Source organism: Hippocampus bargibanti, linkage group LG01 (genome assembly GCF_051943395.1).
Source record: "Hippocampus bargibanti isolate YZ-2025 linkage group LG01, ASM5194339v1, whole genome shotgun sequence".
In the NCBI taxonomy this organism is placed as follows: Eukaryota; Metazoa; Chordata; class Actinopteri; order Syngnathiformes; family Syngnathidae; genus Hippocampus; species Hippocampus bargibanti.
In genome coordinates, this window is record NC_142734.1 from 835,224 (window position 1) to 952,284 (window position 117,061).

Below are 117,061 nucleotides of genomic sequence, written 5' to 3' on the forward strand. Positions count from 1 at the left end.
TTCCCAGACAGTGTGTAAGGTGAAAAATGTGTATCCCAAAAATTAATTTCCCATAGGAAATCATTAAAATGAGAATAATCCGTTCCCAGGTCCCCATAAAACATCATTTTCTACTTTCTAATTTTCTAAGCTTTAAAACTACAGAACTATCCCTCATTTTAAGTAAAATAAATGTGCTATTGTATTATAATTAAAGAAACAAACTCTACTATACAACAAAAGACTCCGTCAGTGTATGTTAATAGAGCATGGTGCGTTCAAGGACATGCAGCCCGTGCAACGTGTCAACTGCAGCCTGCTCAACTTGAGCCCCCACCAAGTGACCTCCGACCGATGCAAGTCGCCCGTGATTGAACGTGAGCCGACAACCAATGACTAAGCACCGGATATGAGACATCCGCTGGAACAACAGACGCTCTGTCCTTGTCCTGTCCCCACCACCCCCACCATATTGACGACATTTCCAGCCCCGATCCAAAACCTCATCCCCGGACACCGCGATCGGGGGGGGGGGCGGCTCACGGAGGAGGACAAAACACTTCTTAAAACTTGTTGGATTTACCAAATGAAACTTTTCGGGGCAACTTACGCAAAGCGGAGTAAACTGTCTTTTTTTTGTCTCATTCGACGTCTTCCCGGTTGCTGCCGAGTGCGCATGCGCAAATCATGGGGGTAAACAGCGCTTTTGTGGTTGCTTTTATGGACAAACTTTCTTGAAAGCCCAAACGGATATTAAAGTGTTGAAATCCCGGTAAGTCAACTTCTTCACAATGGCTTTTAGTAACAACTTATCATATTGAATGACTCTTATCTGAGCGTGAGATAAAGACGTCTTGATAAACATTCATACTCAGCCATTGACATCGGCCGCTTTCAGACGCGTACTAAGCTTCACATGCATTGTTTTTGCAACTGTTTAACTTGCTATGGAATAACCGTGTCAACATTTTTAAGAGACACATTGCGTTTTTTAACCCCCTTCGCCGGAAAAACAAACAAAAAAGCTTTTTGCATCAGCACATGCTCGGCGGTTGTATCTGTCCACATTGTAAATGAAACGTGTGCCATCTGTTAGTTTGCAAAGTCACGTCAGTTGCCAGCGTTGAGAATAGCGAAAGTCTGCACCCCCCCCCATTCTGATCCCTCATCAGTAAACTCGTGGGCCTGCTTCGCAACTGTGCAAATTTGTTAATCTCTATTCCCAACAAAGTCACAGTTAAATGGAGTTTTGTGTAAAGGACATGACTATTTTCAACACTCCGATTTACGTTTGACTATTCAGATACGATTTGTGTGCCACGTTTTAACGTTTTTAGCCCCCTCGTCCCCTCCACTCAATCTTTAGGTGCACCAACCCCTGTCAACAAAAGCTTGCCTTGTGTCAAACAAAGCTGTCTTTCTTTTAACAGCCATAAATCCAGTGCAACATCGAATTCCGGATGCCCTTCCTGTTTTTAAACATTGTATTCTGTCACTTACGACGACTAGGAACACAAACACCACCACAATAATAATCGAAATAATGTTGAAAATAATAATAATAATAATAATAATAATGATACATTTCTTTTTTTTTTCTGTGGGTGAGCAGCGGCAGTCACGTGCACCCGCGTTCACTTTACCTGAACTCAAATAGATAGCAAGCTCGCTAGCTAATAGCTAGCGAATAAATAAATAGCTAGCGAATAGATAGCTAATATGTAGCAAATAGATAGCTAACGGCTAGCGAGTAGATAGCTATTATTTAGCGAATCCCTCTGTTGAAACTGAAAATTAGCTAGCTAGGTAATAGATGGCTAATGGCTAGCGAATAGATAGCTAATTGCTATAGATAGCTAACGGCTAGCGAATAGATAGCTAATAGCTCGCGAATAGATAGCTAATATCTAGCAAATAGATATTATTAGCTAGCGAATCCCTCTATTGAAACTGAAAATTAGCTAGCTAGGTAATAGATAACTAATAGCTAGCTAGCTAGTTAGGGGAAAAAAAGCCGGCTACCATTTCAGGAGCTCCAAAACCAGCTCATTTGCGAACGACACATCACTCGTTGTGGCAGCTAAGTGTGTATCTCAAAAACTAGTTTGTATGCCAAGATTATATTCTCGCAAATGTAATGTTCGTAAGGCAAAAAGTTCATAAGCTAAAGCGTCCGTAAGCCAAGCTATCACTGTATAAGCAACGGTATGTATCTTTCCCGCAGGATTTCCGATGCGTCCCATGCTAGCCCGAGTCGCTCTTCAGTCGCACGATGGATCCCAGCATTCCGATCTCAAGCGACGGCGGAGGAGGAGGACACGGCAGGCGGTCATCGCAGGACGACGGGAGGTTAGATGAAATGCGGAGAACCACAGGGAAGCGTAACGAGTACACAGAAGGTCCCGCGAGGACGCCGCTTTCGCAGAAGACCGACCCGGTTCCGTGGCAAATTTCTAGCGTCCCTCGAGAGGAAAGTCAGCCTAGCGATGTTCCCACGGGAAACGCTGACCAGATCATTAGCGCCCAACCACAAACGCTCATTTCCAATGACAAAATAGCAAGTGACGAACCAAAGTCGTTAGCCCACGTCAAGTGCGAGCGCTGCGCCGGCTGCCGCTGCCCCCCGTGCGGCCGTCCTCGAACGCTGCCTTCCTGCTGGCTGTGCGGTAGGCGTTGCGTATGTTCCGTACGAGACGCGGCCGAGTATTGCGCGTGCGCGTGTTGCGTCAAAGGGCTTTTCTACCACTGCGCCGACGCCGACGACGAAGACACGTGCGCGGACAAGCCCTTTTCGTGCACGCAGGAACGTTGCTGCATACGATGGAGCCTTATTTCCATCATGGCGGTGATTTGTCCGTGTCTTCTTTGCTACCTTCCGGCGAGAGGATGCGTGGCGGCGTGCGAAAGTTGCTATGACCGAGCGACGCGGCAAGGTTGTCGGTGCAAGAACGTGATTCACTTACAGGGTGTTAGCAAGCTAACGTAGAATATGGGTGTGTGTTTGTTCTCTGTGTGTGTATGAGAGAGTGATGTTGTTTACATGCAAAGATCAGTCGGGTTACTTTAAAGGACAACCGAGACCTCCGGACAAAGTGCGTCCATAATTTCCAAAATCACTTCAAATGACTTCCACAGAGCGTATTTGACAAAGATTCCACCGCATATAGCTGCAGCTTACCTTTTAAGACTGGCGCTGAATATTCAGGAAGTCTTGTTTTCCAGTTGATGACGATGCCTGACGTGACGTCACTGAAGGAACGCCCCTGACCGAGAAAGCGACCCACAATGCATTTTGGGTACTTTGTTTGGTCGGAAAACTTTGTGTTGATGGCGAAATTAGAAGGAAAACACATCAATAATGCGATGGTGAATCGTTGTGTGTTGCACCAAGACGACTATTTGATACTAGTTGACACAAATTCCCAGCAGACAAATCAGCCCATTTCCAAGCTCCGTTGGAAATGGGCTGATTACTTAAACTTTCTTTATGCGTGTTACCGCAAAGTTTACATTTTACGAATTATGGACGCAACTTGTGCAGAGGTGTCGGTTGTCCTTTAAATGACTATTGATGTGCCTGTGTGTTTTCGTGAACGTTTTTAGTGCTGACTCAGTGGTACTTGACTCCCAACCAGAAAATGATTAACAACTCCAGTAACTATTGCGTACATTAGCGAGATGTTTTATTGTTGTACATAGATAGAACACTCGACAACTGTGACAACTGCTTTTTTGGCCTTCACTGGAATGTTCCATTTCATCAACTTCTCATTACAGGTCATTTGCTCGAAGAGCAATTCAGTTTGTATAAATGGACCTATTGAAAAAAAAATACATATTTTTCAACATTTCTTAGTGTGAATTGAAACAAAAAAAGTATATACAGTATTTATTAGAAGGTTCTTATTATTTTTGTCATGCAAAGTATTTATTTGTGTCCGTGCAAAGGCAAGTATATTAACATTGGAAATAAAATAACCTTCATGTGTGACGTAGTCTCATTTTTTAATTGATTGAAATATCAATCGATGTTTTATTACTGCTTTCAACTTGCACTGAACAAGTTGTTGTTGTCTCCCCTCACCATGACGCAATTTCTACTGAGCACTCCTGTTTCATTGCTTAAAGTCGCATCATAAACACACACAAAGCAGCCATGAATAAAAGCTTTGCTTCCTTCCTGTCTTCTTTTGCCGTATTCAGTTGCGCCCTGGCGAGCAGCCTCAATAAGCTGCTACACATCCAACAGCTGCCGTAGACAGCGGGAGCTGTTGCATTTAAAAGCAACTAAGTGTGCCGACACGGCGGTGGTGGTGGTGTTTAAAAATAATAATAAATAAATAACTAATGAGGAGAAAAAAAACCTCGCCCCACCATGGCCATTTAGTGAAGGGCTTTGCTGTTTGATGAAAATAGCTTCTTTTACTCCCTTTCAAACCATCTCTTTTCTTTCGCTAAGATTTTAACTTCATTGTCGTAAAATCTTAGAAAATAGATGGTTTGAAAGATTTTACGACAAAATCTACGGCGAAATCTAATTTTGCCATCAACACTGTGTTTTCAGATGAAAAAAAGTACCCAAAATGCATTGTGTGTCGCTTTGTCGGTCAGGGGCGTTCCCTCCGTGACGTCACGTCAGGCATCGTCGTCAACTCGAAAACAAGACTTCAGTCTTACAAGATAAAATATAGCGAATTGCAGTGGAATCTTTGTAAAATACGCTCAGTCGAAGTCATTTCAAGTGATTTTACCAATTATCGACGCAATTTATGTTATTCCAGTGTCTGCGTGGGTTTTCTCCGGGTACTCCTGCATTCCAAAAACATGCATGGTGGGTTGATTGAAGGCTTTATATTGTCCTTCGGTGTACTCGTGAGCGTGAATGTCTGTTTTGGAGGTTGAATTGGATGGTTTTCTACGTCTCACTTGATGGCGCAGTCAAGTCTTCGGGAAAAAAGGCTTCAGAAGGATGAAAAAAGAAACATGTCAGGTATTTGAACACCTACAATACACTGTCTGTAAGTAAGGAATCTGCTTAACATTAGGATGAAAAAAGATTACGGCGTGACGATAGTGCCTCCTTGTGGTTGCAAGAAATTACTACAAGGGTTCATGCAAGCATTGCATTAAAACGTAAAATGATATCATAATAGTAATAATAATAATTATGATAATAATATAAATGTTAATAATAATAATTGATATACTGTAGTGAAGTTCAAACTACTACAGGGAAATGATATAATAATAATAATAATAATAATAAATGTTAATAATAATATTAATAGTAATTTACATACTGTAGTCAAGTTCAAACTACTATCAGGAAATGATATAATAATAATAACTATAATAATAATAACTATAATAATGATAATAAATGAGTAACAAGACAGCATCTTCTCCGAATCTGAACTCTCTGAAGCCATTGTTTTGATTCTGGAGCAAGGCAGTTTGTGAAGGAGGATCCTGGCGTGACGTCAGAACAAAGGGGCGGGACCTTCTGAAACTCGCAATTTTCAAAGTCATTTTCAAGTAGTTTTGGGAGACTTTTATTGGTGTTTTGCATTTGACTAAAAATTATCTATTTTTGTGTATTTTAGAGTCTATAAAACGTTTTTCTGATGTCAATTAGGAAACAAAAAAAATGCTGTCGGTTGTCCTTTTAATTTTTAATTACAAATTTGTCAGTGATATCTTTGTGTGTGTTTTTGTGGGAGAGAAATCAATATTCGCTCTTTGTTTTCAAACTTTATTGGCATTTTCCAAGACATCAATTAATTCCAGTTACAATAAATGACAAGTTACAACAAAATGAGTGCCATTTTTTTTGTTTTTTTTCATTTGTTCTTTGTACTGGTTCATGGCTTTGTAACTAAACGGTGAAGTCCCGATATCCCTGCTAATCATTCAAGTACATAAATCATGCGGCAAATTTGGATATCGCTGAAAACAAGGATGAGGGACGGACGGGAAAGAAAAGGCGATTTTAAGTTTGGCAATACTGAGAGTTCCATTTCCAGATGGAAAAAAAGAAATAAAATGAGAGTGAAAACTAAAAAGTGCAACATAAAATGGAAAAAGAAAAACAGCATTATTTCACATCATTAAGAATTCAAAACAGGCAAAGCAGTTAGTTGTTAGTTTTCAACTGCTCCACCACCGAGTCGATTGAAGCAAACTTAATTTGTACTGTACAGAAATTCAAAGTGCAAATATGAATTGGTATGAAGCTGCTATTTACATTTCATTTTTACGATGATCTTTCTTGACTTGATCCAGATATCACTTCACTTTCAAGTCAGGATTCTGATTTTAAAGTGAGAATTCGGAGAAATTTAAAGTCAGAATTCTGAGAATAAAGTCAGAATTCTGACTTTAATAAAGTGAGAATCTTGCAAACCTTTTTTTTTCCTTCGGTGGCCCTAATCCCCTTCCATACTGACTCATACTCCTGAAGCACAATATTGCTCATCGAAGCTTTTTTTTTATTTTTCTCCCTCCATTGCTCTGATTACCCACAACGACACCAACAACCAAAGCAGATGACGGTCAGATCTTTTGTTTTTGTTTGTTCATAGCAGAAACAAAATCATTGATAGTAGCCTTCCTCTAGTTTCATTGCCTGGCCGGTGCTGCATAGGGCAGGAATCAAATCCTGAAATTCATCCCGTTTGCCGTTTGGCTCAGACATGCTAAAAAAAATGCTATTTTGCTCACCTCAGATCAAAAGGCTCAAATTGAAGTTTCTGATGCCCCAAAAAACGGATTCATTTTCAGATTGCATGCTGGGATATGTAACCTACTCCTACATGATGAATAGCCCAAAACTGGCAGACGTGTTTGACATGAAAGTGTTAATATAAGGATGCAGCGAGTGCAACTGCAACATCCTGGATCGAGAGTTAAGACTTGATGGGAAGAGTTCATTGGCTGGCCAGCACAACTATAATCTACATCTATTTGCTCTGCGTTTCAAGTATATTGACTTTGTCTGCCCTCTTCTTCCTCTACACTGCAACAATGGCCTCCTGGCGGGGCATTCGGGGGTGGGGGTGGGGGGTTGGTGGGTGTCGGACTTTTCTCCATGGAAGGGAATGGCAAAAGGGGGCGGAACCCTGCAGGGAATTGCCCAAAAAGAATCCCGGCAGCCCAGATATCGGCAACTGGCAGGCTGTAGGGTAGGGGGTGGGAATTAGCATACAGTGATACCCCACTTTACAAAGCCCTTGGCTTACGAACTTTTCAGTTCACGAACCTTTCATTTCTGAACTTTTAACCTTGGTATACGAAGTGTTTTTCGGGATACACACGGAGCTGCCACAATGAGTGATGTCATTGGCGAACGAGCTGTTCTCTTAACAAGAAAATGGCAGCCGACTTGTTTTTATCCTCTATTCCCCGGCCCCAGTCTTCGGTTAAAGCCACGTGATTGGTCAAGAACGCAGCAGTGAGGGGAGGTGGTTTAAACATAAAAAACAGGCAGACGACAGTGAGAGTGTGAGAAAATGGATAGAAAACTGAAATTTGGACTCGTTTCAACTTTGACAGTTCAAAGACAGAGTGCAGACTGCAAGGTTAAACTATCCCATCAATCATGCTCCACAAATAACCCGCAAAAGCCATCTGTACGCTTGATGCAAAAAGCTATCCACCCAGCTAAGCAGAACACATTTGATGAGGAACTAGGTAAAATGATGGCGGAGAAAGCACCAACAAGGGATCATTCCTCAAGATGGTGAAAGAAGAAGGCTACGTTCCTCATCAAGTGTTTAATGCTGATGAAGCCGGCCAATCCATTCCATCAAGCCATCAACGACCATCACAAAGGTCAATAAAACGACTATTATACAGTACAGTTAATTTCTTTAATCATAATACCATAGCACATTGATTATACATAAAATAAGGTATATTTTGTGTAGTTTTAAAAATTAGAAAGTAGAAAATTATGTTTTATGGGGACCTGGGAGCGGATTCTTCTCATTTTAATGATTTCCTATGGGAAATTATTATTTGGGATACACACTTTTCGCCTTACACACTCTGTTTGGGAAGCAATGAAGTTCGTAAGCCAAGGTATCAGTGTATTATAAAGCTCTACTCCAGTGGTCCTGCGTACGACAACGATGGATTCAGCAGTTTTTTGTTTTAGGGGACAACAACACCCCCCGTCTTTTCATGGACAATGCATGTTGAAGATTAACTCCTTCACCGCCGGATGATTTGTCATTTTCACTGAAATTCCAGGACCCACAGAACATTGAGTTTTTGTCCATATTCAACTTTTTTGCTGTGTTTATATCGCCACCTAAAAAGTGTGCGTCCAATGCACAATGCCACCCCCCTCTCGTAATTATGACCCCATAACTCCAGACTCATCAGATTTTGGGTTACCTTGTTAATACAGGAAGAAGAGGCGTGTTCTGTGTGCGGAGGCCATGTTCTCGGTCATGTTGCGAACCTTTAGATAGTTGACAAAACCCCTGAAGAACAGCAAAAGTCCTGAAAAGGAGAAAAGAGTTAGGATGCTAGCAGAAGGTTTGCTTTTAATAATAATCGCCAATCGTTAGCCAATAAATACCTAGCGAGATAGCCAGCCAGCTAGCTAATACATAGCTACGTAAATAGCTAGCTAGCCAGCCATATAGCTAATAGATAGCAAATAGCTAGCAAATGATAATAATAATGACAATAATATAAAATCAAATCATAATAATAAATTATTATTAATAATAATAATAATCCATTTCATTTCCAAGTGCCTTCCAAAACTTGAAGTCAAGAAAATATTGGTACTAAGCATTCAAAATGAATTTACCAAGCAGCAGGAAGATCCACCAGAGCCAGTACTGCCCATTGAAGTATCCAGTGAAGTAGTCCGAGAACTGCAAAAGAACATTGATGGAATATTTGTGTAGAGCACGAGTAGGTTTTTGAGGTGACATCATGGCCTACCCTGACGATGAGAATCCACTTGATGAGGGAGAGGCCAAAGCCGCAGATGGCGCCGTAGCGCCCCGCGATGGTGTTGGTCAAACAGAAAGACAAACAGAAGCCAATCCAGTTAAAGAGAAAGGCCACTAGAGGGAGACAAAAACAAAAAGGGTGAACATCTTGAAAAAACTGGAACCGAAAACTTGTGGACTTGTGATTTGACATGTCAAACTTTTGTCTTCACCAATCTAAAACTGGCGAAAGTGATCTTGTGTCTTCACAAAGAAGGAATGGAGGAGAGAAGCTCATGAGAAGCTTTAAAAGGCGCTTAGAAATAACATTTATTACCTGTACAGTGATACCTTGGCTTACAAACTTAATTGGTTCCCAGACGAAGTGTGTAAGGTGAAGTGTGTATCCCAAAAAATAATTTACCATAGGAAACCATTAAAATGAGAATAATCCGTTCCTAGGTCCCCATAAAACATCATATTCTTCTTTGTAATCCTTAAAACTACACAAAATATACCTTATTTTATGTATAATAAATGTGCTATGGTGTTATAATGAAAGAAATAAACTGTACTGTATAATAAAGTGGTTTTATTGACCTTTGTGATGGTCGTTGATGGTTTGATGGGATGGAGTCGCCGCTTTCATCAGCATTAAACATTTGATGAAGAACGTAGCCTTTTTCTTTCACCATCTTGAGGAATGATCCCTTGTAGGTGCTTTCTCTGCCATAATTTTACTTAGTTCCTCATCAATTGTGTTCTGTTTAGCGGGGTTGATAGCTTTTTGCATCAAGTCTACAGGTTGCTTGTGCAGGTTATTTGTGGAGCCTGATTGATGGCATATTTTAACCATGCAGTCTACACTCTGCCTTTGAACGATCAAAGTTGAAACCAAATGTAACTGTTTTCTATCCATTTTCACGACATCTCTCTGTCGTTTGCCTGTCTCTTTAATGTTTAACCCCCCCCCCTGCTGCGTTCTTGACCAATCACGTGGCTTTGACCGGAGACTGGGGGCAGGGAAAAGAGGGCAAAAAAAGTCGGCAGCCATTTCCTTGTTAGAACGGGCTCGATCGCGAACGACACATCACTCATTGTGGCGCTCAGTTTGTATGCCAAGGTAAAATGTTCATAAATTAAACGTTCATAAACCGAAAAGTTCGAAATCCAAGGGGTTCGTAAACCGAGGTATCACTGTACTTTAAAAATAAATTTTCTCCAAACATTGAAGATTTTTTACCCCCCCGTCTTACTTACTAAAAAAGGCTAGCATGAAGATTCCATCATTCCCAACTCGCAGCTGGTCAGCATCGCTGAAATCATCTCTGGGAAGAAATTCATCCTCCTGTTGGAGATTCATGCACAGATGAGAAAGATGTAAAAAAAACACACACAGTAACAAATATAAGCCAAACTTTGCGGAAAGAAAAACAAGCAGTAAAATGGATTCGCACCCGTGAAATCACCTCGACAGTAGAAGCAGCCAAGGCGGCGGCTTTGGCTTTTTCCGCCTCGTCGTAAGTGGGCAACGAAGTGGCCACACTATAAGGTGGTGGCACTGGGAAGTCACTTTGGAAACTTGTCTCTGTTGTCAAATAAATTCAAGAAGAGAGATTAAAGCACACGGGCTATATATGGCTAACGCGATAACGGAACCCAGCAACCCGTTTAGGAGATTTCAATATTATACAACAACAATAATAATAATAATAATAATAATAATAACAAATTACAAATAATATTTGTAATATTATTACAAACTTAATTGGTTCTCAAAAAGTGTGTGTAAGGTGAAACGTTTGTCTCGCAAACATTTATTTCCCATAAGAAACCATTAAAAATGAGAATAATCCGTTCCCGGTTCCCATAAAACATACATTTCTGCTAAATAAGCATTAAAACTCCACAAAATATACCTTATTTTATGTGTAATAAATGTGCTATTGTATTGTAATTAAAGAACTAAACTGTACTATATAATAAAGTTATTTTATTTACCTTTGTGATGGTCCTTGATGGAATGGAGTTTCATCAGCATTAAACACTTGATAAGGAACGTATTATTATTATTATAAATAAATAAATATACAATAGCAATAACATACATGACTGTATGCAGGTTTAAAATGAAATGTGAAATTCTGAGTTTTTTTTCTCTTCAAGTGCTCCCTCGAAATACTGATAATACTGATAAAATAAATGAAAAAAAAAAATACAATTTAGAACAAACCTTTTTAGAACTGCCTGTCTTTTGTACAACCAAGATTGTCAAACAAAATTTTTGGGGCTACATTCTAGTTGCCAGAAGCAGGCCATGGATTTCATCGCTAGGCCTTCTGTAGTACTATGTCTGAATCAATCCACACTGATGAAAAGGGTAGTGCGATTTACTACAAGTCCAGTAAAGGGTACCATTAGCCAGGAAATAACTGAGCGACCTTTCTTAATGATGTCCGTGTTTGTTCTTGAAAAGACCGTCTTGAAAATGGCTTGAACATTAAATCTCCAACCAAATCAATTTCTTATCCTTCAGCAATTGCGGCTTGACAAAATTGACATTAAATCAACACAATAAATTTGCTTATGCAGTAGAAATGTTTGTTTTATGGGGACCCGGGAACGGATTATTCTCATTTCTAATGGTTTCTGATTGGACATACATGTTTGGGAGACAAACTTTTCGCCTTACACACACTTTTTGGGAAGCAATTAAGTTTGTAAGCTGAGGTAACACTGTACATCGGCATTGAATACTACTGATCTTGTTGGAAAAGGGTCAATACAGTACTGGACAAACCTTGCACCGCAGCAGTTGCTCCCAGGTCGATATGGGCGTAAGGGGGCGGAGGTGCATCCGCCCCTTCAACTTCTGATGGTGGACGGGCAGAGTCTACAGTGCTCTGCGTCTGACTGTGGTCCTGTGACGGGCCTGCACAGGCCTGCTGCTCACCGCAGCAGGCCTCGGTGGAGTCATCCTCATTGTGCAGCTAAAACATCAGGTACGATACGATACACACTGAGAAAGCCATACAACTCTTTCATCTGGAACTGCTTCGTGTCACAAAGACGGTACAGAAAGTGCTTAAAGGACAACCGACGTATAGTATAACTGTCTACTGGAAGGAACCAAAGGAAGAAGCCATTACATTTTTGTTGATAATAACAGTGTCTGAAACTTATGACAAAAAGTTAGCGGACACCAGGGCAGACAACTCTGAAAAGTTGCCTGCACGGCCATAAAGTTGCCTGCCCCATTTTTCACAACTGGGAACACAATAAGACGACTAATTGTATATCATTGCATTTTTGTAATGTACATAATCGTTTTTCGTGGAGATTTTCCAAGCTATGCAGTTTATGATGACGTATTACAGACGTTTCCCTCCATGCTGGTTCTTGAAATTTCTGAAGACGACAACGAGAAACTCTCTTTTTGCTAACACTACAGTTCATAAAGATGATTAAATTGTGTTATAATTACTCATAGAAGTGGTAGAATATATATTTTTCTCCATGATTGCCAAGTTTCACGCAATAAGAAGCATTAGCATATATATATATCTAGAGCTCGCAATTTTCTTTCATAGTATTCAGTGACAGCCATTTCTGATTTCGGACGAAAATCTGCCTGCATTCCGTCGTTGATATTTGCTATTTTATATTTTGAAACTTTTTGTGTGTTCACTGTTCTTGTTTAGAATTTTAAAAGCTTTCCAATGGTACCTCACTTGTTAAGATCTGCCAAAAATTAAGAAAGTTATGATAGTTTAAACTGTAGTAAATAACTCGGTCACAGATTTTCATTGCTTTAACTGTGTAATTACAGGCAGAAAAGCCCCTCATATTTCGATAATTAAAAATGCCATTATTTGCTTATTATTTGTCATAGAACAATAATCTATACATCATTTGAAAGCTACTTAAATGCACTTTAATATGGTATTAGAAAATGTGTGATGATTGAAACATTTTGTCACAACCCTAAAACAAACTCAAAGTAGACGCGTATTGTATTGTTGGCAGAACCAGTTTGCTAATGTTAGCTTAGCATACGCGGAAGTGTTCACCACATTACTAATTGTCATAAACGCAGAAGGGATTTTAATAGAGATTTCTTTCTAACGACGTCAAACCAGAATGGACAACGTAAAGAATAAAGTATGAGGCTTCCTAATTCAATGATAAAACACGATGGGATGTGGCCCATTGGTCTGCTGTGGTTGGTCATGTAGGCCAAATATCACAACATTAAACACTCAGTACTTACCACTTGGTAACGACTTGTCGGGTCCATCCTGAAAATAAACAACGGCCGAGCAAGCCAATCAAGTGAATTTGCCCAATTATGAAACAGAAAATGCTTTCTCTAACACACAACAAAACCTAAACTAATATCGTCAGCATAAGAAATGGCCGCAGTTTATAGAACAGTGGCTTCGTTGTTGCTTAAAAATGTCACTTCCTGTCAAGTTGAAATTTTGTCTGACATTTCCGCTCAAATATTTAAACATTGATTTCACGAGCAGTTATAAACACTTCGATTGAAACGATTAGATATAGACAGAAACGTGGATGAATATATGTTTCACGTTACTCGTGTGTATAAAGTATTTTGAATCAAATCGAGTTCAGTTTGACACTTATCTTGATTTTATTTTGCGATCTGCAAAACGTATTTCCGATATTATCTTGTTTTTCCCATTTCCGGCAATCCGAGTGATTGGATAATCCAGATGACGCACGTACAAATCGATATGATGAATGTTGAACCACATTGTTTTTTCAAAGTAGAATATTGAAAGCTTTGTTGGTTCAGTATGTGAGAAATTACTCCTCAATATAAAATTAACGAGCAAAAAAAATATTCGTATATTTGGCAATTTAAAAAAAGCAAATTTTCTCCGTTTAGTTATCACAGCATATTAACCCTGAACTGTTTCCCTGTTCACCAAGCACGAAATACAGTATATGAGTTTATTTTTCCGTTTATTTTTTATGTACAACACGCAGGAAGACATTGCTAAAAGTTTAATTCACCAAAATTGGCAGTTTGTTGTTGGTTAGTATTTCTTCCACTGTGTCCTTAACTCAAAAACATGAAATATGATTTTGTAACATGGATTCTCTTCCCACCTTCAACCTTCAAACCCCACCTATTTAAAATGGCATTTTCTGTGTATCTCTCTCTCTTGTTCCTATTTATAATTGTATTTTATTTATTGTATTCTATTTGTGATTGTATTTTATTTTTTATAGTACCTATTATTGTCTGTGACTGTAAAGTGTCCTTGAGAGCTTTGAAAGGCGCTTATTAATGAAATGTATTATTATTATTATTATTATTATTATTATTATTATTATTATTATTATTATTATTATTATTTCTGTACTGTATGTAACGATACTGTCCAGCAGAGGGCAGGCACGACTAGATTATGCTGAAGAAGGTCATTACGTCACCATTACTGTAAGTACTTCGAAGTTGATATAAGGTACGTATTTATAAATGATTGTGGTGGTCACAACATCATATTGTACACCTACACCATATAAATATTTTCTTTTAAATGTTGCTGACATGAATCTGAATCTCCCCATGATGTTAAAAACACATTATTGTATCGAAGCTTATTGTTTTATTACATTTCTTGCATGGAGTAAAAAATAATCATAATTATACCGCAACAAAGTGGACAAGTTCGGACAAAAACACATTTTCTCCACTTCAGTCATGGTTTAGTCAGTGTTCTCTCGATGGACGAAAGCAGCTGGGCGACCTTGAATGCTGAAAGATGCTGTCATGTTAATTTAAACATAACCTTAATAATGATTGTGTGTGGTTGCTGATTTGACTATATGCAAGATTATCCTTTTTTTATTTATTCATTTATTTATTACAGTTGCAAGGAGCAAACAAGCATCTGTTTCCAAATCCCACAATTATTATTTCTGCATGAAATGGTGATTGTGGCAGAAAAAATACATTTAATTTACAAGCGCCTTTCTGAACACTCAAGGACACTTTAGAATTAAAGGAACAATACAAAGAACAATAAAATCACGAATAAAAAGATAAATAATAAAATTGCTGATTAAACTAGACCATGAATGCAATTTTAAACAGATGGGGAACCACATATCACAAAATGAAGTTACGAACATTAAAGTGACGAACAACGGTACATACGAACATTTTTGCGAATATGTCGAAAAATGTTCGGACAGAAATGCTGTGAATTCGATTTTATTTTGCGCGCCTTCTTCCGGTCGAGCTTGCTTGCCATTGGCTGCGTGCATGTCACATGTGCGCACAGACACGTTGAAGGCTTTAAGGGCGGGATCTTTACGCGACGGACACCAAAGCTAACCAATCAGCGCTCGGATTTGCTGAAGTGTTGCCTTCAATTTCAGGCCCCGATCAACTGAGCTCGTTTACGATTGGCTGTTTCGAATTAGTAGGCGGGGAGGAAATCCCTCTACCCAATGGACGCTCCAGGAGGACGACATGAAAATAATGGCGACTGGCACGTATTTCACTAATGACAGCGGCTTCAGTAATTGTGTACTGAAGACCAAAGGATATATGCCGTCGTACTACAGTAAGTGCGAATTTATCATACTGTTACACTGTGTTTTATACTTCCCTTTTCAGTGTTTGACTTAAACATACACTCCATACCAAATACAGTGATACCTCAGTTTACGAGCTTAATTAAAACCACGTCTGCACTGACTGCACTGATAGAAAGCGGGTGCGGAAAACTAGTCCGTCAGACACCGGACGGTGGCGCTGTTCGACCGTGTGGTTTGGTGTTCTTCCGCCGAAAACTAGTCCGTCGGCCATTGTGGCGCTCCGTGTGTTTCCCGAAAACTACTTTGTATGCCAAGATTATATTGTCGCGAGTTTAATGTTCGTAAGGCGAAAAGTTTGTTAGCTAAACTGAGGTATCACTGTATATTATAGCACTGAAGCAACTTCCGATCAAATTCACATTATGAACGACCGCTCGGAACATCATGGTGAGCGTCTGTAATCTGTTAGGCATCAAAACAAAAGTCAATCATGTAAAAGTGTGCAGAAAAGTCCCCATTTTTCCCCCATGGTACCCAAAACCGGGTGTTTGATGCTGAAACACTTTCTTTCTCTGTGCATCCATCCTGCCTCACTCTCTTTCTCCCACGTTCCCGCCATCATTTTCCTGCTGCCGATGAATTAAAAAGAAACTATGTCATTTGGCAGCCATGCAGGGAGAAAAGGAGGAAGACATCAGAAAGAATTCATTCCGTGAGTTGGGCACAGCCTCGGCTGCTTTGTTGCTTTTCGTGGTTTGCATGCGGGTATTTGGGTCAGTTATCGGGGACAGGTCTGTTCGCCAAGCAGTTTTAACCCAATTGACAAAAACAGGAGAAGTACAATGGCGATGTTTCATGTTTCATATGCTTGTACAGTGAGACCTTGGCTTACAAACTTAATTGGTTCCCAGACAGAGTGTGTAAGGCGAAAAGTGTGTATCCCAAAAAATAATTTCCCATAGGAAACCATTAAAATGAGAATAATACATTCCCAGGACCCCATAAAACATATTTTTTTTTTACTTTCTTATTTTCTAAGCCTTAAAACTACACAAAATATTTCTTATTTTACGTATAATAAATGTGATATGGTATTATAATTAAAGAAATAAACTGTTCTGTATAATAAAGTCATTTTATTTACCTTTGTGATGGTCTTTGATGGCTTGATGGAATAGAGTGGCCGCTTTCATCAGCATGAAACACTTGATGAGGAACGTAGCCTTCTTCTTTCACCATTTTGATGAATGATCCCTTGTAGGTGCTTTCTCTGCGATAATTGTATCTAGTTCTTCATCAATTGTGATCTGTTTAGCTGGGTTGATAGCTTTTTGCATCAGGTGTACTCAGGCTTGTGCTGGTTGTTTGTGGAGCCTGGTTGATGGGATATTTTAACCTTGCAGTCTACACTCTGCCTTTGAACTATCAAAGTTGAGACAAGTCCAAATTTCACCGTTTTCTATCCATTTCATCACTTTCTCTCTGTCGTCTGCCTGTCTCTTTAATGTTTAACCCGCCCCCCAATCACGTGGCTTTAACCGAAGACTGGGGGCGGGGAATAGAGGACCAAAACGAGCCGGCTACCATTTTCTTTGAGGCGAACAGGCTCGTTCGCAGCTCCGTGCGTATCCTGTAAAATAGTTTGTATGCGAAGGTAAAATGTTCATAAGTTTAACGTTCGTAAACTGAAAAGTTCGTAAGCCAAGGGGTCCGTAAACCGAGGCATCACTGTATTAATATTCGTGAAAAGTGTTAGGTGCTTTGTTTTTAACGAGAGACATTCAACACTTCTGCTGCGAGCAGCTGCTGTTGCTATGCGACTCCACTCTGAGTGAAGCATCACGAAAGCTTAATGGCAGCGCAGGTCTTTCTGCTGGCACCTGAGAGTTTTTACATGTGAATCTGGGCCATAATGTCTTTGCACACTGGGCTGCACCTCATTATCTTCTTTGCCATTCTCAGGCTAATAAGTCGGACTGTGCACAAATTGATGGTGACTTCAATAGAGACGCAAATAGACCATTAAAATTAAAGCAAATGCCAAATCTGATTTTTTTTTTGTGCAATTGATCATAACATGTTGTATTTTTCGGTCTTTTTCGGTCCCATAATAGCAAAAGTTCTCCACTCGATAATGAACCACATCTGCACTCAAAAGGGGTGTGGAAAACTAGTCCGCCAACCACCGTGGCTGCCATTTTCTTTTTTGGGGAATGGCTTCACTCTCTGTCTGTAAACCCCCTCCCTCACTGCTGCGTTCTTGACCAATCACGTGGCTTTCAGGAACGACTAGAGGCGGGGGATAGAAGATCAAAACAAGTCGGCTGCCATTTCCTTGTTAGGAGAACGGGCTCGTTCGCGAACGACACACCACTCATTGTGGCGCTCCGTGTGTATCCCGAAAAATAGTTTGTATGCCAAGGTAAAATGTTCATGAATTTAACGTTCGTAAACCGAAAGGTGTTTGTAAACCGAGGTATCACTGCACTTTCTGTGAGTGTCAAGCACGCTCACAAACACTTCATTTACAATGTATATCATTTATTTGATGATTTCACATCATCATCCTTTGAAAAAAAGGGAGAGAAACATACAGAGATATACAATAGAAAGCTAAGCCTAAATACATTTTGTGGCAGCACAGAACATTTCACAGTCCATTATGGGACAAAGGCCATTCAACACCTGACTTATTTTTTAACCTTTGTTAGATCTCATGAGGCTAAACCGCAACAGCCCATTTTTTTTTAACTCTGTTTCTAAAAGTTTCTCCAAATGTGATGTTGCATGCAGAATACACAATCAATTAGACAGCAGTTTGTTTGCTTCGTTTTTTGTTCCATCCTTTTTTTTTTACTTAAAAAAATGGCCCTGGAGAAGGAGCCTTCATTCGCTTGTTTTATACGATAGACATACAAATATTACTACTTTTTTTTTCCATCTGGAAGATTCCTTAAAGGACAACCGACACCTCCGGATAAGTTGTGTCCATAATTTGTAAAATCACTTAAAATGACTTCTACTGAGCGCATTTTATAAATATTACACAGCATATAGCGATATTTTACGGTTTAAGACTCTCGCTGAATATTCCGGAAGTCTTGTTTTTCGAGTTGGTGACGATTCCTGACGTGACGTCACGTCAGGAACGCCCCTGACCGAGAAAGTGACACACAATGCATTTTGGGTACTTTGTTTGGTCTGAAAACTTTGTGTTGATCCGTGTTGATGGCGAAATTAGAAGGAAAAAACGTAAATAATGCGATGGTGAATCGTGTGTTGCACCAAGACTACTATTTGTTACTAGTTGACACAAATTCCCAGCAGACAGCCCATTTCCAACAGAGCTTGAGCGCCATCTTTGGGTGCGCTAAATTGGAGTCCAGACGGCTGGAATTGACACGGAAGGACTTCTTGAATCGATTGCAAACAGTTATGCTTTCCTCTTCAGAACTATTCAATCATATTCATAACTGGATGAGTAACAGGAAAGCCTCTTCTCCCAATCTGAAGCCATTGTTTTGATTCTAGAGCAAGGCAGTGTGTGAAGAAGTATCCTGGCGTGACGTCACCAACAAGGGGGCGGGACTTTCTGAATCTACCCAGTTCCAACCTCATTTTGTGGCCGTTTTGGGACACTTTAAGTCATTTTTTATTGGTGTTTTGCATTTGACTAAAAATATCAGCCTGCATGTTTTGGGCATTTTAGATGCTATAAAACGTGTTTCTGATGTCAGTTAGGAAACAAAAAAAAATGGTGTCGGTTGTCCTTTAAAACCACCTTTACATTGACGCGAAGTCTCATCTACATAGTAGAAAACAGGATCGGCTGCGAGACTGCATCCTCCGCCGCCAGAAATATTTAATCTGAAAATAATTGCAGGCAGACAGCAACAATCCAAGTATGTTACATTCAGTTATTTGAAGACTGTCACAAGTTGATAGTTGTACTCTTAGTAATCCTATTTCATACATGTTCATGCACAAAGCTATGCGAGTGTTTCTTCGGGAAGGGCGGGGATATTCATGGTCAGTGGTGGACCGTCAAGGCCTGCAAAGCCTTCTTTGCTGAATCACGGTCTAATGTTCATTATATTTTGTCCGTGAATTCTTATCACGTCATTCCAAATTGTCTTTCAGCTTCCTTTCATTGCTTTTCTCTTGTTGTGCCGCTTCCAGATGTGTGTTTTCGTATTTACGCATTTAACCAATCATATTTCAGCCATCATTTGTTACCAAGGTGAAAAATCTAACTGGACGCCTTCACAATCAGTTCTGAAGGCCCTGGGGCATTAAATAATTGTTGTTTTAACCAACCATTTTGAGTTCGCAAATTGGCTGTCTATTAGCTAGCTAGCTTTCTACCTGAGTTACTTCCGGGTTGAGCGAAGGCCTAGCTAGCTATCTGTTAGCTATCTATTAGCTAGCTTCTATCCGAGTTACTTAGTCATTGAATTAGCTGTTTATTAGCTAGCTAGCTAGCTTTCTATCTGAGTTACTTCCGGGTTGAGTGAAGGTTTAGCTAGCTATCTGTTAGCGATCTATTATCTAGCTAGCTTTCTAGCCGAGTTACTTCCTGGTTGGGTGACCGCTGGCTCGTGTGGCTGCCGCTGCTCACCCACAGAAAAACATATCCTGTGACTGTAAAGTGACCTTGAGAGTTTTGAAAGGCGTTGATAAATGAAATGGATGATTATTATTATTATTAGTGTATTATTGCTATTTCCTGGCTAATGGTACCCTCTAGTGGATTTGTAGTAAATCACACCCTACTTTTTTCAGTCTGGATTGATTCAGACTAGCACTACTGAAGGCCTAGCGATGAAATCCACGGACCACCACTGCCAATGTTGCCGAAAATGTTTCAGATTCATGAATTTGAAGTAAAATGATGATTTCAAGCCACAATCCGCTTCGACATGCAGCAATTGAGTCATTTTTCAAGAGGCGTTCGCTAGCTTTCCGTCCTTCATGGATGTGTGTGTACATGCTCTGTCATACTCTGCTCATGTGCAATATAGGGCTTACATTCAGATGGAAAGAAACTATGACCATGGCTCATTCTCCTCTACCTGAAGAACAATGGATCGGATACATTCAACGTTAGCATATGCTCATCAGACGGCTTACGTGGTCCGACTTTGGAGTCCATTAAAATCCATTTGCTTCATCTAGAACTTCGGCATGGTCACATTTTGGAGAAGAAAATAGATGGATGCTTTTTTTCCCTTTCATTTTGGGCAGTTAAATAGGCTGACAAATCGCCAGCATAACAATCACAAACTCAATGCTTATTTGACCCCCCCCCCCCCCCTATTTAAAGGACAACCGACACCTCCGGACAAGTTGTGTCCATAATTTGTAAAATGACTTCTATTGAGCGTATTTTACAAAGATTCCACCGCATATAGCTATATTTTACGTTTTAAGACTCGCGCTGAATATTCCGGAAGTCTTGTTTTTGAGTTGTTGACCAGTCCGTACGTGACATCACTGAAGGAACGCCCCTGACCGAGAAAGCGACACACAATGCATTTGGGCTACTTTGGTCTGAAAACATCGTGTTGATGGCGAAATTAGAAGGAAAACACATAAATAACGCAATGGTGAATCGTTATATGTTGCACCAAGACTACTATTTGATACTAGTTGACACAAATTCCCAGCAGAAAAATCAGCCCATTTCCAACGGAGCTTGGGCGCCATCTTCTGCATTTTCTGGGCGCTACATCGGAGTCCAGATGGCTCGAATTGATATGGAAGGACTTCTTTCATCAATGGCAAACATTTATGCTTTCCTCTTCAGAGCTATTTGAATCATATTCATAAATGGATGAGTCACAAGAAAGCATCTTCTCCGAATCTGAAGCCACTGTTTTGATTCTGGAGCGAGGTAAGACGTATTGGCGTGACGTCACGAACAAGGTGGCGGGACTTTCTGAAACTCAGCATTTCCAGGGTCATTTTGAAGTCGTTTTGAAAACTACTTTAAAAACTAAAAATATTAGCCTGCATGTTTTGGGGTATTTTAGATGCGATAAAACGTTTTTCTGATGTCAGTTAGGAAACCAAAAAACAAAATGGTGTCGGTTGTCCTTTAAGTTTGTGCACATATTTTATATTTATATAGATATATATGATATATACATTTTTAAATATACACAGAATTTCTCCGGTGTTTCATTTTGCAACATGAAGGTGGGAAATTCAATGAACACTTCCGAAGACAAAGAGTACAATCGTAAACCTATGATCTGACGGGGGAGCAATTTTTTGGATACAGAGCAAAAATAAATAAATAAAATTCATACTGGAACATGTAAACAACACAAACATTCCTGATGGATACTTGTAAACCTTCTGAATGAGAAAAATCACTGTGTTTAAAAATTTTCTTGGATATTTTAACTGTTTTGATGTAAAGGTTTCTTCAGCCGTCCGTCATCTGTACTGTCGGACGTTTTGCTCCTCATCCGAGAAGCTTCGTCAGCGAACTAAAGCCCTATATATATATATATATATATATATATATGTATATATATATATATATATATATATATATATATATATATATATATATATATAGGGCCAGAGCTACCAGCACAGCTTCAGTTCGCTGACGAAGCTTTTGGGATGAGGAATGAAACGTCCGACACCTTGAAAGAAGTACATATGACAGCCAAAGAAACCTTTTCATCGATGGACCACTCCCGTACGACTGAGAGCTTGCACAGACGTATTCTAACTGTTTGTAAAACCAAAACTATGTTGGTATGAATGCCTCCCGATAGATATCCCTTTGGCAGTTTGATCAATTGGAATAAAAATGGGCTTTCACTTTTGCTGCCACTAAAAAAAGTGATATTAAAATGGCAGTGTTGTTCATTCTTGTGCTGTTGGGTCATTCCTCTCCTAGGCTAAAAAAAAAGATGACAAGAACAGTTTTAAAAACCTGGAAGCCTGAGAGTCATGAAAATCCCAAAGTCGAAATTCTCGGGAAAAGTCGACCATATTGGAAGAGCTTTTACAGTGCATAGCATTTCAATCAAACAATAGCGTTTAATGCAATTTGGGGGCAATTTCCTGCATTTCTCTGATCACCTATGTGGTATAAAGATCTCTTTTTTTGGGGGGGATTATAATACCAGCGTCTGAAACTCATGACAAAAAAATTAGCGGACACCAGGGCAGACAACTCTGAAAAGTTGCCTGCCCGGCCATAAAGTTGCCTGCCCCATTTTCACAACTTGAAACACGATAAGATGACTAATCGCAGTGTTTGAAATAACGTCTGCCCGGAGGCCCGGGGCGTAAAACTTTTACGTCGGGCGTACAATTTTCAAAACGTCTCGGCCTGTGTGGCCGACAACTTCTTCAAGAAAAAAAAAATGTTTTTAAATCAAACGTTTGTTTTATTCAATAAAGCAAAAGCTTCAAGCAATCCTCTACAAGCCACGTGAACTCCTCTTTCTAAGCACCTTTCAAAAAAAAAGCGCGAAACACTTCTGATTGGCTGCCGTGCCGAGTATGCAAATTGCTAAATTTCTGACGCGACAAAACGTAAACTTACATTATCCCGTGACTGTCAAGTTTACTTGACAAAAGGACGTTTTGTAAGTTGTACGCCCGACGTAAAAGTTACACGCCCCGGGCGTCCTGGCAGACGTTATTTCAGACACTGATAACACTGCTTTTGTCATTTATTTTACTCGTATTTTTTTTTTGCAAAACCTGCTTGTTATCAACTGCTGGCATTTTGTTTCCTTGTTTATGGGAAATGACTAGCACAAGTCCCAGTTACAGTACATCCTACAGAAAAGAAAAAAAAAACAGATTCAAAGACATCGATGAAAAGGTTTCTTCATGTGTACTTCTTTGAAGGTGTCGGATGTTTCGCGAAACGTCCGAAACCTTGAAATTTGTACAGATGACGGCTGAAGAAAGCTTTTCATCGATGGACAACTCCTGTACGACTGAGAGCTTACACAGACAGATTCAAAGACAGCAAATAGAAAAAGGATATTTGACAAGAACTTGGTCCAGAACCTTCTCAGTCTTTCAGTCTTCAGTCTGATGTCTGGAGAGGAAATGCATGTATAAAAACGCAGACATAAAGGAAGTCAAAAACCAAATGGGAGGGACATAAAGAAAATGACAAATACCGTACCAAAAAAAGTGTCCAATCAGACATAGTAGAGCCAGTAGATAAGATTAAAAAAGGAGAAAACCGATGGAAAGATGATCCGAGACCAACGATCGATGGCGTTGACGTCGGTCAGATCGGGGATTTTGATTTTGAGCTGCGACGAGCGCCTTCTCAGCCGACTGCGTTTCATCTGAGCCGAGCGATCCAACGAATGCCGACTGGCGATTCCGCCGCTCTGCTTGCGATATTGGATGTGCGACGAAGCCGTGCTGTCCAGCTGCACCATGGACTGAGAGTTCCTGATGTCTGCCACGCTGGTGGTGATCTCTCCTCCTGCTACTTCGTTATGGATTTCCAAGGTGGTCAGCAGAATGTTGCCATGTCCTGGATCCGCCTGAGCGAGTGGTGAAAAAATGAACATTAGATGGAACTCTCAACTTGGTCGGTGAAAACGATGCCATGAAATGCGTGGTATGTTGTGAGCGCAATCCACTGGTGACTCATCAGCATCATCTCAGAGTCTGAAGACTCTCATCGAAAGTCGATGAAGGAGCAGATCCAAGCAGGCGTGGACAACAATGACGGACGGACATCACTGGCTGATTGTTCTACTAACACACCATCACTTAAAAGGACAACCGACACCTGTGGACGAGTTGCGTCCTTCATTTGTAAAATCGCTTCAAATGACTTCTACTGAGCGTATTTGACCAAGATTCCACCGCATATTAAAGCTATAGTTTACCTTTTAAGACTCGCGCTGAATATTCAGCGCGAGTCTTGTTTTTGAGTTGATGACGTTTCCTGACGTGACATCACGTTTGGAACGCCCCTGACCGAGAAAGTGAGACACAATGCATTTTGGGTACTTTGGTCTGAAGACTTTGTGTTGATGGCGAAATTAGAAGAAAAACACGTAAATAACGCGAATGGTGAATCGTTGTGTGTTGCACCAAGACTACTATTTGATACTAGTTGACACAAATTCCCAGCGGACAAATCAGCCCATTTCCAACGGAGCTTGGGCGCCATCTTGTGCATTTTCTGGGCGCTACATCGGAGTCCAGACGGCTCGAATTGATACGGAAGGACTTCTTGAATCGATTGCAAACATTTATGCTTTCCTCTTCAGAACTATTTCAATCATATTTATAACTGGATGAGTAACAAGAAAGCATCTTCTCCCAATCTGAACTCTCTGAAGCCATTGTTTTGATTCTGGAGCAAGGCAGTTTGTGAAGGAGTATCCTGGTGTGACGTCACGAACAAGAGGGTGGGACTTTCTAAATCTGCCCAGTTCCGAGTTCATTTTGTGGCAGTTTTGGGACACATTTTTCTTGGTGTTTTTCATTTGACTAAAAATATCAGCCTGCGTGTTTTGGGTATTTTAGATGCTATGAAACGTTTTTCTGATTTCAGTTAGGAAACAAAAAAGTGGTGTCGGTTGTCCTTTAACAATTTCAATGACGGCACAGGCACACACAACACACCGCACCGCATGCCTATGATGTGTGCTGGTGACGGGGCGCTAAATTGGTAGCGATGCACGATGGTGTTCATGCACATGTAATGGCTGAGTAAGTCCAACCGTTATCACCTTTCTTCCGTTTTTATTTTAGTTTTTTGACCTCAGCTAAACTGGTTATGAATCCAGTACAGGTAACATCCGATTTACGACCAGCTCGACTTACAACCACCCGTACTTACGACCACGACCTCCAGACCAGAAACAAGAGAAAGAGCTACACAGAAAACAGAATGCGATATCATGCCAGAAAGTCCGAGAAAATAAAACAATATCGAAAAGATGTTTAAAATGTCAAAGTAAAAATACACGTGTAAAATGCAAAAAATATTTATTATTTTTACAGTATTTTTTTCACATGCCAGTTTTGATTCCTGCTTCATTAACAATGACCCTAACATTGACAATGGAACATTTGATGGAAAGGAAAAAATGCAAGGCAAAAGGCTACATGAAGGACATCGTCATGCTGACCAGCATTGAATCTATGAATGAGGGTGGGATGTATTTTGTTTTTTTTTTTGGGGGAGAAATAACAAAACACGAAAGATCCATGTTGGCAACGGAGCCGATCTTGATTGAAACAACTCACCGAGCGTGAGTGGCGAAGGCCTCTAATCTGATTGGACCGTTTTAGCGATGCAGCCCTACTACCTGCCTCCTGAGAAGACGACAAAGTTCAATACTGCTTCTGCCATTATACTCAAATCTCAGCCACACGTATTTTATATCGAGAAGTCTGTCATAAACGTAAATATCATTCAGTTCAGTCATGCAAGACGGGTTTTCTTTCTTTCACAGCTTCTGTCAACAGTGAATTAGTTTATATACACATCCTAAAAACGTCCAATGTTATTTCATTTCTAGTTACTCAATTTTTACCTGTTAGTTAGTCTATATACGTATGTAGTTTAGTTATTTGTATATGTTAGTTCAGTATACAGGTAACATCCGAGTTACGGCCGGGTTCCGTAACGACAAAACGGTCGTAAGTCAAACGGTCGTAAACCGAAAAGCATTGAAAATGGCTGACGCGTGGATCACGTGATCATAAGAAATGACGGCAGGCTGGCATCTCCTATACGACAGGATAGTATACGATGTCAATCTGTTGTTTTTAAGCAGGGGGCGAGGTTGTGTGTCGTTTAGCTTACATGAGCAACATTTTGAATTGATTTCGACTTACGACCATTTTGACTTACGACCGTTTGTCAGATGTTATCTGTATAGACTGACTAACAGGTTAGAATACAGTAACTTGAAATGAAATAACATTGGATGTTTTTTAGGATGTGTATATAAACTATTTCCAGCATTGAACAAAAGTTCATTTTAAGCACGTTGGAATAGCACAGTTGATTGAATGTGTCCTGGAAGGGAAAACAAATGCTCAAACTTACCCTTGCAGCGTCATACTTGGCGGCCCTTTCGTTGTTAGCTTTCTCAGCCTTCTCGGCGAGCTTTTTTTGCATCTGAGGACCCCTTCCGAAGAAGATGTAATTGACAAAGGCATACTCCAGAAGGGCAAGGAAGACCATGACGAAGCAGCCCATCAGGTACATGTCAATGGCCTTCACGTAGGGAATCTTGGGCAGCGTCTCTCTCAAGTGGGTGTTGATGGTGGTCATGGTCAGCACCGTGGTGATTCCTGGACAGGATCCATTGTGAATTCAATTGCAAATGCGCACTGAGGCTACGGAAACAGGCGGGCGCTCACAAGACTATTTTCAGTACGCATGCACATTCCAGCACCTCTCGTGTGCACGCCTGCACGTTACACTTTACTTTGTCTCCTACAAATGTCTTCTAGGTTACCATAGAAACAAGAACAGCTTCGTTGGAGAAAAAAAAAAACAGGTCTATCCAGGCGCTGCTTCCCCTGCTAGTTTTGTGGACGATCCGCACCGTTTCTCAGTCAATGGAGGGCATCGAAAATCACCCCGTGCATTTTTGCACCTTTTCCCCGATGGCTTTTTCATCAACAAGGTCATTTTACAGGCAATGAACGCTCGTGTAGCATTTAGCTTAGCTTCATTCAAATTCAAAAGGTCTGCCCTTTGGTCATCATGTAGAAATTACTCATTCGAATAATCTCATGCCTCAAGCGCTAATCAATGACAGCGTGGCGAAATATCACAAATACACTCGCTCACACGACCTTGAACTGAATTGGCAAACGTGTCGAGTGATTCATAAAAGCACCCAATTAATTGTTGACCTCTTGAACCCAATTTGCACTCATTTTATTATCGCTAAACATTGACGCTGAATGTGTAGCATTTGTCATGGACAAATAGAGCCGGTTAGCGGTTAGCAATCGGGGGTGCGATGCTTCGGAAAGGGTGTTGTAAAAATTGAGTGAAGAGACAGTCAGTAGGTCGGGACGAGGGACATGTAAGGTCGAGCTAACCCTTTGCTTGATTTAGCGACGCACTTAAAGGACAACCGACACCATTTTTTTTTGTTTCCTAACTGACGTCAGAAAAACGTGATATTTTTAGTCAAATGCAAAACACCAATAAAAATGTCTGTGGAAGCTCTCAGTCGTACAGGAGTGGTCCATCGATGAAAAGGTTTCTTCAGCCGTCATCTGTATTTCTTGTAAGGTGTCGGATATTTCGCTTCTTATCTAAGAAGCTTCGACAGCAAACTGAAGTCTTACTGATAGTTTCGGCCTTATAGGGAGGGATGTATAAAGGGCTGAAACTACCAGTACGACTTTAGTTTGCGGACGAAGCTTCTTGGCAGCGCCACGTCTGGACAGTAGGGACATATATGTAGGGCCAAAAACTACCAGCAAAAAAAAAACCTCATCGATGCACCACTCCTGTATGACTGAGCTTACACAGACCTACTCACAGTGTGCTTCTGTTTCTCTAACCCCGCCCCTTCTCCTCACAGCTGGGCGTATCTGTAATTCTCCCTTCCCTCCTCTACCACGGATCTTGACCAATCACATGCGGCTTCAACCGAAGACTGAGGGCGGGGAATAGATGAAAAGAAAGCGGCTCCCATTTCCGGCTTCTTGTTAGCAGCCGACTCTCTTCGTTCACTTCAGAGATCCGGCTGTAAGAATCGGTTCGTTCGCGAACGACACATTACCAGTGCCTAACATTACACTAAAAGCAGTCCTAATACCAACTGTAGCTAATTCCCCATAATTTAACATGATATTTAAATGAAGGGACTGACTGAGGGAAATGGATTTTAAAAAGATTACAGCACCGAGTGATTCAAACTGCAGATTTGCAATCCTCACGGTAGCTCCTCATCCGAAAAGCTTTGTCAGCGAATAAAAATTATGCTGGTAGCTAGCTTTGGCCCTATATATATCTCTAATGTACGGGGCTGGCGGTACCAGACCTCGGTTTTGATAGGTCCTTGCTTTAAGGTTGAGGGGGAGCAATGGACTACTCCCTGAAGCTAATCTGATTGCTAGCTTTCTAGCTAGCTATTGCCTATCTATTAGCTAGCTAGCTTTCAAATTTCCCCATTGTGGGACGAATAAAGGTTTTCTGATTCTGATATCTATTTCAGTAACGTCCAGGGTGAGTGATCGCTGGCGCGTGTGGCTGCCGCTGCTCACCCACAGAAAAACTGATCATGTGACTGTAAAGTGACCTTGAGAGTTTTGAAAGGCGCTTAGAAATTAAATGGATTATTATTATTACTTCTTTTGTCTTGTCTGATCATGTTGTATGATTGGCCCTGATTGCCACATTCGCCCTGGTTTCACCTCATCAGCATGACTAAACCAATGTGGTAACGATCTAAGAAGTCTGTTGTAAGCACGATCCAAATCAAACCTCAAACCACCATGGCGATTTAGTGAAGGGTTTTACTGTTTTACAAAAATGTCTTTTTCTACTCCCCTTTTAAACCATCTCTTTTCTTATGCAGTAGTTGCGAGACCCCTTGTGGAAGGGAAAAAAAAACATTGCCAGAGGCCATGGCCATCGCTTTATCCGCACCCAAGTAATGCTTCCTTACCTCATCTGAGTGAGCCAAACAACCTCACAACAAACTAGCCGCTAGCGCTTCTCACCTAGGGCCACCCTGGCCGCCGAGGCGTCGTAGTTTATCCAGAAGGATACCCAGGAGAGGATGGTAATCAGGATGGATGGCATGTACGTCTGCAGAATGAAATAGCCGATGTTTCTCTTCAGTTTAAAGCTCAGAGAAAGCCGAGGGTAGGCACCTGCGAGGAATGAAAAAGAAAAATTACACTTTGATGTTCATTTTGACTTTAAACCCATGTACTACCACATATACCATATTTTCCAGAGTATAAGGTGCACCCACAATGAATGGTGTATTTTCAAACTTTTTCCATATATAAGGCGCACTTCAATGAATGACGTTTTATACAGGCGCAGCTTCGGTTATATCGATATGGACTCCCTTGAAACGATATTTTCTGTATATATATATATATATATATATATATATATATATATAAATCGACAAATGTTATCCTATTATAAGCCACATCACCGAAAACATGACATTTGGACTCGTTTCAACTTTGATAGTTCAAAGTCAGAGTGTAGACTGCAAGGTTAAAATATCCCATCAATCGCGCTCCACAAATAACCCGCACAAGCCATCTGTACACTTGATGCTATCAAGCCAGCTAAAAAGAAGACAATTGATGAGGAACTAGGTAAAATGATGGCAGAGAAAGCACCTCCAAGGGATCATTCCTCAAGATGGTTAAAGAAGAAGGCTACATTCCGGTAAATAAAACGACTTTATTATACTGTACTGTTTATTTCTTTAATTATAATACCATACCATATTTATCATACATGAAATAAGGTCTATTTTTTCTGTAGTTTTAAGGCTCATTTAGTAGAAAATTATGTTTTATGGGGACCTGGGAACGGATCATTCTCATTTTTAATGGTTTCTTCTGGGAAATTAACATTTGGGATACACACTTTTGGCCCTACACACTCTGTCTGGGAACTAATTAAGTTTGTAAGCCGAGGTATCACTGTACATGGAAAATACATGTACATTCGTTGGGGGTGTGCCTTATACATGTCGGAAAATACGGTATTTTACCTCATTAGATTGGCCATTTGTATGCTTTGATATAGTGGTGACAGGAAGCAAAAAAGTTCCTAGCATCTTTGGCGACCATCACAAAGGTCAATAAAACTACTTTATTATACTGAACAGATGATTTCTTCAATTATAATACCATAGAACATTTATTATACATAAAATAAGGTATATTTTGTGTAGTTTTGAGGCTTATTTAGTAGAAAATTACGTTTTTACTGGGACATGGGAACGGATTATTCTCATTTTAATGGTTTCCTATGGGAAATTAATATTTGGGATACACACTTTTGGCCTTACACACTCTGTCTGGGAACCAATTAAGTTCGTAAGCCAAGGTATCACTGTATTAGCGATGAAAACTTATGAGATGAATACGAACGGGACACCTATGTTGCGGCCGTATTCGTTTTTGCGTGCTGGCTCTGCACAGATGCTTATTCCTCCCACTCACAGACACTGTTTGGTGTCGCAGTTACGGTCAGTACCGCTCTCGCCCACCCGCACACGCACACGCACACACACACACACACACACACACACACACACACACACACACACACACACACACACACACACACACACACACACACACACAAAGACCCTTTATCTGCGGAGATGAACATTTTATAGGCAGCCATCAAAGGTGCCCTCGCAGGAGTCAATGAGATATTTTATAGTCTTTGGATGCGCCAAAGATGCTAGGAACTTTTTAGCTTCCCGTCACTACTATATCAAAGCATACAGAAGGCTAATCCAATGAAGTAACATACCGTATTTACCGACATGTATAAGGCGCACCCCCAACGAATTGTGTATTTTCCATGTACAGCGATACCCCAGCTTACAAATGTAATTAGTTCCCAGAAAGTGTGTGTAAGGCAAAAAGTTCATCTGCCAAACATTTATTTCCCAAAGGAAACCATTAAAAATTAGAATAATCCATTCCCAGGTCCTCATAAAACATAATTATCTACTAAATAAGCCTTAAAACTACACAAAATATACCTTATTTTATGTATAATACATGTGCTATTGTATTGCAATTGCCAAGGTAACATTTTCATAAATTTAACGTTCGTAAACCGAAAAGTTCATAAGCCTAAGGGTTCGTAAACCGAGGTATCGCTGTATAGGACTGAAGCAACTTGTGAACAAATTCACCTTACGAACGTATCTTGCTTGTAAATTGGGGAGCGTCTGTATCTCACAGTGGCCATGAGCGACTCTAAGTGGTTTGTGGCAGTACTAAGTCGAGGCACAGTGATACCTTGGCTTACGAACTTAATTGGTTCCCAGAGTGTATAAGGTGAAAAATGCGTATCCCAAAAAATAATTTCCCATAGGAAACCATTAAAATGAGAATAATCCGTTCCCAGGGCCTCATAAAACATCATTTTCTAATTTTCTAAGCCCTAAAATTACACACAATATACCTTCTTTCGTGTATAATAAATGTGCTAAGGTACTATAATTAAAGAAATAAACTGTACTGCGTAATAAAGTGGTTTTATTGACCTTTGTGATGGTCGTTGATGGCTTGATGGAATGGAGTGGCGGGTTTCCTCAGCATTAAACACTTGATGAGGAACGTAGCCTTCTTCCGTCACCATCTTGAGGAATGATCCCTTGGAGGTGCTTTCTCTGCGATAATTTTACCTAGTTCCTCATCAATTCTGTTCTGTTTAGCTGGGTTGATCGCTTTTTGCATCAAGTGTACAGGTGGCTTGTGCGGGTTATTTGTGGAACCTGATTGATGGGAATTTTAACCTTGCAGTCTACACTCTGCCTTTGAACTATCAAAGTTGAAACGAGTCCATGTTTTTTTTTTTTTTTTGTGAATGACCCATTTGGGCGCTTTCAAATATTTACCTGTGGAAAACACGACATTTCTGGAAACCAACTTGTAATCAACAATGGAAAACTGCGGCAGCTCGATGCGCGTCACGCCCGTGACGGCTGCCTCGCCCCCTTTCCAGTAGAACTCGATGTCGTCTGTGGTGTAGCCATCTGCACAAAACGAGACACACACACACACACACTAAGGTGTAACCATCTGCTAGGGAGCAAAATGCACCTTTGCTTACCGTCCACCAAGGCGGGCACTTGGAAAATACAACAAAAACATGTTTGAAGTTGACTCCAAGAACCAGATGTTTCTTGACAAGTCACTCAAGTTCATTCCAGGACCCACAGAATATCGAGTTTTAAAGGACAACCGGCGCCTCCGGACAAGTTGTGTCCATAATTTGTAAAATCACTTCAAATGACGTCTACTGAGCGTATTTTACAAAGATTCCAGCGCATATAGCGATATTTTACATTTTAAGACTCGCGCTGAATATTCAGGAAGTCTTGTTTTCCAGTTGGTGACGATGCCTGACGTGACGTCACGTCAGGAACGCCCCCTGACCGAGAAAGCAACACACAATGCATTTTGGGTACTTTGTTTGGTCTGAAAACTTCGTGTTGATCCGTGTTGATGGTGAAATTAGAAGGTAAATTCATAAATAACGCGATGGTGAATCGTTGTGTGTTGCACCAAGACTACTATTTGATACTAGTTGACCAAAATTCCCAGCGGACAAATCAGCCCATTTCCAACGGAGCTTGGGCGCCATCTTGTGCATTTTCTGGGCGCTACATTGAAGTCCAGATGGCTTCAATTGATACGGAAGGACTTCTTTAATCGATTGCAAACATTTATGCTTTCCTCTTCAGAACTATTTGACTCGTGTGTGTGTGTGTGTGTGTGTGTTTATTCGTGAAAGATGAGCTTTTGTGTCCCAGTTACAAGTGCAGTACTTCCCAATGCATTGAAGTACTCAGCCTGTGCAGCAAAAACGACAGCTTGGCCAACATTAGGTCTCTTGACTCACAGCTCTCGATCTCCAGAGTGCAGTTCTGCTCATCCAGGGGATACCTCCTGAGATCCATCATGCATGCCGCTGTCGTGGTTATCCTGACAAAAACAAGAGACGCATTGGCGGAAGAGAGGACAGACGAGTTCATTTTGGATATTGGACTGGATGTGATTTGCAAAAGGGGGAAAGAGAAGAAGAAGCACTGGGGATGTGAAGAGAAAAAAAGATGTTGCGACGTTTCACTGGACAAAAATCATGCTAAGAGACCATAAATTTCAACATGGTAAAATGATATTGATGAAAAGGTTTCTTCAGCCATAATCTGTACTTCTTCGAATGTGTCTGACGTTCCGTTCCTCATCCGAGAAGCTTCGTCAGCGAACTAAAATTTGCTGGTAATCACTACTAGCTGTAGCTAGCTAGCTATTAGCTATATCTCGAGCTAGCTATCTATTAGTTGTCTCACTAGCTAACTAGCTCACCAACTTCCTGGTTGCTAATAGCAACAAGGAATGGTGAAGTTGGCATGTTCTGAAATCTAGCATCTAATCATTGAATTCTGTTCGATTAGATTAGTTTCTTTGCCATGCATCGTCATAATATTTTTTACTTTGGAATCATGTCACAAACTTCACAATGACGCAGTACAAAACTTCAATCGGATATTCGACTGATTGATAATCCGTCAATTGACCACAGTGGCTTTGAAAAGTATTACAAATTCTGCCCAGCGCTATTAAAATGGTCAATGCAGTTAATATCTGTTTACTTTCATACAAATAAATAATACCCAGTGGATAAATGTCAATATAGCATAATCACTTCTAGCTGTAGCTAGCTAGCTATTAGCTATCTACTAGATCTGGCCCCAGCTAGCTATCTATTAGCTCGACCTGTAGCTAGCTAGCTATTTCCTGTCTATTAGCTCTAACTAGCTATTTATTAGCTATCTAGCTATCTTTCTGTCTATTTGAGTTACTTCCAGGTTGAATTGAACACTGGCGCGTGTGGCTGCCATTGCTCACCCACAGAAAAACTGATTGTAAAGTGACCTTGAGAGTTTTGAAAGGTGCTTATAAATGAAATGTATTATTATTTTTTTATTTTTCTACAAAGAGACTCGTCTGTGTCGTCATACAGGAGTGGTCCGTTTCTTCTTCTGTTTCTTCTGTACTTCTTTGAAGGTGTTGTTCTCATCCAAGAAGTTTCGTCAGCAACTGATTGCTGACGAAGCTTCTTGGATAAGAAGCGAAACGTCCGACGCCTTCAACGATGCACAGAAACTCATTTTGAAACCATTGGAGTCGATGTAGATGAGGATTAGTCATTCGGTATGACCCAGTTTCATTTAAAAGGCGCTGGTACCATTCAAGCAGACAGAACTTCCCAAAACCTGTGAAAAGTGACTTTATGGACCTTACCTGAGACCATAAAGAACGGTTCCATCTGGATGAAGACGGATCATTCGGTTTTTGACGGTGACGCCGTGAACAAATGACTTTTTGTCATTGAGGAAATAAGTGTCCGGTACCCAGAGCTGGTCTGCTACTCGATTATCCAAGGTCAGGTTGAGCGGTATTCCGACATACGCAAGTCGTTTGTCTCTCCAGTACTGTTGGAAATACATAGTTAGCGTGTAGTCCTGTGAAAGAAAGCACACAAAAGAAGGAACGTGGCGTTAGTTCAAACGTTGCAAAGTACTGTTTGGGGCAACGAGGGGGCGAGACCTTCTCAAAACTGGCCATTTCCGGGCTCATTTTGAAGTAGTTTTGGCACACTTGACGTCATTTTGCATTTGACGAAAAATATCAGCCTGCGTCTTTTGGCTATTTTAGATGCTATCAAACGGTTTTCTGATGTCAGAAACCAAAAAAATGGTGTCGGTTGTCCTTTAAGTGACTAAATGCAATCAAATTGCCCCTTTCCAATATGCACCATTGGACCTCTTTTCCACTGCATTAGCCAAAAACTGTATTGGCCACATCCCCCACTGCTCTTTTTCTTTTTTTTTTGTTGCTTTTCTGCACCCCGCAATTCCCTTCTGTACTTCTCCTCCCTCCGTCTTGAGCCAACGCCATGTTTTCCCCTCTGCCCGCTGTGGCTCTGAAATGAAAGCGGGCCGAACCAACCTGACGCTGGCAATGTACCCGCACCTGCTGTTGCCGAAATACTCGAGATGACACATCATAACAAATGTTCTAGTGCTCTACACTCATTATATAACTGTCGGTATTTTATTTTGGCGGGGGGCACATCCCAAGATCTGGAAGACCCACACACGGACAAAACACGCCATAAAACACTATTAAACGTATGCAGTTTGCAGAAAGCCTGCAGAAATCCAACAAAAGATTCCAAAGCTGATGCTTCGTCATTAGAATTTGATTCTAGATCTTTCTGAATGTTATTTCTTTCTTTCTTTCATTCTTTCTATCTTTCTTTCTTTCTTGATTTCTTTCTTTTTTTCGTTTGTTCGTTCATTTACGCTTATTAACGCTTATAAATGAAATGTATTATTATGATCTATTAGGTAGCTAGCTTTCTATCTATTTGAGTTGCTTCTGGATTGAGTGAAAGCTGGCACATGTGGCTGCCGCTGCTCACCCACACAAAAAAACTGCTCCGGTGACTGTAAAATGACCTTGAGAGTTTTGAAAGGTGCTTATAAATGAAATGTATTATTATTATTAATGGTACCGTCTAGTGGACTTGTAGTAAATCACACCGCGCTTTTTTTTCAGTCTGGATAGATGTCGACATAGCACCACTGAAGGCCTGCCAGAGTGACCGCGTACCAACGGAAACCTGGACTATTTGGCAGGCAATCCGCCACGTTAGGTAACTTGAGTGGGCGCACCCACGCATCTCGCTCTGTTATGATTACTCACAGTCAACAAAGAACAAATCTTGTCAATGTTGAGCTTGAGATCAAAGCTGAGGTGTCACCTACGCACGGGACGTACAGGTAGGTGCTTATCTACTTTCCAGTTAATGAAGCCCTTCGCTACCACCTGTGGTTTCATAACTCAAAAAGCCAGGGAGTGGGATTCATTCACCCTGTCATCTGATTTGCATCTGCTGCTTAATGCCATCAGATCAAAATACACATTCGAAGTTACAATGTCGCTAATTTTACGTTAAATTTATGAACATTTGACCTTGGCATATAAACTATTTTTCGGGATACACACGGAGCTGCCACGAGTGATGTGTCGTTCGCGAACGAGCTCGTTCTCCTAACAAGAAAGTGGCAGCCGGCTTGTTTTTGTCCTCTATTCCCCGCCCCCAGTCTTCGGTTAAAGCCATGTGATTGGTCTCGAACGCAGCAGTGGGGAGGGAGGGTCGGGTAAACATTAAAGAGACAGGCAGAGAGAGAGTGAGAAAATCGATAGAAAACAGTGACATTTGGACTGGTTTCAAATTTGATAGGTGATAGGCAGTGTGTAGACTGCAAGGTTAAAATATCTCATCAATCAGGCTCCACAAATAACCCGCACAAGCCATCTGTACACTTGATGCAAAAAGCTATCAACCCAGCTAAACAGAACACAATTGATGAGGAACTCGGTACAATTATGGCAGTACCTACGTACCTCATCAAGTGCGTGACCAATAGTGACGTCACGAACAAGGGGGCGGGACCTTCTGAAACTGAAACTTTCTGAGGTTATTTTGAAGTAGTTTTGGGACACTTTACGTCATTTTTATTGGTGTTTTACATTTGACTAAAAATATCAGCCTGCGTGTTTTTGATGCTATAAAACGTTTTGCTGATGTCAGTTAGGAAATGGTGTCAGTTGTCCTTTAACCTCTCATTTCCTATCCAGGAAAGAAAAATGCTGATTTAATATGAGATCAGCATGTACTCTATATGAACCCATGTTCACAAAAAAACAATTTCCGACACATTAATGTCATTTCCGCCAATTCGCTCGGGATGTCCCTGAGGTGACAATCGCGACCACAGTGCGAGGGAAATCCCTCAATGCTTTTCTATCATTTTTCACGTTCGCTATAGAAGTGTAAAAATAGCCCTGGCTCGGGAATGAAAAAAAAGGCTGGTTTTGGTCGTTTCCCTTTGATATCAAGGATAATTTATTCATAGTTCGATTGGATTGGATTGGATTGGATTTATCATTGTTAGTTTTGCAGTGGAGAAATGTACATTTCACAGCAGCAAAGTTATGAAAGGAAAGAAAGAAGTCAAAAACAAAATACAGGTTATCTATCTATCTATCTATCTATCTATCTATCTATCTATCTATCTATCTATCTATCTATCTATCTATCTATCTATCTATCTATCTATCTATCTATCTATCTATCTATCTATCTATCTATCTATCTATCTATCTATCTATCTATCCATCACCTACCTATCTATCTAGCTAGCTAGCAACCTAGCTGGCTAGCGATCTAGCTATTTATTTGTGTCATTCAGCATCCATTGTTGGTGAAAATTTTTCAGGAATGTCGCTCCATGTCATATTTTGAATTTCCGAATACATTTGGGAAAGTGTGTGAATGAGTTAAAACAGAACATTGGGATGGTGTTATGATACATTCTTCACTTCTTCATCCCTATATATAAAACAAAACACCGCTGGAACTTCTTTCTTCAGTACCGCACGTCACCTTCGGCCATTCTAAAATGGCATCCAACGGCATGCACTTTCTCCAACGGCGCTTGGCCTCTCGAGGCCAATTACTTCCTATCAGTCTGGAAATAGGATGCTGGATAAAAGACATGCGGGGTATCTTAAGCCACGCTGTCGAGAAAAAAGATCTGTGAGACCTACATACGTACCGGAAGATAATGATGGTGACACACTTAGGACCAACACTGGTAGGCATACATTAGTTAACTTGCTAACCATGTGAGCTCATATGTTTTTTTTTTTCCCCATTGCCCCTTTAAAGGGGGGGGGGGCACGAGCTCTTCATCCAGCAGATGTGAAAAGGGATCACTAATTACCCTGGAAATGTGTTCAGGGTGCCCCTGGGGGTCATGTGGGGACATGATCAGAGTCAGGCGACATAGATTACAGGAACCTGATGAGCTTAGCACTGATCACAGGAAGCAAATGAAAATGTGCTCCAAATGACTAGCGTTAGCCTACGCCGAGCCAGTGACATGGCGAGCCTTCTAACGTACCATAAAGTGTCATTAGCGGCTTGAGCGCTAGTGAAGTGAAGACAGCAGCCGCAGTCGCTGCCAGAACTCATTTGAATAGTGTCACATATCATCCGCACGTCGCAGTAAAACGTATCCTTTTCGTTCATCTCGGAGAGGCTCACACGCTTAGCGACGCGCTTTCCGCCATCGGTGAGCGAGGAACTGAAGGCCCTGCACGCGTGGAGCCGGCCGGGTTAACTACAGCCGTTTAGGCTTTAAAAAAGATCATTTTCAATGACGGAGCTTTGATACACGCGTTTCTCAATAATCAGCCAAAACATGAAAAGTGGTCATTAACAGGGTGGAGTGTCATAGCACAAACATCAAACTACTTTTCTTCTCATGCTAATCAATAAGTTCCTTTTGAGAAGTAACTTTCTAATTTTAACTCATTCACTGCCATTCGCGACGTGGGGCGGCATTCTTGAATTTGTTCAGGTTTTGGTTTTTCTTGTGCGGGTGCCGATAAAGTGCCGGTCAGACCTCTGGCAATGTTTTTTTTTTTTCACCCTTACATTAGCATTTCCCTTTTTTCCATGTTAGCGCTTTGTTCCAGCTTCAGCTGTTGTTTAAGCGCTATAAACGTAATATGTATTGCATTGTTTTGCACAGCCGCCCTCATTTGAAGCTCAGATAACTCCAGACCCATATCATTTAGGAATTAACACTTTTTTTTCTGATGAAAGAAGAAAGTCTAGGGTTTCTGATGCTGCATTGAATGTTGATGGAGTCCTAAAACTCAATATTCTGTGGGTCCTGCAATTTTAGTGAAAATGACAAATGGCACTGGAGTGAACATGTTTTTTTGCACATGGTCTGGCAGTGAATGAGTTAATTGTTAATAAAGCCAAATGGTGTTATTATACTCCTAAAGCAAGCAAAAACATTCACGTGTCTTGTTTGCTCGATCGGTAGCTCAATAGATTCTCATCCATCAGAAGTGATAACTCTGTAATCTTGTTTTTGGATCCCAGCGAGGCATAATGAGGATACTGACTGACTGAATCTAATCCGTTCATGCGTTATGGAAAAACTATCTATCACAAGTAATTAGTGGCCCATAAATGTAATCTCACTGGATGGAGGAATTGCCGTTGGTTGAAAAGTCGAAGCCGGTAAACACCTCGTGAAGTAATCATCGAGTATTTAGTATTGATCAGACCTCCCTCACGCAAACATCCCTTTGCAGTCCAGCACGTAACCAAGATGCAATGGTGATGTGATGTGATGTGTTTGGACCTTATATTTTTCAATGCTGCTCTTATTTTTTAAAGCTGGACCTGAAGCAGATCAACCTGCTTACAGGACAAGCGACACCATTTTTTTGTGTCCTAACTGACATCAGAAAAACGTTTGACAGCATCTAAAATAGCCAAAACACGCAGGCTGATATTTTTAGTCAAGTGCAAAACATCAATCAAAATGACTTCAAGTGTCCCAAAATTGCCACAAAATGAGCTCGGGGCGTATTCAGAAAGTCCCGCCCCCTTGTTCGTGACGTCACGCCAGGATACGCCTTCACAAAGTGCCTTGCTCCAGAATCAAAACAATGGCTTCAGATTCAGAGAAGATGCTTTCTTGTTACTCATCCACTTATGAATGTGATTCAAATAGTTCTGAAGAGGAAAGCATGAATGTTTGCAATGGATGAAAGAAGTCCTTCCGTATCAATTCGAGCCGTCTGGACTCCGACGTAGCGCCCAGAAAATGATGGCGCCCAAGTTCCGTTGGAAATGGGCTGATTTGTCCACTGGGAATTTGTGTCAACTTACACCTTGTTTATGCGTGTTAGCGCAACACCACGATTCACCATCACGTTATTGATGTCGTTTTCCTTCTAATTTTGCCATCAACACGATGTTTTCAGACCAAAAAAAGGTACCCAAAATGGATTGTGTGTGGCTTTCTCGGTCAAGGGTGTTCCCTCCGTGACGTCACTTAGGGCATCGTCATCAACTCGAAAACACGACATCATGAATATTACGTAAACTAGCTATATGCGGTGAAATCTTTGTAAAATGCGCTCAGTCGAAGTCATTTGAAGTCTTCTTCTTTTCCTTTGGGCTTTTCCCTTGAAGGGGTCGTCGCCGCAGCGAATCAGTAACCTCCATCTTCAGAGGTATGATACGCATATTTGTTTTGGCCCAGCTTTTACGTCGGATGCCCTTCCTGACACAACCCTCTGTATTTATCCGGGCTTGGGACCGGCACAAGAAGACTTATGTGCCTCTGTGGCTACAGAACAAGCAACTCGCTCAGTAAAAGGCTCCCAAACACAAAATGGTCATCAGCACAGTCATTGGAAGTGATTTTACTGTGATTCTGAACGCAACTTGTCGGCAGGTGTCGCTTGTCCTTTAAGTCTTTCAATTCACGCAATGACTCTGTCAAAGGGGTCAAAGGGGAGAGACGGTTTTCCAGACCATGCGAGATGGACCAATCGTATTCCTGATGCAAAGCAGCCACAAATGTTCAGGAAGAAACGTCGGTACAATAAACGTCTCGACAGACCAGCAGCACCTCATTAGCGCAGTCAGTTGGAATTGTCAGCTGAGCAGGAGAATGCTCCTGTTACATTGTTAACTCTCGCTCCTGAGGTTAACGAGCAGACCCTAGCGTGAGCTATAGGCTTCCGCTGGCAACCCAACCGGTAATTGGCAACCCAGAAAAGGGGTACCAACGCCTTCTTGAAGGTGCTGATCAACGTCAGTTTTCGCAAACTATGATTGGCTAGTCACGAGCCAATCGTAGTTTGCGAAAACTGCTCGGATCACAAGTTGCTAGAGACAAGAGCATACTGGCCACAGGTAGCACACGATCGGTAGCGAGCTGCATAAGCAAATATACAGGTAGCATCCGACTTACGACCAGCTCGACTTACGACCAGCTGTACTTACGACCATGAGTTCCATTTTTAAAATTGTAATTCTACGCTGGGCACCGCGACGCGCTAGCAGGACGGCAATTTGTACGACAATTTTGGGCAGCCGGCCAGCCAGCATCTCACTCTCGCACAGTGTGTGATGGGGGGGGAGTTTGTGAATCGTTTACTGCGAGACGAATAAAGGTACATCCAATCCAATTTAACCTCCGAGTCTCTATTCAACATTTTGAAAGGATTTGGACTTACGACCATTTTGACTTACGACTGTTTGGTCGGAACGGAACTCGGTCGTAAGTCGGACGTCACTTGTCTTGTATTTATTTAATAGCAGTTTCGTCAACGAACAAAGGCTGAAGGAGGAGAAGAAATGGTTTTGGTTGGAGATTTGCCGTTAAAGCCATTTTCCAGACAGATTTTTCAAGAATAGACGGACATCATTAGAGAAAGAAAGGTCGGTCAGTTATTTCCTGGCTAATGGTACCCTCTAGTGCAGTGGTCCCCAACCTTTTTTTATTCAATGTTTGTAATGTTTGTTTAATGGTTTAATGTTAGACAACATTTTCACGGACCGGCGGATTGTTTTTTTTACTCATTTTGCTAGCTTACGGTTATATCACGTGACCTAGAGAACCCTTTTGACATGCGTCAAGAGTAAGTCATAGACGGATGTAATCTGGTAATTTTTCATTTTTCAAAATAAAACATAGTTCGGACTCGGATAATAAATAAAACGGAAATGATGTAAATTATTTATTCTTTCTGTGCGGCCCGGTACCAAATGACCCACGGACCGGTACCGGTCCGCGGCCCGGGGGTTGGGGACCTCTGCTCTAGTGGACATGTCGTAAAAACAAGTCTATATTGATTCGGACATAGCACGACTGAAGGCCTAGCAATGAAATCCAGGGCCCGCCACTGGTTTCAACCCTCCAACCTCCAATAAAACGCATGAGGTTTGGAAATCTCCACACCCAGCAATTGCATTTGCGCCTGAATTGGCTCACAGATCTCAAGTTTGAACCATTTTGTTTCCTGCTAGCCTCTACTGAACGGGAGAATGATGGATTGCGAGCGTTCAAACATTGAATGCCAAGAAAACCATCCAATCTGCTACGAGTCGCACACTATAATAGGCTAAAAGGCAATCCTTGATTTACACCGGCAGCCCCCGTCACCACTACATTTGCACCGATGCATTTGTGTTTCAGAGCAGCATTTTGTTTCACGTCAACGCTAGCGAGCAGCATTTAGGATATTCCTCCACTCACCATGTTGACTTCAGACACCATATCTATGCTGGCTACGTCTATGCTCATCCCGACTGCTACTGGGGCTCCTGGAAGAGGTTAAATAGCCTGTTATTAGTCATTTATTCACCTGAGCGTAACAGGCTCAATTAATGGTAAGCTTACCTCCAAAGTCTGGCCTCAGTCGAATGTCGTAGCCTTGGAGGAGTTTATCCACCGTCTCCTTGACGAATGACATGTTACCAGGCTCGTTGACACTGAAACGACAAAAAAAGACCATCACCGTGACTCGTGCGTGACGCAAATCTGGACCAGTCACCTTGATTTCGCCTTAAAATGTTAACAAAGCTCACCTTTTGGCGCAACACACTATGGAGCCGACAACCAGGACGGACAAGAGGCGTAATTTGCGAGCTTTGCGCAAAGTCAACATGTTTGCAAGCGCACACGATAGCAAACGTCGGTGGTGGTGGCGAAATGCAAGAATCTCCTCGATCAAGATTCTTTCAAATCACAGTTAAATCCATTGATGAGAAGAAGGAGAGAAAAAAAAGTCGACTGGAGGAAAAAAGGGCGCGCGTTTGGAGTCAATAGCTCGATTCGGAAATGGGGGTCGTCATGGTTTCCCCGTCCAAGACCGGTTCTCTGCTGGTTTGACGGTGGAGCAGCATGGAGCGTTCAGCTTGAGCGCATATTGATGAGGAAGGTGGACGAGAAAGCTGATGCCGCCGCTTTCTGCTGAAGATGCTGGCGGCGGCGAAGGCAGTCGACGCACGAGCGATGTGTCGTTCGCGAACGAGCCGGAGATCTGAAGTGAACGAAGAGAGCCGGCTCTCGACAAGGAGCCGGAAATGCGAGCCAAATATGTTTGGTTTCTATTCCCCGGCCCCAGTCTTCGGTTAAAGCCGCAATCAGTATATAATTTTTACTAGTTGTTATGATAGCATTATTAATATGAAAAGCAAATTAGTGATAGCTGATCATCACATGGAAAATGAAAGTTTGTGGATGCTCTCTGTGCACATATAAATCAAGCCATAGAAATAAACATATTTGATATTGTGTATTTTTTTTACAAGAGAAATTCGTTTTTCACATAATTTTACATGTTTTTTGGTAGTTAATTAATTTAAGCAACAAAAAAAAAACTGAGGAGCCATTTGAGAGCCATATGAGCCAGACCTCTGAAGTGAACGAAGAGAGCCGGCTCCCAATAAGGAGCCAATTATTATTATTATTATTTTTTTTTTTTTGTCCTCTATTCTCCAGTCTTCGGTTAAAGCCGCACGTGATTGGTCAAGATCCGTGGTAGAGGAGGGAGGGGAGGTTAACAGAAACACGCAGAAGTGAGGAGAAGGGGGAGTGGGGGGATAAGGGTAGAAGGTGGACAAATGTTTAGAATTTGAATACAATTTATTTAATCATGCAAGAATTTATTTTTTATGTAGTTATTTATTTGTTCGTGCATTCATTCACTTGCTTATTTATTGATGTATGTATGGTTATGATGATAATGATAATGATGATGATGATGATGATGATTATTATTATTATTACTTGCCTGTGTTTGGTTCACTATGGCTTTAGCTTATACCATCTATTATTTATGGTGTGAAGTGGAGAATTCCAGTGGTTGGGAAAAGTGTAGTAGGTGTGTGGTATACAATGAGTAACCTGCTTACCTGCTTGTGTCATAGATGGCGAACAACTTCTTATTTCCGTCAACGGCATTCCTGGCGGAAGGGAGGAGGGGGGGGGGGACAGTTCAAACACATGAATTAAAGCACAACCAACACCATTTTTTTGTTTCCTAATTGACATCAGAACAACGTTTTATAGCATCTAAAATACCCAAAACACACTGGCTGATATTTTTAGTTAAATGCAAAACAACAATAAAAATGACTTAAAGTGTCCCAAAACTGTCACAAATCAGCTTGAAACTGGAGATTTTCAGAAAGTCCCGCCCCCTTGTTCGTGACGTCACGCCAGTATACTACTCCTTCACAAACTGCCTTGCTCCAGAGTCAAAACAATGGCTTCAGATTCGGAGAAGATGCTTTATTGTTACTCATCCAGTTATGAATATGATTCAAATAGTTCTGAAGAAGAAAGCATAAATGTTTGCAATCGATTAAAGGAGTCCTCCCATATCAATTGGAGCCGTCAATGACACCAATGTAGTGCCCAGAAAATGCACAAGATGGCGCCCAAGCTCCGTTGGAAATGGGCTGATTTGTCTGCCGGGAATTTGTGTCAACTAGTATCAAATAGTAGTTTTGGTGCAAAACACGATTCACCATCTTTCCTTCTAATTTCGGCATCAACATGGATCAACACGATGTTTTCAGACCAAACAAAGTAGCCAAAATGCATTGTGTGTCACTTTGTCGGTCAGGGGCGTTCCTTCCGTGACGTCACTTAAGGCATCGTCATCAACTGGAAAACAAGACTTCCTGAATATTCAGCGCGAGTCTTAAAAGGTAAAATATAGATATATGCAGTGGAATCTTTGTAAAATGCACTCAGTGGAAGTCATTTGAAGTGCTTTTACAAATTATGGACGCAACTTGTCCACAGGTGTCGGTTGTCCTTGAATGTTCTTGAGAAGATGACCCTGCGCCTGATATGCAGTTGCGCCTTATATGTGAAGTAATATTGAGCGCCAACAGGTGTGGAAACTACTGTCAGCAGCCACCGACTCAATTTCCAACTGTAAAAGAAGTAATGTGAATATATATCAAGATTGAGGATTTACTTTTACTGGTTTGCCGTCTTTAATGTTGTTGGTCATAGTTTTTTTTTCTTATTGTCTTTGCTGTTTCCTCCCAGGAATGTACCATTGATGTGTTCTCCCGTCAGACTTAGAAGCACAAGCGCTTCAAGGGACCAATGGAGAAATTATCCGTATGATGTATCATGATTATAAAAAAAAAACACGATAAAATGTTTAATTTAACTGATTTCGAAATTAAATTGCATCTGACCGGAACTTTTCTTCTCGGAACTTTTAATTCTTCTCGAGACTTTTCGCACGGACTTATTTTCTCGGTGGTCGACACGCTTTTTCCGAGTAGCGATATGTGTTATAATTAGCATTACTGCGAATATTTATTGACGAAAACGCTATAGAACATATCTAAAAATTATATTTAACGATTTTTGCGTTTCACGTACAAACTTTTTTGTATGCCGTACATGTTTAAAAATATGCACAAAGCGTACAGAATACCGCAGAACCTGGCCCGTTGACAGGGACGACCACGCCAAACAAAGTTGCCGTGGCTCACTGATGATGTCACTTTGCTTCCGACTATGAGGTGGGTTTTGATTCCAATAATTTATCAATATTGATTAGATTCAAAAAATATCGCGAGAAAGAGTACTTATTGAAAAGAGAGAAACTGAAGCATTGAGGCGTCAGAAGACTTTCTTTGAATGAAACAACAGCGTCATCCAGTGGTTGTTTTTGGACCCGCACTCAACAATTTTGTTTACGGTAAATGCAAAGGGGAAAAAAACAATATACATTTCCATATTGATTCCTGTAGAAGTTGGAATTAGCAAAGTGTTGTTGTTATCTATCTATCTATCTATCTATCTATCTATCTATCTATCTATCTATCTATCTATCTATCTATCTATCTATCTATCTATCTCGCTAGCTATCTCGTTAGCTATCTAGTGGAAGAAGAAGAATAATCCATTTAATTTCTAAGCGCCTTTCAAAACTGTCAAAGTCACTTTACAGTTACAGGTTAATGTTTTTCTGTGGGTGAGCAGCGGCAGCCACACACGCCAGCGTTCACTCAACCCGGAATAACTCAAATAGATAGAAAGTTAGCTAGCTAGCTAATAAATAACTCATCGATAGTTAGCTAGATAGTTGAGTAACTCAAATAGGTAGAACGTTAGCTAGCTAGCCAATAGATAACTAATAGATAGCTAGCCAGCCAGATAGCTAATAGATAACTCATAGATAGCTAGCTAAGCTAGATAGCGAGCCAGTCAGATAGCTAATAGATAGTGAAAAGCTCGCTAGGTAGGTAGCCAACTAAATAGCTCCTTTGCTATCTCAAGTTAGCAACATGATGTCAACAAACCGGGAACCTAACTACACACCAAAGGTGATTCGTTTGCGGTCAATGTGCGGGTGTGTCTTAGTAAAGTTCGATCTTGGCTTACGCACTTTATTGATTCCCAGACAGAGTGTGTAAAGCGAAAAGTGTGTATCCCAAAAAATAATTTCCCATAGGAAACTATTAAAATGAGAATAATCCGTTCCCAGCTCTCCATAAAATATAATTTTCAACTAAATAATCCTTTAAAACTACAAAAAAATATACCTTATCATACATAAGCAGCGTTAGCACGTCAGTGAACAAGATGACTGCATGTTAAGCAAATTTAAGCCACCTTTCATAATTTGGCCTGTGCGCTTGTACATACGACTGACAAGGGCGTGGATAACACCGCGATGACCCCTGGAGGGTTAATAAAAAAAACAGAGCTGGCTAAATGCCACGCCTTCCGAGCTTCTTGAGCTAAAAAGATGAAGCGCTAATCTCCAGATTTCGGTGAGACAGCGTCCAGCCACTGCTAATGTCTCTCTATGAAGCATATTTGACTGCAATCCAATTAGAGTGTCAGGGGCCGCTTGGGATTCGGACGGCAAACTCGTAGCTAATCATCTTAGTGCAGTCATCTTGCAGGTGAGAGGTGTGTGAACTCCCGTCACAATCTGCTCAATCATATTTTAGCCTCCCAACATTCTTTCTGAGCAATGTTTAAAAGTGCTTCATTTATTTATTTATTTGTTTTTGTTCATCTTTGACTGAGATTGCTATGTAATGTATAGTGATACCTTGGCTTATGAATTTAATTGCTTCCCAGACAGAGTGTTTAAGGCGAAAAGTGTGTATCTCAAGAATTAATTTCCCAATGGAAACAATTAAAATGAGAATAATCCGTTCCCAGGTCCCCGTAAAACACAACAATTTTCGACTAAATAAGCCTTAAAGGACAACCGACACCATTTTTTGGTTTCCTAACTGACATCAGAAAAACGTTTTATAGCATCTAAAATACCCAAAACACGCATGGCTGATATTTTTAGTCAAATGCAAAACACCAATAAAAATGACTTCAAGTGACCCAAAACTACTTCAAAATGAGTGGTGGGTTTCAGAAGGCCCACCCCCTCGTTCATGACATCACGCCAGGACGTCTTGCCTTGCTCAATAATCAAAACAATGGCTTCAGATTGGGAGAAGATGCTTTCTTGTTACTCATCCGGTTATGAATAGGATTCCAATAGTTCTGAAGAGGAAAGCATAAATGTTTGCCATCGATTCAAGAAGTCCTCCCATATCAATTCGAGCTGTCAATGACAGCAATGTAGCGTCACAGAAAATGCACAAGATGGCGCCCAAGCTCCGTTGGAAATGGGCTGATTTGTCCGCTGGGAATTTGTGTCAACTAGTATCAAATAGTAGTCTTGGTGCAACACACAACCATTCACCATGGCGTTATTTATGTGTTTTCCTTCTAATTTTGCCATCAACACGCAGTTTGCAGACCAAACAAAGTACCCAAAATGCATTGTGTGACGCTTTCTCTGTCAGGGGCGTTCCAGACGTGATGTCACGTCAGGAATCGTCACCAACTCAAAAACAAGACTTCCTGAATATTCTGAGCGAGTCTTAAAACGTAAAATGTAGCTATATGTGGTGGAATCTTTGTAAAATGCGCTCGGTAGAAGTCATTTTAAGTGATTTTACAAATTATGGACGCAACTTGTCCGGAGGTGTCGGTTGTCCTTTAATTATTTCAAATTCTGCCACATCACCATTGAATACATTAGTCATGATCATGGATTTCTAGTTTATGTACTTATTAGCATTTAGCACAAACCATGTACACAATATTGGGTCTATCTGATCTTATTTCATTCCTGTTTTATTCATTTATTTACATTTTAGGAAACAAAATATTTGCAACCAAATGCTTCTTGTCCAACTGGATTTCGTCTGTGTAAGCTCTCAGTCGTACAGGAGTGGTCCATCGATGAAAAGGTTTCTTCAGCCCTCATCTGTACAAATTTGAAGGTGTTGGACGTTTCGCTTCTTATCCAAGATGCTTCTTCAGCAAACTAAAGTCTTACTGGTAGTTTCGGCCCTATATATATATATATCCCTACTGTCCAGACGTGGCGGTGCCGGACCTATCATAGCGAGGTCCAACTGGATTTGCAAACAACCCCTGGTCGACCGTTCAGAAGAAAACCCGTCAGCAGCAGCTAAAACTCGTGGAAACACCACAGTTATATTTCCAAAACCTGCTTACGTAAAGATGAAAGTGCATTTATTTAATCCAGTTGTCATGTCTCCACCAGAAAGCTATTTGTGTGCATGTCCACCAAACAAAATCCTCTCTACGCAGCCGGTAATGGGGTCAAAAGGTCGGCAACGGAGAGACATTTCTCAGTCAACAAACTTTGTTTTCATTCTCTAACCTGCTGAAAGGCATGCTGTACATTCGTAACACCCCATCAAGTGATGTAACTAATTCTAGATTAAAAGAAGGAGAAATGAGCGTGCGAGGCGGCTCGTAAATGTGGAAGCCATGATGGAGGGATCAGCGTCAATGAGTGGAGAGGCTAGTATGAGAGAGTAGACACAAGCGTAACAAGAGAGTAACACAAAATTCCTACTTAGTTCCAACCGATAAACACTTGAAGGCAAAAATGAGTGCATCCAACAGATACCAAATGAAAAACAAAAGTCATGTCGTTTATTCAATCCAGCGATTTTCATAAAACAGCTAAATCCTTCACTAAGAGTGGTGTGAGGTTCAATTTGGAGTGTTCGTACAACAGCCTGCTTAGGCAACATAGGATTAGTGATACTGATGAGGTGATACCGGAGGAAGTACGGCAATCAGGCCAGTCGTTAGTCAAGACGATAGGAACAATCAGTGGAGCCGCAGGGAGTAGTCCTCTGCTCCCCCCAACCTGAGAGCAGGGATCTATCATAGCAGAGTCCGGTACCGCCACGTCTGGACAGTAGGGATATATATATAGGGCCGAAACTACCGGTAAGACTTTAGCTGGCTGAGAAAGCATCTTGATAAGAAACGAAACGTCCGACACCTTCAAATTTGTACAGATGACGGTTGAAGAAACCTTTTCATCGATGGACCACTCCTGTACGACTGAGAGCTTACACAGACGTATGTGAGAGTAGCCTATCCCTCACACAACCAGCTGTCTGCGGTCTCTGGTCTGCCTTGTAAAACAACACTTATCCCTGGCGTGAAGCTATTTGGGCGTACACACACACACACACACACACACACACACACACACACACACACACACACACACACAGTGCATGGAACCAGAAACAAACCTCGGGTTAATCCTCAAGTAACACCCGCCCACCAGCCAGCCAACCCCATCAAGCTTTTGCATAAGAAGATGACATCACAGGTCAGTGAGGGATTGGTTGCTTTGTCCAATGGGTGTGTAGTAACGTCCACATTGGACATCATGACCTTAGACTTCAGAAAAAAAGTCAGGGTATGACGATTCGGAGGCAAGCTGGTGATGTCTGAGTTAGTTTTTAGCGTGTGTCAGATCAGCGGAATATTTGTTCAGTTTGCTTAAGGAATATCAACCTGTATGGATGTCAGAGCAGAACAGGATTGGACAGCCAACCGTGACACATGGAGTGGGGGGGGGGGGGGGGGTTGAAAGGCATCTGCTTAATACTCTTATGTAAAAGGAAATTGTAGTACAAGTCTGTCTCGTATGTAGTTGAATCATTATTCAAAATTTGCGGAAGATGCCCAGCTCGAGCTCTCCAGTCAACCTTCTACTTCATATTATCAATTACCGAATAATTTGTGAATGACAGTGAATGAGTCAAGTGCCGGTAATGCACCCAGCACACTGATGCAGTGCATTTACACTTCTATTTTACATGTACACACACACACACACACACACACACACACACACACACACACACAATATTGTTACAATTCGGCCTTCCTTTCGGTCTCCTGCTTGACAGTTCAAGGCTCAGCATCAGCATCCTTCTTCCGATATAGTCACTCTGTGTCATCCGGACATGTCCAAACCATCTCAGTCTGGCCTCTCAGACGTTCTCTCCAAAACCTCGATTCGGAGTTGTCCTTCTGATCCTGTCTATTCATTCCTGATCCTATCCAACCCGGTCATTCCCAAAGAAAACCATTGGCTAAAAATAAGAGGGTGAAGGTCTTTTATTAGCGCTGTTTGTCCACATTGGGCGTCTGGAGGCGGAGATTAGTGTACACCTTTCCTGAGGATTAAACTACTTGGACTTCAGACATCCTTAAAAGAACCCTCGCCCCTACCTCTAAGAATAGATGAATGGTGTAAAGCAACTTTTTTGGGGGGGCCAAAAGTCAGCGCATTTGTCCCAAGCGCCAACTGACTTGTTATGTATCAAAGCCAAGACGCTTCTACTCACCAGTTGACCAACATGGCGGCATTGTTCCCGGATATTAAAGGAAGTTCTCCTTGGACGTGACAGACAAAGCAGTGGTGAAAAAGTGGTAAGATCCACCAAAGGACCATGTTCCTCTTCATTCCTCTGTTCCCAGTCCTGCTGGGATCAAACGTGACTCTGGGGGGTCCCGGGTCGGTGTCGCCGGTTGGCCGATCTCCTCCACCAGATCACGTTAACGGGCCTCGTGTCCAGCGGGCGGCCCGAATTCATCAGGCTGTCAGAAGGCGCTGGTGACGGTGGTCCAAAGACGAGACGTTTGGGGAATGGCCGCGTCAAGTCATGGCAGGCGGCGACGTGGACCAATGCAGCTCAGTCGGGGCCCAACCGGCGACGTAGTACTCCCACCTAGCCTCCTTCCATCCTCCCGGTGTTGCGGACGATCGCTTCGATTGCTCAGAACTGAGCTGAGGTGTGCACTGCTGGAAGATCACGCCGATTGGCGGAGTGGGCGGTGACGATGAGGATCCCGGTCGGGACAGGAAGGCTAACCCTTTCCCCGGCCGGCTGTTGCCACCCTTCCCCCCCTTCACTGCCACTCGTAGTCTTACTGACGGCAGGATGCAGATTGTAACCGGGGATTAGGGTGCTTGAAAAATCCCATTTTGCCTGGAGAAAGAAAGCCTTGCGTATTAATGTGTGTGCTCGCTTCACAACGGCTTGTGGTTGGTCGGTCTTTGGGCGCTAAGTCTATCATCGGCGACTCCTGCCGACAATCGGGAACTCCTCTTGGCACGGAGTAGTTTTAAGCCTCAAATGCAATGTTCGCTCGTTTAAATGAAAATTGAACCCCCCCCCCCCACTCCAATAAACCCACCCACTGCGTCCTCCTGCCTTCTATGGTTTTTGCTTGATGCATTGTCATAACGCTTGATATAATCTCATCAAGACCTGCAAATAATTTGCAGGGTTTCATTTGAAATTTCACATGAAGAAGTGATTTGCTGCATCACACTGTATATTGTTTTATTTCAAACAAGACCTCATTTTTGGCTGCTTGCGATTTTTGCTGCAAATCCGTCTGTTCTTCCTGAAGAAGTAAAACCATATTACATGCTTGTTGTTGCAAATTTCTGACTCCGTTTTTTTTTTTTTTGCCAGAGAAGCAAGCCTCTTGATTTGAAAGGATATTTAAAGGACAACCACACAATTCAGTCAGGGGCGTTCCCTCCGTGACGTCACGTCAGGCATCGTCCCCAACTCGAAAACAAGACTTCCTGAATGTTCAGCGCGAGTCTTAAAACATAAAATATCGCTCTATGCCTTGGAATCTTTGTAAAATGCGCTTAGTAGAAGTCATTTGAAGTGATTTTACCAATTATGGACGCAACCTGTCCGCAGGTGTCGGTTGTCCTTTGACGTGTATACTCGCAGCTAGTGTTGAGCAGTTTTCGAAAACTCGCCAACTATGACTGACGAGTGACTAGCCAATCATTGTTTTCAAAAACTCTGACGATGCCCAGCACTACGAAGGCGCTATTACCCCCTTTTTGGGTTAGCCAACTCGAAATCGGATTGGTTAAAGCAACAGTTCTCTCCCTGGTAACAAACGATGGCAGAAATTTGATTGGTTGAATGCTTAAATATGGAAACACGTCTAGAAGCATCAGGCGAACAGTATGAAAGGAATCTGAAAGACAATTCGAAATTATTGAATAATTCATGGGGAAAATATAATTAACGTCAGTCCGAGATTTACATATTTTTAGGCCAGCAGAGTCGGCTGTCGAAAGGTGGCTTCTGTATTCCATTTGAAATACGAGGGCTATTTTTTTTTGTCCTCTAGATGGAAGCAAAGCCTCTAAAACCGCCTGCTCTACTGTCCACCGCATGCAAGCTTGTGGACATTGTCGTACACGTTAAGAGACGATGGCCTTGTGGAAGGAAATGGCACTTAAATACCTTCAAAAGACAAAAATCACCACTCATCGTCCAGAGAAATGTTTGTATTGTACATTCAAAACAATATTCATACGCTTGGAACATAATGGCCGTTTTAAAACTTTAACTAATTAGCCATTTTTTAGGCAACTCAAAACAAAACAACACAAATGTAGACGTAAAGTGGACCACTTACAACGCGCCTGCTATTTTCTTTCCACGTTGTGATAGACAACAATTGAAATCCAAGTTAGGCGTGTGCGTGCGCGCGTACGTGTGAGTCACGCGACATGCTCGTCTCCTTACAGACAAAAAAGGGTAAAAGGGGCGCATCTGGAGCAAGTACAACTGAAGCCAACGCCCCCCACCCCCGACACATACCCGCTTGACTGACTGTTGATCGATTGTCTGGGGAGGAGAGCCCCCCCCCCCCCCCCCCATCCATCCATCCATCCATCCCCCTACGTGCACGCGCTCACTTTCTTCACAGGGGAGGACCACGAGACAGATGTGGTTCATCTCCTTTCAGAGAGCCGGTTCTTTTGGATCGGCTCACATAAAAACATCTGGCTCTTTTGGCTCCCAAATGGCTCTTCAAATAATGACAACAAATAATAATAATAATAATATACATGAATGTCAGCACTGAGAGCTACGCTAAAAGCAAACAAAACAAAATTCTCAAATGATAATTGCACAAAAAATTCACTGACGACACTACTGAAAAAATGTTTAAAATAAAAAAGGAACTACTTTGTGTGTGATGGAAGATTTTTGGAAAAATGAAATTGTTGTTGGATGTTTGTGGGAGGCTAAATGCTAAAGTGCAAGAAGATGCTAACTCACTCTGGGCTGAGCAACACTTGTGCTGCAAGGATACATGAGCTTTATCATTTTATTTTATTTTATTTTATTTTTTATGTATTGCCTTGTATTTGTGATTATATTTATTATAGTACTTATGCATGTCTGACTGTAAAGTGTCCTTGAGAGCTTTGAAAAGCGCTTAAAATGTAAATTATTATTATTATTATTATTATTATTATTATTTACAGTTTAATTGCACATTTTTAAAATGTAAAATGCTAAATCTCGTCTCTACCACGGATCTTGACCAATCACGTGCGGCTTTCACCAAAGACTGTGGGGCGGGCAATAGAAGTGAAAAAAACAATCGGTTCCCATTTCCGGCTCCTGGTTAAGAGCCGACCCTCTTCGTTCACTTCAGAGATTCGGCTCGTTCGCGAACGACACATCATTCGTGGACAGGCGCTCGCGACAAGCGGGGAGGGCTGAGGTGGTCTTGGGGGGTCGCGTTGGGGGTTTTCGTGGGCGGATTAGGAAGTTGTGCGCTCCAATTGATGGCCGCACACCCATCGGAGCGACTACTTTTTTTTCTTTCACCGGCAGGAGATCGCCGTTCAGCGAGAGGGACAAACAAAACCAAACCGGATGTGTTCTCGTGTGCTGAAAATGACCATCAAGTTCGGGGTCATCTTTTGCTTACTTGTATTGCTCCACGCTGCTCGGTGAGTTTGATTTTTTTTAATTATCGCGTTTTTGTTTTGAACGCCAAGCGTGACGCTCCTGCGTGGAAAAAAAAAGTTGATTCATGCAAATTGAATGAATGCACGCCAACGCGTCTCGTACGTCGACCCTCATTAAGCGAAAACAACGACAGAAGCGTCGCACAAACGACGACGGTGTCCTTTTCAAGATGCCGGGAAGGGAATCGATTCGGTTGACGTTCTAACGATGTTCACGTTGCGTTTCAGTCCAAATTTGTTGCCACTCGGTGACGACGAAGAAGAAGAAGAAGAACTCCACGATGCCACAGACAATCAACTGCTGAAGCTCAGATCGCACCAGGAGGACGCCACGTTGATTTTGAATCATCTACTGAAGGAATATGACAGGACACTTCGGCCGGATATCGGAGGTAAGTTATGAAGACATTAGAAAAAAAAAAGATTCCAGGTTGTCGTGTGTATGATATTTGCTCTGACTTTGCAATCGTTCTTGTTTAATGTGGAGCGGAAACACTGTTAATTAAAGGACAACCGACACCATTTTTTGGTTTCCTAACTGACATCAGAAAAAGGTTTTATAGCATCTAAAATGCCCAAAACACGCAGTATGATATTTTTAGTCAAATGCAAAACACCAATCAAAAATGACTTCAAGTGTCAAAAAGTGCCACAAATTAGCTCGAAACTGGGGAGATTCTGAAAGTCCCGCCCTCTTGTTCATGACGTCACTAAGGGTCACACATTGCCTTGCTTCAGTTGATGACGATGCCTGATGTGACGTCACGGAGGGAACGCCCCTGACCGACAAAGCGACACACAATGCATTTGGGGTACTTTTTTTTTCATCTGAAAACACGGTGTTGATGGCAACGACATAAATAACGCGACGGTGAATCGTTATGTGTCGCAGCCAATTGCGGTAAGACGCATAAAGAAGGTGTAAGTTGACACAAATTCCCAGCGGTCAAATCCGCCCATTTCCAACGGAGCTTGTGCGCCATCTTGTGCACTTTGGCACGAAATCCCTCAGGAAGATCCTCTTCAATTGATGGATCGCATGTGTCAATCCATCATGATGGGCTTCTATTGCTCCGATAAAGGCGCTCTTTTTCGTCCCTTTGCTCAGCTGTGTGGGATCCGGCAGATAAATCAAGTTTGGCTCGCTCAGCTGAGGGCGCAGTTCACCACTCGGTATCTCCGACGTTGATGTTTTGGGACATTTTGTACATTGAAGAGGAGATTTAGATTTGGATTCGTTAAACCGGGCCGGAAGAGTCGTAAAAACACATCGACTAGGACTTAGCTGATAGCTTGTTAGCTTGGTTTCTGCCTCAGAATACATCTTCATCCAGTTTGAACGTTTCCTCATTAAATTCTCAAAATATGCAACAAATGAGGGTTTATATGAATCTAGACCAGTCGATATTTGCAACTTTATTTTAATTGCTGTATCATGACATAATTGTTGCCACTGATACAATATTGTATTGCAAGTGACTTTGTGGTTACCATCATTGCATCGATGAGTGATTATACATTGTCTTTCATGCATATCCTTGCAACCTTCTGTCCATTTTTGATTTGCAATTTAGTATGGAATAGTAAGATACGAACTTTATTGGTTCCCAGACAGTGTGTCAGACGAAAAGTGTGTATCCCAAAAATTAATTTCCCATAGGAAACCATTAAAATGAGAATAATCCGTTCCCAGGTACGCATAATACATAAATATCTACAAAATAAGCCTTAAAACTACCCAAAATATACCTTATTTTATGTATAATAAATGTCATTTTGTATTGTAATTAAGGAAATAAACTGTACTGTATAATAAAGTCGTTTTATTTACCTTTGTGATGGTCGTTGATATCCGAGTGAAGTTGCCGTGCTTTCTCGTTGATAATACCCTCACTCACACTGTCCCCTGCTAGCTGCTTTTTGTTAATCGAAATCAACAGACTTTTTCAACCTCTTCTATTGCCTGAGACCGTTGCTTAGACAACACAGAAACACCCTTAGCCACACACGCGAAGCAATTTACGAACAAATTCACCTTACGAACAACCGCTCTGAACGTATCTAGTTCATAAGTTGGGTGAGCGTCTGTTTAGCAAATATAGGCTTCACATATAAGGCACAGGGCTGCCTTTTGAAGAAAATCAAGGCTTTTGGGTGCACCTTATACACCGTAAAATACAGTTAAAAAACATGTGCTATGTCTTCTCATCTTATCAGCCTAGTCTTGTTTTTGTGTGTCCTGTAAACATTTCCTATTAAATTATCCCAGTGGGGCCAATATATACGTCGCACCTCAATCCCTTTCTCAATTAAAATCCCATTCATGGTTCATGGAGTTCAAATGAGCTACGACGTAGAGTGGTTGGTAAACAACATAAGCCACCGTTCCCGACAAACCAAGCCCCCCCCAATGATCGTGCGCCATCATATCTGTGACTGCACAACTGCATTGTTTATTTGTGAACAAGCCCCTCTGGCTAACGTCATTTCACATTGGCAAGAAGGTAAATAAATAAATAAACTCGCCCTGCTTGTCTGCCAACAGCGAGTCATTTAGATTTTATTTAAATGTGAAGTGGGAAGACACCATTGGGAGGGACTACAATGATACTTTGGCTTACGAACTTAATTGGTTGCCAGACAGAGTGTGTAAGGCAAAAGGTGTGTATCCCAAAAAATAATTTCCCATAGGAAACCATTAAAATGAGAATAATCCGTTCCCCATAAAACATAATTTTCTAAGCCTTAAAACTACACCAAATATACCTTATTTTATGTATAATAAATATGTTATGGCATTATAATGAAATAAATAAACTGTACTATATGATAAAGTTGTTTTATTCACCTTTGTGCTGGTCGTTGATGGCTTGATGGAATGGAGTGGCCGCTTTCATCAGCATGAAACACTGGATGAGGAACGTAGCCTTCTTCTTTCACCATCTTGAGGAATGATCCCTTGTAGGTGCTTCCTCTGCCATAATTTTACCTAGTTCCTCATCAATTCTGTTCTTTTTAGCTGGGTTGAAAGCTTTTTGCATCAAGTGTACAGATGGCTTGTGCGGGTTATTTGTGGAGCCTGACTGATGGGATATTTTAACCTTGCAGTCTACACTGCTTTTGAACTATCAAAGTTGAAACGAGTCCAAATGTCACTGTTTTCTATCCATTTAGTCACTCTCTCTCTCTGTCGTCTGCCTGTCTGAGCAGAAAGAAATGACCACTGGGTAATAATAATAATAATAATAATAATAATACAGCACCTTGACATCAAGACCGCTCTTCAACCGGAGTGCATTATGTGTCAGCGTTGAATGAAGGCCGTCACTTTGGTCGAAAGCCTTTAGTGACTCGAAAACCACTTAATTGATTTCTGTTTGGCCCCTCGCGCTGCCCCCGTCAGTGTCTCTACTTTTACCAGAACAGTGGTCGTTCACTTAGCGCTTTTCTTCAGACTAGCATTCGGCACGCTGTGCCATTTTTTTCTCCCTAGGGACGACAAAGGTACACCGTTTTATCTCAAAGAAAATGAAAGAAAAACATGGCTGCCTTCTTCGGAAGAGTCAGTGGCTTTTGAAATTGAAATCGCGATAAATGGATGAAACATCGTCTTCGTAGACAGCCGCTGGTATTTAGCTCCGTGAGCGCGTTTTTCTGCTTCGAACGATAAGCGGCCAGGCATCTTTTGCTGCCCTCTTCTCATTATCCCTTTTTTTGTGTGAGTATATAAATAATTAAAAAAAATGCATTGCATATTGCCTACATGGATCCCAGCTGACGGCGGAGCTCCACTGGGGGAGAGATTCAGTAAGTGAGTAATAAATTGCATATATATATATATATATCTCATCTCTCATCTCATTTTCCGTACCGCTTATTCCTCATTAGGGTCGCGGGGGTTGCTGGAGCCTATCTCAGCTGTCTCCGGGCACGAGGCGGGGGACACCCTGAATTGGTTGCCAGCCAATCGCAGGGCACACAAAGACATACAACAGTCACTCTCACACTCACTCCTAGGGACAATTTGGAGTGGTCAATCTGCCTGCCATTCATGTTTTTGGAGTGTGGGAGGAAACCGGAGGACCCGGAGAAAACCCACGCGGGTCCGGGGAGAACATGCAAACTCCACACAGGGAGGCCGGACCGGGACGCGAACCGGCGACCTCTGCACTGTGAAGCCGGTGTGCTAACCACTCGACTACCGGGCCGCCCTATATATATATATATATATATATATATATATATATATATATATATATATATATATATATATATATATATATATATATATATATATATATATATATATATATATATTAACAGCGAGACCGCTAATAGCTAGCGAATAGATAACTGATAGCAAATAGATAGCTAGATAGCTCGCTCGACTGTCATAATTTATGAATTAACAGGAACCCTAACCATGAATTGTTTAAAAATTTAAAACGCATGAGTAGCCGGCTATCGTGTGTTCCCTCTATTATGTAGTACTGTACACTACTTTTTTCCTTCGAACTGTAAACAGTTGGCTATATAATAGTATTCAAAAGAAAAGGTTGCTTAAAAACAACAGATTAACATCGTATACTATCCTGTCGTATAAACCTTGTGTCGGCCATTTTGAATGGATTTCGATTTATGACAGTTTTATCGGAACGGAACACGTTTGTAAATTGGATGTTACCTGTATTTCAAAGGCTCGCGCAGTGGTCATATAAACCCGGTGTCGGCCATTTTGAATGGATTTCGATTTATGACTGTTTTATCGGAACGGAACACGGTCGTAAGTCGGATGTAACCTGTATTTCACAGGCTCGCGCAAGATGTTGGACAAAAATTGAAGGCAGCGTCATTATCACCGATACCTGAATCTCTCCCCCAGTGGAGCTCCGCCGTCAGCTGGGATCCATGTAGGCAATATGCAATGCATTTTTCATGGGCTGCGCTGGCACCATTGCCCTTTCGTTCTTAATGGAGGCACATGGGGTAATTTTGTAATACAGAAGGGAACCTTGCTATCTTTCTTCTCCCAAAGTAAGAGTAGAAGGAAGATGAGAAACGTGAAGAGGAGGGAGATGAATTCACCTGGCCTCTGAGGATCTGTTACAACAGCTAGCTTTGTTGCTTTCTTCTCTTTCACTCACACGGAGGAGACGAACAAAGAAGCTGCCCAAAAAGATCGGTTTAAGACCCTGTCTCGAGTCTGACAGTAAAGTCTCGTTATATCGATATTCTCAGGAGTCGGAATAAATATCGATAGAACCGGACTATCGATATATCCGATCAAAATAGATAGAAAGCTAGCTAGCCAGCTAATAGATAGATATTAGATAGCTACGTAGTTAGCTATTAGATAGCAAATTTATGAGAATACATGGAGAGTGTTTGTTTTCTTTAAAGGACACCCGACACCATTTTTTTGTTTCCTAACTGACATCAGAAAAACGTTTTATAGCATCTAAAATACCCCAAAAAAACGCAGGCTGATACTCGGAAATGGCGAGTTTCAGAAGGTCCCGCCCCCTTGTTCGCGACATCACGCCAGGACGTCTTGCCTTGCTCGAGAATCAAAACAATGGCTTCAGATTCAGAGACGATGCTTTCTTGTTACTCATCCAGTTATGACTATGATTCAAATAGTTCTGAAGAGGAAAGCATAAATGTTTGCAATCGATTAAAGAAGTCCTTCCATATTATTTTGAGGCGTCTGGAGACTGTAACTCCCAGAAAATGCACAAGATGGCGCCCAAGCTCCGTTGGAAATGGGCTGATTTGTCTGCTGGAAATTTGTGTCAACTAGTATCAAATAGTAGTCTTGGTGCAACACACAACGATTCACCATCACGTTATTTATGTGTTTTCCTTCTAATTTCGCCATCAACACGATGTTTTCAGACCCAAAAAAGTACCCAAAAGGCATTGTGTGTCGCTTTCTCGGTCAGGGGCGTTCCCTCCGTGATGTCACCTCAGGACTCGTAAAATATAGTTATATGCGGTGGAATCTTTGTAAAATGCGCTCCGTAGAAGTCATTTGAAGTGATTTTAGAAATTATGGACGCAACCTGTCTGGAGTGTGTCTGTTGTCCTTTCAAGTTTCAAATAGAAACTCCCCCTTTTTTATGTATAGGCACCTCTTTTCCCAAATTATTTTAATGTATGCCAAATGCTGATTCATTCAACAATGTTATCTTAGCAAAACAGACGTTTCTGTCGCTAAGGTTGCGGTCAGTCCGAAGGCGAATTGAGCGGTCACATATGAAGTCTTTGCAAATGTGTCATCAACACGCCCGCTTGGTGGTGACAGGCGGGCATGTGGATGACACATTTGACCTCTATTTAAAGGTCACGGTGCCCCAGTGGTCGACTGGCTAGCACGTCATCCTCACAGTGTGGAGGTCCTTGTGTGGAGTTTCCAGGTCTCCCCTGCGTGGGTTATGGCATTTTAATAAACTACTCGAAATTCCTCGTAAGTGTGAGTATGAGCGCACGTTGTCGACCTTTACACTACGATTGGCTGGAAAGCAGTTCAGGGTGTACTCACATATTGGCTTCAGCACGCCCTGCGGCCCTTGTGAGGACAATCGGATCTGAAAATGGACAGATAGGTTCAAAGGACAACCTGACGCCCCCGGACAAGTTGTGTCCATAATTTGCAGAATCACTTCAAATCACTTCTACTGAGCGTATTTTACAACGATTCCACCGCATATAGCTCTATTTTACCTTTTAAGACTCGCGCTGAATATTCAGGAAGTCTTGTTTTTGAGTTGGTGACAATGCCCTATGTGATGTCACGGAGGGAACGCCCAAAACTTCGTGTTGATCCGTGTTGATGGCGAAATTAGAAGGAAAATACATAAATAACGCGATGGAGAATCGTTGTGTGTTGCACCAACACTACTATTTGGTACTAGTTAACACAAATTCCCAACAGATAAATCATCCCATTTCTAACGGAGCTTGGGCGCCATCTTGCGCATTTTCTGGGACGCTACATTGATGGCTCGAATTGATACGGAAGGACTTCTTTAATCGGTTGCAAACATTGATGCTTTCCTCTTCAGAACTATTTGAATCATATTCATACATGGATGAGTCACAAGAAAGCATCTTCTCCCAATCTGAAGCCATTGTTTTGATTCTGGAGCAAGGCAAGACGTCTTGGTGTGACATCACGAACTAGGGGGCGGGATCTTCTGAAACTGGCCATTTCCGGTTTCATTTTGAAGTTGTTTTTGGACACTTTAAGTCCTTTTTATTGTTTTTTTGATTGGACTAAAAATATCAGCCCGCGTGTTTTGAGTATTTTAGATGCTATAAAACATTTTTCTGATGTCAGGAAACAAAAAATTGTGTCGGTCGTCCTTTAATATCTCGGCAATACTGAAAGCTTTCACAAAATAAGCAGTATTTGTTGAATGCACTTAATTTCTTCCGTTAATGGTACATTTACCCCATTATTTACAAACACTTGACTTAATTAAATGTGTAATGACGCATTGCAGCCCTGTGGTTAGGGGCTTTGTGCTCTACTTTGTTCATTTCCAAACACAATTGACCAAATGCAGCTCATGGGGTCCAACTTTGCTTGTCACGATAAATCGCTAGCTATTCGCTAGCTATTAGCTAGCTAGCTTGCTATCTATTTGACTTACTTCGGTGTTGAGTGAACGCTGGCGCGTGTGGCTACCGCTGCTCACCCACTGAAAAAAAAAACTTATCCTAAAGTGATTTTGAGAGTTTTGAAAGGCGCTTAGAAATGAAATGTATTATTATTATTATTAATTATATGCTAGCTATCAGCTAGCTAGCTTGTGTATCTATTTGAGTTACTTTGGGGTCTAGTGAATTATGATTATGACAATATTGAATGCAGTTTTTACTCACTTTTTAATACTTTGGACTCTTTCAGTGAAGCCAACAGTCATCGATGTGGGCATATATGTCAACAGCATCGGCCCTGTGTCGTCCATTGATATGGTGAGTTCAAGCACTTTTTTGTTCTGATTTTGTGTTGCTCTCTCTCTCATTGCCACACAGATAGCTATCTAGATAGCTGGCTATCGAGGTAGTTATATAGCTAACAGTGAGCTAGATAGATAGCTACTTCGCTCATACACAGAATGTCACTATTAAATACACAAAAAGAAAGCTAGCTAGCCAGCTCGTAGATAGCCAATAGATAGCCAACAGATAGCTAGCTATGTAGCCAATTAGATAGATATATAACACTTCTGTCCAAACTTTGGGGGGGGGATGGGAACAGATTAGGGCAGTTACATGGAAAACATGTCTCAATTTGAACATTTTCTGGGTAAAATACTGTCATGTGAGGAAACTTTGAGAGAGTGAGACACACACAAAAACGTCACACTCTCTTTTATTGAATGAATTTGTCTTTTTATAAGACCACTATATGTTGCAATGCCTAAAATCTCTGTTGAGAGTATTCATTTGATTTACTAGCACGACAAATATTTTCAAAATAAATTGGCCTCAAATGAAATAAAGATGCACACAAGTATACCGATGACACGTTTCTCGGGAATGCTTTAGTTTGCCCGCAAAAGAATAATGGCTTCCCAACCCGCCATTATTCCAACTGGAACCCTGCGGGTTTGTTCGGCAATTAAACCGACAACTTAGCGAAGCCATTAAAAGCTTTGATAAACAGAAATATCAGGCTTGTAGCTTCCCGAAGAAGATTCTTAAGTTTAGTTGAGGATTTATATAGATATACAGTGATACCTTGGCTTGGCTAAGGCGAAAAGTGTGTATCCCAAACATTAATTTCCCATAGGAAACCATTAAAATGAGAATAATCCGTTCCCAGGTCCCCATAAAACATAATTTTGTACTTTCTAATTTTGTAAGCCATTGAGAAATTAGAAGGAAAACAACATAAATAACGCAATGATGAATCGTTGTGTGTCGCAGCCAATTGCGGTTACATGCATAAAGAAGCTGTAAGTTGACACAAATTCTAAGCGGACAAATCAGCCCATTTCCAATGGAGCTTGTGCGCCATCTTGTGCATTTTCTGGGCGCTACATTGGAGTCCAGACGGCTCGAATTGATACGGAAGGACTTCATTAATCGATTGCAAACATTTATGCTTTCCTCTTCAGAACTGTCATAACTAAATGAGTAACAAGAAAGCATCTTTTTCCGAATCTGAACTCTCTGAAGCCATTGTTTTGATTCTGGAGCAAGGCAGTGTGTGACCAATAGTGACGTCACGAACAAGGGGGCGGGACTTTCTGAATCTGCCCATTTCCGAGCTCATTTGGTGGCAGTTTTGGGACACTTTAAGTCATTTTGATTGGTGTTTTGCATTTGACAAAAAATATCAGCCTGCGTGTTTTGGGTATTTTAGATGCTATAAAACCTTTTTCTGATGTCAGTTAGGAAACAAAAAAAATGGTGTCGGTTGTACTTTAAAGTAGAAAATGTATTCAAGCGGAATGATGCTCAAATTGGACCTACATCACAATCATAAGATGCACCTCGTTGTACTCAATATTTTCTTTGGGCACCTCAATTATCGATCTACCTCCCTAATTATCTGCATGTCTGTCTGTGGGCCGACAGCAGTCTTAAGACCCCTCTCCTGTATTTGAATTTTTCTGCCAAACGTTTTACACTGTCTGAGTTGTCAGACCATTGACTCTGTGCAGTTCCATGTCTGTAATTATTGCGTGTGTGAAGAGAGAGCCCACTCTTTGGGGCCGAGCTTAACTCATTCACTGCCATTTACGAATTTATTCGGGAATTGGAATATGACGGAGAGGGCCATTCCCAAATTTGTTCTGAGTTTTATTGTTATCTGGTACAGATAAGGCGTTGGCATTGGCCTCTGGCAATGTTTTTTTTTCTATTCCACAATGGGCAACATTTCCGTTTTTTAATAATAATAAGACATTTCATTTTAAGTGCCATTCAAAGCTCTAGACTGCAAGGTTAAAATTCCCATAAATCAGGCTCCACAAATAACCCGGACAAGCCATCTGTACACTTAATGCAAAAAGTTATCAACCCAGCTAAACAGAACACACTTGATGAGGAACAAGGTAAAATTATGGCAGAGAAACGGTACGGTAGTGGATGGATGGATAGATACGGTAGATTGATGGATAGATACGGTAGCTACTGTAGATAGATCAAGATCCAACCGCATGCTCTTCCACAAGCGTACGTACAATCATCTTTGATAAGATGCTGATCTAAATCCGCCTTTAGTTTTGATAGTCACTGTCTTCAGTTGCTGTTGCCGTGAGGATTGGTAATTGAGTCAGTGAAAGCCTTCATTTTAAAAATCTTCACGCCCAATCCCTTAACGTCACACACATTCAAGTACATTCAACGAGAGGTATTTCACGAGAAAAAGGATGAAAAGCAAAGATGGACAGAGTAGAGCTTGACAGCAAACTTAGCATTCCTGGCAGGATAGCAGTTTGCGGTTGCTTGGTAGTAGTGCTAAATGATATGATTGTGAAGGATGGCTGTAAAGAATCCCTCACTTGCATTAACGTGAGATGAGAGCCTTTATCACCATGGAGACCTGGAACAAGGGCAGGAGGTGAGGGGTGCACTAACAAATAATGAAATGCCAGCAAAAACATGCACAGCCATGGACGAGTCCTTCGTCGTATCTGCAGTACATGATAGTGTGAGACTCGTGAGTGACGTGGACTGTGGATCGATATGCTGTGATTGAACTTTGGGATGAAGCCTGCTAGATAGATGGACGGATACATTTTGCATTCAAGACGGAGCAGTTTGACGGCCACTTTAGTAACGGGCAACGATTGCATGACTGTGCTGTCTCAAAGGGGGTTGAGGTGAGCGGGAGGGAGGAGGGCTTTGGACAACCGCGTTTTTCACTTTCAATCAAACACCAACTAAGTCCTCATTTAGGGGGAAATGTCGACATTGGTTCAATGTGCGCTTGTTCATGGGAATAACAATAATAATAATAATAATAATAATAATAATAATGCATTTCATTTTAAGCGCCTTTCAAAGCTCTCAGGGCCACTTTACAGTCACAGACAAGCATAGGTACTATCATAAATAAAATCACAAGTCTTTAGATCTATCTGGACCTAAATCTATCTATCTATCTATCAAACCATCTAGACCTATATCTATCTATCGATCCTTCTAGACCTATATCTATCGATCCATCTAGACCTATATCTATCTATCTATCTATCTATCGAAGCATCTAGACCTATTAGATCGATCGATCCATCGAGACCTATTAGATCGATCCATCCATCTAGACCTAGATCGATCGATCCATTTACACCTAGTCTATCGATCTATCTAGACCTATATCTATCTATCTATCTATCTATCTATCTATCTATCTATCTATCTATCTATCTATCTATCTATCTATCTATCTATCTATCTATCTATCTATCTATCTATCTATCTATCTATCTATCTATCTATCTATCTATCTATCTATCTATCTATCTATCTATCTATCTATCTATCTATCGATCCATCTAGACCGATATCCACCTATCGATTCATCTAGACCGGTATCCATCTATCTGGATCTATCTAGACCTATATCTATCTATCTGCATTTATCTAGACCTATATTTATCTATCTGGATCTATATCAATCTATATCGATCGATCAATCTAGAAAGAAATAAACAGACAGACGTTAACTGGTTGGTGCATAAATAGTATATACTCACCCTAAACACACACACCATATTCTTGTTTTTCTTTTTTTTTGGACAGATAGAATTGATCATATTCGGAATATTTTAGGGCTAACATCAAATATTCATGTCCCAGATAATAAACGTTCTGTTTTCTTTTTAATTTCCCAGTAGAGATTCCACACCAATCACCCTTTTTTCTTTAGCTCCCAGCCAAATCGGTCTTTGTCTCAACTGCCATGAGTAACGAACTTCCTCGCGCACATTAATTTGCTTCACCTAATTTGTTTCCCGTTTACTTTCAAATGGATCCTGAGGGGGATTATGTCACCATCCTCACCTGATTTCACTGTCACAAATCCAGAACTGACCTTGATTGTTTTGCATAATTGTCATAAATAATTCAGTTGCTGCAACACCTTGTCACGGTGGGATTTTTCCCTGGAATGTACAGTTCAGTGGAGACAGAAATCCTCGGCTTGTCCATCAGCACAATGGAATGTGCCACACCAGCTATTGCTCTATTTTTGATCGTAAGACCTTGAGTTCACGAAAGATCAGTGGTGGAACATCAGTGAGGGCGGTGTGAAGGTCACTCTGTTATTGTCAGGTGCTTGTCAATGTTTGAGGCCATTTGACAATATGGCACAAACAAGAAAATACAGTGATACCTCGGTTTACGAACCCCTTGGCTGACGAACTTTTCGGTTTACGAACGTTAAATTTATGAACAATTTACCTTGGCATACAAACTATTTTTCGGGATACACACGGAGCTGCGGCAATGAGCGATGAGCCCGTTCTTCTAACAACAAAATGGCAGCCGACTGTTTTTGTCCTCTATTCCCCGCCCCCAGTCTTCGGTTAAAGCCACGTGATTGGTCAAGAACACAGCAGTGAGGGGAGGTGATTTAAACATTAAAGAGACAGGCAGACGACAATGAGAGTTTCAACTTGGATAGTTCAAAGGCAGAGTGTAGACTGCATCAATCAGGCTCCACAAATAACCTGCACAAGCCACCTGTACACTTGATGCAAAAAGCTATCAACCCAGCTAAACAGAACACAATTGATGAGGAACTAGGTAAAATGATGGCAGAGAAAGCGCCTACAAGGGATCATTCGTCAAGATGGTGAAAGAAGAAGCCTACGTTCCTCATCAAGTGTTTAATGCTGATGAAAGCGGCCACTCCATTCCATCAAGCATCAACGACCATCACAAAGGTCAATAAAACCACTATATTATACAGTACAGTTTATGTCTTTAATTATAATACCAATACACATTTATTAAACATAGAATAAGGTAGATTTTGTGTCATTTTAAGGCTTAGAAAATTAGAAAGTAGAAAATGATGTTTTATGGGGACCTGTGAACGGATTATTCTCATTTTAATGGTTTCCAATGGGAAATTATTTTTTGGGATACACACTTTTCACCTTACACACTCTGTCTGGTAACCAATTAAGTTCGTAAGCCAAGGTATCACTGTATATACCTTCCAACCACCTGTACTTACGACCACGAGCGCCAGACCCTATTTTTTAAAATTTTAGTTCTACTTGTGGTGCTTGAGCAATCATAAATGAGTTTGCCGTCCTTTGCATATAATTAATTTTGGTTTTTTTTCTTGGCTTTGTCATATTTCACATTCATGTATTTATTTATGTATTTATTTATTCATCCTATAGTTGTACCTTTTCCTTCGAAGGGCAGTGAAATTGTGTCAACTCAGATTTCCACTTTGTCCTTTTATTGTGTCACCTCGTACAGGAGTACCAGATCGATATCATCTTCGCCCAGACTTGGGTTGACACCCGCCTACGTTATAACAGCAGCAGCATGCGGATTCTCACTCTCAACAGGTACACCTGTGAACATCACGTCATTTTTGTGAAGCCTTCAATTATGGGACAAAATCTCTTTACTTGTTTCTTATGGGAAATAAATGTTTGAAGAGGAACTTTTGGCCTCACACACACTTTCTGGGATTCAATTATGTTCGCGAGCTGAGGTATCACTGTATTTCCGAAGTGACTAGACTTCAAACCTTCCACAAAGTCTGAAGTATGCTCTTTCTTTCTTTCTTTGCCAGTAACATGGTGGGCTTGATCTGGCTTCCCGACACCATTTTCAGGAATTCCAAGACGGCAGACTCTCATTGGATCACGACGCCCAATCAGCTGCTCCGCATCCGCAACAATGGAAAAATTCTCTATACGCTGAGGTGAGAACTGCTCTCCAAGTGACACCAGGCCTTTTTTGGTGTCACAATGTGAACCTGGAAATCATTATTTTTCATCGGAGGGGCATTTATATTCTACATGTTCACTCTCACTTGAAGGATATTATTCCAATCGATCAATATGTCATGGATTTCAAATCTGATCTTTTGCAAATAGCAAACACAAGTGGGAACGAGCCGCGTTTTGCTCCATTTAATGAAGACTACAATCAATGCAGCACACGTTCTTCTCAGACATGTTGTTCACAGTGTTTGCTCTCAAGCTGGCAAATTGCGCTGCTTACAGACGTGTCTTTTGGTATTTAAAGGACAACCGACGTCTCCGGACAAGTTGTGTCCATAATTTGTAAAATGGCTTCAAATGACTTCGACTGAGCGTATTTTATCGGAGCTGAATATTCCGGAAGTCTTGTTTTTGAGTTGGTGACGAGTCCTCACGTTACGTCACTGAAGGAACACCCCTGACCGAGAAAGCGTCACACAAAAAAAATTTTTTTTTTTTGTGTGACGCTTGAGGAAGTTGTCGGCCACCTGGGCCGAGACCTTTTGAAAGTTGTACGCCCCGGGCCTCCGGGCAGATGTTATTTCAAACACTGATTGGAGCAAATGTTTTTTTTTTTTTTTTTTTTATGATTCCTCCAATTTCCTACAGCACAGTTGAGTGTCAATGCTCATTAGCACATGGGCTAAAATAGCCTCACTTTTCAGCATCTTGGAGATGTTGCGACATCTATGCTTGTTGTTCGCGCCTCAGCTCCACACCTTGTTTTTTTTTGGCACAATCTATGATGGGAAAAATTAAATCAGCAAGTTGAAAATTGAGCAATGTGCACCTGGTACTGCAAAAAAAGCCAGATGAGGGTTGCTTTATTCTCTGATTGAGGCAGCTATTGTTGTGCATATTTTTCATGGCACAAAGTCGTCAAGAAATTCACACCATTATGTTGCTTGGCAGTAAGTTCTTTTCAGACAATTGTCAAAAAGAACAAGATGTGATTGGAGGATGGGAGGTCTTTCTGATTTTCTCCGTCTGTCTCTTTAGGATGACCATCAACGCTGAATGTCAGCTGCAGCTCCATAATTTCCCAATGGACGAGCACTCATGTCCTCTCGTCTTTTCCAGTTGTGAGTACTGACAGTTGCAAGCCCACCTCCACATGAGCCGACGTACACTTAAAGGACAACTGACGTCTCCGGACAAGTTGTGTCCATAATTTGTAAAATGGCTTCAAATGACTTCTACTGGGCATATTTTACAAAGATTCCACTGCATACAGCTCGATTTTACGTTTTAAGACTCACGCTGAATATTCCGGAAGTCTTGTTTTTGAGTTGGTGACGATCCCCTACGTGACGTCACGGAGGGAACGCCCCTGACCGACAAAGCGACACACAATGCATTTTGGGTACTTTGTTAGGTCTGAAAACCTTGTGTTGATGGCAAAATTAGAAGGAAAATACATAAATAACATGATGGTGAATCATTGTGTGTTGCACCAACACAACTATTGGATACTAGTTGACACAAATTCCCAGCAGACAAATCAGCCCATTTCCAACGGAGCTTGGGCACCATCTTGTGCATTTTCCGGGCGCTACATTGGCTCGAATTGAAACGGAAGGACTTCTTTCATCGATTGCAAACATGTATGCTTTCCTCTTCAGAACTATTTAACTCATATTCATTCAACTGGATGAGTCACAAGAAAGCAGTTTGTTTTTATAGTATTTTACAAATAACCTTTTCTTTTATTACGTGTGTGTACAGTTTATGCTTGTAAAATAGTTAAAACGTGTTTTCTAGACTTGGAACGAATTGAAAAAAAAAAGATTGATTATAATGGGAAGTGCTGATTTGGTTTTCGAACAAATTGGTTTTCAAACCTGTTTCTGCAACGGATTATGGTCAAAAACCAAAGTATCACTGTGATTGATCTGAAAGTTGAGATCGGTCAAAGTTTGGGATGGAAGCAGACGTTGTTGTTGCAAGCCGGGATGAGGAAGGAGCGCAGCTGCTGCATCTCCAAATCTATAACGGACTGATAATGAGCCTCTCACAACTGTTGATTTAAATGTCTGGCTAAAGATGGAGTTGGTTACCTCACAATCAAATATGGGGAATTTAATTTCAGGTCGACACTAGAAGCGGCACCCAATTTATGCAGCGGGTGTTTCCGTGGAAAAATGTGGATTTAATGAGAATTAAGACCTTCAACAGATGGAAGTATAAAAGCAATTAGACATATTTATTAATATTATCAAGAAATTCCCCGAGCAGCCCACCCACAACCCCTCCGGTTTGAGTTTTGTGTCAATCCGCTACAGTACAATCTGCCATTTTGGTTCATTGTGGCCATTTTGGTTCATTGTGGCCATTTTGGTTCATTGTGGCCATTTTTTAAATTTCCCAGATGCATCCCTGCATACTCAATAGTTTGTTGGATTCAAATAAGTATCTATTAGCTATATAGCTATCTATCTGTTAGCTATATATTCGCTATTTTATTAGCTATCTATTCGCTAGCTGTTAGCTATCTATTCGCTATCTATTCGCTAGCGAATAGCTATCTATTCGCTAGCTATTAGATATCTATTTGCTAGCTATTAGCTATCTATTTGCTAGGTATTAGCTATCTATTCACTAGCTGTTAGCTATCTATTTGCTAGCTATTCGCTATCTATTCGCTAGCTATTAGCTATCTATTTGCTTGCTATTAGATATCTATTCGCTAGCTGTTAGCTATTTATTCGCTATGTATTCGCTAGCTATTAGTTATCTATTCACTTGCTATTAGATATCTATTCGCTAGCTATCAGCTATCTATTCACTAGCTAGCTAACTTGTTATCTATTTGAGTTCCGGGTTGAGTGAACCCTGGCGCATGTGGCTGCCACTGCTCACCCACAGAAAAAAAACTTATCCTGTGACTGTAAAGTGACCTCGAGAGTTTTGAAAGGTGCTTATAAATGAAATGTATTATTATTATTATTACTATTATTATTATTATTATTATTATTATTATACAAAGGGCATGGCTTCATGATGACTCATTTCCATGAGATGTGTTTTTTCCAGTCACGACTAGACTATATTTTTTAATCTCTTTCTTTTGAAGAAAACTCATAACTCTGCTTAGTACAGGATTTTATTTTAAATCAGAGTGTAATCTTCCTTGTATGGTAATTAAAGAACAACGGAAATTGCATTTGGAGAAGCCTTTCTCTTCATAGCCCAACGGAGCCTTTTCTTTACAGGGAATGCGCACACACATATCAGTGTCTGAAACTCATGACAAAAAGTTAGCGGACACCAGGGCAGACAACTCAAAAAAGTTGCCTGCCCGGCCATAAAGTTGCCTGCCCCATTTTTCACCACTTGAAACGACTAATCGCAAAAAAAGAAACGTTGTTGCGTAAGTATAAAGGATGTGTTTAAATTAAGGAAGTACCTAGCACAAATGCTCCCTTGCTTAATTGATGGTAGGTATCCCTTGCTGAAGATTTTACTCCAGTTGTCGTTTGTCGTCATGGTGCACAATGCAAAGTTTGTGTTGCATTGTCTGCTAAAAGCCATATTGGACTCCTCTTTCTAAGCGCCTTTCAAAACTCTCAAGTACATTTTACAGTCATGGTATAGTCCGAAGCACGAAACAAGCTTCTGATTGGCTGCCGTGCCGAGTATGCAAATTGCCAAACGATCGTTTGGCACGTTACGTGTTTTTGTCCTCTATTCCCCGGCCCCAGTCTTCGGTGAAAGCCATGTGATTGGTCAAGAAGGAAGCAATGAGGGGTGTGGTTTAAACAGGCAGACGACGAGAGAGAGTGAGAAAATGGATAGAAAACAGTGAAATTTAGACGTGCTTCAACTTTGATAGTTGAAAAGCAGAGTGTAGACTGCAAGGTGAAATACACCATCAATGTATTTAATGATGTCATCTTCATCTCGGAGATCTGGCCTTGGACAGAAATTAGGACTTGGGAAACTCCTTCGTCACAGGAGGACTTGAAACTCCCTCACAGGAAGAGCTCATTAGGCAGGTTTAAAATCTATCTACGTCCAGGAGCGTGGGATTCTAATAAAGAAAACTATGTTTTCCTCATGTATCGCTTTAATTAGCATATACGATCAATAAATAGCTTGGCAGAGGGCTGCCTGTGTTTGAGCCAATGTCCACGGTGTCCGACCGAACATCTCTGACACTCTGCAGAAGATGCGCAGAAGATGAGGCAATTACAACATTAAAAAAAACAACAGGAGTGATGTCACTTTGGAAAGGACCTATCATCTGCTAGATACAATCATGAATATTTATTATTAGACTGAAACATGATAGCTTAAGGTTTTAACTGAGCTAAGTACATCTATACTCACTAACATATACAAATAACTAAACTACATACATATATGGACTTACTAACTGATAAGAATAAGTAGAAATGAAATAACATGGGATGTTGTGTATATAACTAGTTCTAACACTACAACGACAGTCGCACGTTGATTACTGATAGCTACTGGCTAGCCTGTCCATTCGTTGCGAATGGGGGAAGCAGCAGCAGTCGAGCTAGCCTCTCTTCTTCTCTCTCTGTATTCATGTTTCCGATTTGGTACGCTTCTGACTGGATACTGCCACCACGATTTGCGGTGGTTTTTCTCCGGTTTCGTCCGCAGCTCGACCAATTGCTAAACAGACATAACAACGAAACAAACGAACTTCCGTTTCCATAATTAAAGGAAGTGTGTGTGTGTGTGTGTCGGTGGAGGCTCCGTCGAACCCCTAAGATCGACTCACCGAACCCAGGTTAAGGACCAGTGTAATAGAACATTCAAGAAGGCTGTCTGATGTCACCGTGGCAACAAAGGCGCTCTCAGCAAATGTCTGAAAGTTAATGTCTTAAGGTCTTATATTTGTTATCTTCTGCAATCTGTGTGTCTGTTTCTATGGCGTCCTCCTTTCAGAAAGCTAAATGAGCGTCTGCGTTGTTTCTAGATGGCTACCCACGAGATGAAATTGTTTACAAGTGGAGGAGGAACTCAGTGGAGACATCAGAGCAGAAATACTGGAGGCTCTACCAATTTGACTTCATGGGGCTTCGAAACACGACGGATGTATTGACCACGACTGCAGGTACAAGTAGTCCAAGAGTGTTTTGAGCCCTCGCGTCATCTGGTTGTCGCCACATTTGGCTAGCAGCGGCTCTGCGTACGCGCATCCCCAATGTGAGCTAACAAAGTCGAGACTCGTGTCATTGCTTCAAGCTCGGAGAGGAAAAGGGGATATTAATCATCAATATTAAATATTAACCGGACAGTTGAATTATTCAGTGGTTTTAACTTTGCATGCTCTCTGTGATCATTTCATTACCACTTGTTTTTTTTTTTTTTTGGGTGGGGTGGTTGCCGTAATGTTGTCACTCCAATAGGTGGCCCTGATTACACCCTCGACTAGCTGGTGCTTCGTTCATTTTTAATGGCTGATTATACTGAGCATTATGGATGAGGCGGATCGGGCACAGAAACAAAGACAAAACTACTTTTTGCCTTGATGCTCAATGGCACCGATCCGAAGTTCACTTTCCAAGAGCCTCCTGGATGAACGTTTGCTTCAACTGAAAAATCCGTACATGAACAATCATGCTATTGGACATGAAACCTGTTGAGGGAAATCATTATTTTTTGTTGTTATTGGTTTGACTTGTCACTACCTTTACAGCAGCTCCTGTATTTTGTTTTTCTACTTCTTCCTTTACTTGCGTGTGGCTGCCGCTGCTCACCCACAGAAGAAAAACTTATGGAGTGACTGTAAAGTTTTTGTGTAAAGTTTTGAAAGGCGCTTAGAAATTAAATGTATTATTATTAATGTGGTTGACGTCAAGTTTGGAGACATTTTGTAAGTGTCAAATGTCTTCTAATTTCCTTCCAACAGGTGACTATGTGTTGATGACAGTCTACTTTGACCTCAGCAGAAGGATGGGCTACTTCACCATCCAGACTTATATCCCGTGCATCCTGACTGTGGTCCTCTCTTGGGTCTCCTTCTGGATAAAGAGCGACGCCACGCCGGCGAGAACGGCTTTGGGTAAGATGCCAACGGCGCAGCTGGGCATGATGACGACATCTTTTCTGATTGTTCAAATTGCTGCATGCCAGGCTATAAATGACGATCTGTCTTTTTCATCAGTGCTGCTTCACGTACACAAATGATTATACAGTGATACCTCGGTTTACGAACCCCTTGGCTTACGAACATTTCGGTTTACGACGAACGTTACATTTATGAAAAAAATTACCTTGGCATACAAACTATTTTTCGGGATACACACGGTGCGCCACAATGAGTGATGTGTCATTCGCGAACGAGCCTGTTCTAACAAGAAAATGGCAGCCGACTCATTTTTGTCCTCTATTCCCCGCCCCTAGTCTTCGGTTTAAACCACGTGATTGGTCAAGAATGCAGCAGTGAGGGGGGAGGATTAAACATTAAAGAGAGAGGCAGACAACAGAGATATGGATAGAAAACAATGACATTTGGACTCATTTCAACTTTGATAGTTCAAAAGCAGAGTGTAGACTGCAAGGTTAAAATATCCCATCAATCAGGCTCCGCAAATAACCCGCACAAGCCATCTGTACACTTGATGCAAAAAGCTATCAACCCAGCTAAACAGAACACAATTGATGAGGAACTACATACACTACAACACGAGTCCTCACGTCACGTCACTGAAGGAACGCCCCTGACCGAAAAAAGGACACATTGTAGCAGTCCTTCCATCACGTCAATGCATTTGGCTGTACTTGGCTGGTCTGAAAACTTTGTGTAGGACCAAAAAAGAGGCAGAAGAGGGCGACAAAGCTCCGTGTAAGGAATTAATCAGCCTGTGGAAACGGCATGGAATAAATTCTTTAATCGATTGCAAACACGTATGCTTTCCTCTTCAGAACTATTTGAATCATATTGATAACTAGATGAGTAATAAGAAAGCATCTTCTCTGAATCTAAAGCCATTGTTTTGATTCTAGAGCAAAGCAAGATGTCCTGGCGTGACGTCACGAACAAGGGGGCGGGACCTTCTGAAACTCACCATTTCCGGGGTCATTTTGAAGTCGTTTTGGGACACTTTAACTCATTCTTATTGGTGTTTTCCATTTGACTAAAAATATCAGTCTGCGTGTTTTGGGTATTTTAGATGCTATAGAACGTTTTTCTGCTGTCAGTTAGGAAACGAAAAAAAAATGTTGTCGGTTGTCCTTTAATTCCCATGCTTCTCACATACACTGCCTGTGCATGCGCGGACACATCTTCAATCGAACAGACTTTTCAAGCATAATGGAAGGAAGCAAACCCTCCCAGCGTATAGGTGGTCTTGTGATACACGACTCCCCACTGAGGAAGGATTGTGATCCCTTGCAGAGAACACAAAAAAAAACCCGACAAGACAGCGTCCCACCCTTTGATAAACATCCCCATTCAACTCGGCGACACAAAGTCATTTAGCCTGTCTTCTCTGGTTCATCGCCTCCATTTTTCGAGTCATGTCTGAAAGCTGATCACTAGGCCGGAGGCGGCGAAAGCAGCAAAGATAAGCGAGGCATAAAACCCGGCCGCCAAAACAAAGTGGGAGCCAAAATGTCAACAAGAAGGAACAACGGGGCTCAGTGGAAATAAAGGGAAGGGGATGCTACGGAATCCTAGCATTGTGAGCAACACGCTACTATCGGTACTACCAGGTGGCATTTGCACAGAGCTGTCACTCAGCTAGCTAGCACGACTCCAAGCAGGACATTTGGGGAGCAGCAGGCTGGGAGTCGGGGTTGATTCCCATTAGACTTCAATCTGTGCAGCTCAGATGGAGTTTAGAGATACAGCGCCGCTGATGGGAAGTCACCCAGCTCGAGATACAGTGTGAGAGTGGAGAAGGTAGAGCTGAAAACAAGTGTGGAAGACTAATACAGTGATACCTCAGTTTACGAACTTTTCAGTGTACAAACATTAAATTTATGAACATTTTACCTTGGCATACGAATTTTTTTCAGGATACACACGGAGCTGCCTCAATGAGTGATGTGTCGTTCGCAAACAAACCCGTTGTACTAACAACAAAATGGCAGCTTTTTGTTCTCTATTCCCCGCACCCCAATCTTCTGTTAAAGCCACGTGATTGGTCAAGAACGCAGCAGTGAGGGCGGGTGGGATTTACAGATAGAGACACAGTGAAGCCGTTCTCCCAAAAGAAAATGGCTGCCGACTTTTTTGTCCTCTATTCCCCGCCCTTAGTCTTCGGTTAAAGCCACGATAGTTCAAAGGCAGAGTGTAGACTGCAAGGTTAAAATATTCCATCAATCAGGCTCCACATATAACCTGGACAAGCCCTCTCTACACTTGATGCAAAAAGCTATCGACCCAGCTAAACAGAACACAATTGATGAGGAACTAGATAAAATTATAGCAGAGAAAGCACCTCCAAGGGATCATTCCTCAACATGGTGGAAGAAGGCTACGTTCCTCATCAAGTGTTTCATGCTGATGACTCCATTCCATCAAGCCATCAACGACCTTCACAAAGGTCAATAAAACCACTTTATTATATAGTACAGTTTATTTCTTTATTTATAACACCATAGCACGTTTTATGCATAAAATAAGGTATATTTGGTGTAGTTTAAGGCTTTGAAAATTAGAAATTAGAAAATTATGTTTTATGGGGACCTGGGAACGGATTATTCTCATTTTAATGGTTTCCTATGGGAAATTAATTTTTGGGATACACACTTTTCGCCTTACACACTGTCTGGCAACCAATTAAGTTCGCGTTCACTCAAACAGGAAGTAACTCAAATAGATAGAAAGCTCGCTAGATAGCTAATAGTCATCTAGTTAGCTACCCAGCCAGCCAGATAGCTAATAGATAGCTAACTAGACAGCTAGGTAGCTAGATAGCTTATATTTATATAAGTATATTATTGTTAATTATATACAGTAGTCTCGTAATAAGCAATACGCCTTTGTAAGCTCTTAGTCGTACAGGAATGGTCCATCGATGAAAAGGTTTCTTCAGCCGTCATCTGTACTTCATTGAAGATGTCGGCACCGCCATGTCTGGACAGTAGGGATATATATATAGGGCCGAAACTACCAGTAAGACATTAGTTTGCTGACGAAGCTTCTTGGATGAGAAGCGAAACGTCCGACACCTTCAGAGAAGTACAGATGACGACTGAAGAAACCTTTTCATCGATCGTAATAAGCAGTACTATCGATATAACCGATTTCGATATAACTACTGTACTCCATTTGAACCTTTTTGATACTCTGTTTTAATTTTATTTAGATTATTTTTTTCAATGAATGTAGTTTGTGGCCAAAGCAAAGGCATTAGCGTCACTGTTGGAATACCTTTGGAGAGATACAGTATGTGTGTTCTGCCACTCCACTGCCTATTTTGTCACACCACAGGTTCTTCTCCGTCGTCTGTGTCGACAAGTAATCACCTTGGTTACCATGGCAATTCCCAAAGAGTGAATGAGCCAGTGAAAATAAGATTACTTGACTTGATTTGAGGTTCCGAAGCAGCACTTGCGCCAAAACACCGCACCGCGGACCTAAAAATGCGTTTACATTTGACGAAGAGGCATACGACAGTTGTTCACTTCAACCTCACGAAAGCCTAAGACGAGGCTCTCGACCAGTCGGCTTGCTCGAAATAGAAGGGAGCAACTCGTCTCTATGGAAACGCTGGGTGAAAACATCCATGTAGAGACGAAGAGGAGAATGGGGGGAAAAAAGGCGGAGACAAGTAGAAGAAAAAGGATGAGGACAAAAAAAATAGTGAATGCACTTGTACTACTGTATGACTGTGTGCCTCTGCCATATTCTATTGATTGCAAACATTTTTGCTTTCCTCTCCAGAACTATTTGAATCATATTCATAAGTGGCTAACAAGTAACAAGAAAGCATCTTCTCTGAATCTGAACTCTCTGAAGCCATTGTTTTGATTCTGGAGCGAGGCAGTTTGTGAAGGAGTATCCTGGCGTGACATCACGAACAAGGGGGCGGGACTTTCTGAATCTGTTCCCAGCTCATTTTGTGGCTTTTTGGCTGCTCATTTTTATTGGTGTTTTGCGTTTGACTAAAAATATCAGCTTGTGTGTTTTGGGGTATTTTAGATGCTATCAAACGTTTTTCTGATGTCAGTTCGGCAAGAAAAAAATTGCCGTCGGTTGTCTTTTAAATCTAGCAGTGCATTGCTATTTGGCCCCCCAAAAAAAAAGACCCAAAGCTCTGCTGTCGCTTTCCTCACCCTTGCTTTGTCCTTTTGCAGGAATTACCACCGTGTTGACCATGACCACTTTAAGCACCGTGGCTCGGAATTCGCTACCTCGAGTCTCTTATGTGACAGCGATGGACCTGTTTGTCACCGTCTGCTTCCTGTTTGTCTTCGCCGCCATGATCGAGTACGCCATGCTCAACTATTGCTCCTCGAGTCGACGCAGAATGCCGGCAAAAATGCACAAACTGGTAAGCCACTTTCTCCAACTTCCGTTTTTGGCTTTATGAAGTATTCATAGCAATGAATCTGCTTTTGGAAGTCTATAGAGGACATCTTTTTATAAAGACAAGTGATGCTTTGAGGAATTCTGTCTTCTCGACTGCCGTCTGTGTGGAGGAATTGGACTATCCGTCTGCTCAAAAGGGTCAAGTACGTTGACACCTCAGCTTACGAACTTAATTGGTTCCCAGAAAGTGTGTGTAAGGCAAAAAGTGTGTCTTCCAAACATTAATTTGCCGTAGGGAACCATTAAAAATTAGAATAATCCGTTTCCAGGTCCCCATAAAACATAATTTTCTACTAAATAAGCCTTAAAACTACACACTATCTACCTTATTGTATGTATAATAATTGTGTTATTGTATTATAATTAAAGAAATAAACTGTACTGTGTAATAAAGTCGTTTTATTTACCTTTGTGATGGTAGTTGTCAATGGATGACGGACCTCCAGGCTGCCCCTTACGACTTGAAACTCCTTCACAGGAAGAGCTCATTAGCCAGGTTACAAATTTATCAGTTCATGGAAGAGACGTTGTTTTAGTGCTTACAGCTGTTCGCGCTTAGAACTCAAGAGGTGTGGAATTCTAATCAAGAAGACCATCCATCCATCCATCCATCCATCCATCCATCCATCCATCCATCCATATACTCTCAATAAATAGCTTGGCAGAGGGCTGCAGAATTTAGGCGTCTGTCATGAATGGCTGCGTCTCCTGCCAGCAGTAAAAGACAATCTTTCTGCGTTCGAGCCTTTGTCCACAGTGTCCGACCGAACATCTCTTACAGTTTGTCTGCCGAAAACTAGTTTGTATGCCAAGATGATATTCTCGCAAATGTAATGTTCCGAAGGTGAAAAGTTTGTGAGCTAAAGCGTTCGTACGCTAAGGTAATACTGTACTTGATTATGAATTTCCCTGATGAAAACATTCCAGATGTGACTTATTGAGTCGGCGGTGTGTTCTGTGAACCGCTAGCACTCAGAAACTCTATCGAGTGCTCGATAAAGGTGTCTTTTTGGATGTACATGAAATGCAAAGGTGTCTAGCTCGCCGTGTCTTGAAAGGTGCATGTCGCTATGAAGCAAAAAGTGTGCCGTTTGAGAACCTCATCTCACCCAAAGATCGCTCGAAGCTCTGCGTGGGAGTTTTCAAGGCTGCTGCACCTGTCACCATTGATTCACTGGCAGCAACACACACTTGTCAAGCCGCTCTTGCCATTTGGATTGAGGTGTCACGCCTCGTGGTTAATAACGACTGAATGTGTCACAAAAGTTCATCTTGAATAACACCTAGAGTGATATCTCAGCTTACGAAATTAATTTGCTTCACAGAAAGTGTGTGGATGGCGAAAAGTGTGTCTTCCAAACATTACTTTCCCATAGGAAACCATTAAAAATGAGAATAATCCGTTTACAGGTCCTCATAAAACATTATTTTCTACTAAATAAGCCTAATAAGTCTGTCCAGACCTACTGAGGTCTACGACTGACCCCATATTCAGGCAGGACAATAGAAGTAATCAGTGGAGCCGCAGGGAGTAGTCCTCTGCGGTTCAATTTGGCTCTGAGGTTCAATTTGGATCGTTCGTACAAGAGATTTCTTAGGCACCATAAGGTTAGTTATGCTGATGAGGTGATACCAGATCAAATGGGGCAATCAGGCCAGTGGTAGACCCCATACTCAGTCAGGACAATAGAAATAATCAGTGTAGCCGCAGGGAGTAGCCCTCTGCTCCCCCAACCTGAGAGCAGCGACCAATCATAGCAGAGTCTGGCACCACCACGTCTGTACAGTAGGGATATATATACATAGGGCTGAAACTACCAGTAAGGCTTTAGTTTGCTGACGAAGCCTCTTGGATAAGAAGCGAAACATCCGACACCTTCAAATTTGTACAGATGATGGCTGAAGAGACCTTCTCATCCATGGACTACTCCTTTATGACTGATAGCTTATACAGACGTACTCAAGACTTCTGTAAACGGACAGTTAGGACGGTGGGAAAAAAAATCATTGGCACCGCCCTAGCCACTCTCAAGGACTGCAAGAATCCAAACGAGGGTGCGGAAAAATCCTACCGGACCCTCCGCACCCAGCCCACCACCTTTTCCAGCGACTCCCCACAGGCAAGCGCTAGCGATCCATGCGCACCCAATCCAGCAGACATTTAAACAGCTTGTTCCCCCAAGCCATGAACTCTTTGAACAGTAGCCCAAATGGAACTGTTTCGTGTCTCTGTGCAATTTTTTTCATGATGATACTAGTGCGTGTTCTACATACTTGTCAATAAAGATGATTGTGATAAAAATCGACACATTTCACTGTCCCTGTCACAGGCGTATTCGTCCTTCAGCACGGGTGGGCCTCCCGGTCGGCACATGATCCCCACCGGCAATGCCCTCTTCTGGCAGAACTCTGACGATGAGTGCCTGGACCAATGCCTGGATGGCAAAGATTGCAAGAGTTTTTTCTGCTGCTACGACGAATGTAAAGAAGGCGGCTGGAAACGAGGCCGAATCCACGTCAACATCCGGGAACTGGATTCTTACTCTCGGGTCTTTTTCCCGACTTCTTTCTTGCTCTTCAATATTGTTTACTGGGTCAGCTACCTCTACCTCTAGTTACACTCGTGCGTCGTCTGCAGTGGAAGAAAGGCCATTGTTTATTTTTTTTAGAGTGGATCAGAAAAAGGCACATAAACGAGGATGGACCTGCCCTTTTCGAGACTCAAGACTGACTGCAGACAGACATTTGAATGGCAACGCACTATTTTGGCCCCAATCGTGGCAGAGCACCCATAGTGCCTTTCTTCAGAAAAGGGTGCACGAGGCCATCGCAGCATTGTTAGAATGTCGTTCATTCAATACAGTGTAAGAATGAAAATTGTAAGGAGCCGTACACTCAACTAATTCACAAAAAAAGACTATCAACATCGCACGGTTGATACTAGTGGGCCTCAATTGGTGTTTTTCAGACGAAAGAAAGTACCCAAAATGCATTGTGTGTGGCTTTCTCGGTCAGGGGCGTTCCTGACGTGACGTCACGTCTGGCATCGTCTTCAACTCGAAAAACAAGACTTCCGGAATATTCAGCGCGAGTCTTAAAAGGTCAAATATCGCGATATGCCACGCAATCTTTGTCAAATACGCTCAGTAGAAGTCATTTGAAGTGATTTTACAAATTATGGACGCAACATGTCCGGAGGCGTCGGTTGTCCTTAAAGGTACGGTCATTGGGAAAAGGAAAAGCCAAGCGGGTCATGGATTAGTACTCCCATAGGAAATCCCATAAGAATATCTTTTAACTGGACAAACAAGTATGTTTTTATAGCGTGTGGTACGTTGCGTGTATGAATAAATACTGTTTTGGTCAAGTATTGTTGTGAAGTGTCCTGTGTGAGAACCAAATATTTCATAACTCACAATTAAGAGAAGCAGTGTGCTCTTGGATCAGCGTTTTTTGTACACCCCAAACAGTGATGGAGAATAATACAATACAATATACAGTGATACCTTGGCTTACGGACTTAATTGGTTCCCAGACAGAGTGTGTAAGGTGAAAAGTGTGTATCCCAAAAAATTAGTTCCCATACGAAACCATTAAAATGAGAATAATCCGTTCCCAGGTCCCCATAAAACATCATTTTCTACTTTCTAATTTTCTAAGCCTTAGTTTCTTCTTCTTCTTCTTCTTCTTCTTCTTCTTCTTCTTCTTCTTCTTCTTCTTCTTCTTCTTCTTCTTCTTCTTCTTCTTCTTCTTCTTCTTCTTCTTCTTCTTCTGATGATGATTATTATTATTCTTTTTATTCTTCTTATGATTCTTCGTCTTCTTCTTATTATTATTATTTATTATTTATTATTATCTAGCAAAGCTAATTTTGGCCGCTTGTATCCGGCATCTTGTTATTTCGGTCACAACTTTCTGTCAATATTGGATTGGATTGGATTTGCCTTTATTAGTAAATTTACAATATGTACATGAAAAATAGGACATGTAATTCGGAAATCACCTCTTCCATTAATCCATGTAATTCCCTTTCATTTATTCTTACCTCGCACTGATGAAAAGGAGGAAAAAAATCAGTTGAAGAAGACACAACACAGCAGCCTGTTTGGAGATTTTCTACGTCTCCTTTCTGGCGACAAATGAAATATTTAGGCCTCATCTCTGAAACCACAAGATGTTTTTTTTTTTTTTCCTCCCTGAATGCACACTGCCATTTTCTGTCCCTTTGTGTTTTTGTCACCGGGCGTGTGCTAAACATTGTTTATTGGCTTTTTTTTGTTTGTGTATACTTTGCACTGCCTGCTAATCTGTCGCAGCCAGACACCTCGCTGCACACTGGATTTCGATCCCAATCAGATCGCTATTCAGCTTTTCCTTCTTTCCAATGTTTCTGCTCTTTTTTCGATGGGAGCGCGACATAAATCATTCGGAGATCTGCATTGTAGTAGTTAGTGCAGAGCAAGCAGGTGATGAATCTCCAAAAGAAGCGATGATTCAAACAGGTGCCACTCCATTCACCTGAAATGAATTGAATTTGGGGAACGGGCTCATTCGCGAACGACACATCACTCATTATGGCAGCTGCGTGCGTATTCTGAAAAATAGTTTGTATGCCAAGGTTTTCATACATTTAACATTCGTCAACCAATAAGTTCGTAATCCAAGGGGGATCGTAAACCGAGGTATCACTGTATAGCATTTATAAATCAACTGTACAGTAAACAGTTTTGCATACTTTACAGGTACAATTATACAGTAATAAAAATTGATAATATGAAATATAAAATGATAAAAATGACACTAAAAGTGATCAAATTTATCAATGAACTGTAAACAGTATATTTAAATTACTTCCGGGTTGAGTGAACGCTGGTGCGTGTGGCTGCCACTGCTCACCCACAGAAAAACTTAAGCCCATGACTGTAAAGTGACCTTGAGAGTTTTGAAAGGAACTTAGAAATGACATGTATTATTATTACTACTACTACTACTAATAATAATAATAATGATAACAATATTATTATTATTAATATTGAAACCCCTAAATGCTGCCCCCTTGTGGAAAAAAAACATTGCCAGAGGCCTTGGCCAGCGCTTTATCAGCACCCAAGCATGAAAAAAAACAAAACCCGAACAAATTCGGGAATGGCGCTCTACAGTAGATTACTTGGTATATAATAGTATTCAATAGAAAACGTTGCTTAAACCCGGTCGTAACTCGGATATGACCTGTATTTGGTATTTGTACCTTTTCCTTTTGTTTCAAGGTCTTCCTTCCAGGTAGGTCACTTCAATTGATTCATGCACGACGACAGACACACAAGAAATTTTGCGGATAGAAAGGCGGCAAGGGGAATGATCTAAGAAGCTTGCGCATCTTATTTTTAGGAGAAGTATCTGGACTTTTAAAAGAGGAATGGGACTTTGAGATGTAGCATTCTGCAGGGCATCGCTCCCCCACGTAAAGCCGGATAAATAAATCATGTCGCCTCTTAAAGGCGCGCTGTTGTTAACCTGAACGAGTTGCAAAAAAAAGAGAAAGGATGCTTAAAGGACAACCGACATCACTTTCTTGTTTCCTAACTGACATCAGAAAAACGTTTTGCAGCATCTAAAATACCCAAAACACACGGGCTGATATTTTTAGTCAAATGCAAAACAACAATAAAAAGGACTTAGTGTCCAAAATCTGCAAAAAAATTGAGCTGCGAATTGGGCATTTTCAGAGAGTCCCGCCCCCAGATATACAACACAATAATAACAGCAGTCTATCAGCAATGAATAAATAAACAAATAAATAAATACATACATATTTTTGTTCTTAAAACGGCTACTTGCAGTGGCTGCCAAGACTGGGAAGTTTTGTCGATTTTATTTTGAAGGGTGAAACGTAGGTGACATATTTGAATAAAAATAATAATACATTTCATTCATTTCATAAGCGCCTTTCAAAACTCTCAAGGACACTTTGCGGCCACATGATATTTTTTCTGCGGTGAGCAGCGGCAGCCACACGCGCCATCGAATGAATGAATAAATAAATTAATATACAATTGCAGTGGCTGCCAAGACTGGGAAGTTGGCGATTTTATTTTGAAGGGTGAAACGTAGGTGACATACTGTATTTGTTTGATCCAAAATAGCTCTGGCGATGACGTAGTCTTATAGAAATTCAGCAAAATGTAATCGAATGACATCACGCGACACCGATTGATAACCGATTCTCAGATGACGTAAGGAAACGACGTCTTTTGCAGCAGACGTCTTTGGCGTTTTCCGAAGACGTGACCGCTTCCGGTGACAGAAGGCCCAGATCACGTCAGGCTTCCTCACGCAATTAGCGAGCGGCGTGGAACGTTTTTTGACGTTCGCGACTGGATGAAGGCTTGCGGCTGCCCTCTGACACAGGACGGCTAATCATGCGATCCCTCAGTCACCTAACGTCCTTGTTGAAACATGTCTGTGTGAAAAAGTAACTTGCACCACGACAAAGAAACTTCCGGTCACTGTTTTGCAAAGACTTTCTCCTCAACGGAACACCTTTTTTTGCTCGCATAGAAAGTAAGTAGGCTTGTGTCGTTTTTAGTAGCTACGCTACAGTGAGCGATATTCCACCGCGATTGTTTCTGTCCTGTGAACCGAGCGCGCTTTGTACTCGCAGTCGTATATCATTGCATTTTTGTCAAGTACGTAATCCATTTTCGTGGGATTTTCCAAGATATGCAGTTTATGATGACGTATTATACATCTTGAAATTTCCCGAACGACAATGAGAAAAAAATGGATTGAAGTTTACGCTCTTTTTGCTAACACTACTGTTTATAAAGGTGAGTAAGTTGTATTTTTATAACTCATAGAAGTGGTAGAAGATATATTTGTCTCCATAACTGCCGCGTTTCAAGCAAAAAGAAGCATTAGCATATATGTTTCTAGAGCTCGCAATTTTCTTTCCTTGTATTCAGTGACTGCCATTTTTGATTTCTGACGAAAATCTGCCTGCATTCGTTGATATTTGCTCATCTGTCGCTTATATTTCGCTTTCGACATCAAATACTGAAGAATACATATGATTTAATATAAATTCAACTAAATGATCGCTAAATCCTTCCAATTCATAACTTAAATAACGAAAATAGTGACCGTGTTTACTCGGTCACAGATTTTCATTGTTTTAACTAATTACTAATCCCCTCATATTCCCCATAAATCCCCTCAAGTTTACGCTCTTTTTGCTAACATTACAGTATGTAAAGGTGAGTAAGTGTTTTAACCTTGCAGTCTACACTCTGCCTTTGAACTATCAAAGTTGAAACAAGTCCAAATTTCAATCACGTGGCTTAAACCGAAGACTGGGGGCGGGGAATAGAGGACCAAAAAAATGCCGGCTGCCATTTTCTTTTTTGGAGAATGGCTTCACGCTCTCTCTGTCTGTAAACCGCCCTTCCCCCACTGCTGCGTTCTTGACCAATCACGTGGCTTTAGCCGACGACTGGGGGCAGGGAATGGAGGACAAAAACAGTCGGCTACCATTTTCTTGTTAGGCGAACGGGCTCGTTCGCGAACGACACATCACTCGTGGCGCTCCGTGTGTGTCCTGAAAAATAGTTCGTATGCCAAGGGAAAATGTTCATAAATGTAACGTTCGTAAAGCGATATATCACTGTATATGGCACTAAAGATGAATCTGATTCTGATAGCACTGAAGCAACTTCGGAACGACCGTTCGGAATGTATCTCATTCGTAAGTTGTGGAGCGTCTGTATGTGAATTGTATTCTAAATCAAAGCTAAATCGAATGTAAGAGGTAGGACCACCACTATTTATTCAGGGCATGCCAAAGGATGAAGGCTAACGCAAGTCATCAAACCAAAGAAATGTGATTTTTACAGGTCCTTTCTGTGTGAGTTTACGCTGCTGCTTGCAACTTCCCCCGTTTTATCGTCATATCTCAAAGACGTGTCAAAGTTGAAGAACTATGGTGAGTGTACCTGAATGTGCTCGGCCGCCGCGTCATGACCGCCGTACCGTCGTTTTATCTCTGCTTTCCACCCTGCCGCCAATTTCCAACAGCGTGAGTGTATCTCGGTGCACGTGGGGCAGGCCGGCGTTCAAATTGGAAACGCCTGTTGGGAGCTTTACTGCCTGGAACACGGAATCCAACCGGACGGCCAGATGCCCAGTGATAAAACCATCGGCGGTGGCGATGACTCTTTCAACACTTTCTTTAGCGAGACGGGAGCTGGCAAACACGTGCCCAGAGCTGTTTTTGTTGACCTGGAGCCAACTGTGATTGGTACGCTCCATCAATTGCGCCGGACCTTGGCGACGACCCATAGTTTGATGGTACGATTTGATCTCCTAGATGAGGTACGCACCGGAACCTACCGCCAGCTCTTCCACCCTGAGCAGCTAATCACCGGCAAGGAGGACGCCGCTAACAATTACGCTCGTGGCCATTACACCATCGGCAAAGAGATCATTGACCTGGTTCTGGACAGGATCCGCAAACTGGTGAGAAACCTCCAATTGAACAGGACGAACTCCATCTACAGTGGTACCTCGACCGTAACCTGTTCAAAAACCGAAACAACATTTCCCATTCTCATCCCATCTAATTGTGGAGCTCCGTGTGTATCCCGAAAAATAGTTTGTATGCCAAGGTGAAATGTTCATAAATTTAACGTTTGTAAGCTGAAATGTTCATAAGCCAAGGGGTTCGTAAACCGAGGTATCACTGGTGGTGCGTTGAGTTGCGCTCAGTTTGGTTGAGAACTGAATTTCGCTTGTATACCGTGGCGCATCCGACCGAAATCTTTGGTTGAAAACCAAATTGGACGGGGAAGCGAGACGTTCGACAACCGAGTTTGGACTGTAGTTGCTCCACTTTGAACTCCTTCCTCCTCTTTGACCAGGCGGACCAATGCACCGGCCTTCAGGGCTTCCTAGTGTTTCACAGCTTTGGTGGGGGCACCGGTTCTGGATTCACCTCCCTCTTGATGGAGCGTCTATCCGTAGACTACGGGAAAAAATCCAAGCTGGAGTTTGCCGTCTACCCGGCTCCCCAAATATCCACCGCCGTGGTGGAGCCCTACAACTCTATCCTGACCACCCACACCACCCTGGAACACTCGGACTGTGCCTTCATGGTGGATAACGAGGCCATCTACGATATCTGCCGCAGGAACCTTGACATCGAGCGCCCCACCTACACCAATCTCAACAGACTGATAGGTCAAATTGTGTCGTCCATTACCGCCTCGCTTCGTTTCGACGGTGCGCTCAATGTGGATCTGTCCGAGTTCCAGACCAACCTGGTGCCGTACCCCCGCATCCACTTTCCTCTGGCTACTTACGCTCCGATCATCTCGGCCGAAAAGGCCTATCACGAGCAACTGACCGTGGCGGAAATCACCAACGCCTGCTTTGAACCGGCCAACCAGATGGTGAAATGCGACCCCCGTCACGGCAAGTACATGGCGTGCTGCCTTTTGTACCGTGGCGACGTGGTGCCCAAAGACGTCAACGCGGCGATTGCGACCATCAAAAACAAGCGCACCATTCAGTTTGTGGACTGGTGCCCGACTGGGTTCAAGGTTGGCATTAACTACCAACCGCCTACGGTCGTTCCCGGCGGAGACTTGGCCAAAGTCCAGAGGGCGGTGTGCATGCTGAGCAACACCACCGCCGTCGCGGAGGCCTGGGCTCGCCTGGACCATAAATTTGACCTGATGTACGCCAAGCGGGCCTTCGTTCATTGGTACGTGGGTGAGGGCATGGAAGAGGGAGAGTTCTCCGAAGCCAGAGAAGACATGGCGGCGCTGGAGAAAGATTATGAGGAGGTCGGTGCCGACTCCATTGATGACCAGGGGGAAGAAGGAGAAGAATACTGAGTGGCGTCACGCCAATTTTCAAACATCTCAGTTCAATTATTATGGATGAAATAAGTGCTTTGTTTAATTCTAAACAATGTTTTATACCGTCGTGGGAGTGTATGGTCAAGTACCACTGCTTTGATAGATGTGTAATGCAATTGCATGAAATTCAATAAAGTTAAAGTGCATTTTTTTCCCTTTGTTTGCCCCATTTTGCAAGAGCAAATTCTGGTATCATAATAATAATATCGATGAGAAGGTTTCTTCAGCCGTTATCTGTACTTTCAAGGTGTCGGATGTTTCGCTTCTCATCCAAGAGGCTTAGTCAGCGAACTAAATTTTTTGCTGGTAGTACCTCATTGTCGTCAACTGAGAGGTTGCTAGATTTTAGGTGCATATGTACTACAGATTGGGGTTAAAATCTTAGCCATGGTGGGGTGAGGTTCAATTTGGACCGTTCCTACAACCGACCTCTTAGGCCACATAGGCTTAGTTATGCTGATGAGGTGATGCCAGAGAAAATGGGGCAATCAGGCCAGTCGTAGACCCCATACTCAGGCAGGACAATAGCAGTAAACAGTCAGGACAATAGAGATAATCAGTGTAGCCGCAGGGAGTAGTCCTCTTGATGGGAATTTTAACCTTGCAGTCTACACTCTACATTTGAAATATCAAGAAAAGTTGAAACGAGTCCAAATTTCACTGTTTTCTATCCATTTTGTCACTCTCTGTCGTCTGCTTGTCTCTTCAATGTTTAAACCACCTCCCCTCACTGCATCGTTCTTGACCAATCACGTGGCTTTAACTGAAGAGAGGAACAGAGGACCGAAACAAGCCGGCTGCCATTTTCTTGTTAGGAGAACGGGCTCGTTCGCGAACGACACATCGCTCATTGTGGCAGCTCCGTCAGTGTGTATCCTGAAAAATAGTTTGTCTGCCAAGGTAACATTTTCATACATTTAACGTTCGTAAACCGAAACGTTCATTCGCTAAAGCGTTCGTAAGCCGAGGTATCACTATTTGAAGGAAATACTTGCAAAAATAACAATGCACCTACTTTTGTGAGATGCTGTAACTCTCACAGGTGGCTTGGTAAACGTTAAGAGGTCAGAGGTCGATGACAGCAGCCCAGACAATCATCTCTTCTTTATAAGGTCCATTAAAAGGGCACAAAATGCTCCGACATCGACGACGAGGCCGAGGTTTTATGAGGAGGGAGGACGCGCGACGCCAGAGTGATGCTGTTCTGGGGGAAATCAATATTTCATCTCACAAGGTTTTTTTTATCAGAAGGTCTGCGCAATAAATACCACTGACGGCTACCGGGGTGGCTGATGCGCACACACACACACACACACACACACACACACACGTTCCTGTTACAGTGGTTTTGTGAGGTCCGGATAACTCCAGTTAGTGAGGACCACCGTTGCTGATAAGTTGAGAGAAGAACGAGTGTTACATTTCAACACTAAAGGTCACCCCACTTCCCATTTCTTTCAAAACAAAGCAATAAAAAATGGATTTGAAACTGCAATAACAGCAGGAGTAAGGTTTCTGAATGGGTACATTCAAAGTCCTCACCCTTGTAGTAAATTTGGTTAAAATATGGTTTTACTTATTGTGGTATGAACTTTTTCATCTCATTAACCACGCACACACACATAAACACACACAGTGAGTAAAAAGTGTGTATCCAAGTGAAATGAAAATACACACCAAAAAATCATTTTTAGTGAATTTGTGAGGACCTTTCTGAAATATTAACAGATGCATATAAAAACCCTCTAGAAGCCTTTAGAATGAAAAACTTGTGAGGACCGGACAAAAGCTAATAGATAGCAAATAGCTAGCAAATGATAATAATAATAACAATAAATTTGATTTCTAAGTGCCTTTCGAAACTGCCAAAGTCACTTTACAGTCACAGGATAAAAGTTTTTCTGTGGGTGAGCAGCGGCAACCACATGCACCAGCATTTACTCAACCCTGAAGTAACTCAAATAGATAGAATAGATAGCTAGCCAGCGAAATAGCTAAAAGATAGATAGCCAGCTAGATAGCTAGCTAGAAATCTAGATAGCCATATAGCTAATAGATAGTTAGCTGGATAGCCAGCCAGCCAGCTAGATAGCTAATAAAACGGATGAACAGTTTCGCATTTCGCTATCCATTAGCTAGCTTGCTAGCTATTAGTTGTCTAGTTATAACGGCGAGTGTTACTCAGAGAGCTTCATCTGGCCAGTGACTGTTGTTAATTTTTTTTGCTGACCTTTTCACAACCTTTGGCACCAGTCCGACAATCACCTCCTCCCGCAAGCCTTTTTGCGTCAACGCGGCATTAAGGGCGCCGCTTCACAAGACGCTGACCCCCGTCGTCATGATGAGACGCGAGCGAAATGGAGTGTCGGGGTTAAATCGAGTTGGCGGATGATTTGGCGCATTTGTGGCTGTCTGTAAGTGACGTCCGCCCCAGGTTGGCCCGATGAAGCTCTCTGAGTAACACTCGCCGTTATAACTAGACAGCTAATAGCTAGCACGCTAGCTAACTGATAGCTGATAAATAAATAATGGATAGCCAGCTAGACAGCTAATGGATAGCCAGCTAGACAGCTAATAGCTAGCCAGCTAGCTAATGGATAGCTTATAAATAGCTAATGGATAGCCAGATATCCAACGGCTGGGCACCTAACAGCTAGCCAGCTAGACAGCTAATAGCTAGCCAGATAGATAGCTAAAAGCTAGTTAGCCAGATAGCCCAAAATATCTTTTTTTAGCACATCCTCACAAGTCCTGTTTGTACTATTTATTAGCTATCCATTGGCTGACTAAACGATCTGGCTGTCTATTAGCTATTTGTTAGCTATCCACTAGTTTTCTATCTATTTGAGTTACTTCCGGGTTGAGGGAACGCTGGCACGTGTGGTTGCTGCTCCTCACCCACAGAAACAAACTTATCCTGTGACTGTAAAGTGACCTTGAGAGTTTTGAAAGGCACTGATAAATGAAATTTATTATTATTATTATTATTATTATTATTATTATTATTATTATTATTATTATTGTAACTGAGAGATGGCCAAACATGGTCAAGTGAGTGAAATGGAAGTTGAGCAGGATTTCATTTGAATGGTCGCTGTAAAATGAAACGAAAGAATTGTTGACAAACGTGATTTGTAATTTTTAATGCCACTCTTTTAATTACTCATTACCTAATCACTCATCCAAGTAGTATCATTACAGTGCTTTCCTGCTCAATGTGAAGAAAACAAGCGATTACATGCGATCCAAATGTATTTTTAGCCATTGGTTGATTGGTTTTCAGGTTCTATAATTGGAACTGTCTTCGAACTTGTAATTGCACCATGTTGGCGTAGGGGTTCGCTAAGCTAATTAGCCATAAACAAGCAGCTCATAATGACCGTCTGATTCTGTTGTTGTTGTTCTACAATCAAGGCTTGAATACAGCACTCCATTTTGTTTGAAAGCAATAATTCCCACTTGTTTACTTACGAGAGGCGGGCGGGGGGGTGTCTAATGTTCATACCTGTCAGCCTATGAACTTACTAACGGCTCAATTTTTCAGTACAGTGACAGTGCAGTTTATTTCTTTAATTATAATACCAAAAGCACATTTATTTTACATAAAATAAGGTATATTTTGTGTAGTTTCTAGAAAATTAGAAAGTAGAAAATGATGTTTTATGGAGACCTGGGAGCGGATTATTCTCATTTTAATGGTTTCCTATGGGAAATTAATTTTTGGGATACGCACTTTTCGCCCTACACACTCTGTCAGGGAACCAATTAATTTCATAAGCCAACGTATCAGTGTATCACTAGCGGCAAGTGATAAATGCATACGGGGGAAAAAGTATCCTGTTGAATTGTAATTGAAGCCAAAGATGTCATGACATGTGGTCAGATCTGAAAGCTGACATGCGAGCTAGCTTGAGGATCAAAAGTATCAAAGTTGACAGGTGAGTAGAGGGGATGCGGCTTGTCACGTGAGTCGACGTTTAGCGGGAAGATGCCTGAAAACGTTTTGAATGGTTGAATGATTCTTGCGGTGCTTGAAGGACGACAGTGAATCCAGGTTGTCATGTTGCTTCTCGTTTCCTTTTCACTCACGACCTTTGATGGATATCTGCATTCAAGAACTTGGAAAAGACCTCGGTATTATTTCCAATTAGCCAAGATTGGTGTACCTGTGTTTTCTTTCACGTCGGGGAAAAGGAAGCGACACATGCTGCGGAGGCTGACAGCAAAAACACGTATAAAATATTGACTGTTGGGAGATGCTTGCAGCTGTGTCAATTAATTATACCGACTGACTATGACTGTATTGTCTACTTTCTTTGCTTCTCCGATCTACGATGACATAGTTGTCCGCTTGCTGAGAAACGTCATTGCTGTGGTTGCCATGAAATATGGAACGCGCCCTAGAACACACGTCAGGTGCAGACAAGTCAAGATACGACAGTGTGATAGTTAATAATATAATAGGTTTCACTAGAGAGTTTTATTTGAGGACTGCCACTGTGACCTGAGTGAAGTGATATCGTTTTTAAGCCCGAAAAAACCACCATGTATAGTAAGGCGTTTTTAGCGCAAAAAAACGAACATGTATATTAAGGCATTTTTAGCGCAAAAAAACCCACCATATATAGTAAGGCATTTTTAGCGCAAAAAAATGACCATGTATAGTAAGGCGTTTTTAGCTAAATAAAAAAAAAAACGATTATGTATAGTAAGGCGTTTTTGACCGAAAAAACGACCATGGATAGTAAGGCGTTTTTAGTTGAAAAAAAAAACACCATGTATAGTAAGGCGTTTTTAGCCGGAAAAAAACCCCGATCATGTATAGTAAGGCGTTTTTAGCCCAAAAAACGACCATGTATAGAAAGGCGTTTTTAGCGCAAAAAAAACGACCATGTATATTAAGGCATTTTTAGCGCAAAAAAACCCACCATATATAGTAAGGCATTTTTAGCGCAAAAAAATGACCATGTATAGTAAGGCGTTTTTAGCGCAAAAAAATGACCATGTATAGTAAGGCGTTTTTGACTGAAAAAACGACCATGTATAGTAAGGCATTTTTAGCGCAAAAAAATGACCATGTATAGTAAGGCGTTGTTAGCGCAAAAAAACGACCATGTATAGTAAGGCGTTTTTAGCGCAAAAAAAAACGACCATGTATAGTAAGGCGTTTTTAGCGCAAAAAAATGACCATGTATAGTAAGGCGTTTTTAGCGCAAAAAATGACCATGTATAGTAAGGCGTTTTTAGCGCAAAAAAACGACCATGTATAGTAAGGCGTTTTTGACTGAAAAAACGACCATGTATAGTAAGGCGTTTTTAGTGCAAAAAAATGACCATGTATAGTAAGGCGTTTTTAGCGCAAAAAAATGACCATGTATAGTAAGGCGTTTTTGACTGAAAAAACGACCATGTATAGCAAGGCATTTTTAGCGCAAAAAAATGACCATGTATAGTGAGGCGTTTTTAGCGCAAAAAAATGACCATGTATAGTTAGGCGTTTTTAGCGCAAAAAAATGACCATGTATAGTAAGGCGTTTTTAGCGAAATAAAAAAAAAACCATTATGTATAGTAAGGCGTTTTTGACCGAAAAAACGACCATGTATAGTAAGGCGTTTTTAGTTGAAAAAAAAAACACCATGTATAGTAAGGCGTTTTTAGCCGGAAAAAAACCCTGATCATGTATAGTAAGGCGTTTTTGACCGAATAAACGACCATGTATAGAAAGGCGTTTTTAGCGCAAAAAAAACGACCATGTATAGTAAGGCGTTTTTAGCGCAAAAAAATGACCATGTATAGTGAGGCGTTTTTAGCGCAAAAAAATGACCATGTATAGTAAGGCGTTTTTGACTGAAAAAACGACCATGTATAGTAAGGCATTTTTAGCGCAAAAAAACGACCATGTATAGCAAGGCGTTTTTAGCGCAAAAAAACGACTATGTATAGCAAGGCGTTTTTAGCGCAAAAAAAACGACCATGAAAGGCGTTTTTAGCGCAAAAAAAACGACCATGAAAGGCGTTTTTAGCGCAAAAAAATGACCATGAAAGGCGTTTTTAGCGCAAAAAAACGACCATGTATAGTAAGGCGTTTTTGACTGAAAAAACGACCATGTATAGTAAGGCGTTTTTAGCGCAAAAAAATGACCATGTATAGTAAGGCGTTTTTAGCGCAAAAAAACGACCATGTATAGTAAGGCGTTTTTAGCGCAAAAAAACGACCATGTATAGTAAGGCGTTTTTGACTGAAAAAAACGACCATGTAAAGTAAGGCGTTTTTAGTGCAAAAAAACGACCATGTATAGTAAGGCGTTTTTAGCGCAAAAAAAAACGACCATGTATAGCAAGGCGTTTTTAGCGCAAAAAAACGACCATGAAAGGCGTTTTTAGCGCAAAAAAAATGACCATGAAAGGCGTTTTTAGCGCAAAAAAACGACTATGTATAGCAAGGCGTTTTTAGCGCAAAAAAACGACTATGTATAGCAAGGCGTTTTTAGCGCAAAAAAACGACCATGTATAGCAAGGCGTTTTTAGCGCAAAAAAAACGACCATGTATAGTAAGGCGTTTTTGACTGAAAAAAACGACCATGTATAGTAAGGCGTTTTTAGTGCAAAAAAATGACCATGTATAGCAAGGCGTTTTTAGCGCAAAAAAACGACTATGTATAGCAAGGCGTTTTTAGCGCAAAAAAAACGACCATGAAAGGCGTTTTTAGCGCAAAAAAAATGACCATGAAAGGCGTTTTTAGCGCAAAAAAACGACTATGTATAGCAAGGCGTTTTTAGCGCAAAAAAATGACCATGAAAGGCGTTTTTAGCGCAAAAAAAATGACCATGTATAGAAAGGCGTTTTTAGCGCAAAAAAACGACCATGTATAGTAAGGCGTTTTTAGCGCAAAAAAATGACCATGTATAGTAAGCCATTTGTAGTGCAAAAAAAGCATCTATGTATAGCAAGGCCTCATAGCTCAGCGTTTAGAGCACTGGTTTAGTAAACCAGGGGTTATGAGTTCGATTCTCACTGAAGCCTCATTCCATAGAGAAGAATTGCTGTCAGCAATGTTGACTAAGTTTGCGTAAGTGACTTTGTAAAAATCCCCCCATTGTCAGAAGAATAAAGGTTTTCTGATTCTCAAGGCGTTTTTGACCAAAAAACGACCATGTAAAGTAAGGCGTTTTTAGCGCAAAAAAACGACCATGTATATTAAGGCATTTTTAGCGCAAAAAAAACCACCATGTATAGTAAGGCATTTTTAGCGCAAAAAAATGACCATGTATAGTAAGGCGTTTTTAGCGAAAAAAAAACGACCATGTATATTAAGGCATTTTTAGCGCAAAAAAAAAAACACCATATATAGTAAGGCATTTTTAGCGCAAAAAAATGACCATGTATAGTAAGGCGTTTTTAGCGCAAAAAAAACGACCATGTATAGTAAGGCGTTTTTAGCGCAAAAAAAACGACCATGTAAAGTAAGGTGTTTTTCAGCGCAAAAAACGACCATGTATAGTAAGGCGTTTTTAGCGCAAAAAAATGACCATGTAAAGTAAGGTGTTTTTCAGCGCAAAAAACGACCACGTATATATAGTAAGGTGTTTTTAGCGCAAAAAAACGACCATGTATAGTAAGGCATTTTTAGCGCAAAAAAAACGACCATGTATAGTAAGGCGTTTTTAGCGCAAAAAAAACGACCATGTATATTAAGGCATTTTTAGCGCAAAAAAATGACCATGTATAGTAAGGCGTTTTTAGCGCTAAAAAAACACCATGTATAGTAAGGCGTTTTTAGCGCAAAAAAAACGACCATGTAAAGTAAGGTGTTTTTCAGCGCAAAAAACGACCATGTATAGTAAGGCGTTTTTAGCGCAAAAAAATGACCATGTATAGTAAGGCATTTTTAGCGCAAAAAAAAACGACCATGTATAGTAAGGCGTTTTTAGCGCAAAAAAAAAAAAAAACACCATGTATAGTAAGGCATTTTTAGCGCTAAAAAACCACCATGTATAGTAAGGCGTTTTTAGCGCAAAAAAATGACCATGTAAAGTAAGGTGTTTTTCAGCGCAAAAAACGACCACGTATATATAGTAAGGTGTTTTTGACCTAAAAAAAAACGACCATGTATAGTAAGGTATTTTTAGCGCAAAAAAAAAAAAAAACGACCATGAATAGTAAGGCGTTTTTAGCGCAAAAAAAACGACCATGTATAGTAAGGCATTTTTAGCGCAAAAAAATGACCATGTAAAGTAAGGTGTTTTTCAGCGCAAAAAACGACCACGTATATATAGTAAGGTGTTTTTGACCAAAAAAAACGACCATGTATAGTAAGGCATTTTTAGCGCAAAAAAAAAACGACCATATATAGTAAGGCGTTTTTAGCGCAAAAAAAAAAACCCCACCATGTATAGTAAGGCGTTTTTAGCTGAAAAAAACGACCATGTATAGTAAGGCGTTTTAGTGCAAAAAAAACGACCATGTATAGTAAGGCGTTTTTGACCTAAAAAAACCGTCACAAACAAGGAGGCGGGACTTCCGTGGTAGTTTTGGGACACTTTGAAGTCATTTTTATTGACCAAAAATATCAGCCGGCGTGTTTTGGCTATTTTAGATGCTCTAAAAGGTTTTTCTGCCGTCAGTCAGGAAACCAAAAAATGGTGTCGGTTGTCCTTTAACGGGTTAAGGGCTTGAACATACAACATATCATGTCATCTGTCTCACCAGCTGCTCCCCCTCTGGAAGGTTGTCACTGTAACCCAGAAAGAAAATCTCTCTTGATTATCTTCGGGGTTAGCAACGCTTCACACCTGTTTGAAGACAAATATACAGTTAGAGTTCGATTGTTAGTTGCGATGTGCGGCCATTTTTAAAAATGACAGTGATACCTCAGTTTACGAACGCTTTAGCTAACGAACTTTTTGCTTTACGAAGATTAAATTTGCGAGAATATAATCTTGCCATACAAACTAGTTATCTGGAAACACGCGGAGCGCCACGGTGGCTGGCGGGCTCGTTTTCCACACTCACTTTCTTTCCGTGCACTCAGTGCAGACGTGGCTTGTTATGGAGTGGATACTTTTGCTTTTTTGGGACGGAAAAAGACCCCACCACAGGCTAGTGTTAAGCCGAAGAGGACACAAAGGAAAATTACGGTCGTGCAGAAGAAGGAGATCATGGAAAAACACGAACGAGGTGTGTGTTTGTGTGCCTTGACTTTGACACCTATGTTTTATGGGGACCCTGGAAACGGATTATTGTCATTTTTAATGGTTTCCTATGGGAAATGAATGCTTGGAAGACACACGTTTTGCCTTACGTACATTTTCTGGGAACCGATTAATTTCGTAAACTGAGGTATCAGTGTATGTTTCAAAAACGAGTGAATTTAGAAGGATGGCGGTGAAATCTGGAGTATCAATCACCTTTTGTCTGTTAATCCGGAGAGATAAGCAGGAGGTTGGGTGAAAGCAGCAGGTGATGTGGCGGGCAAGATGTCTTTGTTATAGTCAGAAGAACTAGAGGACGTACACACAAAAAAATACACGCTGATTGATGCGGCAAAGCTGGACGGTACGTGACAGAACAGAGGACAGCTATCCATTCGGTCTGACTTTTGACGAAAGGACTTCCAACAACTGCTTTTGAACTGCAAAGATAAAACTACAATCGACTGAAAAACCTTTGAGGGATGGCTGGACTTTCAGAATGAAAGCGTTTGTACTTGCCCCACTCGGAAAAAAAAAAAACATCTAGTCTGGAACTATTTGTTCATTCTATCTATTACTACCCCAAAGTAACTCAAATAGATAGAAAGCTAGCGAGCTAGCTAATGGATAGCAAATAAAGAGCTAACATAGCTAAATGGATGCTACAGCTGCGTGTTTGCTTTCAACAATTAGCTTGTAGTAGACGTGCCCATTCCACCATGACGTCCCTGATCCACTGCTGAAAAGGATGCTTTGATCATCTGCTCTTTCATCTAGAACTGCTTCATGTACACAAAGAGGGTACAGAAAGGACTGAAGAATGAATGACTCTCTGTGTCTTTGTGTTGTCATATTATTGTTATTTTTGTTTTGTTTTTTCCCCCAAGATGGCGGAGCGTGAACACGCAGCGGCTCCCGTCTCCCGGCAAAGTGGCATTTTCGTGTTTATTATGTTTGTTCAAGTCATCATCAGTGCCTTACACGCTGGCTCAGAGAGGACAGCTCGCCAGCGAGATAGCTAATAGATAGGATAGCCAGATAGATAGCTAATAGATAGTTAGCCAGCTAGATAGCCAATCGATAGCTAGCCGGCTAAATAGCTAGCTAGATAGCTAGCCAGCCAGCCAGATAACTAATCAAAGTCAAAGTCAGCTTTATTGTCAAATATGCTAATATGCACGACAAACAGCACAGATGAAATTACTGTCCTCTAGACAGCTAATAGCTAGCAGGCTAGCTAATGGATAGGAAATAAATAGCGAATAGATAGGGCTGCGGTGACTTACCCGTGCAGGATGTTGCTGGAGAGAGCAGCTTGTCTGGACACACATGTTGCAATGACCAAATCAAAATTGTCCCACGTCTTCAACCCTGTGATGGCTCCCTATCACAAAAAAAAGGAAACGGTGACATTTTTTAAGATGGTTTCAGAGACAGGCAGACGACAGAGTGACAAAATGGATAGAAAAACAGTGAAATTTGGTCTCGTTTCAACTTTGATAGTTCAAAAGCAGAGTGTAGACTGCAAGGTTAAAATATCCCATCAATCAGGCGCCACAAATAACCCGCACAAACCATCTGTACACCTGATGCAAAAAGCTATCAACCCAGCTAAACAGAACACAATTGAAAATTATTGCAGAGAAATAGCCAACTATGACCATCACAAAGGTAAATAAAACGACTTTATTATACAGTACAGTTTATTTCTTTAATTATAATACCATAGCACATTTATTATCCATAAAATAAGGTATATTTTGTGTAGTTTTAAGACTTATTTAGTAGAAAATTCTGTTTTATGAGGACCTGGTAAGGGATTATCCTCATTTTAATGGTTTCCTATGGGAAATTATTTTTTGGGATACACACTTTTCGCCTTACACACTGTCTGGGAACCAATTAAGTTTGTAAGACAAGGTATCACTGTACATTCTTTGAAGCATTTTTTTTGTCTTTCTGCTTTTTTAATTTAATTTAACGTTCGTTCATAAACCGAAAAGTTCGTAAGCGAAGGGGTTCGTTCGTGAACCGAGGTATCACTGTACTTACCTTTGGGTCCAGGGTTTGGATTTGTAAGGTTTGAGACTCCATCCCTGTTGTGTGGCCCTCAGGAGATGAATAGCTACACAGAGAGGGTTAAGATTAGACTGGATAAAAACATGGATAAGATGATCCATGGAGGACTGACGCTTGCAATGGAAGTGCGGAAGAAACATTTACCGAGGTAATGGGCAAAGGTGAAAGTCCACATCACTTTCAAGGTATTTAGGTGGTGGCTTGTAGGCCTGGAGGCCAGGAGCTGGGTTCTACGGCACACGGTAAAAATGAATACCAATACTTTGGAGATTCATCAGCATGGCTCATTACCAACCACGTACGTGTAAGCTCTCAGTCGTACAGGAGTGGTCCATCGATGAAAAGGTTTCTTCAGCCGTCATCTGTACTTCTCTCAAAGAAGGTACAGATGATGGCTGAAGAAACCTTTTCATCCATAACCATCCATGAACAACGTCTGTGTAAGCTCTCAGTCGTACAGGAATGGTCCATCGATGAAAAGATGTCTTCAGCCGCCATCTGTACTTCTTTGAAGGGGTCGGACGTTTCGCTTCTTTTCAAAGAAGTACAGATGAGGGCTGAAGAAAGCTTTTCATCCATAAGCATCCATGAAGAACAAAAAACATCCTTACAAAGATCCTGAGCGGGTGCGCGAGAATGGGTCGAAGCAGACCACTTGGGAACGTGAAGTTGAGGTCACTGGCATCTTGCTCGTCCTCATCCCCTGATGTGGGTGACTGGGAACCAGAATCCTGGTCAAGAAAAATATGAAGAAACGATTGGTAGTCAATTCAGTAATGCACGTCGTCACTGGCTGATCATTTTGTGTGTTGTCTTTACTGGATCTCCGGCGCGAAGTGGTCTGGCTAGACTTGTGGGGACGAAGGCGTTAAAGGCTTCCCAGGCTGACACGGGCTGGTAGCCCATCAGCTTGTAGTACTGAGGAACCTCGATAACGGGAAACAATCAACAAATACATATCTCAAGAGGTGAGATGATGTCATGTGTTGCCATGGAGACATGAGCCAAGCGTTGATGAGCAGTAATTGCACCTACTTGAAGCTTGAAGGTCGGAACGTGTGTTGTCACCCTCACGTTAACAGCATCCACGGGTAAAGGCAAAAAGTCAAGAACCTATAAAAAGAAAACAGACACAAGTGGAGCAAAATTGTCGCGGTGTCACTTTCATTCCGAGGTAAAGTCACTCCCGAGCTTGTGCTATCCTCGCCGTTATGCGGCAGACAGGCTTGTCGAACCCCGTGTTGGTGACGTTTGATTTTTATCATACTGCTACACGCTATCAGGATCCATTGGTAGACTTACGTACGGCCAGTTTTGGTAAACGATTTGTATATCTGGATATACAAGATTTGTATACTGTGTTTATCTCCCTCTGTCTCTCACTATCTTTCTCTCTCTCTCTCTCTCTCTCTCTCTCTCTCTCTCTCTCTCTCTCTCTCTCACTCTCTGTCACTCTCCCTAACTCTCTCTCACTCCCTCTCTCTATCTCTCTCTCTCTTTCTAACTCACTCCCTCTCTCACTCCCTCACTGTCACTCTCTCTCTCTTTATATATATATATATACAGCAAAATTTTAGTTTTCTGACTAAGCCTCTTGGATGAGAAGCGAAACATCCAACACCTTCGTACAGATGATGGCTGAAGAAACCTTTTCATCGATACTTTTGACCCCCTAAAACAAGAGTGATCTTTTTTTTTTAATGTGCCTTAGCACACAAAACTAGAATTGAACAAAGAAGTGCGCGCAGATTTCTCCAAATGTGGAACAAGACTAAATGGGACCTGCGTTAAATTTGATGCTTTCATTGATACACCATCATTGACGCCATCGTTCCAAAGGCCGATTTGATGTCAGACCACATTATAATTTTTAAAAAAGTCCGTTGATTATTCAAGACCTCTTTTGCTAATTACTTCGTCGCGCATGTGAATTTGCACCTTTGGGACTAGTCCAGTGTCATACTCACCAGTGGATCAGCCTCATCTCTAAAAAGTGGGAAGGAAGATGGAAAGATTCTTTCTGGGGCGATCTTCAGAACACACGCGTCCTCCTCTTCAACTGAGAGAAACATCACATGACAGAAGTTAATTTATTATGAACCAATGCACACAGTGCCGAAAATAGCTTTTTTGGTTGGATATTCGCTCGGAAGGAGCGTTCAGGGGTGACAAACACCTTTATTGGCCGAGAACAAGCGTGCCGCAGCGTCTGGCAGATTCCTCCACAAGGCTAAGATCCTCTTCATGCGACATTGCATCACGACCTGTGAGGGCAGCGCAACGCCGGTTTAATCAGGCGCACATTGACGCGTTAGCGGTTTCCTACGCGGACAACTACTGTTCTAAGCATTCTTTTTGATTGTTTAGATTAAATTCATCCATGTGGGATTATCAGGCTCTTCAGCATGAAGGACTGTGCAAAAAGCAGTTTTTAATGAAACAAGTTAAAGGGTGTGTGTGTGTGTGTGTGTGTGTGTGTGTATGCGTGTGTGTGTGTGTATACCCTGCGTGCCGCCTGCTGGAAGAGTTTTAAAGCTCTCTGTTTTAGCACCCACTGAAAGCTGGGGTGAAACTGGAAAGATGGGGTTCCCTTGGGGACCTAGAGGGGGATCCAAAAATGGATGTCACTCTCACACATGTACATGGTGTCAGGACAAAGGTAATCATGGCGAGAAGTGATACCGGCCCATTTTCTTACCGAGCACCATGAATCAGAATTAATTTCAGACCACACCTGAAATTTGCATCAATTTATCCCTAAACGAACATCTGTCTCACGGCATATCTGCCAATATCAAAGACTTCTAAGACGTCATAAAAATGGCCTGAAAACAAACATATCTTAAAATGTCCATTTCATTGTAAAACTTGCTCTGCTGTCAGTCATTTTTTTTATTCATTCCAAAGTTAAATAATTGTGTTATTTACTGTATGTTTGTTCGTCTGGGGTTAAATTTGATTTTTCTTGTTTGGTTGTACAGTGAGACCTCAACTTACGAACTTAATTGGTTCCCAGACAGAGTGTGTAAGGCGAAAAGTGTGTATCTCAAAAAAAAAATTCCCATAGGAAACTATTAAAATGGGAATAATCCGTTCCCAGGTTTCCATAAAATATACTTTTCAACTAAATAAGCCTAAAACCTACACACAACATACCTTATTCTATGTATAATAAATGTGCCATTGTATTGTAATGATAGAAATACACTGAATTGTATCATAAAGTCACTTTATTTACATTTGTGATGGTCATTTATGGCTTGATGCAATGGCGTTGGAGGTCGAAGGTCAAAGGGAATTGCTGTTTGGAAAGAGAGGCGCATTACATGTGGACTGTAATTAAAGAAATAAACTGCGCTGTAAAGTTTTATTTACTTTTTGATGGTCGTTGATGGCTTATGGAAGGAGAGTCACCTTCCATAAGGACTGTTGGTGCTGTTCGGTCGTGTGCTTCCGCCGAAGATCACTCCGCCAGCCGTGGTGGGTGTGTATTATGAAAATAGTGCTTATTATAAGGTTTAATTTTCATACATTTGACGTTTGTAAGACAAAAAGTTTATAAGATCAGGTGTTTGTAAGTTGAGGTCTCACTGTATTTTTCTTTCAAAACGGATCCATTGTTATTTGTGTCAACAGTTGTTCTGAGAAGGTTCTCAAGTTCTGAATATGCAGGATTCACATGAATTCAAGCGCAAAGATCACAAATTGGTGATCACAAACATGCAATGAGTGAAACCACCCGTGGTGTCAAACGTGGCCGTCCGTTTACCTGCCCTGCGTCACAAATGAGTCGAATCGAGTAAAGTTTGGGAGGTCCACTGCTAAAGTCTTCTTCTCGCCTAACATCTCCCTTCCTGACCTGCAGTCATGGCATGATAAATGTCATCCAAACCGTTCAGGAAGGTTGCAAAGAAGTACAATGACTTTACCTTGTACTGGTGCAACGCCACCAGTCTGTCTTCCAATACTTGGCTTCTGGTCCATTCTGACACCGGATCTTTACCCAGATGGACTTGTCTAGTGGGGATGATATGCAGTCCTCACGACATTAACAAAAGTATTGGGGTAGTAGACTATAGCCCAAATTGTACAGTGATACCTTGGCTTACGAACTTCATTGGTTCCCAGACAGTGCGTAAGGCGAAAACTGTGTCTCCCAAAAAAAAATTTCCCATAGGAAACCATTAAAATAAGAATAATCCATTCCCAGGTCCACATAAAACATAATAATACATCATTTTCAACTAAATAAGCCTTAGAACTACACACAATATACCTTACTTTATGTATAATAAATGTGTGATGGAATTATAATGAAAGAAATAAACTGTACTGATTGATAAAGTCGTTTTATTGACCTTTGTGATGGTCGTTGATGGCTTGATGGAAGGGATAGCTTTTTGCATAAAGTGTCTCAAGGAGCTCTGGGTTGTACATCTTAGAAGTTGTGATATTGCAATAGTAACAGATGCAGGCAAACACACTAGAAACTTCATGCAGAGCTGTTTCCCTTGCTTGTATGTTTTCTTCAAATTGTACAGATGGCTTGCGCGGGTTATTCGTGGCGCCTGATTGATGAAATATTTTAACCTTGCAGTCTACACTCTGATTTTGAACTGTCAATAAAGTTGAAACGAATCCAAATGTCACCGTGTTTTCTGTCCATGTTCTTAGCATTTCACTTTTGTTTTTTTGTTTCAAGCTCTGTCATCTCCCTTTTGTGTGTGTGTGTTCTGTTTCTGTAACCCCTCCACCCGCTTGCTCACTGCTGCGTGTGTTCCCTCCTTCCGCTGCCACGGATCTTGACCAAGCACGTGCGGCTTTAACCGAAGACTGGTGGTGGTGAATAGAGGGGGAAAAAAAGCCGGTTGCCATTTCCGGAGCTCCAATAACCGGCTCGTTCGCGAACAACACATCAGTCATTGTGGCACTTTGTGTGTTTCCCAAAAACTAGTTCGTATGGCAAGGTTATATTCTCGTGAATTTAACGTTCGTAAAGCGAAAAGTTCGTTAGCTAAAGCGTTCGTAAGCCGAGGTATCACTGTAAAAGAAAAATGAATTTAAAGATGAAAGCAATAAGCTCACTCAAGAAAAAGAGAAGAGGAATATGATTGCACCTACAATTTCAGTCGGTTGATTTGCTCTTCTTTGACATTTTGCTGAACCTTTTTTAGGAAAAGAGCCTCCTTCTTCTGCCTGGTCTGCAAACCTAACCAGATTTACAAAAATGAAGGAGGGGCTAAGGCTACCAGTAAATCCAACACCCGCACAGCAACATGGGTAATTAAAGGACAACCGACACCTCTGGAGAAGTTGCGTCCATAATTTGTAAAATCACTTCAAACGACTTTACAAATATTACAGCGAATATAGTTATATTTTACGTTTTATGACTCACGCTGAATATTCAGGAAGTCTTGTTTTCGAATTGATGACGATGCCCTAAGTGACGTCACGGAGGGAACGCCCCTGACCGAGAAAGCGACACACAATGCATTTTGGCTACTTTTTTTCATCTGAAAACACAGTGTTGATGGCAAAATTAGAAGGAAAACTTTATCAATAATGTGATGGTGAATCGTTGTGTGTCGGAGCCAATTGCGGTAACACGCATAAAGAAGGTGTAGGTTGACACAAATTCCCAGCGGACAAATCAGCCCATTTCCAACGGAGCTTGTGCGCCATCTTGTGCATTTTCTGGGCGCTACATTGGCGTCCAGACGGCTCGAATTGATACGGAAGGACTTTTTTAATCGATTCCGAACATTTATGCTTTCCTCTTCAGAACTATTTGAATCATATTCATAACTTGATGAGTAACAAGAAAGCATCTTCTCCGAATCTGAACTCTCTGAAGCCATTGTTTTGATTCTGGAGCAAGGCAGTGTGTGACCAATAGTGACATCACGAACAAGGGGGCGGTACTTTCTGAATCTGCCCAGTTCAGAGCTTATTTTGTGGCAGTTTCGGGACACTTGAACTCATTTTTATTGGTGTTTTGCATTTGACGAAAAACATCAGCCTGCATGTTTTGGCTATTTTAAATGCTATAAAGCGTTTTTCTGATGTCAGTTAGGAATCAAAAACGTGGTGTCGGTTGTCCTTTACGTGACATGCACATACCCTCACTGGGGTGTTCAGTGCCAAGTTTGCTGCTGTCCTTTTGTAACATCTTTGCCACCCCTGCGTGAGTGGAGGCATCCACAAGTGGCTTCGGTCCTGGCTTGATCCCAATCGGAGCCCCTAAGGCGCCCTTCGCATGAGATGTGAAGCAATTGCAGCAATGGAGTGAATCAAAGGGGGGGAAATGACATTGCTCCTTGGATATAATAGCGTACCATAAAATGCATAATTCACTAGCTCAGTTTCTAACTTCATTGAATTATGATGGACAAAAAAAATGAGCCAGTAGAGGAAAGTGGAAAAAAAGAGTTCTGAGATACATTACCTTGGGTTTGGCCATATCCTTGGGAAACTTTTGTTTGACTGGACTTTGGACTTGGGAGGATGGTAAAGATCCTTTACTTTTGGCCTTGGTGCCCTGAAGAGTAAGCTCCCTAAACCGAGCAGGCGAAATAAGTGTTTTAAAAAAGACACAGACACTCCCCACCTTACAAACGAGATACGTTCCGAGCGGTCGTTCGTAAGGTGAATTTGGTCGTAAGTTGCTTCAGTGCTATATTTGGTATGAAATGTATGTTTAACACCACTTTTTTGTTTCCTAACAGACATCAGAAAAACGTTTTAGAGCATCTAAAATACCCAAAACACGCAGGCTGATATTTTAAGTCAAATGCAAAACACCAATAAAAATGAGTTAACGTGTCCCAAAACTACTTCAAAATGAAACCGGAAATGGCCAGTTTCAGAAGGTCCCGCCCCCTTGTTCGTGACGTCACGACAGGACGTCTTGCCTTGTTCTAGAATCAAAACAATGGCTTCAGATTGGGAGAAGATGCTGTCTTGTTACTCATCCAGTTACAAATATGATTCAAATAGTTCTGAAGAGGAAAGCATACATGTTTGCAATCGATTAAAGAAGTCCTCCCATATCAATTTGAGCCGTCAGGACTCCAATGTAGCGTCCCAGAAAATGCACAAGATGGCGCCCAAGCTCCGTTGGAAATGGGCTAATTTGCCTGCTGGGAATTTGTGTCAACTAGTATCAAATAGTAGTCTTTGTGCGACACACAACGATTCACCATCGCGTTATTTATGTTTTCCTTCTAATTTCGCCATCAACACGATGTTTTCAGAGCAAACAAAGTACCCAAAATGCATTGTGTGCCGCTATGTCGGTCAGAGGCGTTCCTGAATATTCAGCGTGAGTCTTAAAAGGTAACATCTAGCTATATGCCGTTGAATCTTTGTAAAATACGCTCAGTAGAAGTCATTTGAAGTCATTTTACAAATTATGGACACAACTTGTCCGGAGGCGTCGGTTGTCCTTGTCCTTCTTTACATTCAAGAAAATATATGCTCTATAAAGATATGTACATGTACAACTACCAATATGTCCGTATGTACTGTTGTTCGTAACGCCAATGTTTGTAAGTAGGGGAGCGTCTGTATTGCTATGCTATAAAACGTTTTTTCTGATGTCATTTAGGAAACAAAAACATGGTGTCGGTTGTCCTTTAATGAAGCGATAAAAATGTGCATTTTGTTCAACTATTAGATTCTAGCGCTGAGTGTCATAATTGCATCGAACATGTCTGTCAACGATGACGTCATACGAGTGTGTTTCTTTGGGTGCTCCAGTGAATTGCTGTAACTTTTATTCTGCCAATACCTGACAGCGAGAAGAGGGGCGGAAGTTCCGGTAACAGTACACAGGTAGGATTTGGTGTTGAATTGGGAGACAAGTAGCCGAACGGTAACCTGGCATGTCTCGTAGCGACAGGGTCTGAAGGTAATGGCGAGTTTTGATTGGCCATTGGCTGGGATCACACCTGGAAACAAAAACAGAACCATGATGATGATGATGATGATGATGATGATGATGACACCAAAAAAATATATATACAATGATTCACCTGCAGGGGACAGCTAGCCGCCATTGCATTTTAACTCATTCACTGCCTAACGTGCAAAAATGTATCCACTCCAGTGCCAGGGTTTTTGTCATTGTCACTTAAAAAAATGCATAATTCACTAGCTCAGTTTCTAACTTCATTGAATTATGATGGACAAAAAAAATGAGCCAGTAGAAGAAAGTGGAAAAAAAGAGGTCTGAGATACATTACCTTGGGTTTGGCCATATCCTTGGGAAACTTTTGTTTGACTGGACTTTGGACTTGGGAGGATGGTAAAGATCCTTTACTTTTGGCCTTGGTGCCCTGAAGAGTAAGCTCCCTAAACCGAGCAGGCGAAATAAGTGTTTTAAAAAAGACACAGACACTCCCCACCTAACAAACGAGATACGTTCCGAGCGGTCGTTCGTAAGGTGAATTTGGTCGTAAGTTGCTTCAGTGCTATATTTGGTATGAAATGTATGTTGAACACCACTTTTTTGTTTCCTAACAGACATCAGAAAAACGTTTTATAGCATCTAAAATACCCAAAACACGCAGTATGATATTTTAAGTCAAATGCAAAACACCAATAAAAATGAGTTAACGTGTCCCAAAACGACTTCAAAATGACCCCGGAAATGGTGAGTTTCACAAGGTCCCGCCCCCTTGTTCGTGACGTCACGACAGGACGTCTTGCCTTGTTCTAGAATCAAAACAATGGCTTCAGATTGGGAGAAGATGCTTTCTTGTTACTCATCCAGTTACGAATATGATTCAAATAGTTCTGAAGAGGAAAGCATAAATGTTTGCAATCGATTAAAGAAGTACTTGCGTATCAATTCAAGCCGTCAGGACTCCATTGTAGCGTGCCAGAAAATGCACAAGATGGCGCCCAAGCTCTGTTGGAAATGGGCTAATTTGCCTGCTGGGAATTTGTGTCAACTAGTATCAAATAGTAGTCTTCGCGTTATTTATGTTTTCCTTCTAATTTCGCCATCAACACGATGTTTTCAGAGCAAACAAAGTACCCAAAATGCATTGTGTGCCGCTATGTCGGTCAGAGGCGTTCCTGAATATACAGCGTGAGTCTTAAAAGGTAAAATCTAGCTATATGCCGTTGAATCTTTGTCAAATACGCTCAGTAGAAGTCATTTGATGTCATTTTACAAATTATGGACACAACTTGTCCGGAGGCGTCGGTTGTCCTTGTCCTTCTTTACATTCAAGAAAATATATGCTCTATAAAGATATGTACATGTACAACTACCAATATGTCCGTATGTACTGTTGTTCGTAACGCCAATGTTTGTAAGTAGGGGAGCGTCTGTATTGCTATGCTATAAAACGTTTTTTCTGATGTCATTTAGGAAACAAAAACATGGTGTCGGTTGTCCTTTAATGAAGCGATAAAAATGTGCATTTTGTTCAACTATTAGATTCTAGTGCTGAGTGTCATAATTGCATCGATCATGTCTGTCAACGATGACGTCATACGAGTGTGTTTCTTTGGGTGCTCCAGTGAATTGCTGTAACTTTTATTCTGCCAATACCTGACAGCGAGAAGAGGGGCGGAAGTTCCGGTAACAGTACACAGGTAGGATTTGGTGTTGAATTGGGAGACAAGTAGCCGAACGGTAACCTGGCATGTCTCGTAGCGACAGGGTCTGAAGGTAATGGCGAGTTTTGATTGGCCATTGGCTGGGATCACACCTGGAAACAAAAACAGAACCATGATGATGATGATGATGATGATGATGATGATGATGATGATGATGATGATGATGATGATGATGATGATGATGATGATGACACCAAAAAATATATATACAATGATTCACCTGCAGGGGACAGCTAGCCGCCATTGCATTTTAACTCATTCACTGCCTAACGTGCAAAAATGTATCCACTCCAGTGCCAGGGTTTTTGTCATTGTCACTTAAAATCCAGAACTCACAGAAGATTGAGTTTTAGGACTACATAAACAAGAGCGTAAGAGACCTTTGGCATCCGATTTGATCTCGGTTTCACTCCCTGGTGCTTTCTACTATTTTTGTGACTGCTTTATTTTCTGTATATTATAGCTGTGCATGTTAAGCACTTTGTTACAGCTTCAGCTGTTGTTAAAGCGCTATATAAATCAATATGGCATTGTAACAATAGCTGAAGCTGGAACAAAGCGCTAACATGGACAAAAGCGAAACGCTACCCCCTTTTGGAAGGCAAAAACAAACATTGCCTGAGGTCTGATCAGCGCTTTATCGCCACTCAAGCATAAAAAAAAATTCAGGAATGGCGCTCCACGTCCTATTTTCAATTCCCGAATAAATTTGTGAATAGGCAGTGAATGAATTCAAAAAAAGGAACCGAAATAACCTTACATGACAAACACATCCGTTAGAGTTCCAAACTCAAATGCGCTGATTCTTCCCATAGCGCGGACAACAGGAACGTGTACAAAGTGCGGCTTCCTCGGATTTATTAAATACACAACGGACAAGCAAGTATTTAGGAGAAAACACAGCAGAGGTGCACTCCAGAAAAGCTGTCTTAATCAGAATCAGAATCATCTTTATTGCCAAGTATGTAGAACACACAAGGAATTTGTTTCCGGTAGAACACGCTGCACTAGTATCGTCGTCAAAAAAAACTGCTAAGTGGCACTATACAGAGGCGTTTAGACGAGGAAAGCAAGCAGGCAGCGTACGTCGCTACCTGTGAGTGGGTGAATGGAAAAGGCCTCGTGTGGCTCAATGAGTTGCACTTGGAATTCTACATCGGCAGGAGATCGGCAGCTCAGTGGGATAATGTGGCTCACGCTGGAGATAGAACAGGTCACATGTGAAAATGTTAGCTTGTCTTTACGTACAGTGATACCATGGCTTACGAACTTATTTGGTTCCCAGAAAATGTGTCTAAGGCGAAAAGTGTGTATTCCAAACATTAATTTCCCATAGGAAACCATTAAAATGAGAATAATCCGTTCCCTGGTCCCCATAAAACATAAATAAACCTTAAAGGACAACCGACACCATTTTTTATGTTTCCTAACTGACATCAGAAACACGTTTTATAGCATCTAAAATACCCAAAACACGCGGGCTGATATTTTTAGTCAAATGCAAAACACCATTAAAAATGATTTAAAAACTGCCACAAAATGAGGTTGGAACTGGTGAGATTCAGAAAGTCCCGCCCCCTTGTTTGTGGCGTCACGCCAGGATACTCCAGGATACTCCAGAATCAAAACAATGGCTTCAGAGAGTTCACAATCAGAGAATATGCTTTCTTGTTACTCATCCAATTATGAATATGATCCAAATAGTTCCTAGAGGAAAGCATAAATGTTTGCAATCGATTAAAGAAGTCGTTCCGTATCAATTGCAGCCATCTGGACTCCAATGTTGCGTCCCAGAAAATGCACAAGATGGCGCACAAGCGCCGTTGGAAATGGGCTGAATTGTCCGCTGTGAATTTGTGTCAACTTCCACCTTCTTTATGTGTGTTACCGCAATTGGCTGTGACACACAACGATTCACGTTCGTAAGGCGAGGTATCACTGTATCGGGAAAAAATGCCTTGACACACATTCATACTCACACACACACAGAACACACACACACACCTCTGTCCAAGCGGCGCAGCCGGTAAGTCAACACGCGTCGGGATATGGACGTGAGCGGTCGCGGGGTAAGCGTGAACTGGAATTAAAAGGTTCTCATCGTCCTTAACGTGGATGCAGAGATAGCACGCGGCCATGACAAAGAACACACAGGTGAAACGTTGAGATCATGATAATAATAATAATAATAATAAAGACTATAACTACTATGACTACTACTACTACTATCAATACTACAACTACTACTACTATTATTATATTATTATTAGTCATAGTCGTCGTAGTAGTGAACATGAACAGGAAAGGCAGACGACAATAATAATAACAATCACAATAACAAGAACAATAACAATAACAACAATAATAATCATAATAACGACAATAATAATCATAATAACAATAACAATAATAATAATAATAATAATAATAATAAAGACTATAACTACTATGAGTACTACTACTACTATCAATACAACTAGGAGTAATAGTAGAAGTATTATTATTACATTAGTATTATTAGTATTATTATTATTATTAGTAGTAGTAGTAGTAGTAGTAGTATTTATTATTAGTAGTAGTATTTATTCTTACTATTATGAGTAGTAGTAGTAGTAGTAGTAGTAGTAGTAGTAGTAGTAGTAGTAGTATTTATTCTTATTATTAGTATTTATTCTTACTATTATGAGTAGTAGTAGTAGTAATAGTAGTCTTTATTATTATTATTGTTATTGCTGTTGCTATTGGATTGGATTTGCCTTTATTAATCTCGCAGTGGAGAAATTATTATTATTATTATTACGAGTAGTAGTTATAGTCTTTATTATTATGATGATGATTTTTTTTTTCATTCTTGTTATTATTGTTGCTTACCTCACAGTGAACACGAATGCAGTCTGAGACGCGGGTCCAATCGTGAGGACAGAATTTGACCTTGACGGTGTAGGCCAGGCCAGGAATGAGACGACACTTTGATTTGAGCGAAGTTGGATCAGTCAAAATGGACAAAAGTTAGCATTTCGCAGCTTCGTGCGGCTAAAACGTACCTTTTTGGCGTAGTTTGTTCGGAAATGCTTGCTTTGGGTGGGGATGATGTGAATGTTGAGCACTCGGGAGGAGATGTTGATTAGTTTCTGAGTGGAAGGGGAAAAAGGCTTTCATCATGTGCACTCCACGGCGACATTTTGATGCTCAGATCAACATTCAGCAAGGATAAAATCATATCATGTCGTCAGTCATTCATCCAATCACATGAGAGGAATTTATGATGTCAGCTAATTGCATCTTGGATGTTGATTTGGGATTAAGAAATTGGGAGAATTTAGAGCGGAACGTTAACTCATTCACTGCCCATTCACAAATTTATTATTAGCAGAAGTGATTATCTATGACTACCACTATTACTACTATTATTATATTATTAGTAGTAGTAGTCGTAGTAGTAGTAGTAGTGTAGTAGTAGTACTGGTAGAAGTAATAGTAGAAGTATTAGTATTATTATTACTATTAGTAGAAGTATTATTATTATTATTATTATTAGTAGTAGTAGTAGTAGTAGTAGTAGTAGTTTATTATTATTATTATTATTATTATTATTATAGTAGTAGTAGTAGTAGTAGTAGTAGTAGTAGTAGTAGTAGTAGTAGTAGTAGTAGTCATAGTAGTAGTAGTACTCGTAGAAGTAATAGTAGAAGTATTAGTATTAGTATTATTACTATTATTAGTAGTAGTAGTAGTAGTATGAATTATTATTATTATTATTATTATTAGTAGTAGTAGTAGTAGTAGTAGTAGTCGTCTTTATTATTATTATTATTATTATTATTATTATTATTATTATTATTATTATTATTATTATATACGTCATAATTGAAAATATGACGTCCAGCGCCATTTCCGAATTAGTGCCGATAAAGCGCTGGTCAGACCTCTGTCAATGTGTTTTTGTTTATTATACATTGCAGTTTATTTCTTTAATTGCAATACAATAGCACATGTATTATACATAAAATAAGGTCTATTTTGTATAGTTTTAAGGCTTATTTAGAAGAAAATTATGTTTTATGGGGACCTGGGAACGGATTATTCTCATTTTTAATGGTTTCTTATGGGAAATAAATGTTTGGCAGAGGAACTAGTCCTAAAAGTCAATATTGTGTGGAACCTGTAATTTGAGTGACAGTGACAAAAACCCTGGCACTGGAGTGGACACATTTTTTTGCAGGTCTGGCAGTGATTAAATGAAGAAGATTTCTCACCACGCTCTTCACATAGTCCTTCTCGAGCTTGAAGCCACTGAAATGAAGTTCACAAGGATCCACTTGGATCAAGCCATTGCTCTTCTCTTTGACATAGATTTCTATATTGGTGAAAAAAAGGTTAAGAGCCATTAACTCTTGAAAGAGTAACCCGCATAGTCTTGTATAGTGCCTCTTTGCAATTTTTTGATGATGACACTTGTGTGTTCTACATACTTGGCAATAAAAATGATTCTGATTCTGAAGGCAAAACTGTTCATCGGTTGTATTAGCTATCTAGCTGGCTGACTGGCTATCTAGCTAGCTAGCTAGCTATTAGCTATATGGCTATCTAGCTGGCTAGCTTTCTAGCTAGCTATCTATTAGCTCTCTGGCTTGCTGGCAGCATTTCCATTTTTTCCATGTTAGCGCAATGTTCCAGCTTCAGCTGTTGTTAAAGCGCAAGCTGTCTATTAGATATCTAGCTAGCTAGAGAGCTAGCTATTAGCAATATAGCTAGCTAGCTTATTTGAGTGAGGAAACCTATTAGCGATCTAGTTAGCTATCTAGCTTTCTATCTTTTTGAGTTACTTCCGGGTTGAGTAAACGCTGGCGCGTGTGGCTGCCGCTGCTCACCCATAGAAAACCTTATCCTGCGACTGTAAAGTGACCTTGACCTTTTGAAAGGCGCTTAAGAAATGAAAAGTATTCTTATTGTTATATAAATCAATGTGTATGTATTGCTTTGTATTTAGGACACCCGCCCTCATTTCAAGCTCAGCTAACTCCAGACCCATATCATTTAGGAATTAACTCTTTTTTAACACATTTTTGCACATGATCTGGCAGCGAATGAGTTTTAAGAAGTTGTGAACTAATGCGGTCAATATTTACTGGACTCCAGGAGATGGTTGGGCACGCTGCTCCTTCCATCCTCCACCAATTGGGTCAGAGGAATCGGCGTCAGGGGAGCAGAGACGGCCATCCTACAGGGAGTCACGGGTCAGTTGCAGATGTGCAAGCAGCTGGAAAACTGTAAATCAGGTGGACTTACTGTATATCATGAGATGAATCAAGCAGTTCATTCAAATGCACTGATTGTGGAAAGTCCCGTCACTGCAATTGGGATCATAATTTTAAAATAATATGTATAAGGGAACACATAGCAACCACTCATTTGACGACAATGACGTTAAAATCTTAGTGAAAAGAAAAGAGATGGTTTGAAAGGGAAGTAAAAGAAGCTATTTTCATAAAACATCAAAACCCTTCACTAAATCGCCATGGAGGGGTGAGGTTCAATTTGGATCGTTCCTACAACAGACTTCTTAGGGAACATAGGCTTAGTTATGCTGATGAGGTGATACCAAATCAAATGGGGCAATCAGGCCAGTCGTAGATCCCGTACTCAGGCGGGGCAATAGAATTAATCAGACCAATCATAGCAGAGTCTGGCACCGCCACGTCTGGACTTTCAGGATATATGTATAGGGCCAAAACTACCAGCAAAAGATTTTAGTTCGCTGACGAAGCCTCTTGAATAAGAAGCGAAACGTCCGAGACCTTCTCAAAAGTACAGATGACGGCTGAAAAAACCTTCTCATCGATGGACCACTACTGAGGCAGCCTGGCAACCGGTAGACTCTTTTATATGTGCACAGGGTCGGACTGGCAACCAGTTCAGTGTGGTCTGCATCGGTTGGACTCCAGATCCCCGTGAACCTGAGTAGTGGGAAGTGGAAAAGAAATTGGATAGAAGTATGTAAACATTGACAATTATCACATATATAACACTGACGGTGTTGACATGGCTAATAGTAGGTACGCTACAGTGAGCTATATTCCAAAAAGAAGCATTAGCATATACTTTTCTAGAGCTCGCAAATTTCTATCCTAGTATTCAGTGGCAGCCATTTTGGATTTCATTTTGGACGAAAATCTGCCTGCATTCGATCGTAGATACTTGATATCATATTTTGAATATTTTCTTGTGTTTTCAAAAGATTTCCATTGGTATCTTACTCGTTAATATCTGCCAAAAAATAAGAAAGTTATGATAGTTTAAACTGTAATAAAGAACTCGGTCACAGATTTTCATTGTTTTATTGCCTGTATTTACAGGAAGAAAAATTAAAATTGTCATTTGTCATAGAACAATAAATTAAACATTATTTGAAAGCTATTTAAATGCACTTTAATATGGTATTAGAAAACGTGTGATGAATTATTGAAACATTTTGTCACATCCCTACCATTAGCCATCGACGTAAAGCCCGACGTTGGTTCTTCATGAAACGATCTCGAAACTAAAGATGGTTTGCTCACATTGTTCCGGAGATGTTAAGCCCACCTACGACGGTGCCATGTTGACTCGACCATTTGTTGATTTCAACACGAAATATAATTCCAATATAAACCTCTTTTTATTGAAAAATGTTTTCGAAGTTTGGCACGCCGAAAACGCTGTCGTTACCAAGGTGACAGTTTAGCTCGTCGGGGGCGGGTTCATAAACTACGTGAACCAATAGCGCTCAGGGATGCACCGATCACTGTCAACTTCCGATGACGTTGGAATTAGAACCCGTATAACTTGAACTGTGATTTCAAAATAAAGTAATATTGCTCCTTACTCGAATGTTGCAGCAGTCAATGAAATTTACATAATATCATAGATTTCGGAATAATAAAATGGTAATATTACATATAAAATATTTATACATTTCATTAAAACACCTCAGAGCACGCGATTGGGCTTGATCAGTTTTATTTTGAAGGTTTAGGTAAGTATTTTATTTTCATTTTTCTTATGAATTCACATGGAAAGGAAACAAGCAATGTATTAGGAACAATATTTTTGTGTTATAATAATAATCAATTTAATTTCTAAGCGCCTTTCAAAACTCGCAAGGACACTTTACAGTTATAGTTGCTTTAATTGCCAGAATATACCCGGATGGCATAATGAACGATGGTGGGCTCTACATGCCCATTTTTTTTATTAAAAGAAGAAATAATGTTTTTTGTTTTGTTTTACAGGCAAAATGGTCATTAAGTTGCCGCCCGCACGTTGCATTTCTGAAAGAAGAAACGTGCATGGAAGATTTGCAACGTTTCCTTCCGCCCAGG

The 117,061-nt window shown here is 41.1% G+C and overlaps 6 protein-coding genes and 1 non-coding gene across 14 annotated transcripts; 4 read left to right on the forward strand and 3 right to left on the reverse strand.

Moving 5' to 3' along the window:
• The first annotated feature begins 292 nt into the window (after positions 1–292).
• On the forward strand, positions 293–3,970 carry spry2 (sprouty RTK signaling antagonist 2). The gene is made up of 2 exons (XM_089014201.1): positions 293–751; positions 2,204–3,970. Exon 2 carries the CDS (start codon positions 2,252–2,254, stop codon positions 2,963–2,965), a length of 714 nt encoding a protein of 237 aa, XP_088870327.1. The 5' UTR covers positions 293–751; positions 2,204–2,251; the 3' UTR covers positions 2,966–3,970.
• A 1,745-nt stretch (positions 3,971–5,715) lies between these two features.
• Positions 5,716–13,376, reverse strand: ndfip2 (Nedd4 family interacting protein 2). Of its 2 annotated transcripts, none has more exons than XM_089014076.1 (8): positions 13,198–13,376; positions 11,728–11,917; positions 10,397–10,515; positions 10,188–10,275; positions 8,938–9,062; positions 8,801–8,867; positions 8,377–8,484; positions 5,716–7,153 (listed from the first exon to the last, which is right to left on the reverse strand). In XM_089014076.1, the coding sequence occupies exons 1-7, from the start codon at positions 13,222–13,224 to the stop codon at positions 8,381–8,383; spliced, it is 720 nt and encodes a 239-aa protein (XP_088870202.1). In that variant the 5' UTR covers positions 13,225–13,376; the 3' UTR covers positions 5,716–7,153; positions 8,377–8,380. The 2 variants fall into 2 exon arrangements, with proteins under 2 accessions (XP_088870202.1, XP_088870117.1); XM_089013991.1 differs by having other exon boundaries at positions 10,385–10,515; positions 13,198–13,375.
• A 2,061-nt stretch (positions 13,377–15,437) lies between these two features.
• LOC148902627 (gamma-aminobutyric acid receptor subunit gamma-3-like) lies at positions 15,438–82,236 on the forward strand. 2 transcript variants are annotated; one of them, XM_089014759.1, is made up of 12 exons: positions 15,438–15,529; positions 35,847–35,943; positions 54,256–54,374; positions 54,621–54,784; positions 62,305–62,372; positions 67,851–67,942; positions 68,173–68,304; positions 69,365–69,447; positions 73,314–73,451; positions 74,250–74,402; positions 78,647–78,843; positions 81,212–82,236. In XM_089014759.1, the coding sequence occupies exons 3-12, from the start codon at positions 54,298–54,300 to the stop codon at positions 81,494–81,496; spliced, it is 1,389 nt and encodes a 462-aa protein (XP_088870885.1). In that variant the 5' UTR covers positions 15,438–15,529; positions 35,847–35,943; positions 54,256–54,297; the 3' UTR covers positions 81,497–82,236. The 2 variants fall into 2 exon arrangements, with proteins under 2 accessions (XP_088870885.1, XP_088870967.1); XM_089014841.1 differs by lacking the exons at positions 15,438–15,529; positions 35,847–35,943 and having other exon boundaries at positions 54,199–54,374.
• LOC148902628 (gamma-aminobutyric acid receptor subunit beta-3-like) lies at positions 22,074–51,756 on the reverse strand. Of its 6 annotated transcripts, XM_089014378.1 has the most exons (12): positions 50,929–51,756; positions 44,095–44,145; positions 42,578–42,669; positions 42,434–42,501; positions 34,527–34,747; positions 33,121–33,203; positions 32,114–32,251; positions 29,220–29,372; positions 26,575–26,822; positions 25,767–25,835; positions 23,671–24,043; positions 22,074–23,580 (listed from the first exon to the last, which is right to left on the reverse strand). In XM_089014378.1, the coding sequence occupies exons 1-11, from the start codon at positions 51,045–51,047 to the stop codon at positions 23,687–23,689; spliced, it is 1,599 nt and encodes a 532-aa protein (XP_088870504.1). In that variant the 5' UTR covers positions 51,048–51,756; the 3' UTR covers positions 22,074–23,580; positions 23,671–23,686. The 6 variants fall into 6 exon arrangements, with proteins under 6 accessions (XP_088870504.1, XP_088870436.1, XP_088870773.1 ...); XM_089014310.1 differs by having other exon boundaries at positions 22,074–24,043; XM_089014647.1 differs by lacking the exon at positions 50,929–51,756 and adding an exon at positions 50,454–50,674 and having other exon boundaries at positions 22,074–24,043.
• A 2,795-nt stretch (positions 82,237–85,031) lies between the features above and the next one.
• tuba8l2 (tubulin, alpha 8 like 2) lies at positions 85,032–88,946 on the forward strand. Its single transcript, XM_089014967.1, has 5 exons — positions 85,032–85,442; positions 86,771–86,859; positions 86,952–87,174; positions 87,244–87,392; positions 87,794–88,946. Exons 2-5 carry the CDS (start codon positions 86,857–86,859, stop codon positions 88,769–88,771), a joined length of 1,353 nt encoding a protein of 450 aa, XP_088871093.1. The 5' UTR covers positions 85,032–85,442; positions 86,771–86,856; the 3' UTR covers positions 88,772–88,946.
• Positions 88,947–95,747: 6,801 nt separating this feature from the next.
• Positions 95,748–95,820, forward strand: trnat-agu (transfer RNA threonine (anticodon AGU)). Its single transcript has one exon. It is a non-coding gene; the product is annotated as a tRNA-Thr (tRNA).
• Positions 95,821–97,335: 1,515 nt separating this feature from the next.
• Positions 97,336–116,401, reverse strand: cfap221 (cilia and flagella associated protein 221). The gene is made up of 26 exons (XM_088993060.1): positions 116,261–116,401; positions 115,532–115,657; positions 114,990–115,051; positions 114,830–114,921; positions 113,957–114,057; positions 112,745–112,831; positions 112,572–112,667; positions 111,705–111,805; positions 110,795–110,898; positions 109,633–109,792; positions 108,314–108,422; positions 106,191–106,320; positions 105,189–105,276; positions 103,997–104,084; positions 103,837–103,926; positions 102,571–102,666; positions 102,244–102,331; positions 102,035–102,126; positions 101,103–101,180; positions 100,887–100,994; positions 100,679–100,798; positions 100,212–100,297; positions 100,041–100,113; positions 99,275–99,372; positions 98,205–98,297; positions 97,336–97,589 (listed from the first exon to the last, which is right to left on the reverse strand). Exons 4-26 carry the CDS (start codon positions 114,918–114,920, stop codon positions 97,529–97,531), a joined length of 2,238 nt encoding a protein of 745 aa, XP_088849186.1. The 5' UTR covers position 114,921; positions 114,990–115,051; positions 115,532–115,657; positions 116,261–116,401; the 3' UTR covers positions 97,336–97,528.
• Between the last annotated feature and the right edge of the window lie 660 nt (positions 116,402–117,061).

Coding starts and splice junctions, on each gene's coding strand:
- tuba8l2 (XM_089014967.1), top strand. Junction 87,175..87,243: donor CCTGGAGCCAACTGTGATTG/GTACGCTCCATC, acceptor TTGATCTCCTAG/ATGAGGTACGCACCGGAACC. Junction 87,393..87,793: donor TGGACAGGATCCGCAAACTG/GTGAGAAACCTC, acceptor CTCTTTGACCAG/GCGGACCAATGCACCGGCCT.
- ndfip2 (XM_089013991.1), bottom strand. CDS start 13,224: ATGGACCCGACAAGTCGTTACCAAGTG. Junction 8,868..8,937: donor AGTGGATTCTCATCGTCAGG/GTAGGCCATGAT, acceptor GTTCTTTTGCAG/TTCTCGGACTACTTCACTGG. Junction 8,485..8,800: donor GTGGATCTTCCTGCTGCTTG/GTAAATTCATTT, acceptor TCTCCTTTTCAG/GACTTTTGCTGTTCTTCAGG.
- cfap221 (XM_088993060.1), bottom strand. CDS start 114,920: ATGGCCGTCTCTGCTCCCCTGACGCCGATTCCTCTGACCCAATTGGTG. Junction 111,806..112,571: donor GCATTCGTGTTCACTGTGAG/GTAAGCAACAAT, acceptor ATCCACGTTAAG/GACGATGAGAACCTTTTAAT. Junction 101,181..102,034: donor GAGATGAGGCTGATCCACTG/GTGAGTATGACA, acceptor TTCTTTTTATAG/GTTCTTGACTTTTTGCCTTT.
- spry2 (XM_089014201.1), top strand. CDS start 2,252: ATGGATCCCAGCATTCCGATCTCAAGCGACGGCGGAGGAGGAGGACAC.
- LOC148902628 (XM_089014378.1), bottom strand. CDS start 51,047: ATGAAGAGGAACATGGTCCTTTGGTGGATCTTACCACTTTTTCACCAC. Junction 44,146..50,928: donor GCCGCCATGTTGGTCAACTG/GTGAGTAGAAGC, acceptor CCCTTCCGCCAG/GAATGCCGTTGACGGAAATA. Junction 26,823..29,219: donor GGCGGCCAGGGTGGCCCTAG/GTGAGAAGCGCT, acceptor GATCCTGTCCAG/GAATCACCACGGTGCTGACC.
- LOC148902627 (XM_089014759.1), top strand. CDS start 54,298: ATGTGTTCTCGTGTGCTGAAAATGACCATCAAGTTCGGGGTCATCTTT. Junction 69,448..73,313: donor TCCTCTCGTCTTTTCCAGTT/GTGAGTACTGAC, acceptor CGTTGTTTCTAG/ATGGCTACCCACGAGATGAA. Junction 74,403..78,646: donor GCCGGCGAGAACGGCTTTGG/GTAAGATGCCAA, acceptor GTCCTTTTGCAG/GAATTACCACCGTGTTGACC.